The sequence below is a fragment of the Desmodus rotundus genome, chromosome X (genome assembly GCF_022682495.2).
Source record: "Desmodus rotundus isolate HL8 chromosome X, HLdesRot8A.1, whole genome shotgun sequence".
Classification (NCBI taxonomy): Eukaryota; Metazoa; Chordata; class Mammalia; order Chiroptera; family Phyllostomidae; genus Desmodus; species Desmodus rotundus.
In genome coordinates this window covers 8,262,761-8,400,741 of record NC_071400.1, presented here as the reverse complement: position 1 = coordinate 8,400,741, position 137,981 = coordinate 8,262,761, and the positions used below count along the sequence as shown (strand labels likewise).

General features: G+C 41.1%; 4 protein-coding genes and 1 pseudogene across 4 annotated transcripts; all 5 read right to left on the bottom strand.

The window, feature by feature from the left end:
* Positions 1–18,214: 18,214 nt before the first annotated feature.
* On the bottom strand, positions 18,215–77,627 carry TAF1 (TATA-box binding protein associated factor 1). Its single transcript, XM_024555304.4, is given in 39 exon segments — positions 18,215–20,573; positions 20,576–20,641; positions 21,462–21,618; positions 21,886–21,990; positions 23,274–23,399; positions 26,360–26,476; positions 26,814–26,881; positions 43,840–43,924; positions 44,007–44,099; positions 44,831–44,953; positions 46,254–46,321; positions 50,324–50,501; positions 50,800–50,898; positions 51,131–51,239; positions 54,194–54,405; positions 56,388–56,553; positions 57,030–57,243; positions 58,354–58,532; positions 59,137–59,312; positions 59,577–59,696; positions 59,885–60,034; positions 61,529–61,609; positions 62,248–62,378; positions 62,776–62,917; positions 63,075–63,275; positions 64,781–64,885; positions 65,131–65,304; positions 65,776–65,949; positions 66,076–66,183; positions 66,281–66,408; positions 66,778–66,954; positions 68,387–68,594; positions 68,939–69,157; positions 69,551–69,769; positions 70,418–70,659; positions 71,755–71,874; positions 76,146–76,262; positions 76,395–76,509; positions 77,467–77,627. Coding segments are annotated over 39 exon segments (5,433 nt in total). The 5' UTR covers positions 77,587–77,627; the 3' UTR covers positions 18,215–20,532.
* A 6,654-nt stretch (positions 77,628–84,281) lies between these two features.
* Positions 84,282–93,083, bottom strand: LOC112300075 (rho-related GTP-binding protein RhoG). The gene is made up of 3 exons (XM_045191292.2): positions 92,952–93,083; positions 87,660–87,751; positions 84,282–87,480 (listed from the first exon to the last, which is right to left on the bottom strand). The coding sequence occupies exons 2-3, from the start codon at positions 87,660–87,662 to the stop codon at positions 86,890–86,892; spliced, it is 594 nt and encodes a 197-aa protein (XP_045047227.1). The 5' UTR covers positions 87,663–87,751; positions 92,952–93,083; the 3' UTR covers positions 84,282–86,889.
* Positions 93,084–99,368: 6,285 nt separating this feature from the next.
* On the bottom strand, positions 99,369–99,476 carry LOC112300128 (small nucleolar RNA U3; annotated as a pseudogene).
* An 18,576-nt stretch (positions 99,477–118,052) lies between these two features.
* ITGB1BP2 (integrin subunit beta 1 binding protein 2) lies at positions 118,053–122,761 on the bottom strand. The gene is made up of 11 exons (XM_024555251.3): positions 122,166–122,761; positions 121,871–121,920; positions 121,725–121,781; positions 121,500–121,642; positions 120,335–120,429; positions 120,171–120,229; positions 119,736–119,806; positions 119,509–119,608; positions 119,130–119,243; positions 118,822–118,884; positions 118,053–118,450 (listed from the first exon to the last, which is right to left on the bottom strand). Exons 1-11 carry the CDS (start codon positions 122,227–122,229, stop codon positions 118,226–118,228), a joined length of 1,041 nt encoding a protein of 346 aa, XP_024411019.1. The 5' UTR covers positions 122,230–122,761; the 3' UTR covers positions 118,053–118,225.
* A 60-nt stretch (positions 122,762–122,821) lies between these two features.
* NONO (non-POU domain containing octamer binding) lies at positions 122,822–136,082 on the bottom strand. Its single transcript, XM_024555305.3, has 11 exons — positions 135,975–136,082; positions 130,180–130,351; positions 129,046–129,239; positions 127,571–127,872; positions 126,886–126,981; positions 126,499–126,695; positions 126,066–126,150; positions 125,542–125,644; positions 124,914–124,953; positions 124,577–124,686; positions 122,822–123,844 (listed from the first exon to the last, which is right to left on the bottom strand). Exons 2-11 carry the CDS (start codon positions 130,340–130,342, stop codon positions 123,710–123,712), a joined length of 1,425 nt encoding a protein of 474 aa, XP_024411073.2. The 5' UTR covers positions 130,343–130,351; positions 135,975–136,082; the 3' UTR covers positions 122,822–123,709.
* Positions 136,083–137,981: the final 1,899 nt, after the last annotated feature.

Here is a 137,981-nt window from a genome sequence, read left to right as displayed (position 1 = left end):
ACCCCGTAACCCAGGGCTCCAGCGCGGGGGAAATAAAGCCTCAAACCTCTGATTGAAAACGCCCGTGGGGGTTGGGGCAGCAGCAGGAGAGACTCCCAGCCTCACAGGAGAGGTCGTTGGAGAGACCCACAGGGGCCTAGAGTGTGCACAAGCCCACCCACTCGGGAACCAGCACCAGAGGGGCCCAATTTGATTGTGGGTAGCAGAGGGAGTGACTGAGATCCCGTGGAGAGTGGAGTGGGCACCATTGCTCCCTCTCGGCCCCTCCCCCACATACAGCATCACAGTGCAGCGACCAGCGTTACCCCGCCCCACCCCGCCCCAGGAACACCTAAGGCTCAGCCCCTTTAAGTAACAGACGCACCAAGACAAAAAAAAAAAAAATGGCCCAAATGACAGAACACTTCAAAGCTCCAGAAAAAATACAACTAAGCGAGGAAGAGATAGCCAACCTATCAGATGCACAGTTCAAAACACTGGTTATTAAGACGCTCACAGAATTGGTTGAATTTGGTCGAAAACTAGATGAAAACATGAAAGCTATGCTAAGAGAAACAAAGGAAAATGTATAGGAAACCAATAGTGATGCGAAGGAAACTGGGACTCAAATCAATGGTGTGGACCAGAAGAAAGAAAGAAACATCCAACCAGAAAAGAATGAAGCAACAGGAATTCAGAAAAATGAGGAGAGGCTTAGGAACCTCCAGGACATCTTGAAACGTTCCAACATCTGAATTATAGGGGTGCCAGAAGGAGAAGAGGAAGAACAAAAATTTGAAAACTTATTTGAACAAATAATGAAGGAGAATTTCCCCAGGCTGGCAAAGGAAATAGACTTCCAGGAAGTCCAGGAAGCTCACAGAGTCCCAAAGAAGCTGGACCCAAGGAGGAACACACCAAGGCACATCATCATTACATTACCCAAGATTAAAAATAAGGAGAGAATCTTAGAAGCAGCAAGAGAAAAGAACACAGTTACCTACAAAGGAGTTCCCATAAGACTGTCAGCTGATTTCTCCAAAGAGACCTTACAGGCAAGAAGGGGCTGGCAAGAAGTATTCCAAGTCATGAAAGGCAAGGACCTACTTCCAAGATTGCTCTATCCAGCAAAGCTATCATTTAGAATGGAAGGGAAGATCAAGTGCTTCTCAGATAAGGTCAAGTTAAAGGAGTTCATCATCACCAAGCCCTTATTATATGAAATGTTAAAGGGAGTTGCCTAAGAAAAAGAAGATAAAAAATATGAACAGTAAAAATGACAGCAAACTGACAGTTATTAACAACCACACCTAAAACAAAAACAAGAGCAAACTAGGCAAACAACTAGAACAGAAACAGAACCACAGAAATGGAGATCACATGGAGGGTTATCAATAGGGGATTGGGAGGGTGAGAGAGGGGGGAAAGGTACAGAGAATAAATAGCATAAATGATAGGTGGAAAGTAGACAGGGGGAGGGTAAGAATAGTGTAGGAAATGTAGAAGCCAAAGAACTTATAAGTATGACCCATGGACATGAACTATAGGGGGGGAATGTGGGAGGGAGGGAGTGGGCAGGATGGAGTTGAGTGAAGGGGGGAAATGGGACAACCGTAATAGCATAATCAATAAATATATATATATATATATATATATATATATATATATATATATATATAAAAGAATCACAACTAACCTCGAAACAAAAACACCCAGAACTGCCAGAAAAGCGAACTGTATGGAAGTCTGACAACCAAGTATTTAAAGAAGCCATATTTATCCAGACAGGTAGGAGGGGTGGAGGTGGGAGTCAGAGTGGGGAGGATGCAGTGTGGCACGGAGAGGTAGCGGCAGAGGCGGGACAGGAGGTCCCACATTCACGTGTGGTGGATGAAAATCGGGAGGGATACCTAGGGGAGCCAGCAATCCCAGCCCCAGGCCAGACTGCGCAGCCGAGGGTTTCAGCACTGGGAAGAGAAAGCCTCGTAACTTCTGGCTCTAAAATCAAGTGGGGGTTGGGGCAGTGGAAGAAATTGCCAGTTTCTTAAGAGAGTCCATTTAAAGATCCAGACGGACTTAGAATGTGTGCAAACCCACCCACTCTGGGAATCACTACCAGGACAACAGCTTTCAGAAGGGCGCCAGTTGCACACAGGAAGTGGGTAAAGTGATTGGAAACAGGGGCGAGTGCCCAGGCCTCTAGAAGTCAGGCAGCAGCATAGTCCCCTCTCTGATCCCTCCCCGCCACACAGAGCCACAAAGCGGTGAAGCGGGTTGCCCGACCCTGGCAAATACCTAAGGTTCTGCCCCATAAAACGTAACAGGTGCATTAAGACAGGGAGTCAAAGCAGCTCTACCTAATACACACAGAAACAAACACAGGGAGGCTGGCAAATTGAGGAGACAAAGAAATATGGCCTAAATGAAAGAACAGAACAAAACCCCAGACAAAGAACTAAATGAAATGGAGGGAACCAAGCTATCAGATGCAGAGTTCAAAACACTGCTGATCAGGATGCTTAGAGAACTCATTGGGTACAGCAACAACATAAGGGAAGAAATGAAGGTTACACTAAGTGAAATAAAGAAAAATCCACAGGGAACCAACAGTGAAGGGAAGTAAGCTGGATTGAAATCAACGATTTGGAACATAAGGAAGAAATAAACATTCAACCAGAACAGAATGAAGGAATGAGAATTCAAAAAAAATGAGGAGAGTATAAGAAGACTCTGGGACATCTCAACGGTGTCTACCGCCCCCACTGACTATTATAGTGAAGTCATCACTGTTCATGTATGTGCATTCCGGTACATCCTCCTTGGCTGCCAGGTTATATCAAAGTTGCGCAAGCCATTCTCATTATATTAACAATGGCTAGACTTTTTCTGGACAGACCTCATCTGTATGTATGTATGTATGTGTATAGTGTGTACACACACACACACAAACACACACACACACACACACACACACAAATACTGGAATATTACTCAGCCTTCAAAAAGAATGCAATCTTGCCATTTGCAACAATATGGATAGACCTAGAGGGTGTTATGCTAAGTGAAATAAGTCAGAAAAGATGAATACTCTATCATTTCACTTATGCGTGGAATCTAAAAAACAAACAAAACAAACAGACTCATAGATACAGATAAACAGAATTGCCAGAGGGTTGGGCAGTGGGGGTATGGGCAAAAAGGTGAAAGGGATTAAAGAGGTCCAAACTTATAACAGGGATATAAAGTACAGCACAGGGAACACAGTCAATAATATCACAATAACTTAGTATGGTGACCCATGGGCAGTGGACTTTTTGTGGTGATCCCTTTGTAACGTTTATAAATGTGAAATCACACTATGTTATATACCCGGAACTAATATAATATTGTACATCAACTATATTTTAATTAAAAAGAGGTTTACTCTCCAGAATGAAAATTAGACATGAGGCCAATGTTTTCTTTTTTTTCCTCTCTTTAAAAAGTGCTGTAAGATACCCAAGGTTGTTTATACTTAACTTCAGAGAGATGAATCACATGCTATAAAAATTTACAATCTGTATTTGAAACAAAGGGACTGCGAACTGGGACTGGAATGTTACCCAGGTCTTTTCCGTGAGCTGGTTCATTTCCTTGTATGAAAAGAAGAGAAAACCCACTAGAGAGCAGCTCCGTTCCTTCTGGACAGGAAGGAATTGCTGTGGTCTGACCATGCCTGGTGGAAACAAAGCCACTTATCATTAAAAAAAAACTCTATCCGTGTTTGTCACTGTTATGTCCCAGTGCCTGGCATGTGGTAGGTGCACTATAAATATTTACTGACTGGATGACTGAATCCTATATGCCTCCTTATTTCTCGCCTCCTATAACAGTCACCAAGCATGGTTGACTCTATCTACTACATATCTCCCAAATGTACCCCATTTTCTTCAACCCAAGTAGCATCGCTCTGCTTAAAGCCCTCAACATTCTCACCTCAGCTAATGCCATAGCCTGGTAACAAGTTAACCGTGATTTCCTCTGGTGGTGGGATCGCAAGTTTATATCTCCTTCATTTTCCTTATTTATAATTTTCTACAATGAGCAGTAACACTTGCACAATAATAACTTTTATCACTTTTGATAGTTTACTTTTATTGTATTTTCCCCATTATCATTTGTCTCTCTATACCCTCTTCCACCTCCACCCCACCCCCTTCTCCCTCGCAATCACCACACTGTTGTCCAGCGACACAGAGACAGACTCATAGAGAGAGAGAAGGCTGACAGCTCTGGGGTGGGGGTTGAGGGGGTTGGAGGGATTGAGCAAAAAAAAAAAAAGAGAGAGAGAGAGAGAGAAAGAATGCATGGATAATAATAATTTTTTAAACTTTGAAAAAAAACATATACTTTGTCTGCCACGACTGGGATCATCTGAAACTATGCAACTGTCAGAAAAAAGACCGGGAGGTAATATGCAAAAATGAAAACAGTTACTGTGTTAGTGTAGCGGGATTATAGCTGACTTTTCTCTTTTACCAAAACTTATTTTCAATATTTTTTATGATGAAAGCATATTTGTTATAGAAAATATAGAAAAGTTTAAAAATAAAATGAAAACCACTCTTCATCCCATTTTGCAGATATAAACCACTGACACAACTTTCCTGTATTTCCTCCTGGGTTTTTTCTTTTTTTTATTTTTAGAGAGGGGAAGGGAAGGAGAAAGAGAAGGAGAAAAACATCAATGTGTGGTTGCCTCTCACACGCCCCCCACTGGGGACCCAGCCTGCAATGCAGGCATATGCCCTGACTGGGAATCGAACCTACGACCCTTTGGTTCACAGGCGGGCACTCAATCCACTGAGCCACGGTGACCTTTTCTACATTTACTTTTTTTAACAAAACATGTGGTCATCCTCAATTTTGTATACAGCTTGTCTCACTTGACATTTTACCATGAGCATCCCATGTCTATGTTGTGGCCATACCTTAATTTAATCCCTTATTTCTGAACACTCATTGTTTCCAATTTTTGGTATTAAAATATAATACTTTGACGAGCATATTTTACATAAGTCTTCAAGTTCATCTCTGATTAGGAATTTTTTAAAAAATGGAGTTACTTAAGGCTAGAATTCTTAAGGCTCAGCATCAAATAGCTTTCAGCAAAGTCATACTAAGTTACACTCCCACACACAGTGTTATCAGTGGCTGCATTATCACTTCCTCGTCGTATTTTTTAAAAGCAGTATTGCGTTAAAACACATGGGTTTTAGAAACAGCCTGTATCCAAATCCTAGCTCTACCATTTATAAATATGTGACTTTAGGAAAGTCACTTAATTATTGTGATTCTCAGTTTTCTCATCTATAAAAATGGGCATACTACCCCCTACCCCAGGGTTTTTTGTGAGGATTAAAGAAGATAAGGTATTTCGTTGAACCATGTGAAATTGCCAATATTCAATCTCATTTTGACATACAAAAATATTTTCCATATGGTTCAACCTAATACATAAAACATGGCATGTCATATTACATGGTCAATAAATGGTAGCTATTGAACTTATTATTATGAAAGCAGGATAATAGAAATGAATGGCATCCTTACTGAAAATCCCAAAACTTGGAATAAGCATAAAGAATCTAAAGAAAAACTTCAGGCCTCTTTAGAAAAGCAGTAGAGGCTTCAATTATATAAAGGTAGAGGAGTTACCTATATTTTACTTTTTTTAAAAGACTTTATTTATTTATTTTTAGAGAGGGGGAAGGGAGGAAGGAAGAGAGAGAGAAGCATCAATGTGTGGTTACCTCTCATGCGCCCCCCACTGGGGACCTGGCCTGCAACCCAGGCATGTACCCTGACTGGGAACCAAACCGGTGACCCCTTGCTTTGCAGTCCAGTGCTCCATCTACTGAGCCATACCAGCCAGGGCTGTATTTTATATTTTTATCCGTAAGAGATACACACTTGAGCCCTGGCTGGTGTGGCTCAGTGGATTGAGTGCCAGCCTGAGAACCAAAGCGTTGCTGGTTTGATTCCCAGTCAGGGCACATGCCTGAGTTGTAGGCCAGGTCCCCGGTTGGGGGCCTGGGAGAGGCAACCCATCGATGTTTTTCTTCCTCTTTTTCCCCCTTTCCCTGAAAATAAATAAATAAAAATCTTTAAAAAAAATTTTTTTAAAGAGATACACACTGAAGAAATTACTGGCAAAATATGATGTTTAGGATTTAAACATCATATTGTTTTAAAATACTACAACCCCCCTGCAAGAAAGGGGGCGGGACAGATGCAAGAAGACTGGCAAAATGCTGCTCACTGTTAAAACTAGATGAGGGGTTCATTATGCTCTTCTACTTTGAAGCATGTTTGAAATTTTCCATAGTAAAAAGTTAAAATTAAAGTCCAGCTTACTGTCCTGGCTCTGATTTTCTCCTCCCTGGCTGAGCAACATTCTGATTACAATGACTTCTCACATAGGCTTGTCAACTCGCAGAGAATGTATTACTGAGCAGATATGAGTAGTTGCCTATTTGATAAATTTCTCATTGCTGATTAATAAATTAGTAAATCTTCATTTCAGTTTCAGGTTTGGACACAGCTGATTGCTGAGACTGAGACCATGGGCTGGGATGAAGGCTACCTGTGGTAAATGAATTGGGTGGGCAACTAGCCTTTCCAGGTGGACATATTTGCTTCCAATAGCTTTGCATTCACCGATTTAGCAGCTTGCTTTCCGGCTTGAACTAAAACACTGGGAGATTGTGATTTAGGAACCGATGACCTGTGGAATAAGAACAAGAAACAGTCCATCCTGGCTGGTGTGGCTTAGTAGATTGAGTGTCAGCCTACAAAGCAAAAGGTTGCCAATTCAATTCCCAGTCAGGGCACATCCCTGGGTTGCAGGCTGGGTCCCCTGCTGGGGGCGTGCGAGAAGCAACAGATGCATGTATCTCCTGCATATTGCTGTTTCTCTCCCTCTCTCCTTTCCTTCCCCTCTCTCTAAAAGTAAATAAAACCTTTAATATAAAAAAGGGAAAGTACACCTCCCTTTTGTTACTCATTATTATTTGTAATAATAAAACAATAGTTAACACATACTGAGTGCTTACTATGTGCCACACATTAGTCTAAGCACTTCACAATATATTATTTCATTTAACTTTTAGGATGATCCTACTACCCTACATCTACAGGTAAGGAAACTAAGGCCCTGAGGACTTGCCTAAAGAGCCAGAATGAGCACAGGAGTTTGACTTCAAAGCCATATTTTTTAGGCACTGTGACGTATTATTTTAATTTGAAAACAATGTCAGAAGTCTAATTATTTTGTACAGCATGCATGTGAACATCTCTGGACGGTCTCCAGGCCCCAAAGCAGCGTATTACAGACGGGGCACGTAAACATGTCCCTGGCAAGGTGCGCAAAGAAAGTGTATGTAGGAGAACAGAAGAGTTCACGGAAACTCACAGCTATTATTTTGTAAGGAGTACTGGAGGGAGAGGACACAGCAGCATCGCCTCTTTGAGCTACGCATTGAGAGACTATCTTCTAAGTCTTCGGCCCTATCTGCGGGAAGACTTGACACGTAGGGAAAGCCCTGGGCAGTCCTCTTCCCACAGTTCTGACTGACATCGAAAGCCGTTGAAGTGCTTAGAATTTTACTAACTAGAAGTTTACGTGGAAAAACATAGAATTTATGGTATAAATGAGGAGCCCTTGAAACTCCAAGTCAACTGACTAAACTGGGAATATAAAGTGTGTATTAATTGAATGGATGTATTACTGTGTAATAACTTTTTTAAAAGATTTTATTTATTTATTTTTAGAGAGGGGGGAAGGGAGGGAGAAAGAGAGGGAGAGAAACATCACTGTGAGAGAGAAACATTGATCAGTTGCCTCTCTTACCTGTCCTGACCAGGGGCCAAACTTGCAACCCAGCCATGTGCCCTGACCCAGAATTAAACGGGCGGCCTTTCACTTTGCGGAATGACGCCCTACCAACTGGGCCACAGTGGTCAGGGAACTATGTAATAATTTCTGTCTTCTTCGTATCTGCAATATAGTTTGTATTATCGCATTTGGAGCTGTAAATCATGCACGGAGCTGTCCAGAGGCTGCAAATATTTGTTCTACTTTTATTTGTGCCATAAAGTTTATTTTAAATAAAGGAGTGCCAAGTAAATTGAAAGGTTCTGTTTTCTGGCCCTGCCAGAATGGGAGGTGAGGTCAACATATGGTTCTGAAGCTTTTCCCCCCCCTTTCCACATTTTCTTTAAGAATTTATTTATTTATTTCTAGAGAGAGGGGGAGGGAGAAAGAGAGGGGGAAAAACATCAATGTGTGGTTGCCTCTTGCGCGCCCCCTACTGGGGACCTGGCCCAAGGCATGTGCCCTGACGGGGAATCAAACCAGCAACCCTTTGGTTCGCAGGCCGGCACTCAATCCACTGAGCCACACCACCAAGGGCCCTTTCCACATTTTCACTTGTACCAGTGCCCACCCACCCCCGCCTCCACCTCAGGCATTGGCTTTCAGCCAAGGGGATAACTCTGGGTGTCAGTGGAAGCAAATCTGAATGTGGGGAAGATTAATGGAGGCAATGGGAGTTTGAAGTGTCTCTCATGTAATTCTGACAAACACTCCTCTGTTGAGGATTTCTACTTGGTGGACAATGCAAGAAGACTAACTAGTGTATGGAATTTAACATTAAGGTTTCAATTTCAGGAGTTCGAATATCTTAAATTGGTTTAAATGACGAGCTATTTTTTATTCAGAATAGCTAACACTTACTGTGTGTGTACTATGTGTCTGGCACTGTGCTAAGCACTTCACATACTAAATCTCCTTTAATTCTCACCACACGACACCCCTGTCAGGTAGCTGAGTTAACTGTTCGAGATCGCATAGCTAGTACCGTATTTTTTGGACTAGAAGACGCACTGGACCGTAAAATGTACCTAGGTTTTAGAGGAGAAAAATAGGGAGAGAAAAAAGGCCCTGCTCCACCATCGCCGTGCCCCGCCCACACCCCCCCCCCACCCCCCGCGAGCCAGGTACACTATATTAGGACTATAAGATGCACCCCCATTTTCCTCCCAAATTTGGGGGTGTGTCTTATAGTCTGAAAAATACGGTAAGTTGTGGAAGCCACAGTATGACATTCACACCTGTATTTGAAACCACCACACTACACTTTTCTAAGACACTTGGATCTGAAATGTGGGTTCTCCTTGAAATGTTTTTTCCTCCACAAAGAGATTCTACTGGAATCTGGAGTTACAGCTGTCATTTAGAAGGTCGGAGGAAATGGAATGACTTGGAAATCTACCTCAAGAGAATGAACAGGTGCTGCTCCAACTTTTTGATTGCAAATTGACAATCCCACCTGTAACTTGCTTATGATTTTTTTTCTTATGATTTAGGAATATTTAAATGATGCTCTATTGTTTGAGACTTAGACACCTTTGGAGAGAAAATTACTTTAAACCTCAGACTATACCTCTTTTTAAATTTGCTTCTTAATCGAGAGTCCAAGAAACACTCCATATTATACACAAAACCTTGCATGTATTTGTATTTTTCTTCTAGAGGGAGAGTTCACAGCTTTTACCATATTTCCAAAATTGTCCATACCTCCTAACCAAGTTAAAAGCCATTCTTTTTTAAATATTTTTTTAAAGATTTTATTTATTTCTTTTTAGAGAGAAGGGAAGAAAGGAAGAGAGGAAGAGAAACATTGATGTGTGGTTGCCTCTCGCGCCCCCTACTGGGGACCTGGCCCACAACCCAGGCATGTGCCCTGACTGGGAATCAAACTGGCCACCCTTTGGTTTGCAGTCTGGCACTCAGCCCACTGAGCCGCACCAGCCAGGGCAACAGCCATTATTTTAACCACTGCTCAGTACACTGAAAGCTGTTTGACACAGCAGAACAAAGGTAGAAGGTTAAAAATTCCTTATTGATAAGGAGTCAATTTGGTTTTGAATTTAAATATTGGGACTTAAGAATTTTTGCAATATTGGAAAACTTCTTAATCAGGGATTGGGGAAGAGGAGGGCAGGCCTACCTATCACTTAAGAGGCTTTTTAAAAAATCCTCCTCCCAGATTCTGATGAGCTTCTTGGCCATGTCTACAAGGTACCCCCCACCCCCCGCCTTGAGAATTTAGAACCTTTGATTGGGAGAAAGAAACGAAAAAAACAAAGTCTGGTTTAAACTCTTGCCTTCATAGTCATGATATATGTACTAGGCTGACATTATTAACTGGAATATAATCAACAAAAGAAAAAAGCAAACAAAATATAACCAGAGACATTGAAGTTAAGAACAATCTAATAGCCAGAGGCGAGGGGGGAGGGGGCAGTGGGGAGAGGGGTTTTCAGGAACTACTATAAAGGACACATGGACAAAACCAAGGGGGAGGGTGGAGGCAGGGGAGGGAGGTAGGTTTGGCTGGGGCGGGGTGGAGGGATGGGGAGAAAATGCAGATAACTGTAATTGAACAACAATAAAAAAAAATAAATTAAAATTAAAATTAAAAAATAAAGATAGTCAGGGTGTCAAAATTTAGAATAAAGACATTTAGGAAGTCAGTTGTCTAAAATAAACAGCCTCCAATATATTTCCTACTGATATACTTTCTTCTGATATATTTAGAGTCGGTAAGTGAAGCAAAATGTATCTGGTACCCTAGCAGTCTTTTCTCATTTATGAATTCATTTTCTTTGTAAGTATTTAACCATCTCTCCAGTTTGGAGCATTTATTTGCTCCCAGTTTTCCAATATAGCTTCCCCGCCTTCAAATATTCCTCATTTCATAAAAAGAAAAAAACAAAGGAAGAGTGAATAATTTTGTGATCATTGATATGACATACATTCCACCTACTAAATGTAAATTAATTTTGCTTACTCTGTTATTTGACCACTCTTTACATATACAGAGTGAGGCAAAGGTAAGTTTACAGTTGTGAGTATGCGAAACACAGTTTATTCTTGTATTATTTATTAATTATTGTATTGTTTTCCATATGAACTGTAAACCTATGTTACCCACCCTGTATTATAGATAGCGGAGTCAAATTTTTGGTTGATAAAAAGTCTTACTTGGACAATATATGTGAGAGAGAAACACAGATACAAGAACACATTTTTATTTTATTATAAATTACAATAAACAAATATTTTAATAAGTTGAAGCGCTGCACTTTGGAGCTGATTGAAAATACTGCATTCCAAGTCCCCAAAATGCGGAAAATCCAAACCTACATAAGCAAAATTTAAGAGAAATTATTTTGAAAGTCTTACATCTATTTAAACCAATTTGCAGAATTTATAATTTGTATGTCATTGAAATTGCCACAGTTTATGCATGATATTTATAAATAGGTGAGATATATAATATGAAAGGTAATATTTTTTAAATCCTTGACTATTAAGTTGTTATGAACCAAAAAGTCAAGGATAAGTTTGTAATATATCCCCAATAGTAAAATATTATAATTCTGCATTTCTTCTAAATAACTTATGCTTACCAAAGGATTATTAATATTGTTGCTGTTATTACTTGAATGACTACCTGCATCAGAATTACAGGTGTGCATATCAAAAATGCACATGCCAAAGCCAGGAATTTAAATTTTTAATAGGCAACCTCTACTCCCATTTTGACGTATACTAGTTTAAGAACGGCTGAGGATAACATTAATTTGGAAATGTTGATCAGTTTCCCAAGCTTCTCAGGTAAGAATCACTCGGGCCATCCGCAAAACAGACCAGCAGTCTTCTTCCGTAGAATTGGAGCCTATGAAGCAGTATTTTGTAACAAGTACACCAGTTGTTTGTCCTCAAAGTCAGGGGAAAAACTAGATTGTCATATTTAGGCAAATACTGTGTTGTAATACCTAAGACTCTGGAATTGCAAAAGCAGCTCAAACTACCAATAGGAAAAAATTGACTATTTTTACACTGTAGAAAAAAGCCAACATTTTGGAAACACAAACCTGAAGTTAGTCTCTCAGGCTCCACCTCCCTCCCAGTGAAAAGATAAAGACAAAACTCCTTAGTAGGGTCTACGGTGACCAGATGCATGGTTTGCCCCCTTCCTACTGCTTATCCATCTTTCTGGTCTTAACTGAAAAGTGGTCCTTCTCTAGTCCAAGGCTAACCCCTCTATCCTTTGGCCCCCAAACCAGTTTTCTCATCTGTAAAATGGGAATAATAATACCTGTCTCGGATGGCTCAGGATTAAATGAAGTCAGAGGCTGGCACGGTGAATGACAGCTATTATTTAGTCAAATCAAGTGGTTTCTATTTCCTCACATCCAACTATTTAACCCACGTGACATCTGGTTTCTGCGCCCACCAATCCAAAGAAACCGTTTTCTTCAGGCTCAGCAACTGCCAAGTCCAAATGGCAAATTTCAGTCCTTATCTGACCGACCTTTCTGTAAGTGCTGGCCCTTGCTGACCGTTCCCTCCTTTAGAATTGTCCTTTGCCTAAAGACAGTGGAACCTGGCTTCCTCATACTTCTCTGCCTAGTCCTTTAAAAGTATCTTTTGTGGTTCTTTCGTGGCTTACCTTTTCAAGTTTCTAAAACTTGTTTGAATTTTGTCAAAGTAACACATGTGTATTTCTATGTCACTGACAGCCACTCAAAAAACAAGGTCTTCCTGGACCATTACATTAGCACCCTCACACATCACTGTTTTTTCCTCACAGTGCTTCTCACTGCTATTTACCATCTACCTCTCCCACTGAAATTCTAAGCTCTTTGAGGGGAGGGGTTATGTTTTATTCACTGCTGTATTCAGAGCACCTAGAATAATGCCTGGTACCCACTAGACTCAATCAATATCTATTGACTAATTGACTGAAATATCCCCCACATTTATTTTAAGATTTTATTTATTTTTAGAGAGAAGGGAAGGGGGAGAGAGAGAGAGAGAGAGAGAAGTATCAATGTGTGGTTGCCCCTCACACACCCCCACTGGGGACCCGGCCCGCAACCCAAGCACATGCCCCGAGTGGGAATCAAAATGGCGACACTTTGCTTCAGAATATATCCCCCACATTTAATGCATCACTTGTACAGTCTACCTCCTAAATTCTCTCACATCTCTACCTACTGTTCTTGCCTTACGACTGACTCACATCTTGCCTAAATGACCGCCACACCATCTCCAGTCCTATTCTCCCACAGTCCGTATTCCAAACTGCTGCTCAAGTCACCCAAGTCCCTTAACAGAGCCCCATCACCTTTAGGATGGAGTCCAAATTTTTCTTACCAAAGGCTGCGAAGCTCTCCATGATCTGGACCCTGGCTAATTCTAGTTTCAGTTCTCACCAGCGCCTTCCACGTGCGCCATCCTGAACTATTTAGTCACATGCTCTTTTCTCTGCCTGGAATGATGCCCATTCCCGACCCCCCATGCCTTCTTACCCTGGCTAACTCACCCTAGTCATTTCTGAGGTCTGTCTTCCATAGTTCCAGACTTGGCGCTACTTGCCCCCCTCTGCACCTTTACAGGACACTGCATCTGCCATTCACTTATCGTACTCTTGTGTGGACTTGTCCAGCTCCAGCACTGTATTCAAGCCCCCAGCACAGTGCTTGGTACGCAGTAGTCAAGAAATGGTTATTGAAAGGAAATTCATCCATCCTTCTGTCTCTTATCCAGGTCTTCACCTCAAACTGCTTTCCCTTTTCCTGCGTCTACATCCTGCCAACTGTGTGTATAAGTACCTTTGAAGAAAAATCACACAATAAAGTAGATTGGTACCATTTGAAATTAATGCTCCCTAACTTCATTGGTGCATTCAATACCCAGCAATCCTTTTATGGATCCGTAGCTCCAGCTCCCATTTCCCTCAATGACCATGGGGGGAAAAAAAAAACAAAATCACTTAAACATTAACGGAAGGGTTTACAGTGAAAAGAACAAGCTTTTCCCCCCACTCTACCTCACAGGTGTTAACAGTTTGAACTGTGTCTTGTAAATCTTTTCTGTGAATATGCAAACATGGATTTGTATCTTCTTTGTCCCCCAAACAAATGAAATTAAACGCTGCCTAAATGTATCACTTACTTTTTCAAGAATATCTTTGAGAGTACCATGCTAAATGAAGTAAGTCAGAAAGAGAACTACTGTATGATTTCGCATATATGAGCAATCTAAAAGAAAAATGAACAAGCAAAACTCACTCATATATCCAGAGAACAGGTCGGTGGTTACCAGAGGGACAGGGGGTTAGGGGGTGCAGGTGAAAGGGGTGAAGGGGGTCAACTGCATGAATATGGATAGAACTTTTGGTGGGGATCACGTAGTGTATGTGGATGTTGAATTAGGTCGTACATCTGAAAGTGTAATAAAAAGACTATCTTTCCATTTAGCACATACAGATTTTCCTCATCATTTTTTAACAGCTGCATAATTTTTTTTACCGAATGGATGAACTGTAATTCAACATCTTTGCTCTACTGATGGACATTTAGCTGGTTTCCAGGCTTCCATACCACTTTTACTTTTATCACAAGAACTGGAGCTATGAAGTAAGAACTCCTGCAACCTCCTCTCCCTTATCTACACACCGATCTGTAACTACCTCCCATCCCTTTCTCTCAGGGGAAGATCTCCTCTCTTACAGGAGGGAATGCTAACTACGGTGACTCACTCACATTCCCTCCTGTTTTCACAGAGGTCTTGCCCACAATTGTCCTCTCTTGCTTTTTTCTAAACTCTCCTCTGATGCTTTCTACCCTAAGCCTAGGTAAGCAGATTTATCTTCCATCTTAGGATTCTCCCTTTTGTATTCCTCACAGCCTAGCTTCGTGAGAGAATAGTCTCTGATCTCTATCTGATCTCTATCGTCACTTCGTCACTTCCTCATCTCCCATCGGCTCCTCATCCTACCGCTGGCTGATCCCAATCTCACTACTCTAACTCTGCTTTTGCCAGCTAATGTCACTGGGGACCTCCTCCTTACCAAAACCCAAAGGCTTTCTCTCAGGACTCATTGTACTTCAGTTTTCTGTGGTATATGTGTTTTGTTTTTTGTTTTTTGTTTTTGTTTTTGCCTTAAAACTCCTTCCTTGGTTTGAAAAAATGTTGCTCTTCAGGCTTTCCTTCCATTTCTCACCCCCCGCCCCCAAATATTGGTCTTCACTGGGACTCTGTCCTCCCTGCTCTTCTGAGCCTGCACACGCATTCTGGGTGATCTCATCTACTCCCAAGGTTGCACAAATCCTAAGTTTTATACATATCACACTGGAAACTTCCAGGCTTTCAATCGAGCTTAGCTATTTCTTCCCCTTCCACCCTTGACCTGTCTATTCAGAGAATGCCACCAACCATTTCCCCTGTCACCCAAGTCAGAACTGTAGGTTCCATTTACTTTCCATTATCCAACCAGTCACCAAGATGCACTTCTCTTTCCCTCTACTGCCGACGCCTCAGGCAGTTTAAGTCTCCCTTACCTGTCCTCTGGCCTCACTCCTCCCCGGGCCATCCATTTTCACACTGCGGCCAGAGTGATCTCTCTAAAATGAGCATTTAATCCTGAACCTTGTAACCCCTATACTGCATATGATATCTCTTTTCCACCTACCCAAAACTACTTGGTCCGTGAACAACAGACCACACAGTTTCATGCTCCTCAGCATTATTTCCTCTGCCTAGAATGCTCCCCACCCCTCTTCTCCCCCGAGACTGTCTGGCAAACTCCTTCCTCCTCTTCATGATCTCTCTCAAGGGTCTCCTCTGGAAGACTTTGCATTCTTACTCCATAAAGCAGAGTTGGTAAGTCCTTCCTCTCACCACAGAACCTTGTAAAGTATATATTGCAATGATCACTTTTTATTAAGCTTAAGTTATCCAAGCGCTGGCTAGTGTGGCTCCATGGTTGAGTGCCAGCCTGTGAATCAAAGGGTCGCCAGTTCAATTCCCGGTCTAGGGCACATGCCTGGGTTGCGGGCCAGGTCCCCAGTAGAAGGCGCATAAGAAGCAAACACACATTGATGTTTCTCTCCCTTTCTCTCTCCCCCTCTCTAAAAAATAAATAAAATCTTTAAATAAATAAACTTAAGTTATTCACGTTATCTACCTCTCATTCTAGACCTAAGTTCTGTATCAGCATCTAGCAGGCTGCTTGCTAAAAACAGGGGGCTTGATAAATGTTGAATGAATGTATGAGTACCCTGTACCCACTCACTCTGCCAAACCAAAATCCTAAAAGCCATCTTCCATTCCTCATCGTCTTCCACCCCCAAATACCAATCGGTCATCAAGTCATGTTGATTCTACCTCCTAAAGATCTCTCAGATTCATCCCACTCCTTCCGTTTTAATGCCACAGCCCTAGTTTGGGCTCCACTACCCCTTACAGTGGAACCTCAGTTCTCGAATTTAATTGGTTTGAGAGGCTGTTCGAGAACCAAACCTTTCGAGATGGGAGACGTTCGAGAACTTGAGGTTTGACTGTACTTGAACTAGATTTGTTCCCCTCCAAACCAGGCTCCACAGTACCGCTTGATTTTTTTTAAAAAAACATTTTTATTACAAAAATAATACATACTTGTAAAAAATTCAAACAATACAGAAATAAAAGCACAATATCACACCCAGTATACATACAACCACATAGCCCCCCACCTCCAATCCCATTCCTCAGACATCATCACTGTGACTGGTTCAGCCTATGTCCTTTTAGACTTTTTCCTTTGCACACACAAGTACAATACAATATAAATACGTACATATACACGATTGTGTCTTTTATAAAAATGGCATCATATTTGTCATGTGACTCAATTTCTTTCTCGATTCAACGTACAGAAAATTTCTAAAACACAAACCTGATATATCACTCCCCTAGAGCTCCTCATTTCCTAAAATATAGAATTCACACTCATTCGCATCAAAGTCAAAGCTCCTGATATGCTTCCTGCCCATCTTTCAGTCTCATCTCTAGCCATTCCAGCATTAGAGGACTGGAACTTAACCACCTTAAATCCTTTTTGGAACGAGACAGGTACAAACAAACAAAATAGGAACACACTCGGCCATTTCTAGATTTCGGCTTTTTCCCTTCATGTTACATCCTGCCTGCACTTTCCCATCTGGCAAGCCCCTACTAAGTCTTCAACAATGAGCTTAAGAATTACCTCCAGGAAGACTTTCCTGACTTTTTCAGACGTGACCACTCCTCGTTTCCCCTGTACTTCCTATCTAGCTCTTTCACTGCACTCATCTCACAGAACTGTAGCGTTTTATTAGTGTGTCTTGAATTTTACTCCCCCACACACACACACAACCGGATGGATGGTGAGCTCTTTGGGTAAAAGGAGGGTGTCTTATTTAGCTTTGCATCCAAGGATCTGATAGAGTGCTTATGATAAAGCAGATGTTCAACAACAAATCTGTTCAGAATTTTATAATTCTCAGAACATGTACTGAGTACCTCCTATGCAGAGAACCATATCCTAAGCATGACAAGAAACAGAAGACACAGCCTTTGCCCTAAGGAACTTACCATTTTCCTATTTTTTCCCCTGGGGGTGCGGGACAGAACACATTTAACATGGCAACGTATCTGTTCTGACACATAGGCCGTTTCAAAGATTTATAATCATTTGCCTCAAACCCATTTAGGAACGAGGCACTGCAAAATCAAATAAATAAAAAAATATTGGGCAATGTGTGCAATAGGTTTATGTGTTCAGTGTGGCACAGAGTCCACCAGAAAGAACCCAATTCCCTGTCACAGCACGGGGGCTGTCACCTGTTCCAGCCTGCTAGAAAACTGAGATGATACCATGCTTGGAAAATTTTTAATACAACAAGAGGACATAAAGTTATTAGTCTGTTCATTATTTCTCCACCTTTCCCAGGGAAAAATGATACCAAGAGCAGTAAGTGAAGTTAAAGGTGGGCACTGGAGAAGGTGGAGACTGCACTATTTTTATCAGTGGTAGGGGAAAAGGGATTGCTTGATTTTAATTCAAAGGGTGACACTGCCCCAGGGAGATCGGGATAGGCGATTCATTCATTATCATTTACTGACTATTTTTTAAAGGCTAAGGTGTTAGTTAATCTGGTGACTTCAGGATCAGACACTGTACAAATATTAATATTGAAAAACTGAATCATCTAGGCTGGAGAACAGGGAAGGCTGACCAAGGAGGCCCAAAGGAAGCCTCATTCATCAGAGTCCAAGTCACTGTCCCCAGCAATGGAGTGGAAATCCTCACTGTCCTCCTCATCCTCTTGACAGGTGGACCTGGCATAGTACACTTGGCCCAGAGCGCTGCTCTTCCTCCTCTTCTTCCTCCTCTGATACCTCATACCCACCGATGCTGCTGAAGCTTGTGTCTTGGGTGTTCGACTTGGGGTCATGCTCCTCACAGCTCCCATAACTGAGAGGAGAAACATGTCATCTCTCATGCTCGGGCGCCATCCTCTAGCTGACTAGTTCCATGCTTGGTGCCACCAAGGGATCGGCCCATCTCACCTCCCCTGGACACTAAAATGACTGGTTCTGGACTGTTCTATGGGTCCCTGAGAGGGAAATGATCCTGTTCGAACACATCAACTTGCCAACTGGATACACACAAGAATCTGAAAGAAACTCCCCTGTATCTGAACAACACACTGCCAGCTTATGGGACCATAAACACTCTGATAGCCTTAGTTTCATCTACCGCTTACAGCTTCACTCACCTACATACCCAATTAGCGAACAGTCCTAGAGAGCCTGCCTCTTCAGTGTATCTTTATCCCCTCCTTTCCATCCCTATTCTTCCTGCCTTGACCTGGTCCATTAAGGGCTCTGGCCTGCACCACTGAACTCAGTCTTCACGCCTCCAGTCTTGCTCTCCTCCAATGAATTCTTCGCACTTCTGCCAGAGTGTACTTTATTTTTTGTTTGTTTGTTTATTCTTAATTTTACTTAAAAACATCACACAAATAATGCACGTTCACTGGTTTAAAAAAAATTAGAATAACAACCAGAAAAAAAGAAAAATCACCAATAACTCCACTACCCAGAGATAATCTTTTGTATATGACCTTCCAATTTTTTTCTATGCACTTCACTTAGATGCTTAAACACTTTTTATTTACAGAATGAGAATACTCTACATAACTCTTTAGGAATCTGCTTTTTTCACGAATGATTACAATGAACATCTTCATAAACATACACCAATAGCATCATTTTAATAGCGGCGCGGCATTCCACTGTATGGCTGCAACAGGGTTTATTTAACAGTCTCACTAAGACATTTAGGTTGTCTCCAGTTTTCCCACTACTAGAAACAATGCTGTGATAAACATCCTTGTACAAACATCACAATAAAAGCATTATTATTCCCATAGAATTTCCTAGACATGACATTTGGGAGCCAAAGGAGATACACATTTTCAAAATTTTTGATTTTAGCTCGGTTTCCTTCTCTAACCAGCTCCCCTACCCCACTCCCACCCAAGTCCCAGAAAAATCCCGTGGTCACCTATTACAGCACTTTTCATGTTACACTGTGAACCAGTTTTAGGTTTCCCATCAGATTGAACTTCTTGGAGGAAGGGACTACATTGTAGTCTCTTTTGTACCTGTGATAAATATTTGCTGAATGAATAAAAGACTGTAAGTGATTCCTGGTTACCTCTGGCTGGATATGTATGTACCGTAAGTCCAACACGTCCAATCACAGATTCCACTCCACCTAATGCCTGTTATTCCTTTTTCCTATGTCAGTGGCATCCCTTTTCATTATATACTTGATCTCCTTACCTCCTAAATCCAATAGATCTACCTGCTAACTAGGTCTTGAACATGTCCCTCCCCCCCACCCCTCTAACAGATCCTAGTTGACATCCTTATTGTTGTCCTACAATTATTTAACACACAAATTTAAGGTTAACTTCCTTTTCCTTAGATAATGATTCCTATTACCCCAAAGCTAAATGTCTTAGCATGTCATTTAAGGTCTTCTGCAATATAAAACGTTGCTACTTTTGGAGCCACAACTCCCAATACTCTCCCTTCCCCTCGGAACATACATGTTATATTTCTGTGTCTTTGAACATACTGTTTCATCTCTAAGGATCTCCTCACCTGCTGCCACTTATTTACTTAGTAGACTCCTATTCATCTTGAAAACCCCAGTTCCAATGTTCCCTCAGAAACTTCTCCATTACTGCCAAGCAGGGTGAGACACTTTCTCCTCAGTGATGACTTGGCACTTTGTACTTAACTTATGCTATAGCACTTATCACGTTGTATTTGTAATGATTTTGTTTGTATCAGTCTCTTCCACTAGACTGTGAACTCTTCAAGGGCAGGATGTCTTGCTCCTCTGTGTATCCTGAAGGGCCTAGCACAGTGCCTGGCCCTTGTAGGCACTCAGGAAATGTTTGATGGATGAACGTAATCTGATGCCGGGCCCTTTGACATCATAGCTGGGCACTGATGCCATAGCCCTGTAGCATGTTGCTGTCGATTACCTGATATTGCTATCCTCCAAACCATGAGAAGCCTCCCCACCGTCTCCCTCATAGGACATCATGCTTTCTTCATTTTCTATGCCCATCCTCGTGTTCTCCTGAAGCATGTGGGGCTGTTTGGGTCTCATCCCACCAGATTCCACATCAGAGTCACTTCCACTTTCACTCAGCTGGATAGCTGTGAAAAGGGACAGATTCTGAGATAAGCTTGACAGAATTAGCATATTTGGCTTGGTCTACAAACCTAGTTACGCTACACACCTATAGAGGCATCTTGCCTGGACTCCTCACCTCAGAGGAGTGCCGAGGGTCAACAGTGGCAAGACCTATGGTTTAGAAACTGAATCCAAATAACCACTTCCCTTTCCACCTCAGTCCAATCCATCTGTTTTTCTCCTACCATCTCCTCCTATACATTTCTCCTGCCATTGCCATTGACCCACAAAACATCACAAGGCAGGATCTTTTTTCATTTTCCTTCCCTATTGCCACAGATAGCACTTCTGTTTTTATGAAGTATTCACATCAAAGGTGCTACTTAGGCACTGCCTTTTCCCACTCTCGTCTTTTATATCTCCTGTGTTGTTATTTCTTCACTTCCTCTAAGGCTAATGAATTTGATCAGCCTATGAGTAAGTCCTCAGTACTCTGGGGTCTGTTAGTAGGACTTTAAAAGAGTATACGTGTCCCTGGCTGGTGTGGCTCATTTGGTCGGAACATCTTCCTGTAAACTGAAAGGTAGATTCCTAGTCAGGGCACATGCCTGGGTTGTGGGTTTGGTCCCCAGTCGGGGGCATATGTGAGACACAACCAGTCAATGTTTCTCTCTCACATCAATGGCTGTCTCTCTCTCCTTGCTTTCCTTTCTTTCTAAGGTCAATGAGCATGTCTTCAGGTGAGGGTAAAAAGAGAAAGAATATGTGGCCAAGAGCTTCCTACCCAATCCTGAGGGTGCTATGGTGAGCTACACAAGAACAGAAGCAAAAAGCATGACTTACCAGAGAAAGGATTATCTCCTTCTTCATCGCTCCCAGCTTCTTCCTCATCATCTTCTCCTTCAGACATAAGCAAATCTTCATACAGGACACTGGCTTGAGGCTGTTGTACAGTTCCTTCCTCTTCGTCTGCAAGATCACCATCTGCATCTTCACCTTCCTGGGTAAGACCAGTCGGGGGTCAAGGTCCCATCAATCACCCAAGTAAGAGACCAGAAGCCACCACCAGCCCCCCTTGCTGCCTCACAAGAAGTCAAGTAATTTTGATAGACAGACTTGTTTGGCTGGTTCCAAGGATTAAAGTCAGACTGGGACTCACTATAGAGACCCTCTGATATCGCCTTGGGATTTGGCCTGCCCTGTACTGGTTAGGCTCCTAGAATATACAGGTATAATGTAACCACAAGCTTTCTGTAATCATACTCACTGGGGCTGGAGTCTTAGGTTTCCCATCTTTCTCCTCATCATTCTCATACCCTTCAATATCTACATCAGAGTCTTCCTCGCCCAGCCTACCTCGGCCCTGGCGCATCTGAGTAAGGAACACAAATAGCACATCATTGAGAGACGTGCCTGTAGGAGGAGTTAACAAGGGCTCTCGCCCAGGACGGATGCTCCTCGCTGATATCCCAGTCAACCCCACAGCTAGTGGGGGGCTGTTTACACAGCTCAAACCATGTGCATTTTCCCCCATTTATTCTTTGGAAATCACCGATAGGGTAAAAAATCCAAAGAACAGGAAGGTCCTTGGTCTACTCCTACTATATCATCACAAGGAGACTCTTCCTTTCTAACCCAAGCTTTTCCTCGCTTGGATTAAGACCCTTTGGGATACAAAAACCCTTTTGGGTTTTGTGCTTTCCAGTGGAATCCTGATTGAGATAAGCTGATAGGATTTCTGACTTCAGATCAGAAGTATCTTCTGAGTCCTGGCTGGTATAGCTCAGTGGATTGAGCGCCAGCCTGCAAATCAAAGGGTCGGCAGTTCGTTTCCCAGTCAGGGCACATGCCTGGGTTGCAGGCCAGGTCCCCAGTAAGGGGCGTGCGAGAGGCAACCATACATTGATGTTTCTCTCCCTCTCTTTTTCTTTCCCTTCCCCTCTCTCTAAAACTCAATAAATAAAATATTTTTTAAAAAAGTATCTTCTGATACTGCTAGAAAAGGCCAATTAAAATTTTTTAATCTACTTTTATAAATAACTGGAATTTAGATTATAGCATACATACAGTAGAGTAGCAGGGCAATTATTCTGAACTCTGTGTCTGAATACAGTTGGTCTTTTTAGTCACCTGTCAGGCTGCTCTGAGGCCTCATATACTTTCACATCTGTGCCTTCCCCAAAGTTCTGCTGCGCCTGACTCTGCCCATGGGGCCAGACAGTAAACAGCAATTTTGGTGGACAGACTTGTTTAACTGGTTCCAAGTCAGACTGGGACTTGCTATAGAGACCCTCTGATATTGGGTCTTGGCCTGGGATTTGGCCTGCCCTCTATTGGTGGGGCTCCTATATCATAAAGGTGTAATGTAACTATAAGCTTCCTGTAAGCATACACACTGGGGCTGGAGTCTTAGGTTTCCCATCTTCTTCCTCCTCATCATCATACCCTTCAATGTCCACATCAGTCTTCCTTGCCCAGCCCACCGTGGCACTGGCGCATCATGCGACATGCCACCATCCCACTTTGAAATCACATTCTTAACCTGCATTCCCAGGGCCAAGGAGTTCAGTTATCCTTGAGAGATGTCACATATCACCCCACTCCCTGCCCCAAAGCATACTACCAATCTCACAAAGAGAAAAAAGAATACCCTACCTGTGTCTCCTGCTTTTCTGGAGTGGTAGTGGGAATATCCAGGACAGACATATTGCTCTCATCTTGAAATACAGAGGCGTCTCGAGACATACTGAGGGATGTGGTGGTATCATACAAATCAGGAGGCTGTGACACAAATCATACAACTTAGCTTCTCTTTAGGAAAAGGAGTCAGGACTACAGAAAATTCCCCTTTAGAGTACTCACTGCACAAAAAGATCATGCAGACCAATCCATTTAAAGAGAAAACATAGCTTGAAATAACTTTATGGATAGGTTTTGGGAAATCTTACAGATGTTGTTCATTCTAGCAGAGAGGCATCTAACGTATATGATCATTAGATACCTGAAGCAGAAAAGCATCAAAGTTATAGGACAATTCTATGTACTAACAGCTTTTCTGGTCAATACCCTGGTTTCTTCTAAGCCTTGCCTTACTGTTTTTAGGCCCAGGGCTTCATACCAGTGCTATTTTGATTAGCTTAGACTTGACTTCTAAAAGGAAATGGGATCAAGAAATTTTAATCCCAATGAGAGCGCATCGGAGGATGCTATGAGGCAAAATGGTGCGGTGAAAAACCACGGGCTTTAGAGTAAACTGTCCTGGGTTTGAGTCCTGGCTCCACCATTTGCTGACTGAGTAACTTTAAGAAATTACTTAATCTCTCCAAGTCTTGCTTTCCTCAACTGTAAAACATGGCTGGTAATGTCTATCTCACAAGGTTGTTAGGACATTTAAGAGATATGTGTAAGTTTGTAAGTAATACCCAATGCCTGGTATTCAAAAAATTATAGATACATTCTTCCCTCTTCCTTCTCCTGAAGAGAATAAAGATTTAGCAAATGGACTTATTTAGTGACAGTAGGGAATGAGGGACCAATAAAGAACAAGCTGGAGAAATAGGGAAGAGTTCTCTGAGGGCAGAAATATTATACAGCTATTTATAAAAAGTCATGTTTTCAAAGACCAGTTAGTGAAATAACGTGCTTCTAATATAATGTGAAGTGAAAACAAGATCCAAAAGCATTGCGACCAATTTCACTTTGTCTACAGACACACACATGAGTGCATGCGCGCGCATACACACACATCACAGATTTGAAAGAAACACTCCAAAATGTTCACAGTGGTTGATTCTGAGTCGCGAACTTCATTTTAGGTAACTTATTTCTTCTTTATGAAACTGCAAAGTAAGCAGTTTTAAATGACGTGTTAAACTGAATGTATGATGCAATACAAGCTAGGTGAAAAATGGCTGAATGAAAACTACTGACTACCACCAATTAGAGCTGGAAGTAAAGCATGATTAGTGTTATGTTTCTATACAACTGGAATTGTATGAGGTTAAACTTACGCAACCCTCTTTAGTAGCATTTGGGTTTGAAACTAGTAATGAGTAAGAACAATCATTCATGTCTATCTTCCTCAGGTTAAGAGGTAATGAACTGGGCTTACTACTTTAAAATATGCATATATGAGAGAAGCCAATGATGAGAGGGTGAACTGGAATAATGAAGAGGCACCATCTACATCCAATTCTTCGTAGGAGACCCTCTACCTGCACCAAACTACAGCTACTGCTCAGAAGGAAGAACAGTTGCCAGATTTTCTTCAGCCACTTGAGATAGCACGGGAGAAGCGGAGAAGAATGGAAGAAGACTTTGGGGTCCAAGGCTCTGGCTCACCAAAGAACGAGGCCTACACTGTCATAGACTAGCGCAAACCATGTGCCACTTCGTGGCTAGAATCTCCTGGAGAATGATGGCTGAAACCCAGGATTTAACTTACCAGAAGGCACCTGGTGGAAGCTGCAGGCCTATTAGTAAATAAAGCCTTCCTGGGCCACATCACTCCCCCAAGCCCCCTTGACCCAATCTACCCACGCACTCCAAAAACCTTTCCTTGTTCTGGGCCTGGAAGAAGTATCTTAGGGTTCTTTATATACAGCCTCTCTATAACCTATGTTTTAGGATGAAACAGAGAGTAAAAGACAGACAGGCCAAGTGCATGAATGAGAGACAGCAATAATCCAACAGAAATCAGAGGTTGCGTTACCAGTTCAGAGCAAAACCTGAGTAAAATGAAGCAAAGTTTTCTAGTGGGAATTGGGAGAATTCTGCATTAAAATATTTGGTTAAATTTGAAAGGGCCTTTGAAAACTTTGTAGACAACTTTTGTACAGATAAGAAAACATTTACTGAATGTCTACTATGTGCCAGGCCAATTAATTCATTTCATGTTTCTAACAATCTTGAAAAGTACATTTTAGAGAAGAGGAAACTGAGTTAGAGAGGTTAACTTCCCAACTTCACAAAGCTACATGGGAGTAGAGCTAAGATTCAAACCCAGGCCTATTTTATGCCAAATTTCATGTACTTTCCACTTTACCATAATGCCTCCAAAACAGAACAAGCACCAGCTGTATTCTGGTAAGTCCTATTTCTTCAACTATGCCATCCCTCTAAAAGTATAATACGGATGAAATATACTCATTATATTCAAGGCTCAGAACAGAAGCACTAAAAATGTCTCTTATCACTCCTGCTCTCTAGTCTTTGGGCACGTAAATTTGAAATTATATATATTACCTGTCATCCTTTACGAAGAGAGGGAGTCAATCCAGGAAAATGGGCAACATCTGAGCTACACTAGGTACCTCTGAAGGAATGAGTAATCAGGCATTTATAAGGCACAGGAACAGTGTGGCCCGTTTCTATTACTGAGAAGTCTATACTCTAAGGACGTGCCAGAGCCCTAATTCATAGGCAAGGGAGCTCCAGAGACTCAAGAGGAAGGCCTCTGGCCATAGTAGCCAGGAATCTGGTATTCCTAAATACTGCTTAAACAACTAAGACCCCATCCCACTCATTCATCCCACACCTGCCTCTTCTAATTCAACAAGGCCACCAAGACCCATGGCCCTCACTCACCTTAGCCTTTGAGAAGACAAGAAAGCACACGAAAGGCATATGAAGAGGAAGGACAGAGAAGAAGGGTATCTCAGTAAATACATCTGTTAATATACTCCAAATTTCCCAAACCAATAAGAAAACTGTAAGAGGTTGTTTCTAGCCCTCAGACTCACCTGAGGTGTGTAAGGCCCTGGGGTCATTGGGTCCAAGCTTTCTAATTCTGCTTCCTCCAAAGCTGCTTCCTTAGCTGTACAAATATCCTTCTCAAGTTGAGTCAAATGCTCATCATACTGAGAAAGAAAATTAGTGAGTTCATTCAACATGTGTTTTAGGCACTGGGAATACAAATGCAAACAAAGCGGACAAACATTCCTGTCTCTCATGGAGCTTCTATTCTAGAGGCAGGACACATAGTAATTAAAGTAAATAATTATATAGTTTGTTAAAAATGTTTAGTTCTATGTAGGAAAATAAAGCAGGGAAGGAAATAAGGTGTGTGGGGTAGGGGTTGGGGGGGTAGGATGTTACATTTTTAAAATAGGATAGGCAAAGAAGGCCTCCTCACCCAAGGGAAAAAAGAGATTCCATAAAGCTGGATCCCAAAGGGACCTCCTCGTTACCACCTACCTCAGTCAACGTCTGGTAACAGACATTCACAATCTCCTGAGCAGTCTTAGTGTACTGACTTTCAGGCCCTATTAATGAAAAACAGAAAATGCTATGACCCTTGCAGACTTCAGTTTCAGAAATTTATAATGTCACCAGCATTGGCATTCCATTATATTAGACCCCAAAAATCATGCTCCAGACTTAACTTGGATTCTTGCTTTATTTTGGAAGTAGAAAATTTCAAACGTATTAAAATACAGAGGCACTAATATAATGAACTCCCATGTACCCACCACTCAGCTTCGATGATTGTCAACACTTAAACCTGAACTTTCACACGCTTCCTAAATTACTTTGAAGCCAACTCCAGTATCATTTCATTTCACCCACAAATTATTCAGTATGAGTCTTTAAGGACTCTTTCAAAAAATAGCTATGTATGATACTACAACACTGTCAAAACCCGTAGAATGTACAACAGCAAGAGTGAACCCTAATGTAAACATGGGCTCTGTGCGGTAATGACGTGTCAGTGTAGGTTCATCCAGTGTAACCAATACACCACTCTAGTGCGGGATGCCGATGATGCGGGAGGCTGTGCATGTGTACGGGGCACACGTATATTGGAAATCTCTATACCTTTAGCTCAATTTTACTCTAAACTACTCAAAAAAATAAAGTCTATAAAAAAACCAATGGTATTACATCTAAAATAATAATTCTTTAACATTATTAGACAGCCAGTCAATACTCAAATTTCCAATCATTTCATAAATGTTCTTTTACATTTGATTTCTTTGAATCATAATCCAAGTAAGTCCCACACATTGCATTTTGGCTTATGTGTCTCTTTAAGACACTCTTACCTATCAGGTGATTCTTAATGAAATTATACAGTTCCCCATATGGCACAGGTGGCAAACACAAGGCCCGTGGGCCAAATCTAGCCCTCCACCTTGTTTCTACCTGGTGGCAGTGCCACGCTCTTGCTTAACTGTTAAGGAGTAGTTACATTTATACAGTCCTAAAATTACATTTGGCCCTTTGAAGGCAACCACGAGGCTGATGTGGCCCCCTGGTGAAAATGAATTTGACAACCTTCCCATATGGCCTTTGTCACAGGTTGCAAACTGGTGGCTTGCAGGTCAATTGTTTTGTTTGGCCCACAAAAATAAATAAATAAATAAATAAATAAATCAGCCCTGGCCAGTGTGGCTCAGCTGGTGGGAGCATCATCCAGAACACCGGAAGGTCACAGGTTCAATGCCCAGTCAGGGCATATGCCTAGGCTGCAGGTTTGGTCCCTAGTCGGGACACGTGCAAGAAGAGGCAACCGATTGATGTTTCTCTCTCACATCAATGTTTCTCTTCCTTTCTTTCTCCCTCCCTTCCCCTCTCTCTAAAATTAATAAGCATGTCCTCAGATGAAATTTTTTTAAAAAATCAGTCCACTTTGTGAAAATGGATTGAGCTATATACATCCATAATATATATACTTTTTGTATGTAAATTATGCCTCAATTAAGTTTTTAAAAATCTTAATTGACATTTTAATAATCAAGAGATTTCATATAAAAACCCAAATGTCTAACTTCTCTTAAAAAATTAAAAGATCTGGGCACCGGCCAGTAGCTCAGTTACTTAGAGCATTGTCACAATGCACCAAGGTAGTGGATTCAATCCTAGGTCAGGGAACACGTAGGAAGCAACCAGTGAATGCATAAATAAGCAGAACAACAAAGTGATGCTTCTTTCTCTCAAATCAATTTTTAAAAATTTTTAAAAAGAACTAACTAATGAATGCACAAATAAGTGGAACAAATCGATGTTTCTCTCTCTCTCTCGCTCTCAAACCAATAAAAAAAATTAAAAGATCTGGCAACACAGGGTCAGCATTCCCACAAGGCACCAACTGACCAAAGCTGAGCAACAGCTGCTCCTTTTAGATAAGGGATGTTACCACAGTCCCTAACCAGGTCTGCTTAACCCGTTTATGCCTGGGCCCTGAAGGCGTCTGAGTTTTTAATCCCTGTCTTAAGTGTTTTATAATACTCTTTATACTGTTCACTCACCCATTCATTCATAAAACGTATTTTAGTACCTTCTATGTGCCAGGCGTTATGCACAGAAATGAGTGAGATACAGACCATATCCTCGAGAAGCTTATAGTGTAGCAGTGAGATAGACTATAAACAAATAGGAAAGACTATTTATGGAAAAATACATAAAGGGTTCAGTAGAGGCACAGGGAAGGAAGTGGCTGATTCTGGGAGGTAAAAGGGAAAGAGGAACCAGAAAAGGCTTCACAGAGGAGGTAATCCCTGAGTTAAACCTACTGTTCATCAAGATGTAAAGAATAAAAAAATATACCACATGTGCATGTAAAGCTTTCATGCCCTACCTACTCTATTACAAGCTATTGTATGAACAAATAAGTCTCTTTCGGTTAAAACCTCTCACAAGTATATGCCACCTATTCTTTAAAAGATGTAAAATAAAGCTGAGTCCTTACACAAACTGACTGGGCCAAATACAAACAAACCAGAAAGAAAACTAAGTCAACCATGAGGATGTTTAGGACACATAAATACAGCCAGAGCTGGCCCACAATCAAGAATAGTTTGAGTGATAAGACTGCAGCTCAAATTTCTAGAGCTCTAATCTCCTAGGGCCACCAGTGGGTTGGTTCTCAAAATACTAATGGAGAAAAACTGCAAAATTATCAGACGAGCTTTCATGTTGATAGCAACGTGTGACACTAGAGAAAAAGGCTGTAAACAGGTTATAGGCCTCCTTCAGCAAGCCAATACAACATCAGTTTCTTAGAGTGTACTGGCTCTCCTATCTACAAGGACCTGCCTCATGGCTAAAAATCCATGAATGCAGATGAAGAATTCAGCATTAACTCTACTTCGGTTCTTTTTTGAAGATTTTATTTACTTTCAGAGATGGGGAAAGGGAGGTGGAAAAAGGGGGAGAGAAACGGCGATGTGTGAGAGAAACATCCATTGGCTGCCTCTCACATGCCCCCAACCAGGATCCTGGCCTGCAACGCAGGCATGAACCCTGACTGGGAATCAAACTGGAGACCTTTCGGTTCTCAGGCCAGAGCTCAATGCACTGAGTAATACACTCCAGCAGGGCTCTACTTTAGTTTTAAAACCTAAACATAAACCAACCCTTCAAAATCTCAATGCTCTCATTTACAACACAAGGAAAATTTAGTTTTATACAAGTGCGAAGATTTCTCTCTTATTTTTTGAAGGTAGGACCTCTTCCCGCCCCATTTTCTTTTTTTAAATTTTATTTATTGATTTTTTTTTGAGAGAGAGAAGGGAATGGAAGGAGAGAGGAGGGAAAGAGGAGGAAGAGGGGGAAGACAGGGAAGAAAGGGAGAGAGAAGTGGAGGGGGGAGGCGGGAGAGGGGGGAGAGAGAGAGATAGACAGGCAGACAGAGACAGACATCAATTTGTTTTTCTGCTTATTTATGCATTCATTGGTTGCTTCTTGTCTGTGCCCTGACTGGAAATTGAACCCACAACACCTTGGCGTACTGGGACAACGCTCTAACCAAGTGAGCTCCCTGGCCAGGGCTTCCCTCTCCATTTTCTTTGCAACATACAACTCTAAAGAAATACTCACTAATACCCCCAGAATATGAAAAAATATACCTACTTACATAGGTGTTACACTTGTCTGTATGTTTTGATTACTCGCTGTGTTTGCTCTGAGTTTCTGACAGTCCATACTCTCAAGAGTTACAAGAGTTTCAGCTATTTAACTTCATTACTTGAGTATATGCAAAATAGCACTGAAATATTTTGGGTGAAAGATGGTGATGGAGTTGGCAAACCACTGTTAACATCACCAAAAAGGGAAAAAAATACCCAGATGTTTTCTTAACTCTACCTACACCAGGTATTTAACAGGATGGTAATGAGAGAGATCCATGAACTTCCTAAAACTGTAAACAAAATTTTGTGTGTAATATAAACGTTTCTGGGTACAAAATCTGTTTCTTCATCACTCTCAAAAGGGTCCATAACTACCTCCATAAAGCTAAAACCCTTGCTCTGTATTCTGAAGCAATCAGGAGCTTACTAAAAGTAAGATGATCAATTTTAGGTTTCACAGCTTAGAAATAAAGAAGAGCCCAGTGTGGAGACATACAAAGATAACAGGGCCACTGTGGAAGTGAGAAAAGTGCTGAGGCTATTGGGGGGAGGGGCGGATAGAAACTGAATTCCAATTTCCAAATCCCTATATGGTTACTACACAGAAAATCAGAATTATTTCGTAAAGCATAAATTTCAGAATGACATGAAAATGAGTATGAAACAGAAAGTCATCTATGAATGACCACAGTGCCCCCTACAACAGAATAAGCTACTCTTTTACAGAAAGAAATGCTTTTCTCGATATTTTGTTGTCTCTCTCTCTTCATTAAATCATGGCAAAGCTGCCCCTTTGGGCAGTTCCGGGTGGCTCAGTTAGTTGGAGTGTTATCTCATGCACCAGAAAGGTTGTGAGTTCAATCCCTGGTCAGGGCACGTATAGGAGACAACTGATCAATGTTCCTCTTTCTCTCTCTCTCTCTCTCTCACCTCCCCACTTCCTTTCTCTCTAAAATCAGTAAACATGTCCTCAGGTGAAGATTAAAATAAAATAAAATAAACCCTGGCAAAGCAACCATAAATGTCTTGAAAAAATATTTATTTATATTTTACCTCTTTCCAAATAAGGATTGACAGTAACCTACAGCATTATATGTAATTCTTATCCAAATATCCTTAAATAGTGGTAATTCCAATGATAGCTTCGGGGAGTTGATATTCCACTAAAATCAGGAAGGTTCCTTTTTTGGTCATTTCTAAGTTAATTCACCCCTTTAGTGATGCAAGAACAAAGAAAAGTTACAAGTGTTGTGTTTCTAATTAGAGAGGGAAAGCAAGTGTCACTGCTATCTTGAAAGGTTTCAGAGAAAAATGCCAGTCAAGCTGGTGAGCAGTCATGTACAACTAAGGAGAGAAGGAGGTTTGTGATCACTTCTAAGCTCACATTTCCTTTGAGAACCTTTCCACATTTACTAAAAATAACCTTCCTCCTAAGAAAATGAGTACTCTGCCAAGACAAGCATAAGTTATTATCTTGACAGTGAACAGTGTGGGTGATATGCATGTATTCCAATGTGCATCATTAAAATTAAAAAATAAAATAAAATCTGAGTGGCAAGACAGCTTAAAAAACCAGTGCCAGATTTTAAAAGGAAAAAAAAAAGACCAAAAAAATGCACAGCTAATTCCTAAAGAAACTAGAATTACTAAATTCAACTATGCATAGTCCATAGATCCCAAAGAGATGTCTCCCAATTCTTAGACAGTTAGCTCAAAATAGGTCCAGGAAAGGTGAAAAGAGAAGTGAATATAATCTTTCAGACTGTAGCCAAGGCTCTTTACATTATATGGAATGTGGATCAAATGCAAATTAAGATGTTTGCTTTCCAAGATAAGAGGTCTGATCTCTCAAATCAGAGTAAGAGAACACCACTCAGAATCTGGACTACAAACTCGAGAAGCTCAAAAACTATCCAGAGGGGAACTGGGGTAATGAATGTCACGGGGCAAGGGTAGGATTTATATTCAGAACCTGTTTGATGAAGAGCTCCCCCAAACCTAAAAATGCTGCTTCTTTAGTTCCAAATGAACCACCATTCCATTCAGCAACTTAAAAGATAGAGAGAGAGATACAGATATAATCTCCTTGGCTAAACGCGCTCATGTCATATCTCTACAACAATTAGAGAACTAACAATATACTTTAAAACACCTTTTCCTGTAGAGTAAAATTTAGAATAGGGCTTGACTTTTCATTTTCAAGCACTTAATATAAGCCACGAATAGTGCCATGTTCTGCTAATATAAAAATACAAAAAAAAAAAAAACCAACCCCCCCCCCCCCCCCCCCCACAGAACAAGCAAATAAAGAAACGAGAGAGGTCCTTGTCCTTGATGCCCTTCCTGGTCTCATGGAAGATGCGCATGCACACCCTCATAACTTCAATAATGTACACAGTACTCAGGGACTGTAAAGTAAGTTGCAACTGGGTCACAGAATGAAGCAGTGTTAAAGAACACTGCATCGAAATTGTTCTCAGGTCCACAGTGATATGCTAACCACCAAATGCAGTGAACACTTTTCAGACTCGACTCTAGGAGCCTTGTGTTGAATTTACAACTGCCACTCACTTCTTCCTTGAAACTCTGATCCTGTGGCTTCCATAGACCACTCTCCACTCTTTCCTGGTACTGCACCTCTATCTTTGGTCATTAGCTCATTCAACAGATACTTACTGAGTATCTACTATGTGCCAAGTATTATCCTAAGCACTAGGGAAATGAGACCCACACAGTTCCTGCCTTTATGGAGCTTACAGCAATCACTTATTAGATTTGGGCCATTTTTCTTTCTGTACTCTTCACCCAACTTTACATGATACCAATGACAATAGCTTATAGAGAATAAACAAGGGGAAAATGAACACTGATTTGTATTCATCATGGTAAGCTTTTGTGTTGTTTTTCCTGGCACCACAGAGTTGCCTTGAAAATACATTTAGAGAACTCCAGGGCTAAAAGAAAGCCGTTTATTTTTCTGTGCTTCCTTTAGCTTTTAATAAATAATAATCTTTTCCCCCCCAAAAGGCATTTTTAAAAAATGTGAACTTTGTTGTATTTAGCCTTAATATTTTCTGGTGTAGACTTGTTTACTGGCTTACTATCCTATCTCACTCACCACAAGTCCAGACTTTCAGTGACACGCTCGCCGCCTTATATCAGATTGCCGTATCGCTCTCTACTAGGTCAATACAGTACGTAAGAGAAGAGGACTAGTTAAGTTACAGACACAAAATGTCTATTCCTCAACAAAGCTAAGAAAACACTGAATTCTCAAACAACAAAGCAGTATTCTCAAGAAATGAAACGTCAAATGACAATAAACACTGGGCAACCTACTTCTACTTCAGCCACAGTATTTTTTTTTTAAAAACAAAGTGGAAATCCAATTTAGACACTTACAGAAACATTCATAATGATATTCATTTAATTCCTTTGCCTTTTTAAAATCACATATGAACACATTTTAAACAAGATAACATACTTAACATGAATGAAAAAATGTCCATAACATACATATTGCCAAGTGAAAAAAGTTGTAGAACAGAATGTAAATATATCTCTTTTGTCAAAAAACAAAAAGTATATGATATGTATAGAAAAATGTCTAGAATGCTTCATACAAAACCTGACCTTGGCTACTCTGGAGAATGGGATGGAAGGAGGAAAAGGACAGAGATTTTTCTTTTCTCACTTTCTATATGGTTTGATGTTTTCAAATGAGCATGTGATTTTTTATGATGGAAAGTTTTGGTTTAAGTTATACACTTGAACTTTACAGAAATAATTTGACTGGCAAAGATTTTTAAACATTGATAATTCCCAGTGTTTGGAGAGACTGTAAGAAAAAAGGCCTTCTCCATCACTGTTATTTTTACTATAAACAGGTATAACTTCTTTGGAAACCTTTCAGCACATTTACCAAAATTTCCTACAGAAATATTCCTACAAGCACGCAATGATATCAATGAAATATAAAACTAGTAAAAAGCTGCTTGTGAACCAGCATTATAGAAATGCTTTATAAATGCCCAACAGAAGAATGGCTATATAAATTATGATAAATATATACGGAACACATTAAATAGAATGACAGATATCTGTATGCACTAACACAAGACAGAATCAGTAAAGTTGTCAATTCTCCCCAAAATGATCTATAGGACTAACTCAATTCCCTTCAAGATCCCGGCAAATCTTTTTCATAGATACAGACAAGATTCTTCTAAAATTTATGTGGAAAGGCAAATGAATAAGAAAACAATTTAGAAAAAGAATAAAGTAAGTCAATGGTAATTGAAAAATGATTAAAAATGAATAAAGTGAGGGAAAACCACTCTGCCTGAGAAGACTTACTCTATGGTAGTGTGTAAAGGGATAGGTATAGAAGACCAATGGAACAAAACAAACCCAGAAATAGATCCACACACTCAACTGATTTTTGACAAAGGTGCTAGAAGCAATTCAAAGGAGTAAGGACAGTCCTCTCAACAAATAATATAGACCAACTGGACATTCACAGGCAAAAAAGAACCTGAATCTAAACCTCATACTGTACACAAAAATCATTTCAAAGTGGGCCGTGGATTTAAATGTAAAACACAACTCCAAACTGAAGACAATATGCGAAAATCTTTGTGACCTTGGGTTAAGCAAAGAATTCTTAGATATATACCAGAAGCACTATACAAAAAGGAAAAAATTGGTTAATTGGACTTCATCGAAATTAATCATTTCTGCTCCTCCAAAGATACTGTCAAGAGACTGAAAAGATAAGACACAGACTGGGAGAAAATCTTTGTACGTCATTTATCTAATAAGTAATGTGTACCTAAAGTACATAAAGAATCCTCAAAGCTCATTATTAATAAGAAAACAACACAGTTAAAACTGGGGCCAAGAAATGAACAGACACTTCACCAAAGAAAACACATAGATGGCAAATAAACACGTGAAAAAATGTTTAACATCAACAGACATTTGGGAAATGCAAAGTAAAACCACAATGAGATAGAAGACCAGGTAAAATTTTTTTAAATAGCAGTAACACTAAATACTGCAGAGAAACCAGATCCTTCATACATTGCTGATGGGAATGTAAAATAGCATAGGCACTCTGGAAAAAGAGTATGGCAATTTCTTATAAAATTAAACACACGTTTTCCATCATACTCTTGGGCATTTATCCCAGAAAAATGAAAATTTATATTCACACAGAAACCTGTATATAAATGTTCACAGCAGCCTTGCTCATAATAGGAAAATACTGGAAATCTAAATGTCCTGCAGTGAGTTGAAGAAACTCTGGTACAATGGAAAACGTTACTCAACAATTTTTTTTTTAAATGAATGATCGATACATACAGTAATTTGGATGGATCTCAAGAGATGCTTATTGAAAAGAGTCAATCTCAAAAATGTTATATTATTCTTTACCTAATAGGCTCAAATGTACAAACTATTGAGAGATCAGATAAGCGGCTGCCAGGAGACAAAGGCAGTGGTGGGTGCATGCGGGGCTGCTGCAGATACAAAGATGTTGCATCAGCGAACTGTTTTGTGATGAGAAAACAGTTCTAATCTTGACTGTCGTGGTAGTTACATGATGGCATAAAACTATACACAAACATGCCCAAATACAGATTTTTTTTTTAAAGGTACAAAGCGAGTAAGGTCTGTAATCTAGTTCATGGTAATGTACTAATATCAATTTCCTGGTTTTGATTTTGAACTACAGCTATGCAGGATGTCACCACTGGAGGTAGGTAGGCAAAGTGTACGTAGGACTCTTTGTATTATTTTTATATATATAATTTCTTGAGTCTATTTTAAAATATAAGTTTAAAAAAGGATATATTCATGAGCAAAGAGCAAATTACAGAATAATTACAAAAATGGCACTTTTATAAAAATAAATCTAAAAACACTACTTGTGTAATTATTAAACATGTTTTGTATAAGTACGGAAAAAAGTATGGAATGAAACTATGGGAGATAGGAATGGGAGGGTAGGCAAAAGCTTTAATTTTTCATTTTATATACTTACTCTTTGACCTTTTTATAAGAAATATAAACTTTTTAAATTTTGTTAAAAATAGGTCTAGCTGACAGAATGTGAATGATAGGTTAGAAAGAGTTAAGTCTACAGGTTGAGACGTTAGCCAGGTGATAATTTTTATAATAATCTAGGCAAAATATAATGGGGGCTTTAGTGACATATTGAAAATTGGGGATTTATTCAAGGGAAAGAAAAAAGAATAAATGAGTTTTCTAGATGTAGCTACTGGGTGATGCTAGTGCCCCAGTAAACCCAGATTGGAAACAGTAAGGGAGTAAGTCAAGTAAAAGACATAGAAAGTTGGAATAGAGAAGGCTGAGTTTGAGGCATGTCTGAAGTTCCACGGGAACATCCAAGAGGAAATGTTCAGCAGGTGGTTGGAAGTATTAGGTCTTTGCCCAGAACTGAGCTGAGAGTCATCAGGAAAGAGGTGGTGTGGTGGCTGAAGTTACAGGAATAGGCAGAACATCATTCAGAAAAGGAAACTGAAAAGGAATGGGCTAAGAGGTAGGAGAAAAATAAGAGTTGAAAGTCAAGGAAGAGTGAATGGTCAAGGATGTCAAATATAGGAGTGAGGTCAAGGTAAGGACTAAAAAGCGCCCACTAAATCTGGCGATTATGTTATCCTGTTCGCTTGGTATGTCGGGCATGGTAGAAGCCAGATTAAAGCTAAGTGAGGCATGAATGGCAGGTAAAGAACAGGAGAGAGATGTTACGTACTCCTAAAAAAACTCTGATCCATACTACAACATAGATGAACCTGGAAAACATTATGTAAAGTGAAATAAGACAGACATAAAAGGACAAATATTTCATGTATTGTATGATTCCACTTATATGAGGTACCTAGAAGAGGCAAATTCACAGAAAGTAAAACAGAGGTTACCAAAGGCTGGAGGAATGGGAGAAGGGGGCTATTGTTTAATGGGTATGGAGTTTCTGTTTGGGATAATGAAAAAGTTCTGGAAACAGATAGTGGGGATGACTGCACAACACTGTGAATGCACTTAGTACCACTGAACTATACACTTAAAATGGTTTAAAAGGCGAATATTTTTGTGTACACTTTACCGCAATAAAAACAAACAAAAAAATCTGGCTGTGAAGAGAAAGACAAAGGATGACAGCAAGAGGCTGAAGCAGAACTGAGGGAGATTTTACTCTCTTCAACGATATGACAGACTTAACCTTGATGTAGGAATATTTTTATCCTGGCCCCAACCTCAGAAGAGTCATTGACAGACAAAAGAATCTTTATTATTTATTAATGGCTAAACTTACAGAGTAGTCTCATAGGATAGACTTGGAGAGAAGTGCAGTCATCTGCTGCAATATGATAATTGGGTCAACGATGGACTGAATATATGCTGGTGGTCCCGTAAGATTATAATGGAGCTAAAAAATTCCTATCGCCCAGTAACATTGCAGCACAACGCATTACTCATGTGTTTGTGGTGATGCTGGTGTAAACAAACCTGCTGCGCTGCCGGTCCTATAAAAGTACAGCACATTGACAGTAGTAGGCCCTACCATCCAGGTTCGTCTAAGTACACTCTATGATGTTCACACAATGGTGAAATGGCCTAATGATGCATTTCTCAGAACATATCCCCCCTGTTAAGCAATGTGTGATTGTATACAAGTATGCAAACACTTTAAGCATATTAACCTATGATCAATAATGAATCATCTATTCATATTCTTCAAACTGATTGAAACCTTTACATATAATAACCACACAGGGAAGAAAACAGCACAGGTACAATAGCAACAAAACTTTTAAATTACCTAGGAATAAGCTCAACAACAAAAACATAGATTCTCAATAGCCACAAATTAATAAATTCATGTAGGAATAAATTAAACAAAAGATGCCTAGAAAGTATATATATATAAAGACAACTAGAAGCCTTTATTGAGCCCTGGCTGGTGTGGCTCAAAGGACTGAGTGCCAGCCTGCTAACCAGAAGGTCGCTGGTTTGATTCCTGGTCAGGGCACATGCCTGGGTTGCAGGCCAGGTCCCCCTTGGCGGTATGCGAGAGGCAACTGATGGATGTTTCTCTCCCTCTCTCTTCCCCTTCCCGTCTTTCTAAAAGTAAGTAAATCTTTAAAAAAAAGAAACCTTTATTGAGGGATGTAAAGGAAAATGTGAATAAATGAAGAAACATAAGCTTCTGGATGGAGAAATGCAATATTATAAAGATATACACTCTAAATTAATTCATAAATTAAGTAAGATTTCTAAACTATTTATTTACTTGGGGACAAGTTAGAATCTAACAAAAACAATCCTCGAGTTTATTTAGAACAACTGGGTGAAGACAGACAAGAAATTTAAAATTATAAAGTCTGGTTGATGATCACGGTAATACTCTCTGGTGATAAGAGCAGATAAATAAAACAGATAAATAAAAAATAGAAAGCACTGAAATAGGCTAAAAAATACGTAAGAATTTAGTATATAATAAAGGTAATATTTCAATTAGTAGAAAAAGATAGACTATTCCATAATTAGAACTTGGACACTTCAGCTAATCATTTGGAAGAAAAAGTAAGTTAAATATTTATCTATTATGTTACTTTCTATTGCTAAAAATTGATAAGCCTGCTAGTATTTAAAATACTATATGTATTGGAAGAAAACATAGCTGGGTTACCATAGTTGGGTAGGAAAGGTCTTTTAAACAATTATACCAAAAACAGAAACCATAAAAGACTGAAAAATATTTAAAAAGTGTGTGGGCAAACGTAGGTTTACAGTTGTGAGTACGCAAAACAGCGATCATTCTTGTATTATTATTTATTAATTATTGTATTATTTTCCATTAAAACTGTAAGCCTACTTTTGCCTTACCTGTACCTAAAAATGAAGTTTCTCTGTGTCAGAAAACACAATAAACAAAATTAAAAGACCTTCTGGGCATGATGAAGTAACTGCCATTGGACTAGTCTTCCCACTCTAACCAGAAAAGTAGAAAAATACTTTCAAACACTGACCAACGGGGATGGAAATAAACAAGTGAGCCCTACAACTGTCCATGGCTTCCCACTAAACCCAAGCAAGGCACAGCAGTCTCACTAAGCTACAGAGACAGTGTCTCAAAGTCTGAGGAAGCTAAGACAGCCGGAAACTGCAGGGCAGAACTGGACAGGAGGGAGCTCCATGGAAAAATAACTTAAGATCTGCAGAGAGGCTCCCTTGAGCCTTTGGCTGAATACTAAGCTGCACATGTATAGGACAAAACTCCACGAAGGGTCCTGTAAACAGAACAGCTATCAGAGCTAACGAACACAGGGTTGGGACTTAAACAAAAGTGGAAAAAAAATGTTCTCCCCCAATTTTTTTTATATCTAATTTAGACTGAAGGGTCCCACTGAGCATTCCAAAACTTCAAGCTCTGTTTTTCACACATGATCTACCTATCCTAGATCCACCCTGAAGATGGCTTCTTACTAGAGTTGATTTTTGGGTTTGAAGAGCATGCGAGGAGAAACTTCCTAGGCAATTCTTTGGGAAAAAAAAGATCTCATCATGAATAGCTTGGCACCACCTACTGGTACAGACTCATTTCAAATTTAATCAAACATTTAGGTAGTAATGCCTCCCTTTGCCTACTTATGGCCTTATGGCTTTGTTAAGACTGGCAGGAGTTTGGGCTGTGTTTTTCAGGAGGGGTTTCTTTACCTGCACGGCCCTCCTTTCACGGACATGGAATGGCATATGCCTTTTGAGACCACTGCAAGTAGCTCCAATTCCAAGTTTTGGGTTTCCCTGATTAATCTTCTTTTCAAATGTTATCTGAACATAAACAGAGGCTGAGACGGACTCAGCACCTGTGTGGTACCTGGCAGGCATACGGCCTTGAACTTTATTATAGTGCAGTCCCATCACCACCACTTAAGTACAAGACGGAGTCCTTTAACACGTACCGCAGACTTCCAGGTGCCGTTTTATGTGCACCGTTCTTATCTTCCACTTCTTGTTGCCTAACGCCTCTAGTTTCGGTGCTGGGCGTTCTGGCTATATACATTATACCTCATGGACTACATATGTGATAATAAAGGATAAGTCAATGAAGGTATATAAAATGCTATGGAACTATACTTACATGCAGTGTTATATGTGAAGGACTTGAAAGGAAAGAGTCAAAGTAATATTAACTAGAAATACCATTCTACTAATTTTGGTCAGTAAAAAAAAATTTAAATAGGAAATAGACTCAACATGAACTTTGTTACTATTAATTATAAACAGAGGCAGGTTCGTATCTGGCCAAATCAAACAAGTTTGAAGCAAAAGTATTAGTTTGTGTATAGTACCTAATAGTAGGAAACATCTCATATACACCTTCGACTCCACGATGGATGCCCCTTTCAGTACAAAAGATGTCCCATTTCATATCATATGACACCACCTAACACCTACAGACCTAATCAGAAGTTCCTTATACCGCCATCCACTGGTTAAGGAAGGGTGACGTCAGCCTTATAGGCTCTCCACTGCTGCTACCAAATCATTACGTACTTTCCCTTGTGGAAATAAAACCCCTACTTTGAGGTATGTTTTCTACTATGCCAGAGGTTGATAACCAGCTGTCTTGGAGCCATATTTGGCATGCAGACAGCTTTTTTATTTGACCCCCAGAATTAAAAAAAAAATTAAACTATTTGCAAATATATAAAAATTGGGATGTCAAATTGTCACACCAAAAAAATCCAAAAAATAAAAATAAATCTAAATTTTTATATATATAAATATACATACATATATATAATCCTCACGTAAGGATATGTTTGTTGATTTTAGAGAGAGAGGAAAGGAGAGAGAAACCCCAACGGGAGAGAGAAACATCAATCAGTTGCCTCCTATTTGTGCCATGACTGGGGACTGAACCCACAACCTAGGCACGTGCCCTGCAACATTTTGATGTACAGGACGACCCTCCAACCGACTGAGTCTCCTGGCCAGGAATATATGAATATATATAAATCTTTTTTTAAAAAGTGTAACTGAGATGAAATAAACAGTCCTATGTCCTGCTTTTCTCACTTAACATTGCAAGCATTTTTTGCCATTAGATTTTTTCAAGAAAAAGAGCTTTCAATCTTTACATAATAATCCATCACACAGATGGCACAATAACATTCCCTTTATGTTAACCATTCAAGCTATTTTTCATTAACACAAATAACATTGTCATAAACATCTTTGTTGGCATCTCTGACTAGGATAGACTATTATCCTATTATCCTATTACCATATGCTAAGCACCCACATGCATCATTTTAGTTAATCCTCACAACAGCCCTCTGAGGAGGGTACTATTAGTTATTCCCATCTTACAGATGGGAAAGCAAAGGCTAAGTTACTTATCCAAAATCACACTGCTATTAAGCGGCAGTGCCAATATCCAAATTCAAGCCTACTGGATTATAAAGTCTGTTCACTTAACTATTTTTAAGTCTCTCTCAATGCTGCCAAAGAGCTTTCCAGAAATGTCTTACAATTTTGTACTGCCAATAGCAATAAGCCTCACTAGCACTGAATATGTCCATTAAATAAATGAGCTCATCTAATAGGTGAAAAAAATTGCACCTCTTTGTTTCAATTTGCATTTGATTACTAAGTGCAGCTGAATATTTACTCATATTCATTAGCTATTTAATTTTGGTCTTCTGTGATTTATCCATCTGCCCCCTGCTCATTTTTCAATTAGCATCTTCTGGATTTTTCTTACTGCTTTACATATAAGCTCCTCATATCTTAAGCCAGCCATCACCAGGCCAAGCAGCCTTTCTTAACACTCCTGCTTGTATATCATTTGTCATAATCATTACTGGACATCAGTGAGCCTTCTATTTTACCAGAATTCTGGCTGATTAGCTCTAGGTATTTTCAGGAGACAATAATGGATAGGAAACTGACCCGACAAAGGGCATTTCCATGCTCTATTTCCAATGAGCAATAAGAAAAGCACAAGAAAGTACATTCTTTTAACCGAACCCAGACAAGAATGGAAGGCTCATCTCCCACCACTTCCCTTATTGAACTACATAGGTTCTAGTCAAGTACAGTCCCCCAAATTTTCCCTGTTTCTTCATTCCTCTGTGATACCGAACATCCTGTTCTCTCTGCTGAGATCACTCATTTCCTCATCTGTCTTTCTGGTTGTCTAGAAATCCTCTCCTCAATCTCCTCCCTCCAATTCTCTGTCCACTCTCTCTGGCAAACTTACAGCCATACTACTTGGGCTGCTAATTATTGCTGAAGAAAAGCCCTAGAATCATGTGCATTTTCAATTGAGACCTCAGTATGCTAGTCAATTCTCTCAAATGCCCTTAGCTCCCTCTCCTATTTTGCTTAATGAGTTATATGGGATTGTCATTTCGCTGCTTAATTCCCTCAATGTCCTCCCACTTAGGATAAAGTAAAAACTCTTAAGTTTGGCATATGGCACACAGGCCCTCTATGATTTGACTCCTATGTATCTCTCCACATACAACCAGTCATTCACCAACATGTACACTTAACTGCAACCCCAACAACTTATCTCATAACCCTATAATGTAACTTCAGTCCTCTGTGCCTTTACATATTACTGTTCTCTCTGCCTAGCAAAAATCCACTGATCCTTTAGAATTCAGCTTAAGGAAACTCTTTTCTAGAAAGCTGCTTCTAGTCCCACTCTGATTTAGATACCCTGTTTCTGTGTTTCTTTGGCACTCCACATGCATCTAGCAATAATATTTAAGTTTCATAATTTTTCTTTTGTTTCCCTAACTAAACTATAACCAAGTGGGGGCAGAAACCATATCTAATTTGATTTTGTATTTGTAGCATCAGTGCCAGCACATATTAGGTGCTCAATCAACTATTCAATCAGTTCATACACTGAGCAAAAACTCCATGCTCTGAGGAAGCTCACCTTGGCCTATAAGTCACACATTTCCCTAAGCTCCATCTAAGGGCCTAGGACACAGTTGAGTTTTCATATCTCATGGAAATCAGTGATAACTCAAAGTCCAAAGTACTATCCACTTGATTTTTATTCTCATCTCATTTTTCTGTGCTTTCCAAAGTTAAAAAATAAATGTGAATTGCTTTTTCATCACTAAAAGTTACTAATAAACTTTATAGAACACATACACTAAAATATGTGCCTGCATTTAAAAAGGCAGAGTAAGACATCTGACTGATTCTGCTGACTATCACTGCTCATGGCTTCCTTATGCACTTAAATTTTAATAATGCTAACTAATGTTAGATGGATAGATTGATGGAAAGAGGAAAAAACAAGACGATATACCCACCATTGTACTTAACGCTGTTGGCCAGGATAAGGTTGACATCATCTAGAAAGCTCTCTCGACTCTGATACTTGTGCTTGGAGATATTCTGTGATTAAAAGAATTAGGCACTCAGATACACATACAAAGTTACTTGATTCCAAAAAGACATCTTAGATCAAATCACCCACCTTACGTATAGTCTCTAAGTCCATTGGACTGACAATCACTTTGTAATAATCTGGAACAAACTTCTTATTAACTGGATGATGAAATGGCCAAGACTAATAAAAAGAAAGCATGAGAAATTAAATAAAAACCATTCTTCATACTGGAGATTCTCAACCTTCATCGGGTCACAGATATTCCTAAGACTCTGACAGAACTACAGACCCTCTTCCCACAAAGACACACAATCACACAAAACTATGTCATTTAAGGGGTTCATGTATTCCTTTTAAGAGTTCCTATACCCTGATGGGGTAAGAACCCCTGCTCCATACTCATAATTAAAATTTCTTATTCCTTAGTCCCATCTAGAAGTTTTATAGCATTACACATACAGAACATATGCCTACAACACAAAAGGAACCAAAAATGGTACATAGAATCAACACAGTAGCCCTGTCACGAAGTTGCAAAAGACAAAAAAAAGAAACAAAAAAACAAACACAGGTTAATTATCAAACTGTCATTGTTCAAAAAGCAACTCTAAACCCAAAGCTTCCCAGTAGCTGGCATACTAATTTCTCTCCTGGGCTATTCAGGAGCATTCTAAGATTGAATGTCAACAGTTAAGAAGAAACAACCTCTCTATATCCACAGATTCCTGGTGTCTTTGATTTCAATGATAATGCACACATAGAGCAAAAAAATCAGTTTTTAAATCTGTATGCCAGTGTGAACTGACAAACACCACCCTGCAGAATCCCTGACATACGTAAACATGCACACCCTACCGCTCTTCCGTTTCCCCTGTTCTTGCTTCACAATATTTAGCACAGAAACCACTTACATCTGGAACTGCCATCATTTTCTGTGTGACAATATTGTCCAGGATAAAAGAAAATGCTACTTGGTCATCATCATCCAACAAAGGATTGATAGCTTTCTCTAAACGAGCCAATTTGTCTTCTTTCTGGTGTGAAACAAAGCAAAAGACAGGTAGTGACTTCCCTGAGGTGTAATCATCACCCAGAATTAAGGATGATTTTAAGGTTCAGTTGTCTACTGCCCTTGCCTCAAAAAGTCTAGCTATGAATTGTCGATTATTCAGTTTCAGGCAGAAAGTCCAGATAAATGATATTCCAGTAAAAGGACCAAAAATGATGTACCAACCACTCCTTTAGGTATTTTGTGTTCTGTTCTTACAGATCACCAAAAATATACATTCCTGGGCATCAAAACCTTAGCTTCCATAACAAAAACACCTTGACCTAGTTAGGTTTTAATTGCATGCTGTTTTTGCTATAAAACTAGTGCTGAAAACCCTGAAAACATCACTGTTGATTAGTGACTTTTGTGTAAGGGAAATCTAACCCAATAAATTCATTTCAGAGTATATTAGGGAAAAATTTATGTACCAGCTGCTCCACGTACTCTTTAACACTTAGTATTATCGACTTTTTAAGTCTTTTTAAATTTTAGCCTTTCTGGTAGGTATATAGTGGTATCTAATCATGGTTTAAGTTTGCACTTCCCCAGTGATCAAGTAGAGAATTTTTTCATGTTTATTGGTTATTTGGTTATCTTCTTTTATGAAGCGTCCACTTCAACACTAACATCGTTATCATTATCACCACTGCATTTTTATAAGCTTGTAAGTACCATATTTGTTTTTTTGGTAAGAAGATGAAATATAGATCAATAATCTTTCAAAAATTAAAATTCCTCCCTGCCAAATCAGTCTCTCAGCTCCAATGACTTCCTGGAAAATCACTTTCCTTGACCCTTTCTTTCTTTCTTTTTTAAAGATTTTATTTATTTTGAGAGAGAGGGGAAGGGAGGGAGAAAGAGAGGGAGAGAAACATCAATGTGTGGTTGCCTCTCACGCGCCCCCTAGTGGGGACCTGGCCCGCAACCCAGGCATGTGCCCTGACTGGGAATCGAACTGGCGACCCTTTGGTTCTCAAGAGCCACACCAGCCAGGGCTCCTTGACCGTTTCTAAAGAAGTACGTGGGTTCTAGATTCTAATCCTAGCTCTACTATTTATTAGGTATGATGCCCAAGACAAGTCCTTTTCTTCTAAGGGTCTCGGTTTTTCCATCTACAAAAGGATTGGACTATATAATTTCTCAGGTCCTTTCCACTCTAACATACTAAAAATCCGCTACTCCCACATTTCTACACTCTTCCTTCTGTTACATCCCCTACTTACTCAACCCTGCTACCCACCACCTTCTAAGTCCACGGCCTTTCTCTCGTTTTAAAGTCTTACCTCTTTGAGTTTTTCATCACAGAGATCCAGCATGGATTGAGAGATCTGGGTCAATGAGTGCTTCGGCCCTAAATCACAGAGAAACAAGAAGAGATGGAACTGTTAAAAACAGGAGGCAAGAGCTGCCAACACTTCTCCAGGCTTTTACCACATTTACTTAAGCACTGAGTATGTGCCAGGCACCAGCCTAGCCACTGGGTTACACAGATATACCAGTCTTATCTCCACTTTTAATGCCTAACAAATAGTAGTAGATACACACAAATTAATAAATTAATTTTAACTCTTATTTGTGTATATCCACACATAGTAGTATTACAGTTGATACTGCTGCCTTTAATACCTTGAAAATGATACTATGGGGATGGGGAATGACAATTTGTTTAAGGATGGCTGAGGAGATCAGTACATGATTTAAAGAACCTTTCCATACTTAGCATATAGAATTTGTGACTGCAATTTTTGTTTGCAGACCTCATAGTGTGTAATGTCCTCCCAACAAATGGCTAATCGAAAGCCTGTCTCAAAAAAGAATCTCCATCTCACCTCAGACTTTAGTTTCCCTGAAATCCGTAACAAAGAGTTTCAGAAAATCCTTGAACCGATTTCCTACACACTCCCTGCTTATGGCTGCCCTAATGTAAGCTCACCAGGATACTTAACACACTTTTATCCAGACAGTACTTCTGACTACTTCCTTACAGTACTTCTTTGCTTATCTTCCTGTCTATTCTTTCCTGGAAGTGCTCCCCAGAGCCTAAACCTCAGCTCTTTTCTCAACCCCTAATTAATTTAGCATTCAATTCAACAAATGTTTAATGACATATTCAATAATGAGAAAATAAGACACAGGTCCTACCTTAAACAGTTCTTGATTTAGTCAAAGAGAATGGCAAGAAAAAAAATCATTGTAAGACAGATTTTAAGTGCTCAAAGTTTCCATGGATGAAATACTAAAATGTCTGCAAGTACAGAGTAAGCAATGAACAAGATCAGCCCCATGCTAGTAATTGCTGAACTGGATGAACAGGTGCACTGAGATTTATTTACTATCCTCTCCACTTCTGTATATGGCTAACAATTTCCATAAGAAAGTTTTTAAAAACTGAGTATAAGTGTGAATAGAGAGATATAGTGGTTGCTATAAAATATGGAGGGGTTGCATATGAAGTATATCGTAAGTTGTTTTACAACAATTAAATCTGTGTACTGAGGAGGAGTAGGGAAGGCTTGTTGTGACTGACAGTTGAGCAGTGTCAGCAATGCAGAGAAGTCCATCAGGTAGAAATAAGGTAGAAAAGTATTCCAGAGAGAGGAAAAAGTGTGCAAAGACACAGAAGTAAAGCAAAACTCTTAGAAACATAATGTGGTACATTTCACAACAGAAACCAGAAGTAGTTTGATACAACTGGAAAAGAGGTATGTGTGGAGAAAAAACAGCAAACATTACTTGGAAAGGCAGGAGGGGCCATATTACAAAGGTCTCATAAGCAACAGAAAGCCACTGAAGATTTAAGCTGGAGGATATTTTTTCAAATCTGTGTTTTAGAAAAAAATACCCTGTCAACAGTGTGAAGAATTAAGGTAAGCAGCATAGGAAAAGTTTAGAAGCTGTTACAAGAGGTTGAATAAGAGATGAGAAGGGCTTCAACAGAGATAGTAGCAATGAAGCCTGAAAGGCAGGGATATGTTCCAGCAAAACTTAGAAGGTACAATTAATGGGGACTTAGGGATCTATGCGTGTGGAATAGTCAGGATGGAATCAAAGATGACTTAACATTTCTAGGTTGTACAACTAGATGAATGGTAATATTATCAATCTAAATAAGGCAACCAGACAGCTTCCAGTAGGGCACTGAAAAATGGATATGTTTGGCAGGCAATTGGAAATATGAGTATGGAGTTCAATAGAGAGGTATGGGTTGGAAACAGTGATATCAGTGGATATATGGTAGCTTCTTAAGTCATGAGAATGAAGAGTGTAGGATGGAATTAGATAAAGTACTCCTACAAAAGGGAGAAAAAGAGTATCAAAGAAGGGCCCTGGCTGGTATGGCTCAGTGGATTGAGCACTGGCCAGTGAACCAAAGGGTCATTGGTTCCATTCCCAGTCAGGGCACATGTCTGGGTTGTGGGACAGGTCCCCACTAGGGGGCGCGTGAGAGGCAACCACACATTGATGTTTCTCTCCCTCTCTTTCTCCCTCCCTTCCCCTCTCTAAAAATAAATAAAATCTTTTTAAAACAAGAAAGTATCAAAGAAGGAAAAAGTACTCAATAGTGCCAAATAAAGCAGAGTTCAAGAAAGAAATTTCTAAGCACATGCAAAGACATGTAACAACAAAGACAAGCACTATATGATCTCACTTATATGTGGAACCTGAAAAAAAAAACCAACCCCAACTCATGAAAAAAGAAATCAGATTTGTGGTTACTAGAGGTTGGGGGAGGGAGAATTGGAGAAAGATGGTCAAAAGATACAAACTTCCATTTATAAGATAAATAAGCACTGGGAATGTAATGTAAAACATGGTAACTACAGTCAACCCTGCTGTATGATATGCATGTAAGGCTGTGAAAAAGTTGTAACTTTTAAATTTTTAATTTTCTGCTAACAGGTCCACCTAAATGAACTACAGATATCTCCAGTTCTGTGTTCTCAAAATCAACTCTCTCCTTCTCATTTCCCCTCCAATCTGGTTTTTAAGTATTTATCCTTGCAACCTGAATGACAGTTGGGCCTAACAAATTTATTCTTTGCTTGTATGTATTGGCACTCTGCTAGGCCATGGAAATACAAAGAGGAGTAAGACTGTCTCTGTTAAGTCACAAAGTGGTGGGGCAATCAGATATACATGTTTACATATAACAATAAAAGCTGTATCAGTCGACTTAATTTAATTGTGCTAGAGGTGCACAGAATATCAAAAATGTTTATTTTGGGCAATCTGAGTAAGTCTTCATGAAGAGATGATATGAATTGGTCTGGAAGTATGAACGGAAATTAACCACCGGGAAGAAGGAGCATTCCAGATAGAGGGCAAAGACTGTGCAAAGGTATAAAAACAACAGCATAGGATGTTTAGTGAAATGTACTGTTGAGTATAGCAGGAGTCCACAGTAGGAAAAGGAGCCAGTCATTGGAGATGACACTAGAATAAATGGGTCAGGCCTGCTTGTGAAAGGTCTTAAAATCTAGGTACTACTATTGCCCCAAGTTTACAGATAAGAAAACTGAGGAGGCTATGAGCGGTTAAATAATTTGTCTAAAGTAACACAAGTAGTAAGAGGCTCTGTACTCTTAATCCCTACATTGACGTATGAATCTGTGCTCAAGGATACAATGCAAACCACAAAACTTTATCCTTTACATGCAGAAGCTGTATTGTCCCCCTCCTCCTTTAAAAACTCAGAAAGATTTCTTCCTCCTTGCTTTTCCAGCTTTTAAGCAAAGTGGACATATAACATCCCCTATAATAGGTTTGTAGACCAAATCAAAGATTTCACACACAGTGAATATGGTCACAAGCACATACTCTGCACAGGTTCCATACACATTGAATGTTTCCTTTCTTTTTACCTAGGCCTCTTGTTCCTCCCAGTTTCTCCCCCATGCAACCATTTCATTCCAACTCACAGGTTCCAAATTCTCCAGAGGATACATTAAAAAGTGTGAACAAAAAGAAGCAATATACAGTTGACCCCTGAACAACGTGGAGGTTAGAAGCGCTGACCGCCCACATAGTTGAAGATCCACGTGTATAACTTAAGTTGCCCTCCGCATATCTGGATCCCCATTGCCAGGTGACTTTTGAACGTTGATTTGAACCGCAAGGGTCAACTGAAAAATCGCATATAAGTGGACCCACACAATTCAAACCCGGGTTATTCAAGGGTCAATTGTATATTAAATGACTAAAATGTATACTACCTGATTTCCATAACCCCAAAATTCACTAATACACTCTAAGACCTTCCAGTCAGTTCAATCTAGTCTGAATTTATGACTAGTGAGGGATAAACAAGCAACTGAAAGGTGACCTCTTCAGTCAAAGAACAGATGATTCTTACCATTGTAGGTTGCACTATTTTTCACAATGAGCTCCAAATGCTCTCTGAACTCTTCCCGAGATGGGTAGAGGCGTTTACGTACATTTTCACGGAGTGTCTGTAAGTCCATTGGTCGAGTAATGATTTTGTAGTAGTCCTTTACGACCTTTCCATTGACTGGAGTGTGGAAAGGGTATGTCTGTGCAAACAAAAGCCAGGACCGTCCATAAGCAAAGAATATTGGCCAGAGCCAATTCCTGAAGATTCTCTCTCATCTGACCTGTCTACCTGGCCACCAACTCTTAAAGGACTCTTTCTCATGGAGCAAGTCTGTTTCCTCTTCTAAACTATCTTTTTTAAAAAAACCCAAAACTACATCCCAAAGTATTAGGAGTTCCACGTACCTACGATTCTACTCTACTGTCCTCTATCTGACGTCACAGACAGAACAAAGAGCCCTGCCATCCGTGCTGTACATGTGAATACAATGAACTCACATTTGGAAGATCTCTCATGTCATTGATGATAGACTCTAAGATGGATGACAATGTCACCATGGGATCTGTCCGGCGCCGGTGGATGGACTTATGAGGTCTCTAAGGAGAAACAAGGAATCAGAATGTTTCTACAGATTAAAAAAACACAATACTTTCTTCTAGCTAGACAAATATAGTTTGGAAATCTTGTAATAAAGAGTCTACATAATTTTCAGGGCAAGGGCAAAGGGAGACTCTAAGGTTGGGTCAGAATGCAGCCTTGGAGGCTTAGAGGGCTAGGGGGAGCAAAGAGAATCTCATTCGGTCAGAATGAAGCAATGCAAATACTCACATTCAAATAGTCACAGTGAACAGTGGTTCCAACTCGCCGTTTCTTCTTGGGAGGGAGTTGCTGTTTAGGGAACTTGAGAACCAGAGATTTTCTGCGAACCTCATCTGCACTGCAATCAATAACACTGTCATAGCATGCAGTCCCTGATTTCTAGTCCCCAGAAGAAAAAGCAACTAGAGTGAAAAGGTCCAAAACACCTGACCGTGAACCTGAGGAGGAAAAAGCCAAACCGAAGGCCAGACATCCACAATCTAAGGCTCAGACCAGGCAAGGCCTCACAGGATCTCCAAATTATTAAAGAACTAGGCAAGCCACAGCTTCACCTCAGTTTCCTATTTAGAAGACAAGGAAACTAGGCTAGACGAATTTCAAGAATTCTTCTAGCTCTAACATTCTATGTTAGGTTAAAGAGCTAGAAAACTTAGAAGGGAAAAAAGGAAAAAATTGAAAACTGGTTTTTTAAATAAATAAACAAATTAGTTTCACTTTCCTTCAATCATTAAAAGTCCATCAACCTTCTTCCCTTCCACTGTATTGGATGAAGAGGACTGGGAAATTAGAAAAAATTCCTCTTCTAATGTGTTTCAAAACATGACTATTACAGTATTGATAAATTAAGTCAACAAGGATACAAGAAAGTCCAACGCTTAAAAGAATCAGAAACAATGAATATAACTGAATATCAAATTTTAAAATACACACAAAAGGAACTCAAATATATTTTGAACATAATATCCTGACTGTATAACTTCAGTGGCATATAGTCCAAGGACAACAATCTACAGAAAACACCTGACTCTAATTTATATGTTTGTTGTTGGTAGTGATACTGGTATTGTAATTCTCAAACTATTTTGTATGTGTCATAGGACAAAGCAAATTAATAAATATATTGATATTGGGAGCCAGAGAAAATATGAAACAGAGGGAGCCGAGGAAGAATCTCTAGATTGTTTGAAATGGAGGTATCGCTATGAAGCTATGATTTATAATACATGAATATTTCCTAGTTCTGTCCACTGAGAGCCTAGAAGCAATGACATCTAGATCTTGGTTTCTAAGTAGCATTCCCTAATCAATGGAACCAGGGCTCCATTAGAGAAATGGCGGACTGTAGGACTGGGACAGGGAAATTTCAAGGAGAGCCTAGAAGATCTTGTGCTAGAAAGCAAAGAAGTTCTCAAAGTTTCATAGGGTCATTTCAAAAGCAGACAGGATCTAGTTTGAAGGGGTTAAATTTGGGACAACATATGGGCATCAAAATTAAGGATGAGGTTAAGTTTACAAAGGAAAAATTCCAGGATCCATAGTAGTACTCAAAAAGGAAGAGGACGGGGAAGGGGTGGATGGAGGTGGAAGAGGGTATGTGGGGAACAAATGGTGAAGGGAAAAAAATAAAAAGGGAGGGGAAGCTTTTCTTTATAGAATGCCATTAAATGTAGAAATAATTCTACAATTAGAAATAAACCATTGTTTTGCAACCCCCAATGTAATAACTGAGTTAGGCAATGATCATCAATGGACGCTAAGACTATTAAGAGATTGACTGTCAGGAAACAGGACATTCACTCACATATTAATTACAAAAGGAAAAACATACCTCTATTATAGAGGAACCTGGGATCGTCACTTTAACAAACAGGATGATTAAAATATTAAGAAAACCTGATTAGGAGCTTCCTGATGCAGTGTATTAAATACATAATACCACCTATGTAGTAATCTTGCCAAAGACATTTAATCTGAATATAATCAATGAGAAAACAGCCAGACAAATCCAGAATGTGTGACATTTTATGAGACAATTGGCCTGGACTCTTCAAAAAAATTCAATGTCATAAAAACCAAAAAAGCGGTGAGGGACAAATACCATATGATCTCACCTTTAACTGGAAAATAATCAACAAAAGAAAAAAAGCAAACAAAATATAACCAGAGACATTGAAGTTAAGAACAATCTAACAATAGCCAGAGGGGAGTGGGGACGGGACAGTGAGGAGAGGGGATTACAGGAACTACTATAAAGGACACATGGACAAAATCAAGGGGGAGGGTGGAGGCGAGGGAGGGAGGGAGGTTTGGCTGGGGTAGGGTGGAGGGATGGGGAGAGAAGGCAGACAACTGTAACTGAATAACAATAAAAATTAAAAAAAAACAAAAAACCAAAAAAAGGTGGGAAGGACAGTTCTAGATTAAAAGAGACTCAAAATACTTAATGTTTGAACTGGGACTGGATCCTGAATTTGGGGATAGGCAATAAAGGACATTGAGACAACTAAGGATACTTGCATAAGAATGGGATATGAGATACTACTGAATGGATGTGAATTTTCTTAGGTGTGATAATTAAGTGTCAAATTGTTATATCCTTACACTAAAGAATTTATAAGTGAAATGTCATGATGCCTGCAACTTATTTCTAGACAGTTCAGCAAAAATAGTTTAAATATATAAAGATGAACAAATGTGACAAATGCTAACAGTGGTAATTTAGAGGAATAATAGTATGCTGTTATTATCCTCTTCAGTTTTCCTGTAGGTTTGCAGTTTTCAAACTAAAACTTAAAGGAAAAATTTAAATTTAAAAACTTCTCCACTTCACTATTAAATTCTCTGAGGGTAAGAGACAGGTATGTGTAAGCATAGTTTATGTCTCAATCTTTTTGGATAGTCCATAGTTATAACATTCTGAGATTAGGGACCTTACAAATAATTATTTACGAGTGCCTAGAAGTAGAATAGAAAGAGCATCTACTATATTGCCAGGCACTATGCTTTATACAGTCTCTCTCATTTTTATCCTCATAACTACCCTGGGAAGGGTGGTTTTATTTTATAAATAAGAAAATTGAGGTTAAGTGGCAAAACTTTAATAAGTGCCTTACAACAAAAGATTGTAATTTTCATTACTGGCAACAATTACGGAGGAAACTCCATCGAAGTTCCTATGCCCTCAGTTCCACATCAGAGAATACATAACATCCACCCCTGCCACCCATCAATATCACCAAGAGCCAAGAGATCTCTTCCATGGCATGTCCTGCCTGCTTTGCTATCCCTTACCTCTCAATTAGCTGTTTCCCCAAGACAATCTTGGTCCCTTCAACCTTGATGAGTTCTTCATTATCATTATGAATGACTGTCTTTTCCAACTCCTCCTCCTGCTCCTCTGTCATGGCAACAGGGTTGGAAGGTGGAGCATTTGTTTGATAATAGAGGGGGCAGAATTTATTTGTCCTCATATGCCCAATGGCACCACAAGCCCCACACTTCAGCTGCAGGAGGAAAAGTATCAATGTCAGAGGAAATATATGCAACGTAAGCAGTTCAGCCTATGATCTTTCCAGAAAAGAACTTTCAATGAAATTTTTTTTATGTAGAAAAATGAAGTCAGCCCTGCTTAGTGTGGCTCAGTGGATTGAGCATCAGTCTGCAAACCAAAAGGTCACAGGTTCGATTCCCAGTCAGGGTACATGCCTGAGTTTCAGCCCAGGTTCCCCAGCTGGAGGCATGGAAGAGGCAACCAATCTATGTATCTCTTGCACACTGATGCTTCTCCCCCTCTCTTCCTCTCTCTCAAAAAGTAAATAAATAAAATATTTAAGAAAAAAGAAAGTTAAAAGTCTGCTAAAAAAAGAAATACCATATTTACTGTGTATAATACATACCCACGTTTTTGGCCCAAACTTTCAGGAAAAAAACTTTTGTTTTAATTTTTTAATTCAATTTTTCTTTATTTATATTTAGATACTGTTTTTTGTATTATAAAGGAATTTTAGCATTTATTTTTGAACATATTATGGTACAAGAAATTTTATGTAACACATAATTACATAACACAAAAACAAGGTATTTCAGGTACTACCCATGTATAATGTGCATCCTTATTTTTCCCTCAAAAATTTGGGCAAAAAACTACGCATTCTACATGGCAAAATATGGAACATACAAGGCAGGAGAGAAACAAAGGCAGATTCAGAACTTTTGTTCAAAAAGAACAGTTAAACACCTTTCAACCAGAAGGTACTGGACAAGAGTTCATGTACGGAAAAGATACATTAAAAAAATATAGAGAACAAACCTTTTTCTAAGATTTTATTTATTTTTAGACAGATGGGAAGGGTGGAAGAAAGAGAGGGAGAGGAACATCAATGTGTACTTGGCTCTCATGCGCCCTCTACTGGGGACCAGGCCCGAGTAACCCAGGCATGTGCCCCAGCTGGGAATCAAACTAGCGACCCTTTGGTTTGCAGGCCAGTGCTCAATCCACTGAGCCACACCAGCCAAGGCAAGAACAAACGTTTCTTTAAAAATCAAGTAAGAAAGAAAAGGGAGAGAATTTCCACTCCCAATTTAAGTTGTAAACTATGAAAATAGTAAATATAAAGAAAGGCTGTTGGAGGCCCAAGGCTGCATTCGACAGAACAGGCAGCCAGCATGGACATATTCCCAGCCCCAAGGAAAAGGCTAAATAATAAATACCAAGTCCCCATCCTAGTTTTGCAAGTGACTCCATTTTCATCTGTAAAATGAGGTCAATACTTTACCATATTTATGATACAAGAAAGGACTTATGATACAAGGAAGGAACATTAAAGTATTTTAATGACCTCATGTTAACAGCAGTTTAAGTTTGTTGAGAATTTTATAGTTTATAAAGTGCCTCCCATGTATTATATCACAACAACCCAGTAAGGCAGGTATCGCTTTATAGAAGAGAAACAGGTTTGGGGAGGGTAAGGCACAGAGCTACTAAATGGCAACCAGACCTGAATCCAGGTCTTCTGTGTGCAAGCCCACGGCTCTTTCTACTGTACTACAGCTGTCTCATTTTATGGTGCGCATTACAGTTACACTGCATAGTAATATCTGGAATCCTACCTAAGTTACCCAAAGCAACATGTATTTTATATGTTTCTGTTACTTCAATAAGTACAATTTGAAAACAAGATATGTGTATACGCACACATGTACATAAACATACATGTAAAATATCCACCAAACCTATCTCGACACCTAGAAAATATTTCCAAAGGATGAAATATGAAATGACACCCAATGGCACCAGATTAGGTGCGGTGGTGTTGGTACCAGTCATACTAGTACTGAAAATGCTCAAGTAGCTACTACGTCAATTCAGACTCGCTTTCGACAATACTGCCCTCATTCCCAGCAAGGAAGGATCCCAAAACCTAAAGGAAAAGGTATGCCTTCTTTCTTTGCTTTGGTAGTTATAATCACACCACACTATACTTACTTTTAGGTCAGGACGCTCCTTCAGTTTTTTTGGCTTTTTCTCAGGAGGACCCTTAAGCTTTTCCTTTTCCTGGTTCCGCTTAAGCCGCCTCAGCTGCTCTTGAATCCTCCGCCGTTCTTTTCGCATCTCTTCTCGATGCTGTTCATCAAAAAGGGCAAATTTTCGACTGCAGAACAGTGGGGTTGGGAAGGGGAAATCACAGGACCATAAGCAAATCTAAACCAAGAAAACTGTCCTAATAGCTAAACATCTCCACACTAAAGTAATTCATCCATACTGAAATAAAAGGGGCTGCCTGGCATTCCCATCTCCCCCACCCCTCAGCCTTCCATCTGCAGAGGGGCACCTCTCTCAGAACGAGAGTAATCCCTAAGATTTTTGCCAGCCAACCAACTAACCAAAATGCAAAGGACCCAGGCAGAACTGAAAACATGCCTTTATTCTGTGGCAAATTTGGACTTTTCTCTCTGATTTGGCTCTAATCAAACCCAAAGATCTAAAAGGCAAGATGGTTCCCAATTAACAGACTCCCAGGGACAGCAGCTATGCAGAATCCTGTCACTAAAACTAAAGCACCACCCTCACCCCTACTCCCTACCATTATCGTTCTTATCACAGTGGAGGGTGGTGAGTCAGACTCACATGAACTCTTCATCTTTCGTGGTCCGTATGCGCACGTAGGCATCTATGACAGACGGCTTTCGGACTGTCTCACAGCGAACATACTCTTTCCCCTCTTCATCTCGAAAAGTACGATAAATCTTGAGACAACGGCCAGTGGCAGAAGAGTTAAGGCTAGTCACAGAAGCTGTGTCATCATCTCTGTGATTGTTTCCTGCTGCTGCTGAGCCTGCTGCTGCAAGGCAGGAAAACATTTCCACACATTCCCCCTAGCACCCAAATGGCCATTTCCTTGGGGTTGACTGAAAACCTTGAAGTTCAACATGCCACAAAACTATGGTTCTAACAAAAAATATGAGTCCCCCCCCCCCCCCCCCCACACCGATTTGTCCTTTCCTGACTTCATTTTACCACTGCCAATGTTCCTTTTTATAAGTATAAAGTTCTGGAAGGATCTCAAAGAACTGCATGTTTGTTATAGGGGACAGAAGAGCAGTAGCTGTATTGACTCCTCTGAGCAACAGCACAAGCAAAGTTCAAGCAAGAAGTGGATGATGAGCACGTTAAAGAAAAACACCCAAGCACCCAGAGGGAAAAATAGTACCACAGAAACAAATTGAGTCTTAAGGCCAGCGTATGCTTCTCAAACTTTAATATGAATGAATAAGAATCACTTGGGATCTCGTTAAAACTACAGATTCTAATTCAGTGGATTTGGGAAGCCTAAGACCCTGCATTTATAACAAGTCCTCATGTGATGTAGACACTGCTGGTCCAGGACCACACTGGTGAAAAGGCTTTATCACATCTTTACAAAGTAATCAGAATAATAAAATTACATAAAGCTTTTACAGAGAGAAGGAGACAAAGGGAAGACTCTATGAGTGAGAATAGTCATTTAAACCATCTTCAGACTTTATCCTCTCAGCACCTACATCCATGTTTTCAATTCATGTTTGACATACATACTGGGAAGGGTTATGGGAACCTCAAATTCCACACATTACACCTTCCCTTAATATTGCTTCTTTCTTTATAACTTAACTTTAATCAACGGTGTCACCATGTTTCTAGCAAGCCCAGAATGAACTCTTAAGGTCACCTTGATTTTTGGTCCCCTTTTCATTCCCAATATCCATATCCCAAACCAATCCAGAATTTCATCATCCCCACCCTCAACTTCTACAATTTTTGATTAGTTATTTTAAACCCTTTTTTATGGTCTAAGACTCCTTTGAGAATCTTCTGAAAGTCATGGATCTTCTCCTCAGTTATTAGTGTGGAGTTTATACTTTTTAAATCCTCCTCTTTTTTGCCTGTCTGTCTATGAAGCCACTAGTCTCACCCAGTAGCATCCGTTGTAGTTCCTTCCGCTCCTGCTCCTCCCGTTCACGTGACAGCTGAGAGCTGGTTTTCTTATTCTGCAACATATTTTCAATGTTCTTTCCCATTTCTTCAAAGTCACTGTCTTCAGCTGAGCTGCTATCTGTGTCAGTTGATAAGACTTCAGTTGATGACAAAACCCTAAAAAGAGAAAAAAATGTTAAACTAAGACAAGGAGAAATATGAAAAAGCTGAACAAATAGTTTTAGGCAAGAGTAGGAAATTGGAAAATCAACTTTAAAAAGGAATACACAAAATCCACTAAGACATGGAACCCTAACAGAAAAGCTTTACAAAGTTTTCCTAGACATTTAGTTAACAAAGCAAGTTTGAAATATGAAGTAGTACAGCGCTTCATATTCAGAATCCCCGGGAAAAGCCTGAGAAACAAACCAGCACATTGCTCATTTTTAACAGGACGTTACCATTCTCTCACCAGTAAGCCTTCAGAAAAAACACACCTGTCCCTTATCTCCATTGTGGTGGTGTCCAGGTCCAAGTAGATCACAACAGTTGCCATGGAACCAAAGCTCAAACCTAGCACCTCTTGCCATTCAAAACCTCTGCCAAGTTGCTTGGAAGGGAGTAGGTACTCTAGCAGTATCTGAACACATACCACCCTTAAATCTAGATACCTGACTACCTAAATCACATTATTAGGTGACCTCCTGTTCATTATAAAATAGTGTCTGGGACCCCACGCCTCCTTCCAGCTTGGACTTTCTGCAACGCTAAAAGAACATACTTGTTCTGTAGGTCAAAGATGCGCTGACATTCCTCTTTGTAACGTTCCTGATGCTCAGCCACAGAGAACCTTGATCCGCGGGCAAATTTACTCATGGGCCCTTCCCCAGAGCGGGCCTGTTCTGTTGACATTGTGCGTACCACATCAATCACTTCCCAGCGGGACAACTTTTTAATCTACAAGAGAGATAGACACACACATACACAAATCATTCAGGGATCTCAAAGAAGAAACCAAAGCACACAGAGAGGTAGACAAAAAAAATTCACCCAAAGCAGGTTAAACAGAAAACTCTGCGAAAGCTAACTCCTGAAAAAGTATTCAAGATCCAGTGCGCTACAATTTACACCACGAAATTCTTCAGATAGTTCCTTACATCTGCCTCCTAGCTGTTCCCTCGTTATACAAAGCCCCTAGGAGCCTTTAAGTTCCACACCCACCTCTTCCTCAGGCACGCCAAATTTACGTAAAAGTTGCTTGGCATTTTTCAGAGAGAGGCGACGAAGATCTGCATCTGTTCCTGTCACTGTCTTCTTGACTGGCTGAGGCTCCTTATCATCCTACCGCCAAAACAAAATAAAACAGGTAAGAATCCCAGTAAGTTTAACTCGTTATAACAGATGTCTACTCTAAATTCATCCCGTCACCTTAACTGCTTTCCAGAACTTCTATCCCATTCATCTCCACTATTTAACCTCCGTTTCCTCCTCCCTTGATTTGCACCTTCTAGAAATTCAGACAGTCTCACCTTCTGCTGTGTTGGTTTATTCGGAATCTTCACATAGGAAAATCCTTCACCACACCCTGTGGGATCTGCCACCCCAGTCACCTCCAAGAGACATTTGCCCTTCATGGCAGCAATGAAGGCCCTTGTGGTATTCCAAGGAGCAGTGCGAACCTGAGGCATAAAAAAAGATCCCAAAGGTTACGGGAAACTTTGCTGTATGTCTAGCCATACTTAGACAGCTGGAATAATTACAATACAGAGAACTCCTACAACTCAACAACAGAAAACAAACAACCTGATTCAAAAATGGGCAAAGGACTTGAATAGACACTTCTTTCAAAACATACAAATGTCCAACAAGCACATGAAAAGATGCTCAACATCACTAATCATCAGGGAAATGCAAATCAAAACCACAATGAGATACCACTTCGTACCCATTAGGATGGCTACTATATAAAAAACAGTAAATAGCCCTGGCCGGTGTAGCTCAGTGGATTGAGCATGGGCCTGCAAACCAAAGGGTCGCCAGTTCGATTCCCAGTCAGGGCACATGCCTGGGTTGCAGGCCAGGTCCCCAGTTGGGGACACGTGAGGGGCAACCACACATTGATGTTTCTCTCCCTCTCTTTCTCCTTCCCTACCCCTCTAAATAAATAAATAAAATCTTTAAAAGGAACAATAAATAACAAATGCTGGCAAAAGTATGAAATAACTGAAACTCTCACATACTATTGATAAGGAATGTAAAATGGTGCAGCTGCTTTGGAAAACAGTATTGCAGTTCCTCAAAAAAACTAAAAATAGAACTACCACATGATCCAGTAATCCCACTTTGGCGTGTATGAGCTAAAGAACTGAAAACACGTCTTAAACAGGTATCTGCACACCTATGTTCGTAACAGCACTATTCACAACAGCCAAGACATGGAAACGCCTGTCGTCCATCAATGGATGAATAAACAAACAACAATGGAATATTATTTAGCCTTAAAAGGAAGAAAATTCTGACACGTTACAACATGGACAAATCTTAAGAATGCTAATGCTACAGGAAATAGACCAGTCACACAAAAACAAATACTATATGATTCCACTTTGGTGAAGTACCTAGAGGAGTAACATTCATTGAGACAGAAAGTAGAATGGTGGTTGCCAGGGGCTGGAGAAGGCAGGACTGGGGAGGTAGCATTTAATGGATACTAGAGTGCCAGTATTACAAGATGAAGACTTTTGGAGATTGGATGTACAACAATGTGAATGCACTAACATCACTGAACCATACACTTAAAAGATTAAGATGGTAAATTTTATGTGTATTTCACCACAATTAAAAAGAAGAAAGAGTGCATACTATATGATTCCATTTATCTAAAATTCCAGAAAATGAAAATTAACCCATAGTGACAGGAAGAGGATCAGTAGTTGTCAGGGGACAGGGAGGATAGAGAGAAGAATTTCAAAGGGGCACTAAGAATCTTTTGGGAGTGACAGAAATGCTTATTATCTTGTCGTGAGGATTTCACAGGTACAAACATATATCAAAACACACCAAATAGTATATTTTAATACGTGCTGTTCATTCTATGTCAATCACATTGCAATAAAGATGTCTTTAAAAAACATAAATGGGGTATACTAGCAAAAATTAGTGTAAAGCATTACCTCATCATCAATCTTCATCTGGAAATCTTCTTCATTTTCTTCTTCCGGAGCAAAAAAGGACTTCTCACCATAGCCAGCATCCTGGCAGAAGACAAATCCATCCATAAATCAGTAAATTAAAAAACACAAAGCACAAGTTTCACTGAATACCAAGTACAGAATATCAAAGCACATTTTGCACGCAGAATGGACTTTTTAAAATCTTTACTGTATCTATCACCGTTCTACATCCTTAGGTTATCAGAAGATACAGGAAGCTATATAGAAATGCTCATTAACTCAGTGGGACAGAGTTGTACTATCTCACATTAGCTAGATCTTTCATATTCTGGCCTTGTAAAGATACTGTGCTTCTTTAAGCCACATGTGCAGCATCACCATCATCTCTGCCTACCTGGAAAGCTGTGGAAAACAACCAAGAAATACGTTCCCTGCTTACATACCTGTCTTGTAAAGAACAGAATTTAAAGTCACCACCCAATGGATGAGCAACCATTTTCAAAGCAAAATAATCTCTAAGTCCCTCATTAAGCCTTTCCACTCATATTTAGCTACACTGTAGTTTTCCCCAGAACCGATATACCTCATACAGCTAGAATTTTCAAATAACTGGTAATAATCTAGTAACCATCATTTCTAAACCAGTAAGAACAGGCTTCGTCCTGTCTCTCTGAAAAAAAATCACAGGCATAGGCAGTACCCAAGAGGAAGATGCTCACCTTCAGTCGCTGCTCTGCTGCTATCATGCTATAATAAGCGCAGCACTGCTCTGGAGACACCATAGCTCTGATCTCCTCTTCGGTTGGTAAACGGAAATCAGACTTCAGCACCCACCAATTTGAATCCATTCCTGGACAAGAGAGAGAAAGAGAGAGAATGAGACTGTTCTTAATTCCAAGGGCCCTTTTATTGACAGCAACAGGGATAGCAAGCCAAAATGGAACCAGGCAATGTCCTAGGAGGTACCAGGGCTAGCCACAGTTAGCCTGACTAGCCAAGAAAATTCCTGCCGCTAGGTTTCCTACATCTCATGTAAGACATCCACCAATCACACTGAATTTCCTGGCAGGCAAAATTAAAAAGCAATCAGAGCTTCCATAAGTGGAAGATTTGCTACCCCCTCCTTTTGATTATTATCAATTTCTATTTCTATTTTATTAGCTGTATGCTTATCCTTTAACTGAAAGCCATTAATTCCTTTCTTGGAAAGAGGCAGAGAAGACAAATAATTAGTCACAACTGATGACCTGTGCGTTTGAAGTCAGCGCAGAGCTTTAACCTCTTCCGGATGCTGCTTTCTGAATGAGAAGGAAAGGCTTTTTTAATATCTTCCATCCGGATCCGCCGTGGCCGGTCTGCACTCTTCCAGAAGAGGCGGTAAATAAAAACCTGCCCAACAAACCAAAAATTTTTTTATGTGGCAACGTAAAGGATAAAAGTCACCAGGGCCTCTTCCCCTGCTAAGTCCCTACGTGTTGTGATCTTTCTTGATGTGCCCCCAAATATACACACCCTTTTACATATATCCTGATCCCCTCCTTCTTACCTGGAGAAAGTCTCGAATATGTGTATTGGCCCTTTTGGAGTTGGGTCCAGGAACTTCAAACAAGGGGCACTGCTGGCCAACCACAAAGATATCCACTAATTCTCGAATATAGTAACCTTGCCTTGTCCGAATAATAAGGAAATCAGTTTCTGGCATCTTATGAAGATAAATTGGGGCACGAAAAAGATTGTTCTCAAATGCCTAAAAAAAGTAAAAACACTAAAGTAATATACAGAGAAACCCTAGGAAATTTAGTCAACTAATGATAAAGGTAAATCATGCTAATTTGCTCTCCATTGCCACTATGCCATCTATCCAGTATTATTATAAACAAATTAATTCGATATAGAATATTGAATGGGACTAGACAGGTACTTTTCCCCCACTGGCTATTTTTAAGAGTCAGTAGTGAAGAAACTGAAGGATTTGGATTCAAATAACATTGACTTATCTGCTGCTACTCACTGTATGATATCAGGTAAGTTAAAATCTCTGAGCTTAAATTTCCTCATACACAAAACTGAGATACTTAAAATGCCTAACACCTCACAGGATTGCCATAAAAATTATATACAAAAATCACTTTAAAAACAAACAAGTACTATACTAGCTACCCTAGACGCCAGAACAGGCCCTGACATAATACAGGAGAGAGCAAAGCATTTGCTAAATAAATCAATTTAAAAAACACTAATGAAGTAGGAAGTGTGCTAGAGAAGACATTAAACACCCAGGACAAAAACATTCGAGCTTAAGTAGCAGCCAGATGGGGATCTCCTGTCACAAGAAGATCCCAAGGAGAGACTTAACAGAAAATCAGAAAAGTGGACAGAAAGAAGAAAGATCTTCAATAAATGGGTGCGAAAAGAAAATTCTAAATGTGAAAAGTAAAGAGAGAAAAAAGTTACAGAAGATTTAAAAAAGGATCTTTAAGAGACTACAAAAGTAGCCACAAATGAAGGGGATAGATTGGTAGAAAACCTCAAAAGGAAGTTAAGGGCAAGAATACCAGGAACAATATAAAAATAATACCCAAAAGATGGTGGGAAAGTAGACTGTAGATGTAAAGGATAAAGAAAAAAGGCTTTGCAGATGCTTTAGGAGAATAAGTGATAGTAATAATGAATCAAACTCAGTACAAGAGTGGGGAAGTAGTTAAGAAAAACAGAGTGGAGGAAAAAAGGTAGGAAAGTGCTAACGATTTTCTCACATCATTTGTTGACCTCTATACTTCTCCTCCACAAAATATGTGAAAGCTAGGTTACCAGAGGGCCTCCCTACATCAATGAGCACAAAGAGAGGGTTAAAAAACAACTCTTCACTGTGGCTGGGGACTATCAGGTCCAGGTGTGGTTCAATACTGAAAATGACAACTAATACAATCAAAACATATCAATTTTACACATAGAAATCAAAATTAACTATAGTAAATTATCACCCAAAGTTGACTCCCCTATGCCACCCAGATACTTCTGGACTTCTTACCCAGTGTGTATTTTCAAAAAACTATTTTTAATTAAGCTTATGAATAACATAATTAGGAGCTACTCTTTTAAAAAGATCAACAAAATTGGATTATATTGATCTTCCCTATATTTCATGTATGCATAGTTTCTCAATCAACTAGAATTGGTCCTTTCTGAGCTAACTGGCTATTCAATGTCGATTTCCTTAAGAAAGCGTTATAACAGGGAAGAATTCCTTACCTGCAGCAACTGGCCAGGATGGAGAGAGCCCAGGAAAGGAGATGTATGGCAGTAAACAGTTTCTCCATATTTACAATCTGGGGCTCCAGGATCTTTTCCCGGTTTCTATAAGGAACACAGCAGACCCAGTTACTACCACAGAATATAATCAATATGCCTGTGCAAAATATTCCATGAGCATAGTATTTTACTAATATTACAGACTACAAGAAAGATACCATTCCTTTCTCCCAAGAAATTCATAGTATAAAAAAGACAAAATACAAGGTCACGGATTATCGCTGTATATCTAATTACAGCTGTATTAATAGAGATTTTCTGAGAAGAGATTTTTCTGAGCAGAGACTTACCCGCTTGTAATAGTTTTTTATCTTGGTTGCCATGCCAACCTGCATCATTAATGGCCCATTTTCCTCACTGTATTCTGCTAGAATAAGATCTCCATCTTTGCCTGTGAGGTCCTGAGGTGTGCGCATGAAAAACATCTCTCCACCACCTGAAGCTTGCCTCTCTTGTTCTCTCATCTGCCCAGAACAAAGAGAATAGCATCTAGCTCCTGATAAGACAAGAACTATACATATTAAAGCTGTTCATTCTAAGACAATGACACTGAAAACAATTTCACCTTGCCTTTTTTCAATTTCATTGCAAAATTCTTCGAACACATGAACATGTTATCCCACATCCTAGATACAAATGTTTACATCTTGCCTATGTTTTACCTATGACTATGTCTCTATAGATGTTGCTGAACCATTTTTGAAAGCCGCAGTCATCATGACATTTCCATTTCACACTTAAGTATTTTCACATGTATCTCTCCTAAGAATAAGCACACTCTCCTAAATACCCACAACGACATTCTATCGCATCTGCAAAAACAAACAATAATTCCCTAGTATCATCTAATATCCAGTCCATTTCCCCAATTTATACTTTAATGTTAACTTTCATAGCTGTTTTTTTTTTTTTTTCTAACCAGGATTCAATCATACCTTAGCCTTCTTTTTTATGTGCTTTAGCAAAGGCTGGACTGAGTGGGGACCTGGCTGAGACAGTGCCCCAAAGGAGTACTTCTTCAGAGGTGGGCGATGGAACTGTCGGAGTTTGATGGGCCCCATATGGGTGGGAAAGAAGGGCTGCCGTAATTCCACAGCAGGAATGGAGTGCTAAGACAGAAAATACAAGGATTCCAATTAAACACAATACTAACTCCAGCCTAGGCAAGATTTACCCATATCCTCTATCAGAACAAAGCAGTGGTTCCCATCCACCACAGAAAAAAATGGTTTTACCTGGATAATATTTCCTCCAAAGGTGCCTCGAAGACCCTGTTGCTTGGGGTAGTAATATTCATCATTGGAGAGATTCCATGGATCTTTTACTTCTGGCTGAGACATGTTCTAATGACAGGTCATCAAAGAAACCTTAGTCAGACTTCCCTTCCCTATTACCTTTCTTTGTTCTTCTAAACACTAAGACCCCTTTCCCTTCACGGACCTGCTGTGGTTCCTCCTTGATTACTCCCGTTTTCCCTAAGAGAATTCGACTCTTCTTCAGAGATGATTCCTTTTTACTCTCCTTAGAGGGGGAGTTAGAGGTGGCCTCTTCCTTCTCATCAGGAATTTCTGAGGATGAAACAAAAGTCACTCTGGAGTTCACCTTAAGAGTCACCTTTCCTACTGATAACTTTGCAGTTCTGAACCAGATCTCTCATGCCACCACCCCAGACCAATTCTACTCCATGACTCACCCTACCCAAACAAACTACACTTCTGACATCTCAAAGGTACTACTTTCCAACATTCCTACGCTGTGCGTTTTCCCTACACAATACACGAATACTGGAAACTGACCACAACTTTGCTCTCTCAAACTGCTACCTAGAAGCTTCTAGTCTTGAACTTCTCAACCCTTCTGATTTTTTCCAGCTCCCTGACATTAGCTGCAAGATGTCAATCATGGAGGAGTAACACTGGCCCCTGCCAGTACCATACCCAAAATGAGGTTCTCATCATTGGGATCAAGTGTCAAAACGGGAGGCTCCAAGAGCCGGGGCATGGCCTGAGCATCCCAGATGATATTGTCCTCCCAGCGTCCATACACCAGCTCCTCGTTGTCAATGGGAAAAATGGAGTACCAAGGCTTGTCATCGTCCAGGGTGGCCGTAAAACCTAGTCAAAACAGAAGGAAGAAACACTCAACAGCAGACAAAAGATATATGCTCATTCCATCATGATTCTAGCAGAGGGAAAAGGAGCAAATGTTAGCAGAGTTAATCACGTGACTGAAAAGTTACTCACTCACTGAAAAGGAAGCTAATACATACAGCGTATTAGTCATTTTAATAAAATGTTGCAGACAAAAATGTTCACTGCAGTATTTTTTGTAATAGTCAAAATATGAATGGACAAATAGTTAATAAGGGACTGGTTACATTATGGTAATAAATGATATCGTAAACTACGCTAATGATGGTAGTAAATATATTATATCAGAAATATAATTGATAAATTATAAATATATCCATGTAAGAATACTATACAACCAAGAAAGCATTTAGATAAAATGGGAAGAAGGAAACAATTATTTCCTAGGTTTAAAAATAAGACATTTTATTTTTTTCTCCAAATTATAAAAATAATCCAGGTTAACTGAGAAAAATTTGGAAAACAGAGAAATGTAGAAAGTAGAAAAATTTGGAAAACAGAGAAAAGTAAACAGGGAAGGGCCCAGTTAAAGAACAAGTATAAATGACCCATGGACATGGACAACAGGGTGGGTGGGGACTGACTGTGGGAATGGGTGGCAGGCAGGGCAGGGGAGAGCAATGGGGGAAAATTGGGACAACTGCAATAGAACAACAATAAAAAAAATAAGAAAACTGAAGTTTGTGATCTTACAAACCAGAAATAACCACCTTAAACCCTATATTTTCTTTTAGTCAGTTTTCTATGTTTATATAGTGTGTTTTTTTCACTTGTACAAACAGGATATTAAGTATGCTACTTCATATCTTTATTTCTATTTAAAATAAGCTTCCCATGTCATTAAACATTTTATGAAGAACTTTGAATGACATAGAATATTTATATTAAGAGAAAAACACACTATACAAACTGTACCTGTAGAGATGAGCTCATCTACATATATACACAGAAGACAGAAAATTGAAAACAAAAATACACCAAAAAGGTAAAAGGTGATGATAATCCCTGGATAGGATCACCAGTGATTTTTGATACTGTATTGTATTTTCAAAATTTTCTACATAGCATACCTTTTTTTTGCAGATTTCAGGAGAGAAAATGCAAATTCTAGAATGATAATGACAAAGGAGATTTGAAAATGAAAAGACTATAAAGATAAAGCGCTGTTATAGTTCAGAAAGATCTTTAACCTCAAAGTGGTTTTCACCTTTTTCTAATGAGAAATCAGAGTCCAATCCTGGCTTGTTAATAGTGTAAAAAAAACCACAACAGACTAGAATCAGGGCTCAAATCCAAAATATTTTGATGTCTCAGCAGCAGAGAAGACCACAGCTAAGCCCATTTAGGATTACTGAGATGAAGGACAATGCGGGACACAGCTGGCACAGAAGCATACCTTGCTGAACGTTGTAAGCCATGGCATTCCTAGTCATGCTGGAAGGAAGCCAGCCTGCCAGGCTTGCACGTTGAGGTTTCGTCCCTTTGTGTTTGACATCCTCCCCATCCCAGATGATATCATCCTCCCAATGCAACTGTGTCACCATCAGGAAGTTTTCATCAGCCAGAAGATCAATGCCACCATTTTCCTCAGGTTTCCTGAAGTCCTGCAGAAGTAGGGAAGGAACGACAAATCCCTGAATGGTCACTGGTCAAAGTTCCCACTCCAAATCCCACATCAGATACATCAAATGTGGTCCCTGACTTGAGAGAAAAACCTGATAATGGATGGAGTTCCCACTCCTAGTCTAGCACCGCATTCATTTCAAAAACAGAATCCTTGCAATGGGGCCTAGTTGCCAGGGTAATATACCATACCAAGCAAAAGGCTTAGACACCTAAATCTCTCAGCAAAGAAACCCTACCCAGTATCTTCCTAATTGAACACTAAAGTAAAACTGATAGGGTCATGGGTACTCTGATTCTTTTCTTACATACCAGTGTTGCTTACCTCCATTGTTCTACCATTTATCACAGGTTCAGGTTCCACCTTTTTCAGTTTGAAGCCATAGTCAAACCCACTGCCATCTTCAGGGACACCCAGCATATCATACCACAGTCGGGCAGGCCCATAGCGCCACTCAGCCACTCTTGGTTTGGTATCTGTCACTTTATCTATATCTCCAGTTGACTGGGAAAACTTGGACTCCACAGGAGCCATCATTGTAATCTGCGACAGAACAAAGTAGAAGCAGAGGAGGGTTTCCTAATCCCAGATGTCTTAAGGCCATAGGCTTCTAATCGGCAGGAGGAGAACCTAGAGGAGCTAGAAGGATAATCCTTGAACTGCCCTCGAGTTAGAATACAGCATGGTACATCATGGCACACTGCCTATCATTTAAACTTTCTTATTCACCAGTGTGTATATTATCACCTGCCTACCTGCAATACTTTCCTATTATTGTACAATAGAGAGGGGACAGCCACTGGGATTGAACTCATAGTTACTCACTGATAATCAACACAGGACTCTGCCTGTTATTTCCAATTTAGACATAAGCTAGGAAGGACACCTCTGCCCCCACCCCACCAGGTCTTAATCCCACATCTCTATTTTGCCTACTTCATCATCAGAGAGACACTGCTCTGGAGGTGGTGGTGGAGCATAGTCGTAGTTCCACAAAGACTTGTGGTTGACTTCTGATTCTACTGAACACTCCACCTCCTGGAGCTGCTCTTCCTGTATCAGCTCACGGTGCTTCTTTTTCCTCTTTCTCCGAGCACTGCGCCAAACAGATGGGACATTCTTCCCTGGTCCAAAAAGACGTAGGAAGCGCAGCACCTAGAACACAGAACACGTTACTATGTCAGAGACTCAATGTCAGATAGAAAAACAGCAGCATCTGGGTCTGGAAATTCCCTTGAGGGATCTACTCAACTGGCAGGGAGGGATCAAAGGGTGCTGATTTCAGATTTATAAACATCTATCCAAAAGGTAAAAAAAAGTCTCTCAATAATTTGGAGTAATTCTTTTAAGACAACAGAGACAGTTTATAATGAGAACTATATAAATCACACATCCTACAACATATACAACTTTTAAAAAAGACCTGAAGCAGCCCTGGCTGGTGTGGCTCAGTGGATTGAATGCCAGCCTGCAAACCAAAGGGTTGCTGGTTCGATTCCAGTCTAGGGCACATGCCTGGGTTGCAGGCCAAGGCCCCCAGTTGGGGGCGTGCGAGAGGCAACCTATCAAGGTATCTCTCTCTCTTTTTTTAATCAATACATCTCTCGCATATCAATGTTTCTCTCCCTCTCTTTCTCCCTCCCTTTTCTAAAAATAAAAATAAGTAAAATCTTTTAAAAAGACCTAATACAATGTCATTGAATAAGGAAAACTTTAGATCTTAATTCAGCATTTTAACAACAGAACTCAGTATTTAGAATAGGTCAGTGGTTTTCAACAGAGGTATTCTCCATAGAATGTTACCTTCCCAGGCCGAAATTCTGGGAAAAGTTCTGTGACGCTCGGCAACAGCTTGGTGGCATCATGCTGCATAATCCCAGCCAGTGGTAGGGTCAGCTTTCCATCCTCCGTTTCTGCCTGTGTTGTTTCCTGAGGTCCCATCTCAGATTCTGAGTCAGAGGAACTACTGAAGTCCATTTTGTCTGAGGCCAAAGAGGAAGGGGCAATGATGGAGGGCAAGATGATGCCTTCTCCATCTTCAGACACTGCAACAAGGAAGAAAAACCCCCTTGGCATGTAACTGTGCGCATATTCCTCAAATTCAGCCAACACCCACTCCAGGCAATATGCATGGCTCAACCGCAGGGGATACAGTTCCAAGCACCCAGGTTACTAGTATTATGCAACCCAGAAAATTCATTCCAACTCAGTATCTCCCATCATCCCCAACTCACCTTGTACCTGGTACCCTAGGGTAGTGATGAGAGAAAACAAACACTATTACTACATTTACTACTTTCTGTAAGTATGTCACGTTAAAGGAATATGACCAATAGCAAAATTATATAACACTTTTACACCAGTCACGCCTCATCATGTCTGGTTTGGGGACTCATAGGCTGGAGAATTTTAAGACCACAAAATAATGAAATTATTTAGCATAAGATAAGATCTATGACACAAAGTTAACTGATACTATTTAGACTGCAGGCTAAAAACGAAATGACTTAAAGCTCTAATAGGAGGAATTCAGGTTAACACAAGCCTCAAAATACAGGAGGATCAAATCACTGCTCTTCCCAATCTACTGTTGCAGACGTACAAATAGATTAAGATGATCCCTGAAGACCCTGCCTTTGAAATCTCTGAACCTGGCAGTTGCCTCTATATGATTTACACACATTCTAGGGTGCCTTCCCTATCTAACCATTTCTTTTCAAGACAGTCATCTAAACAGGGAGCTTCCAAATACCAGTATGCAGATGAGTTGCTTCAGAAATTACTTGGGGAATGCTTTGAAATTCCAGGTGTCTAGTCACTATCTTCTGAATCACACTTTCCAGGCCTAAGAATCAGAAATCTGTATTTTTTTTTAAAGACTTGAGGTGATTCTGACGAGTAGCCAGATTTAAGAACCACTGACCAAAACGTTTTCTTGAGCGCATGCTAAAGTACTGCCGTGAAATGTTTTACAAGTAGAACTTCGCTTTAACACAGAAATTTGAAAATTGTAAGAATCACTTCTGGAAATTACAGCCTTTCCCAACAGCTTAATTTTAATACCTCTTATGTGCATGCCAAAAGCCTGGACTTAAGAATGGAACTTCCTCCTCAGACAAAAGTAGACAGTCTCTGCTTACCACCAGTAATAGCATCCTGGTCCATATCCTTCTTTAATGGTCCTGGGGGTGGGGGTGGAGGAGGCATCAACTTGCAATCAATGTCTTCACAATCAGCATCATAGTCATCATCATCATAATCTACTAAAACCAAGAAGATGATCTCTTCAATATCCAGAATGTCAAACAGCCTTGAACTCCCTTGTCACTCAAGAATTTAAAGTACCACATGAAGCGCTATGCAAATCCTTTAAGGACACACAAGAGATGCAGCTTCTACCTTCAGAAAGAGATGACATCATGGTACTGCCAAATGCTGCAACACTATGTATACCTCACACAGGAACTGAGGGAGCGCATTAGAACTGCTTAAAACCTTTGCTCCTACTCCCGATCAAATCCTAGTTTATTTTTTATTTTCACCCTGCTCAATCTCATAGTAGTATTTAACATTCTTTCTCTGTCAGTTTCCTTTCAGACAAGACTTTCTCTCTTCTCACCTCCCAAGTCTTTGACACATTTTCTACTGTCTATCCTGTACAACTTGTCATTTTTTTCAATGGCATCACCCAATAATTGTTCCTGAACACTTTGCTTTTATTCCTCTACACACTCTCCATTCCCTTTTCTCAAGAATAACCTTTTCCAGATTTAACCCAAATCTATGTCTTGCCCTGCCTCACCTCCTCTACAAGTGCAACGCATGTTCTGCTGTCTAACAACCTTCCCACTCAGATATTCAACAACTGCATCTCATATCACACCAAAATATCCCTCGCCTCTTTTAAAATCACTTGTTACTATCAATACCACCTCCAACCTCATTTTCCCAGCTTATAACTATAGTCTCTTGTCTCCTTCATCAATCTCTTACCTCCAACACACCTTTTCCAATCGATCATTAATAGTCATTATAGCAATTTCCATTTATTGAGCTCCCATTATGCGCCAGGTATTTGTAGCTATTTTATCTGTAATCCTCCCAATAATGCAGCAATGTAGAATTATTCCGATATAGAAGTTAAACGACTTAGGATCATACGGTTTTAAGTGACAATCAGAATTCAAGCCTGGTTTAACAACAAGGACCATACTCTTTCCAACACGCTTCTTCACTCACCAAGTCCTACTGATCCTTTATCAGCAACTCTCAAGTTTGACATTGCCTATCATTTTCCACCATTGTCACTCTATTCTAGGCCTTGACAACTTTACATCAAGCTTGCAAGAACAGTCTCCAAGTAACTCTGCCCATTTACCCTTCTTATAATCAAAACCCCAAAGCGTCAACTATCACTTTTCATTTAAGAGAGCAACTAACATTACCAGAGATCTATCATGACAATGTATTATGTAGGTGCTTTCATACAACGTGATAATGAACTTAAGTTCTCACAAAAGCCCTATTAAGGGGGTAGGTATTATTACCTTTATTGCAGACAAGAAAACTGAGGGATTATTACAAATGAGAAGGGATTATTCCTCAGAGAAGTGAGCAAGTTTCCCAGGGTCAAACTAAATAAGGACTTGGAATCTGAATCTATGACATGTTGACTCCAAAGTCCATTCTCTTTTTTTTTATTGTATTTTTTCCATTACCATTTATCCCCCTTATATCCTCTTCTACCTCCATTCACCACCCCCCACCAAAGTCCATTTTCTTTTCATTATACCATCCTGCGTCTTACTTAACAATCTATGTTGGTTCACAATCCTTTTACGACATCAAATCCTAAGTGATACACACAAAACGGTGCTATCAAATTGCTCTATCCTTGGTTCTTGCCATTTGGCAGTATGTTTTCTACCCCTTTCAAGAAAGCCTACTGGTCAATTCCATCCCCCCCCCCCAACACACACACACTACTTGCTGATCACTATTTTCAAACATTTAGACAAGTCATGTTTCCAAACCAAATTACCCTGCTGCTTCCTCTCCATTAAACCATGTCTTTCAAAAGTTTACTTAAATCCACCTTCATGAAGCCTTTGCTAAGGACCTCCACCCACCTCGAATTATTCCAAAGAAACATCCTTGTAAATCAAGCTGTGTGAAGGGGTCAATACCAGGGAAGGAGGAAACTAAGGGCATACATAAAGCCATCCTCAGAAGACAAGGAAACTTAGAAAAACGCATCCCAGCCCTGGCATGTGCCTTGACTGGGAACCGAACCAGCAACCCTTTGGTTCTCAGGCCCACACTCAATCCACTGAGTTACACCAGCCAGGGCCAGTTAATGGATTTGAGTGCTGCTGGTATAAAGAGAATTAACTACATCACACACACAAAAAGTAACCCAGAAGAACAGAAAACACAGGCCTTACCTTCACGGATGTTGTTATAGGATAAATGCCAGCCTGTGAACTGAGTGGTCACCAGTTCAATTCCCTATGGGCTGTAGGCCAGGTCCCCAATTAGGGGCATGTGAGAGACAACTAATTGATGTATCTCTCACACAATGATGTTTCTCTCCCTCTCTTCCCCTCTAATATTAAATAAATCAAATCTTTAAAACAGTATATAAATAAAAATAAAATCTTAAAAAAAAAGAACATCCTGGAGTACTGAGACTCTACCTAATACGGTATCATCCTTTCCAAGTCAGCTCATAAAATCCAACTAGGAAACCCCCACCCACCCTCTTCCTTACCATCCCTACCTAAGACAATAAACCCAAACCTGGAAAATTCCAAAATCCTCTGAAAATCAGAGCTGCTACCACCTTTCCCTTAGCCTAAGTCCCGGTGCTCAAAAATAACAATTACGCTATTTGACTCAGCTATTCTGGCAACCCCTCAAAAACTAAGTATAACACTCTATAAAGAAACATCAGTTTATAGCTGGTTTGTCTTCTTATGATGAATAATTTTGCTTTGCATTCATTTATCACTTTCCCAAAATGATAACAATATCCCTGAAGATAAGGACTGTGTTTTCTATTTTTCTGGGTTACTTTTTGTGTATGTAATGTAGTTAATCCTCTTTATACCAGCAGCACTCAAAGCCGTTAACTGGCCCTGGCTGATGTAACTCAGTGGATTGAGTGTGGGCCTGAGAACCAAAAGGTTGCTGGTTCGATTCCTAGTCAAGGTACATACCTGGGTTACCCAGTGAAGGGTGCACAGGGTGCATGAGAGGCAATCACACATTGATGTTTCTCTCCTTCTCTTTCTCCTCCCTTCTCTTCTCTGTAAAAATAAATAAATACAATCTTTTTTTAAAATCCACTAACTGGCCCTGAAGAAACTAAGTTCAAGAACTTACCAAGGTTTTGTCTAAATTTCTCAGCAACCTGAACACTAATTCAAAGAGGTGGACAATAAATAAACAATGAGCAATTTCACATACAAGTTTCAGGCAGCAAGAGGTAGTGTGGGGGTTTGGAAATAATAAACTATGACCACTACCTCTAGATTCTAGAACACAGAACTGAGCTCCTCAAGGTCAGAAAATGAATTTTTCTATCTTTGTACCATACTGTCCATCACAGTTTATTGTACACAAGTGCTCAACCAATATCTAATAAACTGAGTTGCTGAATCAGTCAAGGATTGCCACTATCTAACTGCAGAACTTTTGACAAAGTTCCATATTTTTAAAGATTTTATTTTATTATTTATTTTTGAGAGAGGAAGGCAGGGAGAAAGAGAGGGAGAGAAACATCAATGTGTGGTTATGTCTCACACACCCCCTACTGGGGACCTGGCCCACAACCCAGCCATGTGCCCTGCCTGGGAATCAAACCAGTGACCCTTTGGTTCACAGGCAGGCACTCAATCCACTGAGCCACACCAGCCAGGGCCAAAGTTTCACATTTCATTAAACTTCTCTAAATTTCAAGTTTTCCTACTCTATGATGAGGTTAAGAATAAATAATCACTAAAACCCTTTCCAACTCTGACATTCTGATTCTATAATATAACACTTCATATATGTTATAAGCATTAAGTACATGGTATCACCATACAGGTGTTTCAGTGATTGACAGCAGATGAGCCAATAAATACGACTTATATGACTTATATGTCACTCACTCATATGACACTACAGACTTAATTCTTCTTGAACTACCAATTCCTTGAAAACAAAAAGTGAGTTTAAACAGCATCTAAAACAGTGCGAGGAATGCTGTAGCTAATAAAATAGCAATTGATGAGAAGAAAGCATTATCATCCTTATTTGGCATTCATCAAGAATTTGAAACTGACCAACATAAGAAATAAAAGCCTGAGTATGGTGACATATTCTGCCCCAGAACACAAAAGAAGACAGCAGCTCCTAGAACTGAGCTCAAAAAAGGAAGAGACACACAGAGAGCAGGAACAATGGCAGAAAGCAAGCTTAGAAACAAACTGGACTACACAGCAAGAAAATGCACTGGAATGCTCTGTTGATAATACCAAAGAATCACCTGAGTGGCAAAGGGGCTGAAAGCTCCCCACTGTCTGCTGGTATCTTCGACTTTCATCTTCTGCTACCTCACTGATATCTGAATAGTCCACAGCATCTTCTGTACTCCTAATCCATCCTATAAATAAAAGGGGGCATTAGAGGTCAACACAGAGCAAGCAACTGTCATTAAGTAATTCTCATCAAGAAGTACACGTACAGTAAGTGGCTCGCCTCCCCCCACCACCTTGTTCTCCATGACCCACTTCACCTTCATCATTTACCAAAGCACCATCACTGTCAGTCAACTCTTCATTTGCCGTGAGTTCAGTGATCAGGCTGCCGAGACCCAAAGCCCCCAAGCCTGCCAAGTGCTTCTTACACTCCTGAAAAAGGGACAGCACCACAGTGTAAGGTAACAACCAAACTCAAGCTTCCCACACCACAAGGCTTATTTCCCTGATCCACAAAGCTATAAATACATAGGAAAAATGACTATGCCACATGCTAAAAGGATCATCCATCACATTCAAGGCTGTAAATCTTCCACTGAACTCCACATTGATCAGACCTTTATTAACATATATGCAATTTCATCACCATACTCTAAAGTAATGTGAGATCATTCAAAGAACCATCACCAAGACTAAAGAAATGGGACAGCAGTTCTATGAATAAAAGGTAAGACAACTGAGATCACACTGGATTGAAGTAGGCAAGAACATTTTTTGGCTACCTTATGTGTGTGTTTGTGTGTACTGCTGTGAAGGAGCAGTATTGCTCGATATTTTCTCCAAGAGAAAATGAACCTAAATGAAAGGAGGTGAGTTTCAGCTGGGCACACGGGAAACAATTTCATGACTGTCAGGGAACGCTGGGAAAACTACCTAAGAAGTGCTCTGGGAGGAGAAAAGTCTGTCCCGGGAAGTTTGAATATTCACTGTTGAAAAACTGGGTGGGACCTGGACCGCAGGATTTCTCGCAGGTTGTGGTCAATCCTCTCGCTCTACAGCCACCTCAGGGCAGCGATGTCAGAAATGCAGACTGTTTCAAGAATCCCCGAGAACGTTTAAGCCGCTATTTTTTTCCCTACTGCCAGATCAGAAAGGTTATTTCCAAAGCCACCCACAAGCGCCCCTGACCTTACGGGGGCTTGGCTACCATTCTCTCTGCTCCCCACCCTCGCCCGGAACTGAGCCCGTCACTCGACTTAACCGCAAGATCTTCCTAAATGCTATCTTATCTCACGCTAACAGCGCTCTCTTTTCCCGGTTTTTTACTCTCACTCCCCTTACCCTTAGTCGCACCACTCCCAGCCCTGTCCCCAAAGCCCAGCCCCTCACATCATCCAAGACGCTCTCCCCCTCCAGCTGCCCGGCTCCATTGATGTTGCCGAAAAGGAAACCGGTCAATGAAAACGGGCCGCCCCCGGAGGAATCTTCATCGCTGTCCGTGTCTGACATTATGGCGGATACGGAACTCGCAACGGATTCGGGAAACAGGAAATCCTTGCCAGGACCCATACCGGATCTAACAGTCGTCGCACATAAGTGACGTCAGACTTTCCTTGCCCTGAGTAGTCCCTACCGGAAACGGAATCAAACGGAAAAAAAAAAAAAAACGGAAGAAACGGTCCTCCAACAAGGGGTACAACTGATGTCACTACTTTACGAACGTCTTTTGATTTGACCAAATGCTCTCAGGAGGCTGAATAACTGGAAATTGATTGGTCAAAGAAAACGCTCGTTCCTGCCCCTTACAGTTACTAAGCAGAAGCGTTTGCGCTGCACTTCCACCAATCAGAAGGAGCGGCCTGGGTCACGTGGCCTACATCCCGGTAAACCTCAGGTCACCGCGCGACAGTAAACGGCGACTACAGTAAACGGCCGTAACGAAGAGAGCCCTTAACGAAGAGAGCCGGTTCCTCTCCTCCGTCCTGCTACGTCACCGCTCAGTCGCGAAAAGAAACTGACCGTAAATTGCACCATGCCAAGGTTACCTTTCTAAATTGATTATCTTTAATTGACCTTCCCCTACGCAAATGAGTATTTTCCCCTCCATGCTAAATGTTAAAGTAAAACACGAATAAAATGAGCAGCTGACCGTTCACCCTAAATTCACAATTGCTAATGTTTTGCCAACTTTTCTGAACCATTTGAAGATGGGTTATAAACATCGTGATTCTTCATGCCTTAAAATAAGACACTTTTCTACATAAGCACTTCACCATTATCACAGCTTTAAAAATTAACATTAATCCGATATCATTTAACATACAATTTATGTTTAAATTTCCCCAATTGTCCTCTAATTGGAGCATTTTGCATCTCAATCCACAATCCACCCAATCAAAGTTTATGCATTGCCTTTGATGGTCTCCCTTTAGTGTCTTATCCAGCCTTTTTCTTTGTGTTACATGCCACTACATTTTTGGAAAATCCAGGCAAGTTGTCTTGAAAATATTCCACATTCTCCCCCTGGCTGGTGTGGCTCAGTGGCTTGAGGGTCATTCCGCGCAAGGAAAAGTTACTGGTTCGATTCGCAGGGTTGTGGGCCAGGTCCCCAGTGGGGGTGTGTGAAAGGCAACAGATCAATACTACTTTCACTCATTGATTTTTCTCTCCCTTTCTTCCTCCTTTCCCCTCTCTAAAAATGAATAAAATTTAAAAAAATATTCCATATTCTGAATTCATCTGACTATTTCTTCAAATTCACTCAGGTTAAATATTTTACCATACCCAGACAGCAGGTTGTCCCAATATTAGTGATGCTAAATTTGATCACATTTAAAAAATGATCGCCAGATCTCTCCATCACAAATGCATTTACCCTTTTGTAATCAGTGAATAATCTATGAGGAGATACTTTGTGATTGTGCGAATATCCTGTTTCCCACATAACCCTTGCACCCAATGGGTTTTTTTTTTAATTTTTTAAAATATATTTTATTGATTATGCTGTTACAGTTGCCCATTTCCCCCCTTTATTCCCCTCTGCCCTGCCCACCCCCTCCCTCCCACATTCTCCCCCTATAGTTCATGTCCATGGGTCATACATATAAGTTCTTTGGCTTCTACATTTCCTACACTATTTTTACCCTCCCCCTGTCTATTTTCCACCTATCATCTATGCTACTTATTCTCTGTACCTTTCCCCCCCTCTCCCCCTCCCAATCCCCTATTGATAACCCTCCATGTGATCTCCATTTCTGTGGTTCTGTTCCTGTTCTAGTTGTTTGCTTAGTTTTCTTTTGTTTTGGTTTTAGGTGCGGTTGTTAATAACTGTGAGTTTGCTGTCATTTTTACTGTTCCTATTTTTGATCTTCTTTTTCTTAGGTAATTCCCTTTAACATTTCATATAATAAGGGCTTGGTGATGATGAACTTCTTTAACTTGACCTTATCTGAGAAGCACTTTATCTTCCCTTCCATTCTAAATGAAAGCTTTGCTGGGTAGAGTCATCTTGGATGTAGGCCCTTGCCTTTCATGACTTGGAATACTTCTTTCCAGCCCCTTCTTGCCTGTAAGGTCTCTTTGGAGAAATCAGCTGACAGTCTTATGGGAACTCCTTTGTAGGTAACTGTGTTCTTTTCTCTTGCTGCTTCTAAGATTCTCTCCTTATCTTTAATCTTAGCTAATGTAATTATGATGTGCCTTGGTGTGTTACTTCTTGGGTCCAACTTCTTTGGGACTCTGAGCTTCCTGAAATTCCCGGAAGTCTATTTTTTTTTGCCAGACTGGGGAAGTTCTCCTTGATTATTTGTTCAAATAAGTTTTCAATTTTTTGTTCTTCCTCTTCTCCTTCTGGCACCCCTATAATTCGGATGTTGGAATGTTTAGAGTTGTCCTGGAGGTCCCTCAGCCTCTCCTCAATTTTTTGAATTCTTTCTTCATTCTGTTCTGGTTGACTGTTTCTTCCTTCTGGTCCACACCATTGATTTGAGTCCCAGTTTCCTTTTCATCACTATTGGTTCCCTGTACATTTTCCTTTATTTCACTTAGCATAGTCTTCAATTTTTCGTCTAATTTGCTACCATATTAAACCAATTCTGTGAGCATCCTGATTGCCAGTGTTTTGAACTGTACATCTGATAGATTGGCTATCTCTTCGTTGCTTAGTTGTTTTTCTGGAGCTTTGATCTGTTCTTTCATTACTGCCTTTTTTTTTTTTTTTTTTTGGTCTCAGCACGCCTGTCACATAGTAAGGGGTGGAGCCTTAGGTGTTCGCCAGGGCGAGGCACCCCAGGTCTTTGCGTTATGGCGCTATGTGTGGGGGAAGGGTTAGAGAGGGAGCAATGGCGCCTACTTGGCTGTCTGCCGGTTTTCAGTCACTTCCCCCACTACCCACAAGCAAATTGGGCCCTTCTGGTGCTGAGTCCTGGGTGGGTGGGTTTGTGTATGTTCTAGGACCCTCCGGGTCGCTCCAACAAACTCTCCTGTGAGGCTGGAAGTTTCTCCCACTGCCGCCTCAACCCCCACAGGTGTTTTCAATCACAGGCTTGAGGATTTATTTCCCTGCGCTGGAACCCCGGGTTGCGCGGTTCGTCTCGCTCCCCAGTTGTTCCTCCCGGTTTATCTGCACGAGAATGTGGGACCGCCGGGTCCACCAGCTGCCGCCCCACCCCCTGCCCCAGTCCTCCAGCCGCCACCTTGCCGCGAGTCCTCTCCACCCAGCTGCCCGTCTCCACCCGTCCTACCTCCTACCGGTCTGGATGAATGTTTCTTCTTTAACTGCCTGGTTGTTGGATTTCCATACAGTTTGATTTTCTGTCAGTTCTGGTTGTTCTCTGGTTTTAAATTTGTTGTTGTCCCTCTTTTGTTTGCGCGAGGAGACACAGCGTGTCTACCTATGCCTCCATCTTGGCCGGAAGTTGTCGTCACTTTGCGCCCAATGGTCTATTCATGATCACTATTCACGATCTTTCCCTGAATCAATTATATTGGGAAAGTGCAAAAGGGTGATTTTTCTAATTCTTAAATTCCTTGTACATTTACTAAGTGGACTTTATCAGTAAAGAAAAACTAACCCCTTTTGTTACCTCTTTTCCTGCAATTTTAAAAGATTTTATTTATTTATTTTTAGAAACAGGAAGGGAGGGAGAGAGGAAGAGAAAGACCAATGTGTGGTTGTCTCTCACGCGCCCCCTGCTGGGGACCTCACCTGCAACGCAGGCATGTGCCCTGACTGGAAATCAAACCAGTGAGCCTTTGCTTCACAGGACCGTCCTCAATCCACTGAGCCACACCAGCCGGTCATATCTTGAATTTTTAATGTGTTACAGTCTAGTACTATTTTATCCTCGCTGATGCTCAAACTGTCCCAGATTTGTCCAATGGGAACCACTTCACTCTGGCTCCTGTGTTCTTTCGACATGACCCACAGGTCTTTGAGCACTTGTTTTTTTGGCACAAGATGTTCCAAGCTTACTTTGTTCATTACCTGTCCAAGACCTGATATTGAGGCAGGACAGTAAAAAGCTAGAAAAATTCCTTGGCAGGTGGAATAGGGAAACTGAAACAGATAACTGAACAATCTGGCTGAGCAATTTACAGCCAGATACAGAGAGTCACCTTCTTAGAGATAACATCTAGGCCTCAGTTGTTTCAGCTCCAGACCCAGAAAAGCAGCAAAACCAGGTGGGTGGTGCTAGGACCAGCTGCAATCACTAATGACCGCCTGCCCTGTCACTGACCAATGGGTGGCAGCCACGACCCTGAAAGAGCACACCTGGAAAACTGAAGGTTCTGCTGAAACCCTCCCCTGAGACCTCCCCTAACATTCCCTATAAGTAACTATTTACATTAATTTCTGGTTTATCCTTCCTGTGTTTATTATGTTTTATTGAGGTATAACTGACATATTTGTTTCAGGTCTACAACATAATTATTCAATATTTGTACTTCCTTTGTTTTGTTTTGCAAAATAAACAAGTGAGTCTATCAGGGTGTCCAACTTTTTGGCATGTCTGGGTCACACTGGAAGAAGAGTTATCCTGGGTCACACATTAAATCATAAACCTAACTGATGAGCAAAAAAACGCTTTTAAGTAAATTTACAATTTTGTGTTGGGCTGCACTCATACCCATCCTGGGCCCCATGCAGCCCTTGGGCTGAGGGTTGGACCCCCCTGGATATTTTTTTAAAGGTTTTAAAATTTTCTTTTTAGGCACAGAGAGAGGGATGGAAACATCGATGGGTTGCCTTTTGCACGTCTCTAACTCCCCCAACCACATACCTAGCCAGGAACCCAGGAATGTGCCCTGGCTGGAGATCAAACCGGCGACCCTTTGGTTTGCAGGCCAGCGCTCAGTCCACTGAGCCACACCAGCCAGGGTCCATGAACTGTTTTAACAGTAGTTCCATTTCTAGGCCAGATGATACAGGTCTGCAAAACCTGCATGGTAGCTGATACTATGCACTTTGGTAATGAAAAGTTAGTAAAATACTATTGCTATACTAATATTTAAGACAAAAAAGCAAGATGGAATGTTTTTTAATATATTTATAATGCCTCTTGGATGCTTGTGCTTGAGGAAAAGCAGGTATGAGATAGATGAAGGCTTGTAGAATGTGGAAAGGGACTTCTGATACTATAAATATGATGCCATTCTTGACTCAAAATGTAGTTTGCGTAAATTTACCACATCACCTAGCAATTTCATTTATACGTGGAATTAAAAACACCCAAGAGAATTAAAAACATGTCCACACAAAACCTTGTACACAAACATTCCCAGCAGCATAGCCAAAAAGAAACAATCTTATGTCCCTCAACTATGAGTAGATAAAATATGGTACATCTATATAATGGAATACTATTCAGCAATAAAAAGAAATAAGTGCCCATATGTGCTACAAAATGGACGCCCCTGGACACTATGCTAAAGAAAGGAAGCAAATTCTAACCAGCCACATAGTGTTCTATTTATATGAAATGTTCAGAAAAAACAAAGCAGATGAATGGTTGCCTAGGGCTACAGGTAGATGCAGGGATTAACTGCATGAGGGAACTCTGGGGTGATGGAAAGGTTCTAAGAGTAGATGTAGGTGATGGTTGCATGACTCTAAATTTACTAAAATCATTACATTGTCATCTTGAACTGGGTGAATTTTACGGTATGTAAATTATACCTCAATCAAGCTACTTACAAAAGAAAAGGTTTCGTTCTTCCTTACTAGTGCTTTCAGCAGTGCACCAAAACTATATACAATTACCAGCTAGGATTAATTTCTATAACAGAAGATCTTTTCCTGAGATGACTGGGAGAGGCTCCTAGTACAGTAATGCCTATTAACACAGTAGGAGCTTGATAAATGTGTACTGAATATAGTGTAATAAATGAGGAAAATCCCCTACAGGAAACTAACTGATCTGTCATTAGTGAAAACCAGAAAATGAAGTTACTGTAAATCCTGAAGAGGAATAGGTTGGGCAGGGCAGGTGGGGGGTGGGGCAGGAACTAGTCAATGTTAGCAAGGCAGCCAATTCCATTCACTGTCTGATTTGGAAAATAACTAGTTACACACAGGTACGATGTGCAATACAATAATTATATTCTTTTTAAAATATTTTCTTTATTTTTAGAGAGGGGAAGGGAGGGGTAAAGAAAGATCAATGTGTTCTTGCCTCTCATGTGCCCCCTACTGGGGATAGGCATGTGCCCTGACCGGGAATCGAACCGGCAACCCCTTGGTTCACAGGCTGGCACTCAATCCACTGAGTCACACCAGTCTGGGCTAGTTATTCTATCCTTTTCAAGTTGAAAAGAATTTGGAAACAACTCAAAATGGGGGAGTGGGAGGGAGAAGGAATTGTTTTTATTTTTAGAAAGCAACAGACCCAGTAAAGTCAGAAAAGCTTATTGCCATTCATTGTGAATAATTTACAAGTGATACTAGTATGTTTGTCTCCATTCAAATTCCTTTTAAGTATAAAAATCAAGATGTCAGTGTATGCTTAGGATCATCAAATCAGTCCAATAGCAAAACCACCCTCTCGTACTTGTGCATCACACCTCCGTTTATTAAAGGACACAAGTTTGCCCAAACCAAACCTATGCTTACATTTGGGAATTTTCCAGACAAGAAGAGCAGGAGGCACTATTAAATGAAAAGCCAATTTATTTTTTTAAAAGATTTTATTTATTCATTTCTAAACACAGGTGGAAGGGGGAGAAAAACATTGATATTTGAGAGAAACATCGATATCGCACACCCGCAACCAGGGACCTGGCCCACCCCCCAGGCATGTTCCCTGACTGGAAATCGAACTGGCCACCCTTTGATTCACAGGCCAGCACTCAACCCAACCAGAGCTAAAGGCCAATTTAAAACACTTCTGTAGCTAAACAGAAAGCTCCCAGAAACACAGGTGTTTCTAACCCTTCAACCATGAAGCCCTGTGTGTACCCCAGCAGCAATCAGAACACCCTGAGGCTGGAATACACTTGAGCAATAAGGACTTTCATTTGACTGCCTCTGGGAAAACTCAGGGACTCTATGCAAGGGCAAAGGATGCCTCATGCACACAAGCAAGTTGTGCCCTACGGTCACTGTATTTCTCCATACAGCAACCTCACTTTCACCATACTTCACCATACAGCAACCTCGCTTTCCAAAGCGCTCCTGGGGCTTGGTTAAGGAGGGCCACCCTTACTCTCTTCCAGCTGACACACTGCTTATAAAGAATCCCCACCACCACCACCACCCCCCCCACCACCACAGGAAGCCCTGGAGCACAGTGGGAAATACAGTACCCTGAAATTGAGATAGAAGGCACATGCCAGACAATACTATCCACCCTTGATCCTTCATAGCTTTAGACAACTGGTGTAGAAATAAATGCCAACGAAGTAGTGTATGAAATGGAGGGAACAGTCATGAAGGGAAAACAAAACTAAACATCGTAGTCCCAGGGGAGGGAAAAGGGGAAACCAGAAGAAAAGTAGTTAAGAATAGAATTGACATAAACTTTCTATCTTCTATCAATACTTGATTTCTCCTTGACCTCCAGGTTCCAGGTTCTCCAAGAGGAGGGTTGCCAGATTAAGCCAATAAAAACACAGGATGCTTGCATTAAATTTGAATTTCAGATGAACAGCAAATAATGTTTTAGTGTATGTCCCAAATATTGCATGGTACATTGCTTGTACTAAAAAGTTACTTGTAAAAAAAATATTTTGTCTTTAATTTTAATTTAATTTATTGGAGTAATACTGGTTAATAACATGTAAGTTTCAGGTGCACAACATCTGCATACTCCATTGTGTGCTCACTGCCCAGTCTAGTCTCCTTCTGTCATGTAAAATATCACTGTGTTTTTTCTGGCAACCCTATTCAGGAAGTTCAGTTAGCCTGAGGCGACTCTGCTCACATCTAGTCAAAGAGCCACAGTAAGACTGTCACAGAGCAAAGCACAGACACTTCACCCACCACAGGGGGAGGTAGTGCGGTATGTCATCCTTTTACCTGCCAAAGGCTCAAAAATCCAACGCTATTTTGGCAAGTTGAGAGGGTATGGACATGGTGGAGTTGTCAACTGCTATCTGCCAGGTGGAGAAGTTTTTCTCCCATATCAAATAAAGGTCAGAAATCTTACAACTATGGAGAAGCAGGCCTACTGGGATGAAGAATCTGACTCACACTGCCCCAGGGCAGGCTGAGCAACTCCAGCCCACAGTCTGGAGATCCAACACACTCCAACTCTTTTGGAGCAACTAAAAGACCTCAAAAGGCACATGGGGCTGAATGAATGAATGAACAAACGAACGAACACACACACACCCCAAGGTGTACAGAGGAGGAACAGGAAAAGAGCACAGTAGCCCTTATAGTAACTCAAGAGGAATGACAGTAAGTCTGTGACTGTCATTACTTTCAAAAGCATGAAGGAGGCCACATTATGCTTTTTCTTCATAGCCTCCTGCATGGGAATTCCTAGATCCTATTAACCCAGCATCTCTGAAACTGTTTCCAAAGATGTTAATAGGTACTGCGTAGGACCAAAAGAAAACTTCAGGAATGTTGCATACTTGTTAAACATTATAAATCCCTACAGTAGAGGAACCTCTTGAGCTTTTATTTAAATAGATGGTTCCTGGCTTATTTGACCACAGAACCTTTTAAGGAATATCTATTCCCATCTCACAGAACTTTGGAAAATTCTACTTAACCAGTTTTGCAAGAATGTCTTATCTCAAGAATGAGAAGGACATGCCAACACTGGGAACACCCAGGAATCACACATTAACTAGTTTTGAAAAATTAGTGTATTCAGAAAAAAATTAGTGTATTAGAAAGTTTAAGGCAATGACTTGAAAACCGGAAAGACTTGTCCTCCTGTAAGGCACTTGCTCAATGGTAACTACAGTGAGAAAAGCTGAAATGCGATTGAAAAGCAGACAGGCAAAAGTCTACAAAGAAAAGTACAAGGCTGCTCTGCTTAGTTGCTGCCTGGCCAGGACAGGAAGGAACAAGGAACAGTGCTTTGTGGTGTCTCTTACCGTTTTGATCACTCTCTCTACCTCTCTCTCTCTCTCACTCTCTCTCTCTCTCTCTCACACACACACACCCTCTAAAAGGTTCAAACCAAACTGCAAAGCAGCCATGTATGGACTAGCCTGTCTGTCCTCATTCCTCCAAAAGCCCAGTAACCTAGAGCCCAGGGTTTCCAGAAGAGTCAAATGGCTCTGTTGGCATTGTTAAATCCTGTCAAAGGAATCCCCCTTATTCTCTGTGGAGGCAGTCCCTAAGTGCCACCCCAAAAGCTATAAGAGGACACATTTCTTGGTGCTCTTCTTTGTGGCAGGGTAAAGCACAGCACGGACAGCTTCCAAAAATACCTCCTGTACCCCATCCTGCAGCAGGGCAGAACATTCCAGATACTTCACAGCCCCCACCTGCTTGGCCAGGGAAGTGCCTTGCTGAGGAGTTGTGGGCATCAAACTCTGTTCCTTCAGCTTGTTCACTGTCTCAAGGTCATCCCGCAAGTCCCTCTTGGTGCCTACCAGCAGAACAGGTACATTGGGGCAATGACGGGTGACCTCTGGGTACCACTTATATCTCACATTGTCATAAGAGGATGGGCTGCTGATGGAGAAACAGATGACGAAGATATTGGTCTGTGGGTAGGAGAGCGTTCTCAGTCGGTCGTATTCTTCTTGACCAGCCGTGTCCCATAGGTTCAGGATGACAAGCTGGCCATCCACAGATGTCTGCGCGCTATAGTTGTCAAAGACAGTGGGGATATACTCTTCAGGAAAGGACTTTGTTGTGTAACTGATGAGGAGGCAGGTCTTACCCACGGCCCCATCTCCTACAACCACACATTTGATCGTCTGCATTCTTCCCTTGGAGTCCTACGTGTAAGAGAGAAATGAAGAGTGTTCCCAGATGCTTAGTTAATGAAGGGAGCCCAAGCTTCATAAACATTTCTGTCAGAGGAGAAAGAGAAAAGGTGAACCCCCACCCACTGCCCATCCCCGTCACACCATAGAAGAACCAGCTGGGGAAGGTGGTACAGGGCCAGAGTTCTTACCATGGTCTGCTAAAGGACAGGCTTCAGTGGGTCCTAAAAGCTGCCTCTGAAGTTGTGTGCAATCCTATATGTATGCGCGTAAGTGAATTTTTCTGGAAAGAAGATCCAAAGCTGTTATTAGACTCTTGAAAAGGGCTGTGAGCCCCCAAAAGATTAAATACCATTCATATACATAGGTATTTATGCTACATTGTTGTCATAAGGTCTGAAAATATGGTATCAAAGGTGCTAAAATATACTAGGTGCTCAGTAAATGGTAACTCATTTTTTTTTTAAGTATAGAAAGAAGTTGAAACAAAAGAAACAAGGCTCTCACTTTGGGTCTGTGGCTATAGACCCAGCAAAGGAACGTCTCTGTTCCTGAAAAACAGCGACAGTACCGGAGTGAAAGGTAGGCCAGACTGAATCAGCCATGTGGAGAAGTGATTAAGAGTCCAAGCTCCAATGCCCTGGCTGGTGTGGTTCAGTGGACTGAGCACCCGCCTACACACCGAAAGGTCACGGGTTGACTCCCACTCAGGGTACAAGCGTGGGTTTCGGGCCAGGTCTCCAGGAGGGGGCATGCGAGAGACACCCCATTGCTCACACAGGGATGTTTGTCTCCCTCCCTTCCCTTCTCTCTAAAAGTAAATAAATAAATTTTTTGTTAAAAAAGAATCCTAGCTCTGAGGTCAGCCCCCCCTGGAGCCAAAAACCTCTTTCCCAAAGCCTTGGGAACTTGGGCAGATTTCTAACCTGAGGCTTAAATGAAAGAATGCGGGTATAGTCACTGTTACTGTGTGATGCATACTAAGTACTTATTAGGTTTCAGAAGCTACTATGACTTCATACGTTATTATTCTTCTACTATTCTGCTACGGAGGGCAAAAGTTCCCTGATGTGATTACAAAGCTAGACAAGCCAGGGGTCTCATCCCTTCCCATCTTCTCTACAGGGCACAAGAGCACCATACTCTTTGTCCATTTCTTCATGCATGAAGTACGTGGCAGTTAATGGCATGACATGTGGTCCCCTACCAGGGACAGGTTTCAATTTTTCCATGGCCGGGGTGGAGCAGGGAGGCAGGAGGGCAGGAGGACAGGAGGTGAGGCTCAGGCGGTAATGTGAGCAAAGCTCGCCAGCCCACTGCTCACCTCCTGCCGTGCGGATACCAGTCTGTGGCCCGGGGGGGTGTCCGGGACGCCTGGCATAGATGATCTCCAAGAAACATGTTTACTATGAGCTCCCATGTTCAACACCCATATCAATACCTTGGCGATGCCCTACCTTGGCAGTACCCCAGAGCACTTCAATTTCTTTAGCTTCTTAACTACTGCCCTCATTTCAGACCCAATCCTTACAGCATATAGTTCTTCAAGTGTCAGAACATGGAGGAAAGGGGATACATTGTCATATGTATTTGATTATAGAAAAAAAAATTGAGAATTAGCTTCTCACCTTGGGAATTTGGGGGAATAGACACATCCCCTACCCTGTTGTCTTATTAGTAAAGGTCTCTATTGGGCCCATATCATAGGCAAAAACAAAACAGAATTCATTTTGGGTCTCAGTAAAGTTGGCCTTCTGAGGATGCTTCACACAGGCCCACTAGGGGTAGCTATCTTCCCACGCAGCCAGTTCTGAACAGGGAAGCCTTTCACCCAGAAGCCTTTGGTAGCACAGGTCCCACAGCTCAAACTCCAGAGGGTAACTCAGGACTACCATCCCAGGGTATTCACTAACCATCAGCTCTGTCTTTTTCTACCTAGGAACAGGCTTAAGGATGAAACAAACAAGGTCACTGGAAACAGGGCAAAGTCACTACCACACTCCTTAACTTTCCTAGTCTGCTATAGAATTCAGAGGACAAAGAAATGAATCTAATCACTGTTTGTATTTTCTCATCTTCCTAGCCTCCTCTAGGTATCATCTAGTGTCAAACATCTCTGCTCCAAGTGACTGCTTTCAGGACAGTGTTGCATCTGAGGGGGTTGCTGAACCAGAGCAAAATTCATGGGCACAAAGAGCACTTTGCACCCCAAACTCAGCTCCTCTTCTCTATTAAGTAGGAAAAGGCACATATATTCACTTCTACTCATTTATTATCTCCAAATACTCCTAATATATATATATGGTCTGCAGCTGGGCACTCCAGTCACACTGATGGCTGCGGGCCTAGATGATGAAGTGAAGCTAGAACACCTGGGGTCTGAAATGCTCAGTCGTACACACTGTCTGCGAAAGGTGGGGGAGGGAGGGATCAGCAAAAGTCCCGGGTACTTTCGAAGGCTGTTTTGTACAACTGACCCATTTATTCAGCCCACATGTTCATTAAACTATTTTATCTACTTGTGTATGTTTAAAATTCTCCATAGTTAAAAAGTTTTATAATAATACTAAAAATATATCCAGCCCTGACCGGTGTGACTCAGTGGGTTGGGCATCGTTCCACAAAGTGAAAGGCCACCAGTTCCTCCCGTCAGGGCACGTGCCTGGGTTGTGGGTTTCATCCCTTGTTGGGGGTGTGCAAGAGGCTACGGATCAATGTTTCTCTCTCACAATGATGTTTTTGTCACTCTCTCTAAAAATAAGTAAAATAAACAATAAAAATATATCCAAAATAATTGAAAACAGGATCTTGAAGACCTATTTGCACAGTCACGTTCATTGCTTCATTAATACAGCCAAGAAGTGGAAAAGTGGAAGCAGCCTAAACGTCACCCTAAATGGCTATCGGTAGATGAATGGATAAAGAAAATGTGGCACATAAATATATATATACAGAAGACGGGCCCTGGCTGGTGTGGTGGCTCAGTGGATTGCGCGCTGGCTTGCGAACCAAAAGGTCGCCACTACCATTCCCAGTCAGGGCACCTGCCTGTGTTGTGCGACAGGGCACCAGCAGGGGGCGTGCGAGAGGCAACTGATCTCGATCTCTTGCAGTTTCTTTCCCTCTCCCTCCCCCCTTCCTCTCTCTATAAAGTAAGTAAATAAAATCTTTTTTAAAAAAATAAGATGAATTTCGTATGCTACACCAAGGATAAACCTTGAGGACTTGATGGTAAGTGAAATAAACCAGTTACAAAAAAGCCAAGTACTGCATGATTCCAATTATGTGAGGTATCCAGAAGATTGAAACTTATTGAAACATAAAGTGGAACTAATGATAGTGGCCAGGGACTGCGGAAGGGAGAAACGGGGGGAGTTGTTCGATGGGTACAGAGTTTCAGTTTTTTAAATATTTTATTTATTAATTTTCAGAGGGGGGGGGAAGGCCGGGAGAAAAAGAGAAATATCGTTGAGCACGAGACACATTTATCGGTCGCCTCCCACACACCCCGCAACCCCGGAATGTGCTCGCACTAAGAATGGAACCGCAAACTCGAGACCCTTTGGTTGGCAGGCCGACACTCAATCCACTGAGCCACACCAACCAGGACTAGAGTTTCAGTTTTGCAAGATGAAAAAATTGTAGATTTGTTGCACAACAATGTGAATATAGTTAACACTCCTGTATGGTACGCGTAAAACGGTTAAAATATTAAAAGTAAAATAATACTCTTTTAAAGGCTTGGGAGCTCTGAGAAAAAAGGCTAGGAGTTAGAAGAGAAAGGCCAGTATTATATTTGTCATCTATTTGAGAAAGGCTTGTTTACTTAAGTTCCAGCATCCAGCACAATGCTGTCCCCTCCCCATCCCCACCACTATCTATACTGTCCCAAGTACTACTATGGGCAATGAACTGCTAGGACGGACTCAAAAAACGGGGTACAAAAAAAAAAGAATACTAGAAGATTAACGTCTTGTGGTGAAGGCAGGTGGCAAGTAATAGTACCAGTAATGCATGGCTCAGAGAGGGAAATTAAAAACTGAAAGCATTAAATAGGCATTGTGTAAAGCAGGGGTCCCCGATCCCCGGGCCGCAGACCGCCGCGGCCAATTAGGAACCAGGCGGCAAGCAAATCTCGCCGCAGTTGCGCCTCCTGACTCCCCAGCCTCCCCCACCTACGACGGGCGCGGGTGCGAAGCTCACCTGAGCTCCGCCGGCGGTTCGCTCCTCCGCGCCAACCACAGCGGGGGAGTGAAGCTCGCTTGAGCTCTGCCTCCGGCACCCCAATTCCGGAGGAGTGGGAGAAGCTCACCTGAGCTCCGCCTCCTGTTTGCCCCTTCCCCCATCCCCAGCTGGGGAGTGAAGCTCACTTGAGCTCCGCCTCCCGACCCCCCCCCCCCCCGGCCCCGTTCCACAGCGGAGCTACCGAAGCTCAGTTGAGCTTCGCGTCCTATCCTCCTCCCCCCTTCTCCCGCCACCCCCCGAACGCCTCCCACGAAACCGGTGCAGGGTGCCAAAAAGGTTGGGGACCGCTGGTGTACAGTACTTCTACCCATGTTTTCTTATTTAACTTCACAGTAGCACTAAGTAGACATCAGAGCAGCTTAGAGATCTTCAAGGTGCCTCTAGGATTAGAAACTGGGAGAGTCATGGATCTGCGAGCACCAGTACCCCATAGGGCTCCGTTCCTTGTTAGTCATTTACTATTAACGTTGGAATAATAGCTTCTTCTAAATGTTCCTATCTCATGTGACAAAGCATCCTGCTTCACTTGTACTGTCTGCACAGCAGTCAGTTTTCTCCCAGGTTGAACACAATATAAAAGATCCAATAACAGTGAAAAGAAGAATGCAGCTCAAAGTACTACTGTTTCTACGTCATTCTCCCAAGTCTCACCCTTTCAGCAAGTCTCAGCCTAATCCACTTAAATCACTCTTTCTGAAACCAAAACAATTTAGCAGAAGATCCCTAGTTTTATTTAGTACTTTCTGCAACTTAAGTTAGTTGCACCCCCCACCCCCACTAAATTGCGGGGGTGGGGGGTGCTTCTCACATTGAAGACTAATTTCTTTGGTTCAGGTGCACTCACGGAAGATTTCGGATGGCTGGAGGCGAAGGAAGCAGTGCGAATACTCCCGAACCGGGAGCCAGGGGGACTATCCTGCGCCTGGCAACTTCACCACAAGAAGCAATCTCAGCGATCCATCAATAGCCACCACGAGCCCTCCGGGCACTTCCCTCACACTCTCCTCCACCAAGGGTGGTAGGTTCTTCTGGGACTGCAGCTGCACTCCAGCCTGGGGCAGAGAGGTGCCCCACATTGGATTCACAGAGCTGGCTCACTCTGACCCGCTACACATACAGCTCATGCCACCCTCATATCCCTTCCACCCAAGGAGTGGCTCAGGGACTAAGGTCCCAGGGATGGGGAGACTCCACAAAAGAGGGGATGTGGGCACTGCCTGGGATAAGGGCTCACATACCCGGCAAAGTGGTCGTCGTCAACGCGCGGTTCAAGTGCCACCGGCAGAGCCTCCCGGAGTCTTTCACTGGGATCCGCTGGAGCGGCGGGCTCAACTCCACATCCGGGCAGCGACCTGAGTCCCACCCCGTCGTCGGACGCAGTCTCCTCTCCGCGCCCGGAGACCTCCTGGGAAGTGCAGTCCTAGGACCAGCCTCTTTTTCTGGCGTCACAGGATCCTAAACCACGCCTCCTGATAATCAAGCCTTGCTTAGATCCTGACCCCAGGACAAGGTCCCGGGTTCGAGTGTCCCCCGACCCCACCTTTCCCTTGGCAAAGTGAGGCCACCCGTTCCTCCCCACACCCCTGTTTTTCCTCAGGACCAGTATTAACATAAAGAGCCAGTTAGGGAACTGAGAAAGTGTTAAGAAAGATGGAAGCGATCAAAGAAAATGAACTAATTACGGCTGCTCTCTATCACCATATATTAGTTTGCATTTTCTACACTTTTACATAAATGGAATCAAAACCGTGCACTTTTAAGAACAGCTTTGTTGAGATATAAGTTCATGTACTCAACAATTCCCCATTTCAGTTGTACAATTCAATGTCTTTTGTATCTTATTTTTTTAACTATGGTAAATATATGTAACAAAGTTGGCCAGTTTAACCTTTTTTTAACTGTATAATTCAGTGGCATTACATACATCCACAATATTGTGGAACCATCACCGTTGTTTATTTCTAAAACCTTTTCATCACTCCAAACAGAAATTCTATACCCATTAAGCAGTAACTCCGCCTTCCCTCCTCTTCATGGCCCCTGGAAACCAACCTTTAATCTGCTTTGTGCCTCCATGAATTTGACTTTTGTAGCTGCTATTCGTCTATTGGTGGACATTTCTCTCATTTCTAATATTTGACTATTAGAAATAATGCTGCAATGAACACTAGCATACACGAATTTCATTTTGTTATTTTTTCTCTTTTTCTATGTCAATGATTTTCACTTTGATCGTCAGTGTTTTTCTTCTCAAACTTCATTTTACCTGCTCTTCTTCATTTTGCTAAAGTGAAAGCCTAAGTCACTGAGAGCTTTCTGCTGCTCTAATAGAGCTGCTTAGTGCTTAAAAATTACCCCCAAACTACTGCTTTAGCAGAATGCCATAAATTATTTGTTGTGCTTTCATTTTCATTCCATTCAAAGTATTTTCTAATTACCCTTTTCATTTCTTCTTTCACCCATGAGTTATCTAGAAGTGGATTATTCAATTATGTAGTATTTGAGGATTTTCCAGAGATCTTTCTGTTATTGATATATAATTTCATTCCATGCTTTTCAGAGAATATACATATTTTTGTAGGACTTGAATCCTTTTGAATTCATTGAGATTTGTTTTGTGGCCTAGAATATGGTCTATCTTAGCAAATACCTCATGTGGACTTGAAAAGAATGTGTATTTTGCTATTTCTGGGTGGAATATTCTATAAATGTAAATCACGTCAATTTGATTGATAGTGGTGTTCACTTCTACATCCTTGCCAATTTTATGCCTACTTGTTCTATTAGTTATTCAGAGAAAGGTATTGAAATCTCTGAAAACATTGTGGATTTCTCTATTTCTCCTTGTAGTTTTTCAGTTTTCATTGATGTATTCTGAAGCTATTATATTAGGTGCACAAACATTTAGAATTGATACGTCCTCCTCATTAACTGACTTTTTATCATTATATTACCTTCTTTATTTACTAGTGTTATCTTTGCTCTGAAACCTACTTTGACTAATATTGATACAGCCCGTCCACCTTAAAAAACTAGTATTATCATGATACACCTTGTTTAAAACATACTTCTAACTTATTTGTGTCTTTGTCTAAAGAGTCTTTCTCGTAGGTTGGGTCTTGCTTTTTTACCCAGTCTGATCATCCCTAACCTGTAACTGGGGTGTTCAGACCATCTACATTTAACACAACACGGTTAGGTTTGAATCTGTCACCTTGCTATTTGTTTTCTATTTGTCCCATCTCTTGTTTGTTCTCTTTTTCTGCCTTCTTTTGGATTAATCAATATTATTTGTGTCTCCTTTGTTGACTTATTAGCTGTCCCTCTTTGTTTTGTCGTTTTAGTGGTTGCTTCACGGTTTATTTTGTACACCCATAACTTCTCACAATCTACCTTCAAGTGTTATGATACCACTTCACGAAAAATATAAGAACCTTATGTTGCCCTGGTTGGACAGCTCAGTTGGTTAGAGCATCATCCCCATCCATACCAGGGTTTACCAGGGTTTCCAGTTGCCACTCAGGGCACATACAGGAAGCAACCAATGAGTACATAAATGAGTGGAACAACAAATTGATGTCTCTCTCTTTATATATTTTTTTTAATTTTATTTATTTGCTTTTAGAGAGAGGGGAAGGGAGGGAGAATGAGAGGAACAGAAACATCAATGTGTGGTTGCTTCTCATATGCCCCCAACTGCAGACCTGGCCTGACACCCAGGCATGTGTCCACACTAGGAATTGAACCAGTGACCTTTCAGTTCACAGGCCCGGGCTCAGTCCACTGAGCCACACCAGCCAGGTGTGTGTGTGTGTGTGTCTCTCTCTCTCTCTCTCTGCCTCTCTGCCTCTCTCTCTGCCTCTCTCTGTGTCTCTCTATCTCTCTCTATCCCTCTCTCTCTCTTTAAAAAAAAATCAATAAAAAAATTGTTTTTACAGAATCTTATGTTAATATACTTCCATTTTCATCTTTCTGGTCTTTGTTCTGTTGTTAGGCAGTTTACTTTTATCCTGCAGTACATTGTTATTATTTTTGTTTAGACAGTTAATTTTAACAGACTGCTTTTTAGATAAGTTTTAGGTTCACAGCAAAATTGAGCAGAAAATACAGAGAATTCCCACGTACTTACTGTCCCCCCACATGCACACTCACAGCCTCCCCCTCTATCTCAACAGCCCATATCACCAGAGCAGCATATTTGTTACAGCTGATGAACCTAAACTGACACATTGTTATAATCCAAACTCTACATTAGGGTTGACTCTTAGTATTGTATGTGCTGAGTTCTAACAAACGCATTCACCATTAGAATAGCATACAGAATAGTTTCACTGCTTTAAAAATCCTCCGTGGTCTGACTATTCATCCCTCCCTCCCTCCCGCCTGACTCCTGGCAACCACTGATCTTTTTCCTGTCTCCACGGTTTTGCCTTTTCAGAATTTCATGTAGTTGAAATCATACAATAGGTACTGCTTTTGCAGATTCACTTCTTTCATTTAGCGATATGCATTTGAGGTTCATCCATGTCTTCTCGCGGCTTGATATTTCATTTCTTTTTTAAAAGAGTTTATTTTCAGAGCAGTTTTAGGCTCACAGCAAAATTCGATTGAAAATACAGAGAGTTTCCCTGTGTTCCCTTAACCCCCTCCCACGCACAACCTCCCCCCCATGATCAAGGCAAGGCTCACCAGAGCGGCACATTTGTTAGAGCTCAGGAACTCACACTGACACGTTGTCATCACCCAAAGTCCACAGTTTATATTAGGGCTCACTCTTGGTCTTGTGCATTCTATAAATTTTGCCAAATATACAATAACATGTACCCACTATTATCATAGCATACAGAATAGTTTCACTGCCCTAAAATACCTCTGTGCTCGGCCTATTCACCCCCGTCTGCCCTCTAGTCCTGGCGCCTACTGATCTTTGTATTATCTCCACAGATTTACCTTTTCTAGAATGTCATACAGTTGGATTCATATAAAAAATATGTAGCCTTTTCAGATTTACTTCTTTCACTTAGTAATATGCATTTGAGGCGTCTCCATGTCTTCTGGCTTGCTATCTCATTTCTTTTTAGTGCTAACATACCATTGTATGGATGTACTACATCTTATCCATTGCCTGCCTCAAGAACGCATTGGCATCGTTGCTTGCAACTTGAGCCAGTTGTGTGAATAAAGCCCTATAAACATTCAAATGCAGGCTTTTGTGTGAACCTAAACTTGTCCACTCCTTTGGGTAAATACCAAGGAGCAGGATTGTTGGACCACATGGTCAAAGATCTTTTTAAAACAAGCGGTAGAGAGATATAATTTACATAACAAGTTCCCTCATTTTAAGTGAGCAATGAAATGATTTTTAGTCACTTTACAATGTTGTGCTGCTATCTTCACAACCCAATGTGAGGACATTTGCATCACCTAAGAAAGGCCCCTCAGGCCCAGGTGCAGCCAGTCCCTGCGCCTAAACCCCAGGCAACCACTAAGCTACTTATTGTCTCTATGAAGTTGTTTTTCCTGACCATTTCACAGCAGCGCGGTCACACAATATACCTATTGTGTTTTTTGCATCTGGCTTTTTTTTTTCCCACTTAGCATAATGTTTTTGAGTGTCCTCCCTGCAGTAGCAAGTACTAGTACCTCATCCCTTGTTGTTGCAGAACTGGCTTTTTTCTGTTTCAGTCAAACATAGAGATGCATGACATCTGAAAAGCTCATTTTCAGTTTATAGTTTGATGACTTTTGACAAATGGATGCACCTATGTAATTACTGCCACAGTCAAGACATGTATTTCCGTCAGCCCTAAAGGTTCCCTTGCACCCCTTTGCAGTCAATCCCTAGCACCCCCAGCCCCAGAGGATCACTGTTCTGCTTTCTGTCACTAAAAGTTAATTACGCCTTTTTAGAATTTCATATAAATAGAATCATAATAGCATGTACTCTTTTGTGTCCATGTCTTTTGCTCAGCACATTTCTGAGATTTATTTACTTTTATCGTTTAATGAATTTTTACTTATTTATTTATTTACTTATTAGACAGAGGGGAAGGAAGGGAGAGAGAGAGGAAGACAAACATCAATATGAGAACACTGACTGGTTGCCTCTCACAGGTGCTCCCAACTGGGAACTGACCCCACAATCCAGACATGTGCCCTGACCGGGAATCGAACCTGTGACCTTTGGCTTTGCTGCATGAGTCCCAACCCACTGAGCCACACCAGTCATGGCATTTTCAAGATTTATTCATGTTGTTGGGCATAACAGTAGTTCCTTCCTCTTTATTACTTAGTAGTATTCAGCTGCACCAGATATATAGCAATTTGTTCCCAGTTTGGGACCATAATGGATAAAGCTGCTATGAATATTGTATATAAGACCTTCTGCGGACATATAGTTTCATTTCTCTTGAGGAGTACCTAGGAGTGGAATGTTTGGGTCTTTGTGTAAGTGGATGTTTAACTTTGTATATTTCTTTTTCTTTTCTTTTCTAACTTTGTACTTTTCACATTGTAAGAAACTACTAAATAGTACACCAGAGCGGTTGTTCCATTTTATCCTCTATGCACGAGAGGCCCCATGGCTCCACATCTCCACCATCACTTAGTCTGTCAGTTTTTTAATTTAAGCAATTTTAGTGGGTATATACTTGTATTTCATGGTGGTTTTTATCTGCATGCTTAATGATTTGAGCAGCTTTTCATTTACCTAATGGCCATTCATATATCTTTCTTCGTGAAGTGCTTGTTCAAATCTTTAGCCTATTTTGTGATTGTTTTCTTATCTTGAGTTCTAAAAGTTCTTTACAGGTTCTGTATACAAGTCCTTTGTTACACACCTATACTGTGAAGATTTTCTCCCACTCTGTGGCTTGCCTTTCATTTTCTTAAATGAAGAAGCAGAAGTTTTTAATTTTGATGATGTCCAATCAGATTTTTCTTTTATGCTTAGTGCTTTTTTGGTCCTCTCCTATGTAAGAGATTATTGCCTATATTCTTTTTTTTTTTTTAAGATTTTACTTATTTATTTTTAGAGAAAGTAAGGAAGGGAGAAAGAGGGAGAGAAACATCAATGTGTGGTTGCCTCCTATGCACCCCCCACCGGGGTCCCTGCCTGCAACCCAAGCATGTGACCTACACCATGGACCGAACCTGCGACTCTGGTTTGCAGGCCAGCGTTCAATCCACTGAGCCACACCAGCCAGGGCTATTGCCTATATTTTTATATACTTTATAGCTTTTGTTACTACTGTGAATGGTATTTCTTTTTATAACAGTTCCTACTTAGTTACTGCTTAAAATTAGAGAAGTTATTGATTTTGGTATTATATTTACAAGTGGCAATCTTGTAATGTAAATATTTGGTTTTTGAATATTTATTTTTAGAGAGGGGGAAGGGAGGGAAAAAGGGAGGAAGAGAAACATGATGTGTGAGAGATACATTAATCGCACACCCCCAACCAGGGGGTGGCCTGCAACCTAGGCATGTGCCCTGACCAGAAATGGAACTGGTGACCTCCTGGTTCGCAGGCCGGCGCTCAACCACTGAGCCACACTAGCCACAGCTAAACATTTGTTTTTTGTTTAATAACTTGTAAGTTGATTTCTTGGAATTTCATATCAACTACAAATAATGAAGTTTTGTCTTTACCTTGTCAGTATTTATACCTCTTATTTTGGTTCTTCGTTTCACTGTATTAGTTAAGACTTCCAGCATAATTCTAGTAACAAACTATAGAAATGATCCCTGAAAGTATAGTCTTTCCAGCATAATTCTAAATGGTAGCTAAGTTACCTATGAAGGCCTGCGCCGATTAGGTTCCAGGGAATAACAGTGAGACTGGAGAGAAGCTAGAGACACAACAAAGGAAGAATCAACAGAACTTGGTAACTAACTGAATAAGGGGAATGAAAGAGAATAGCACTTTAAAAATAACTAGGACATTAAGCTTAAGAACAGGGAGAATGCCCTGGCTGGTGTAATTCAGTCCATTGAGCCTTGGCCTGCGAGGCAAAGGGTCACTGGTTCAATTCCCAGTTGGGACACATGCCTGGGTTATGGCCCAGGACCCCAGTGGGGGGTGCGCACAAGAGGCAACCACACATTGATGTTTCTCTCCTTCTCTTTCTCTCTCCCTTCCCCTCACTCCAAAAAGTAAATAAATGAAATCTTTAAAAAAAAAAAAAAAAGAACTGAGATAAGTTGGCGTTAACAGGTGATGATATGAAGGGAGTTATTTGATGGGGGAGGATAATTTCAATGTTAGATAGTTTAGTTTGGGTTTATGATGGGGCTTTCATGCAGAAGTGTCCTGTAGGCAGTTGGAAATAGAGAACTGGAGTTTGGGTGAGAGGCCTGGGCTAGAGATGAAGATTTTAGAGTCATCGCAAAGGCGGTAGATGAAAAAATAATGTGAATTGGTTACCTGAAAGAAAGAGAAAAAGAGAAGAGTTCAACATTGAGCCTCAAGGATGCAGGTAGGAGGAAGTAGAGGAGCCAAAAAAAATAGAAAAGAAGTATTTAGAACAGACATCTACAACAGCTTTAAAAGTTAAAATACCCAACAATATCAAATCAGAAAAAGAGATGAAGGGAAACAAGGAGTGGAAGAAGCAGATCTTCTGTCACAAAAAATATCCTTAGGTTGACAACTGCAAAGTAAAACACTTTTGAGATACTAAGAGACAATGAAACACTGACTAGGTATTAGATGATATTGAGAAATTCTACATTTTATTGTGTGTGATCATGGTATTGTGGTTGTACTTTTCCGTGTTCATCCTTTAAAGATAGGAGCCAAAGTATTTAAGTGAAATTATATGATACTTAGGATATGCTTTAAAATACTCCAGCAAAGTCTTACTAGGTGAGAGGACTAGACAAAATAATAACAAACTAGAGTTGTTATTGAACCGGGTGATTGGTACCTGGAGCTTCATTATACTCTTCTCTCTCCTTTGCCTAAGGTTGAAAATTTGCACAATAAAAGGTTTACAAATGCTGTCCACAAGAAACTCATTTTCAACATAAAGACACAAAGAGGATGAAGGTAACTAATCTTATGCAAATAGTAACCAAAACAAGGAGCCTTTGAGACTGGCTCCTAGGCATATGTATCAGTTTGGCTCAAATAAACTCATAAAAATTCTCAAACATAAAAGTAACCACAAATAGAGCTGAGTTGCTTATATTACCAGGAAAAAAAAAAGGCTTTAAATCAAAAAAGGTTACAAGAAACAAAAAAAGGACATTACATATTGATAAAAGAGTTGATCCAGGAGGAACGTATAACATATATTAGCCTAACAACAGGACCCTAAAATATATGAAGCAAAAATTAACAGCATTGAAGGGAGGAATAGACAGTTTTACAAGTTGGGGACTTCAATAATCCACTTTCAAGGATGTATAGCACAATCAGGTCAATGAAGAAACAGAAGACTTGAACAAGAAATAAACCAGATGACTTGTGGCTAGGGGCTTCTGAATAAATAGCCTTGGCAATAGGGAGGGGGTAGCCAGGGGAACCACGCATGTGATTAGAGGATTAGAACTTTGAGCCCCATCCCTTGACCTCTGTGGAAGAGAGAGGCTGGATATTAACTTAATCATCAATGGCTTCCTTGGTTGGAGCTAGTCTCCTGCACCCAAAGGTTGCAGGTTCGACTCCCAGTCAAGGCACATACCTAAGTTGGCATGTAGGGGTGTCAAACTCATTTTCGCTGGGGGCCACATCAGCCTCACAGTTGCCTTCAAAGGGCCGAATGTAATTTTAGGAAGGTATAAATGTAACTATTCCCTAACTAGGGGCAAGGAACTCGGTGCTGCCGCCAGTAGAAACAAGGTGCCGGCCGGATAAAACAAGGTGGAGGGTGGGATTTAGCCCGCGGGCCTTGTGTTTGCCACCTGCGGTTTATGGGATCGGTGTTTCTCTCTGACAGCAATGTTTCTCTCTTTCCCTCTACCTCACCCCACCCCACCCCACCCCCTGCCTCTCCCTCTCTCCTTCCTGCCCTCTCTCCCTCCCTCCCTTTCTCCCTCTCTAAAATCAATGAATATATCCTCTGGTGAGGACTAAAAAATATATACATTTTTATATATGTTACCATATACATAAAAAAGAATGGTATCACATATAAATATATAAATAAATACATAAGATACCACTCTTTCCCTATAAAAATGACAATATCAGAAAGTCTGATAATGTATTGTTTTCACAAGTGTACAGAGAGAAAGACACTCTCATATTTTGTTGTTGAATTGTAAATTAGTATAACTTTTGGAAAGCAAGTTGTCAAAAAAATGTTTTAAGTAAATATACCTTTTTTATTGGTAAGTAACAGAAAACCCAACTCCAACAGACTTAAACAATAAAAGGATTTATTGGTTCATACAGCTGCAAATTCCAGGGGATGAGCAGGCTTTGCAATTGGTTTGATTCTGTGGGTCAACAATATCACCAAAGACCTAATTTCCTTCCATCTGTCAGTTCAGCCTTCCACAGTGGGGCTTCAAAGTATATTTGACTCCCTTTTTGGTAGCAAAAGCACTGCAGCATTTGAATGCTTTACATTAGATACCACACTGTCCAAAGAAGAAACAAAGCTGGCTTCTGTTATCTCAGAAGAGCAAAGAACAAAAACAAACAAACTTCTAAATACTTCAATAAACTTCCTATAACGTATCATTAATTTGAATTGGGTCAGTGGCCCATTCCTAAACAATCTCCTTGACAGGACAATGGTATGCGCTGATTGGCTAAGGCCTGGGTTGCCTAAACCACGGGTCCCCAACCCCGGGGACCACAGACTGAGATCTGTCAGGGCCTGTTAGGAACCTGGGCCCACAGCAGGAGGCGAGCTTGAATGCAATGAGCTTGAATCATCCCTAGATTATCCCCCCCGCCACCACTTTGCAGAAAAATTGTCTTTCTTGAAACTGGTCCCTGGTGCCAAAAAGTTTGGGAACCACTGGCCTAAACCAATCACTGAGGCATGGGGGGATGGACTACGGACTTATGCTTATTGGGTTACACAGGGTGGTACCGCCTGCCAGAAGCTGGTCAATTCCACCCCTTCAAACTTTATGACTGCTGAAAATGGGGAAGCCACGAAATGGATATTGGGCAGGGAATCACGTCAGCCACAATACACTTTAATCCAGCAACCATATTTCTAGGAATTTATCCTACAAATATACTGGCATAGGTACACAAATAAGTATGTTCAAAGAGACTGTACTCACAGCATATTGGAAACAACTGGAATGCCTGGATCAGGTTATATAAATTATGGTGTAGTCATAAGAAAGAGTAAGGCAGCTGTACATGTATTGGTATGACACAATCTCACAGATATATTAAGTGAAAAAAGCAAAGTAAATAGCCTGCTACCATTTCGGGGGGGGGGGAGATGGATATATAGATATACTTTTAAATGAAAAAGGGAAACTTGTTTTCATCAATAAACCAGACCAGATAGACAGATATCCAAACACATGTGCACACACACATACGTATACACCCATTTGTAAGTGTGTGTGCGTGATTTATATAGAATACATCTAGAAGATACACAAGAAATTGACAATAGTGATGGTCTCTGGAAGGGGAACTACGGAATAGGAGTAGGGGTAGTATATAACTTTCATTGTTTATCTTTTTTGAAAAAGACTTTATTTATTTCTAGAGAGAGGGGTAGGGAGGGAGAAAGAGAAGGAAACATCCACATGTGGTCACCTCTCCAGTGCCCCCTACTGGGGACCTGACCTGCAACCCAGGCATGTGCCCCGACCGACTGGGAATCAAACCGGCAACCCTTTGGTTCACAGGCCGGCACTCCATCCACTGAGCCACACCAGCCAGGGCTTTGTATTTTTTAAAGACTTTATTTATTTATTTTCATTGTTTATCTTTTTATATTGCTTGATTTTTTTTAACATGTGTATATATTTTTAGTTAAAAATAAAAATATTTGCCTAGTGGCAAGGAGACGCCCTTAAGATATCTGCACACCTGACCAGAACAGCCCTGCCTGCATAGATAGGCTCCTAGGGAAATTCCACACCTGCCAGCAGGGGTGCCAAGACCCTTGAGAGACCCAGAAGGGTGGAGTCCACCACCCTCAAGGGGATGACTGAGGCGGGCTCCAGACCACTGCTGAGATAGCCGACCTCCACACCCCAGAGTGCTGCCCCACACCACGCTGATCTCCCTTGGCGTCAGCCACCAGAGGCGCTGCCCACCTGGCTGCGGAGATCCTTCCTTGCAAGACGCTGACACCTCCTTTGCCCACCACGCTGTCTCCTGGACCTGCAGGCTGAGACTCTGGGACTCGGGTTTGTTATCCCCATTGATTGCTGTGCGTGTGCGTTACGGTTCTCTTAGATTGTTAGAGTGTGAGTAGGTTATGAATGTATGTTGATCTACTTTGAGTGAGTGACCCTGCATTCAATAAAGGCTGGGTGAATAGCATGGTGACTGTGTTTGACTATGGTCTATTCCTTGGTGCCGGGCTGCTCAGCAGGCAGCTAGCTGGGCAGTTGTCTGGCTGACTTACAGGAAAGACTATATCATAAACACATGCTCGTGACAGTCATAAAATGTCCTTCTTTATATATGATACATAGGTAATCTAAGACAGAGGTGGTAAACACAAGGCCCACGTGCTGAATCCGGCCCCCCACCTTGTTTTATCCAGCCCAGCACCTCGTTTCTATCCCGCAGCAGCGCCGAGCTCTCGCTTAAGGAGTAGTTACCGTATTTTTCGGACTATATGACGCACCAGCCCATAAGACGCACCTAGGTTTTAAAGGAGGAAAATAGGAAAAAAAAACTGAAGCAAAAATGTGGTCCTGCTCCTGCCTCCTGTGACTCCGCTCCACCGCCACCCCCCCTCACCCTAGTGAGCCAGGTACACTACATTGGGACTATAAGACACACCCACCCACCCAAAATTTGGGGGAGTGCGTCTTATAGTCAAAAAATACGGTATGTTTATACAGTCCTAAAATTACATTCGGCCCTTTGAAGGCAACCGTGAGGCTGATCTGGCCCCCAGCGCAAATGAGTTTGACACCCCTGGTGTAAGAGAATCAACTGAGATACTGTTAAAATTAAACAGAAGAGTTTAGGTGTTTTTTTGTAAATTATATTTTATTGATTATGCTATTACAGTAGTCCCAATTTCCCCCCATTGTCCCACTCCACCCAGCATCCCCCACTCCCTCAGGCAATCACCACACCATTGTTCATGTCCTTGGGTCATGCATATAAATTCTTTGGCTACTCCATTTCCTACACTGTACTTCACATCCCCCTGGCTATTCTGTAACTACCTATTTGTACTTCTTAATCTCCTCATCTAAAAGAGCTTAGGTTCTAAATCAATAACTTCTCTATAGAAAAATAATATCTGGCCCTAGCTAGGTAGCTCCATTGATTAGAGTTTCGTCCTGATATGCCAAGGTTGTGGGTTCAATCCCTGGTTCAGGGCACATACAAGAATCAACCAATGAGTGCACAAATAAGTAGAACAATAAATCAATGTTTCTCTCTCTCTCAAAAAAACAGATTAAAAAAAACCCCAATTATCCAAATGGAGGAACAAAGATCCCATTTACAGCAGTAAAAAAAAAAATGATGGGAATAAACCTAAAAAAATGTACAAAACACTTACACGAATAAACTACAAAACATCACCCTGGCCAGCATGGTTCAGTGGATTGAGTGCCAGCCTGTGAACTGAGAGGTGGCTGGTTTGATTCCCAGTCAGGGCACCTGCCTGGGTTGCAGGCAGGCCCCCAGTTGGGGGTGTGTGAGATGCAACCAAACACTGATGTTTCTCTCCCTCTCTTTCTCCCTCCCTTCCCCTCTCTCTAAAAATAAATAAATAAAATCTTTAAAACTTACTTAAGTCTACAACTATGAAGATATAACAAATGGATAGATGTACAATATTCCTGAAGGAGAAGTTTAATAATTTAAAAAAATTGAAGTAACTAAATTTCCATAACAATCCCATCAGGATTTGGGGGGATAGGGTAGAAACACTCAGCAAGTTGGTTCTGAATTTCACCTGGAAAAATATGCAAAAAGAGCCAAGAAACTTTTAAAAGGGGGAAACAAGGGAAGACTTACCTACCAGGTATCAAATTATTATATAAAGCTGTGATATGGTTCAAGAATAGACAAACAGATCAATGGAATTAATAGAGAGGCAGTTACATATGGGAATTATGTATATGACAAATATAACATTTCAATTCCCTTCTGAGATACCTGTAAAGGTACACTAAAATAATATATAAAATACATACAAACCTCAAAAAACAAAAAGTTCCAAGGGCTCTCTAGTGGCAGGAAAGACATTTGAGAAATGGTACCTGAAATAGTATCTGGGAAGAAATTTTGGTTTAGTGCAGAGAAGGACACAGATGAGAAGGGGCCATTTTACCAGTAAAACTATGGAAAGCTCCCGTATCCAAGACATCAGGTACAGCAGAGAACGGGCATGACCCATGGAAGCTGAAAAGAGAGTTTAATTAAAAGTCTGTACATGAATATTCGGTAAAAAATCCTCACCCTCTCCTATAATCAGAGGAAATGTAAAACAAATATGAGCCCTGGCTGGTGTGGCTCAGGGGACTGAACGCCAGCCCGCAAACCAAAGGGTCACCGGTTCGTTTCCCAGTCAGAGCACATGCCTGGGTTGCAGGCCAGGTCCCCAGTGGGGGGCATGTGAGAGGCAACCACACATTGATGTTTCTCTCCCTCTCTTTCTCTTTTCCTTCCCTTCTCTCTAAAATTAAGTAAATAAAATCTTTTTAAAAACTGAGATAATGGGAAGGACTGAGGGTGGGAGGTAGGGGTGGGTGCAGCAGGGCAAAGTGGTGGCGGGAAAATGGAGACAACTGTACTTGAACAATAAAAAAAAATCAGATACCATTATTTGAACATCTGGTTGGTAAAAAAAAATTTTTAATTGATAACAGAAAGTATTGATGAAGGTCATGGGGAAACGGTTGGGTGGTCATATAAATTGCAAGAGCCTTTATGGAGGAAAATGGAGCAGCATCTATTAACACTTTGGATACATAAGAATGTGTATGGCCCTGGCTGGTGTGGCTCAGTGATTGAGCACCAGCCTGCAAACCAAGGGGTCGCCAGTTCTGTTCCCAGTCAGGGCACAGGCCTGGGTGGCGGGCCGGGTCCCCAGTGGGGGGCTCACGAGAGGCAACCACACATGGATGTTTCTCTCCCTCTCCTTTTCCCTCCCTTCCACTCTCTCTAAATATAAATAAATAAAAATCTTTAAAAAAAAGAACGTGTATGCCTGCTTTCCAGCAATCTTCCTTCTATGAATCTATCTTCAAGAAATGAGCACAAATATTCAAAGATACATGTACAATGATTTTCATTGCTGCGTAATATGTAATAACAAAAAAATTGCAAACAACCTAAGTGTTCGTCAGTAGGGGACCAGTTAAACAAATTATGGCATATCCATGTAGTAAAGTACTATGCAGCAAAAGAAAGAATGTCAAAGATCTATACATGTTTTTTTGAGATCTATACATATTAACATGGGATTATCTTCAAGGACTATAAGGTGATATGCTTAAAGACTAAGCAAGTTACTGAAAGATATTACAGAATGATTCCAGATTGGCCAAAAAATAAAAAATAAAAAAGCACTTCTCCATATGTATGTAGGTTTCCACTCAGACTTTTACTATGTCTCCACATGTTGTATGCCAATATATATTTGCAAATGCATAGAAAATGTTTGAAGGATACACACCAAACTACTAACAGTTACTTCCTCTGAAGAATAAATTTAAGGCTTCAAGGGCTGGCTGGTATGGCTCAGTGGATTGAGCGCTGACCTGCGAACCAAATGACCATTTGGTTCGATTCCCAGTCAGGGCATATGCCTGGGTTATGGGCTGGGTCCCCCGTAAGGGGTGCGTGACAGGCAACTACACATTGATGTTTCTTTCCCTCTCTTCCTTCCTTCCTTCCCTTCTCTAAAAATAAATAAATAAAATCTTTTTTTGTAATTATTTATTTTTAGAGAGAGGAAGGGAGAAAGGAAGAGAAACATCAATGTGTGGTTGCCTCTTAAGCGCCCCCTACTGGGGACTTGGCCGGCAATCCAGGCATGTGCCCTGACTGGGAACAGAGCTGGCGACCCTTTGGTTCGCAGACCGGTGCTCAATCCACTGAGCCACACCAGCCAGGGCTAAATAAAATCTTTATTTAAAAAAATGTAAGACTTCAAATATTTTGTTTTCCACTGTATTCATTTCAGCAAGTTTTTGTAAAGATGAAGGAAGCTCTCATACCAGAAAGTTGAATATTTAAGTGCCATATTGACACAGACGATACTCAAATCTATCTTCCGTGCTGACTTTTCTCATGAATTCCATTCCTGCATTTATAATTAACTGCCTGCTAGCACTTTCACTCATGTTTTGCCATCATTTCAAACTTGAGCATTTTTGATTTTTTCATTGCTTTTATTTTTTTAAATTTAATCTTTATTGTATTTTTTTTCCATTACCAATTAGTCCCCTAACATTAGCCTTCTATCCATTACTTAAGCTTGAAGCCTTGGAGTCCTTGTCTTATACCCTCCCCTCCCCATCACAAAAAAAAAATCATCAAGTCTAAGGTACTTTTCTTCCTGTTAAATAATATCTTACATGTCTCTTTCCTATCTATTGTTTGCCACCCTAATTCAGACCTGTCACTCAACAAATATTTATTGAGTACATATTATGTGTGTGCTGGGCAGTTTTAGTACTGGAAATTGTGTGGAAAGACTTGTGGAGGAATCAAGATTTGAACCCGGGCAGCCTGATGTTATAGTTTTGTCCTCCTAACTGTTAATGCTATACTGATTGCTTCTTATGTAGGGAAATCTCAGTTGATATGAGCTATGGCGAAATCGAACAGGGTAATGTGACAGTCACTTGGATAGTAGGTGCTGGTTTAGAGAGCATGGTCACCAAAAACCTCTCTGAGACGTGATTTTTTTGTGAAAGAACTCAGTTTCTCACTGTGGATTTTGCTAATTGCACAGGCATCGGACAGTTCTTTTGTATTTCCTGCAAATTGGCAAGTGGATCCAGAGACTACATCAAACTTGGCTTCCATCCCTTTGCTATGCCTATCGGATAGACACAATGTTTGAGGTCTCTCTTTTTGTCATCTTGGAAGCTGTTAATGCAGGCGTGTCAAACTCATTTTCACCGGGGGCCACATCGGCCTCGTCATTGCCTTCAAAGGGCCGAATATAATTTCAACTCCTTAACAGTTAAGGGGTAGTTACATTTACACAGTCCTAAAATTATATTCAGCTCTTTGAAGGCAACCATGAGGCTGATGTGGCCCCCGGTGAAAATGAGTTTGACACCCCCGTGTTAATGCTTACTATCTATATCTGTTTATCAAGGGTTGCAGAATGGTGATATTCTAATTTTACTATTATTTTTCTTCATTAGAATAGGTTTGTGACAAGACATGTCTCTCGTCACACTTTTGTTACCGAGTTCAGTTAGGAAAGGCAGGATAAATGCTTGATTCTCTCCCTTTATTTTATTTTTATGTTTTAAAGATGTATTTACTATTAGAGAGAGAGGAAAGAGAGGAAGAGAAACATCAGTGTGTGAGAGATACATTGATTGGTTGCCTCTCACAAGTCCCCAACTAGGGACCTGGCCTGCAACCCAGGCATGTACCCCGACTGGGAATCGAACCGGCGACCTTGCAGTTCACAAGACAGCACTCAATCCACTGAGCCACACCAGCCAGGGCTGATTCTCTCCCTTTATTGTTGAATTTTGAAGGTAATGAATTGGTTTTCTATCATGAGTGGTGATATTTGAGCTGAGACAGGAATGATAAGAAGGAGCCAGATATTCAAAGACCTAGAGAAAGACTATCCCCAGGCAGGGGAGTCAGACGGGACAGAAGCACTGAGGAAGGAGTGAGCTACTTAAACTCAAAGAACACAGAAGAGTAGCATGGCCACATTACTTTTCGCTCCTACCCGTGGAATTACCACATTTTGCCATGTATAATGCACTCCCGTGTGTAATACTCACCCATGCTTTTGGCCCAAACTTTCAGGGAAAAAATCTTTCGTTTTAATTTTTTCATTCCATTTTTTATTTATATTTAGAAACAAAACTGATGATCATATTCCAGGGTACTATTTTGCATATGGATATCGTTATTGCTTTCTAGAGTTACACTGTTAACACATAAGCATAAATAAGAGAAAAACATTTACGTAGATATGGACTTAGTATTACCCATGTATAATGTGCATCCTTATTTTTTCCCTCAAAAATTTTGGCAAAACACTGCGCGTTATACATGGCAAAATACGGTATCCTGTTATAGACTGACCGTGTCCCCCTAAAATTCTTATGTTGAAATCCTATCCCCCAGTGTGATGGGATTAGGAGATGAGGCCTTTGGGAGGTAATTAGGACTGGATGAGGTCATGAATGGGATGGGTGCCCTTATGGGCGTCAGGACACAGCTTGCTTTCTCGGGCAGAGGGCGCCCTGATCTTAGACTTTCAGCCACCGGAATTGTAAGAAATACATTTCTGTGTTTACAAACCACCCAGGCTATGGTACTTGGTTACGTCAGCCTGAATGAAGACATAGCTCCTCAATCAGGGGTGTCAAACTCATTTCCACTGGGGGTCACATCAGCCTCACAGTTGCCTTCCAAGGGCCGAATGTAATTTCAACTCCTTAACAGTTATTTACACAGTCCTAAAATTATTCTGGCCCTTCAAAGGCAACCATGAGGCTGTTATGGCCTCTGGTGAAAATGAGTTTGACACCCCTGTCTTAAATCCATCACTCTCTCCTCCCCTCTTTCTGTCAGAGCAGCTTAGTCTGGGGAGTCATACTGCACCCAAGCAGCTCTTCCAACCTACTCAGTTAACTCCTTACTCACCAGAAGCCCGCAATTCTGTGTATGATTCTTAAAAAAAAAAACAAAAAAAAACACGACTTTTTAAAAAAGATTTTATTTATTTATTTTTAGAGAGGGGAAGGGAGGAAGAAAGAGAGGGAGAGAAACATCAGTGTGTGGTTGCTTCTCATGTGTCCCCTACTGGGGACCTGGCCCACAGTCCATGCATGTGCCCTGACTGGGAATCAAACCAGCGACCCTTTGATTCATAGGCCAGCGCTCAGTCCACTGAGCCACACCAGCCAGGGCCCTGTGTATGATTCTTTTTTGTTGGGAATGCATCTATAATTTTATAACAGGTGTCATTGGAAAATAAGATTCATTTATTAGAGGGAAGTGTGGCTGCCTCCAAAGAGCACAGGCTTTGTGGTCGGACCTGAATTTGATTCTGAACTCTGACACTTAAGAGTTATGTGACCCAGGGAAAATTATGTAACCTCCCCGAGCTTCAGATTCCTCATCTATTAAAAAAATGATAATAGCCCCATCTGGTGTGGCTCAGTGGATTGAGTGCTGGCCTGTGAACCAAAGGGTTGCCTGTTTGATTCCCAGTCAGGGAACATGCCTGGGTTGCAGGCCGGTCCCCGGTGGGGGGCGCGCGAGAGGCAACCACACATGGGCGTTTGTCTGTCTCCCTCTCTTTCTTCCTCCCTTCCCCTCTCTCTAAAATAAATAAATAAAATCTTTAAAAATTATTAAAAAAAATAATAGTAATGCTTTTAAAAACACTGTCATGAGCCCTGGCCAGTGTGGTTGAGTTGGTTGGAGAGTTGTCCCATGAACCGAAAGGTTATGGGTTTAATTCCCAGCCAGGGCACATGCCTGGGTTGCAGGTTCAGTCCCCAGTCTGGGTGTATGTGAGAGGCAACTGATCAATGTTTCTCACTTCAATGTTTCTCTCCCACTCCCTCCCTCCCTTCCCAACTGTCTAAAATCAATAAGTATGTCCTTGCGTGAGGATAAAAAAATATACTGTCATGAGATTTCATGAGAATATATATACATGTATATATCTCAGAGAGAACAGAGAAAAATATGTCTTTATTACAGTGGTTAAATTATAATAAAAGCTCAACAAAGAGTAGTTTATGTCATTTTTAAATGACGCTTTACACCATGCCTCTAGCAGAAGCTCCAGTTTCAATGATGAATTCCACCTGCTTAAAACCTCAGTCATTGCTAAGGGCCACCCGGGAGCCATTTGAGAACATCCCAAACCTGAGGGCCCCACTGGGATCATAGAAGAGGAACTTGACACCATGCCCCTGTGGCCTAGCAGAGTCCCTCTGACAAGCCTGACTGGAAACCAGCAAGGCCCTTGGTCCATCAGTGAGATCTCACACTGATACAACACTTTTCCAAACAACTTCTGTGTCTCCGATCACATCCTAACCTCAGTGGGGTTTCTAGGCACTTTACCTTTCACTGCATCCAGACCAGTAATTATCTCCCAGTCACACCAGACTCAGTGCTGCTGTCTCTGGGACCCCTGCCTCCACTGTCCTCTTTCCTCCTTCCAGCTCCCCAAGTCCCAGCACACTGCTAGAAGGAGAACCAGGCAGACCAGTGTGAATTCACACTGTCCAGTTTCAACATGGCCCTTGCTGCAGCTCAGCAACCCTTCTATTTGCCTCATACATTCCCTGGCGCTCTCCCCGCAGAGGCTGTTCCAGACCTTCCTCTTTCTCCTCAAACTACAAATTCCAATCTCCGTGCTTCTCCTTCCACAGACTTCCTATTAGATACTCTCATCAGAAAAACTGTCCCTTTTGCAACACATCAATAACAGCTTTCTCGCTCCCAGACCTGTCCTCGGGCCATCCAGTTCCCTTCCTGGGAAAGCAATCAACAATCTCTTATTTATCCTTTCAGAGAGATTTTATGACTGTACAAGCGAAAATATGAAAATACGGAAAAGAGGGAACTTGCGCTGGGCATTCGAGATAAGTAGGCTTTGGGTAGGTGGAGGGAAAGGAGATGATATCCAAAGCAGAGGAAACATCCTGGGCAAAAGCACAGAGGTGGAAATGAGTAAGATATATTTAGAAAACAGGGTATAGCAAATAGAGTAATCCCCAGAGAAATAATCCCAGCTGCTGCCTGAAGTGCTACCTCTCGTTTTCCAGTTCTGACTTCAGCCTGATCATTCCTTCCCTGCCTGTCCTGCTCCACATACCAGCAGACTGGAAATCTGACACTACATGGCCCCTCACCCTCCTATCTTGCCTAGACTTCTGTTACTATTTATTGAGCTTTGACCCCAACCATCTGTTTCAGTCCTGATAAAGAGGTCCTAACTCCTTCCTGAGTCACTCTCCAAGCCAGAACCCTTCCATTTCTTTGGTCACCTGGACAATTTTCTCACATCACTGAAAACAGGGCAATAAATAAAAAAGATGCATTGTACAGATGTTACTGATTTTACCAATATACACAACAGAGGTCAAGGAGACAGGTAAGCCATACAATGAAGGTGTAATCAGCAAAAGCCAGACTGTGTGAAACTCTACTGAAAAACAATCCAATTTCCTCAACCAAAATTTACAAGGAAAAGAAGAAATGAAGAGGAACCTTTGGTTTAAAAGTGACATATAATACGTATCCACCAATCACAATGCATGGGCTTTATTTGGAGACTGTTTCAAACAAAAAAAATTGTAAACACTTCTTTGATTACTGGAAGTTGAAATGCTGACTTGGTATTTGATGAAATTAAGGGATTATTGCTTGTTAATTTTATGTGTGCTAATGGTATTACAATTGTGAATTTTTAAAAAAGGATCCTTACCTTTTAAAGATACATCCTGAAATATTAGGTATGGAATGATATCATATCTGAGATTTGCTCCAAAAAATATGGGAGGGAGGACACAGAGGAAACAAGAATGCCCAAGAATTGATACTAGTTGAAGCGGAGTGGTATTTGAGGATTCATTATATTATCGCCTACTTTCGTACATGTTTGCGATGCTCCAGGAAAAAAGTTTGAAGATGTTATTGAATTGCCAAGCATCTGCTGAAAGTGTGTGTGTTATTCTGAAAGAGTGGAACAGGAGGAGCTGGAATTTGAGAAGAGGAAGGTCTGGAACAGCCTCTGCAGGGAGAGCGCCAGGGAATGTATGAGGCAAATAGAAGGGTTGCTGAGCTGCAGCAAGGGCCATGTTGAAACTGGACAGCGTGAATTCACACTGGTCTGCCTGGTTCTCCTTCTAGCAGTGTGCTGGGACTTGGGGAGCGGGAAGGAGGAAAGAGGATAGTGGAGGCAGGGGTCCCAGAGACAGCAGCACTGAGTCTGGTGTGACTGGGAGATAATTACTGGTCTGGATGCAGTGAAAGGTAAAGTGCCTAGAAACCCCACTGAGGTTAGGATGTGATCGGAGACACAGAAGTTGTTTGGAAAAGTGTTGTATCAGTGTGAGATCTCACTGATGGACCAAGGGCCTTGCTGGTTTCCAGTCAGGCTTGTCAGAGGGACTCTGCTAGGCCACAGGGGCATGGTGTCAAGTTCCTCTTCTATGATCCCAGTGGGGCCCTCAGGTTTGGGATGTTCTCAAATGGCTCCCGGGTGGCCCTTAGCAATGACTGAGGTTTTAATCAGTAGCCTTGTGACCTCAGGGAAGCTATTTCCTTTTTCAAGCCTTGGTTTCCTCATTTATAGAAATCTGGGGAAACGGTCCTGGCTGGTGTGGCTCAGTGGATTGAGCGCCTGCCTGCAAACCAAAGGGTCACTGGTTCAATTCCTAGTCAGGGCACACGCCTGGGCTGCAGGCCAGGTCCCCAGTAGGGGGCGTGTGAGAGACAACCACACATTGATGCTTCTCTCCCTCACCTCTCTCTAAAAAAAAATCTTAAAAAATATATTTAAAAAATTTGGGGAAACTGGATCTTCACACTTCACAGAGCAGGTGTGAAGATCCAGTGAAATAATGTGGGTAGATGTGGGCTTCTATTCACCCCCAGCAGGTGAATATAATATCCATTAATCCTGAAGCTGATGCAATGGTATGGTAAATACATCATCACTTTATAGAATAGCAAAATCTGGGGGGCAATGCTAGAGGGAGGGAGGGTGCAGGACAGAAGGGAATAAAGGGGAGAAAAAAATGGGACAACTGTAATAGTGTAATCAATAAAATATATTTTTAAAAAATGATAGCAAAATCTGACCATCAAGAGAATGCTATTTTCTTACTGAAACATTATAAAATTGGATACTGGAGATGTATCCCTCCTGAGAAAAAAACACCCCAACTTTCCAAATAGTCTGAGGCGAAAGCTTTTGATGAAGAGAAAGCGGAGTAATAGTACTAATATAGCAAACACTTATACAGTACTTGCTATATGCCAGATGCTGTTCCAAATACGTGTTAGCCGTTAGTACTATAACACTCAGTTCGGGACTTCAAAGGAAAGATATGTCCTAGAGAGAAAAATGTGTGAGCCATCGCCATGTGGGTGGTATTCCAAATCACAGGCATAGACGATGAGAGTGTCTAGAAAGGTTACATATAAGACAGAAAGCCTAGGGGCTGAGTCCTCAAGAACTTCATCACTGAATGGCCAGGTAGAAGAGGAGGAGCCTGCAAAGGAGACCGAAAGGAATGGCCAGAGATGTAGCAAGACAACCAAGAGGAGCGGTGGGTCATAGAAGCCAATGTGTTTCAAGGAAGATACCGTCCTGGGTGTCAGATTTTGCTTGAGAGATCAAGCAAGGTGAGGACTAAAAGTAAGTATCCACTGGACTCAGTGACTTGGTGGCCCATGGTGACTTGATCACCACAGATGGAGGGGTTGGAAGACAGACTGAAGTGTGTTGCGAAGGGATTAGGAAGAAGGAAATGGAAAAAGCAGTTACTTCAAGTTTAGTTATAAAGGAGAGAAGAGAGGTAAGTAGTAGCTAGAGAGGGGTGTGAACTCAAGGGAAATGGTGTTTGTAAGATTGGAGAGACCTGAGCCGATTTAAATGCCAATGAAAATGTCCAACAGGAGGGAAAGGTTGAATAAAGAGGAAAGAGAAAGGATAACTAACGATGTTAAGGTTTCTCGGAAGATGTGAGGGGACAGGATACAAAGCGCTGTAGGGAGAAATGAGAGTATAAAAGGAGATAGGGAGAGGATGGGGACTAATGTGAACAAATACAAAGATTTCATGGTGGGAAGTGGGGGATTAAATTAGATAATATGTGCAAAGCGTTGAGCACGGTGTCTGGCAGGTTAAGTTTGTAATCAGAAACAGTAGCTACGGTTGTTGTTATCAATGTTATATGCCTGCATGAAAATTTCTTATATTTTAGGTTTTGGGTTATGTAAAATGAGCTAGTACACTGCTTTATCAATGCTATAAATTTGAAATTTCATCTATGAAGTTTATATGCAACAAGGGTTACTTGAACTTTCTGATTCCTCACCTCCATCCTCTCCTGGATTTCTGGGTAGTTGCTGGTCCCCTGATTTTGACAAGAAGATAGAAAAAAGTTGTACATTAAGATCAGGCACTTTATGCCCCAACCTGGGACCGCACCCACAACCTTGGCATGTGCCCTGACCGGGAATTGAACCAGTGACCTTTCAGTCTGCAGGATGAAGGATGATGCCAAACCAACTGAGCCACATGGGCTGGAGCTATGGTCAATTGATTTGCAACTAGGGTGCCAAGACAATTCAATGGGGACAGAGGAGTTGTCAAAAAATAGTGCCAGGACAACTGGATGTCCATATGCATAAATGTAAAGTTGGACCCTCTACCTCGGACCACATACAAAAGTTAACTCAAGATGGGTCAAAGACCTAAATGTAAGAGCTAAAACTATAAAACTCTTAGAAGAAAAAAATAGGACCAAATCTTCCTAATCCAAATAGGACCTTGGATTAGGCAATGGTTTCTTGGATATGACATCAAAGGATAAGAAACCAAAGGAAAATTAGAGTAACTGGACTTCATAAAACACCATCGAGGAAGTGGAATAACAACACACGTGATGTGAGAAAATACTTACAAATCATGTATCTGACAAGAGACTTGCCTCCAAAATATATTTTAAAAACTCTTACTTACAACTCAATAAAAAGACAAATAATGCAATTAGCAAATGGGCAAAGGGTATGACCGGGCATTTTTCCAAATTAAGAGACAAATTGCCAATGGGCAAATGTAAAGATGCTCAACATCAGTAGCCATCAGGGAAATGCAAATTAAAACCACAATGGGATTCCACTGCGTACTGACTAGGATGGATCTAGTAAAATAAGACAAATAACTGTTATTGAGGATGTGGAGAAATTGGAACCCTCTTACACAGCTCATGGGAATGTAAAACGGCGCAGTCTCTTTGGAAACAGTTTGGCAGTTGCTCAAAAGGTTAAAGTTACCATTTGACTCAGAAGTCACACTCCTAGGTATATACCCAAGAGAAATGAAAACATAGGTCCACATAAAAACTTGTACTGTACATGGATGTTCAGGGCAGCATTACTCATAATGGCCAAAAAGTGGGAAAAACCCAAATGTCCTTCATCTGATGAATGGATAAACAACATGTGGTATATCACACAGTGGGCTATTACTTGTTCACAAAAAGGAATGAAGCCCTGATACATGTTAAACATGGTTGAACTTTGAAAATATTATTCTAAGAGGGAGACCAGTCAAAGAAGAACAAATAGTGTATGATTCCATTCATATGAAATATCTACAATAGGTAAATCCATGGAGGCAGAAAGTAGATTAGTGATTTCCCAGGGCTAGGAGTTTGAAGGGAAATTAGGAGCGACTGCTAATGGGTACAGGGTTTCTTTTGGAGCGATGAAAATGTTCTAAAATGGACTGTGGTCGCACAACTCTGAGTATGCTTAAAAAAAAAAACATTGAATTTTACACTTTAAATGGGTGTTGTATGGTATATGAACTGTATCTCAATAAAGCTGTTAAAAAAAAAAAAAAGTACTTCTTCCATGGAGCCTTCCCTTTCTACTCACAGTCCACATCCATCTCTCCATTCTCTCAATTCCTACAGCTCTTAAAAACTGGACTGCACAATTTAGCACTCCGTGTAACTACCTGACAATGTTTATTATCATTTCCAGTAGCTTAGCCATGACTTGTTGGCCAGACTGTAATTCTCCTGAGAGGAATGAGTAAGTCTGCTGTTTCTCAAATATCTCTAAACCGCCGAACCCATAACTGGGCACATAGTAAGTACTCAGTAAATACCTGGTGCTTGTGAAGGCTAGATTGAATGTTCCTGTGTTTCTTTCTGCACATGTGTGCCGGACACACACAGAAGTTGGGGGGAATGAATACAATTTTAGATGGTGAGGTGAGAGAACGACACTATGTGCAACTGTAGAATACACGATTTATTTAAGGGAAAAAACAGCACGGTTTGGATACTTTTGTTCTCCCCTCCTTCAGCCTCCTGCTGCTCAAGACCACATGGCCAACCATACCCTGGTCTCTGAGATCCTAAGAGAGTCACTGAGGTCCTGTCCCGATACTTGACTGTCTGGTGTCCCTACTCCCCCATCGCCTCCTCCTCGTCCTCCTCCTCTGTCCAGCTCAGATCATCTGAATCCTCAGATTCGTCCTCATCCATCTCTAACCCAACCCCTGCCTTAGCCTTCTCAGCTAGTGCGTCAGGGTGCTCCAGCTGGGCCCAGGATCCTGGGTCAGCCTTCACCAGGGAGATTTCAACCCGAGATGGCATCAAGGAGACAGAGCTCTGCTCCACGTTTATGACCTGAGGAAGAGGGAAAGGTAGAGGAACGGAGGAAAAAAGAGAAAATGAGGAAATCAAAGGAATTGAGGTCAGGGTGGGGTGGTCATAAATGACAGGGAGAAAAATCCAAATGTAAGGTGGGGGAAAAGGTGGAGGAATAAGACAACATAGTAAGGGAGAGAGAGAAAGAAAGGAAGCAGAGAGGGAAAAGAGGGAGGAGAGAGAGAAAAAGAGGGAGGGAGAAGGTGAGAGAGAATTTCAAAGCAAATGAAGAGAAAACCTCCATTGTTCCCACAGCAGCTCCTTTCCTGAAGACACCCTCTCTTCATCGCAGTCTGGCCCTTCCTTTCACCCCACCTGCCCCCCTCCTGTGCCCCCTTAGCTTCACTTACCCCCCAGAGCTTCATCTGGGCTTGGAATACACGGTTACCATCAAAGACAATGTGGACATGAAGCTGAGAGAAAAGAATGACAGGGGTAGTAACAATGCCAGAAGGTCAAAACAAGTCATGACAACGAACCAGGCCACAGGTGTGATCCACACATCCACACGTCAGTCAGAGAGCCATGGCCTAACAGCTCTACCTTCCCGTCAGGGGACTATGGAGCCCACGTGGAAACCACACACAGCCACTCTGCCTGTAAGATTGCTGTATCACCCAATTCACTAGCCTCCTGTCCAGCATCAGACATTCCTCACCTCAGTTTGACTGGCCTTCACCCAGTTGAACGCAGGAAGTGGAATCTGGCCATACACAGTCACCACGACTAAGGAATCTGTCTGGTGCCAGTCGTGACGGCAAGACGCTGGTAGCTAAAGAGAAGATGTGAAATGGCGGTAGAAATGAACTCTTAACCCAAGAGGAGTTCTCACGGTTTGTGTGGAAAAGAGACAGCCTCAGAAAGATTAACACCACCTTATATTGCAAAGCTTCTAGGCTGTTGGGGGATAAGGAGCAGTGTCTTATCTGGTCCATACAAAAGGGAGAAGATAAGAGAGCTTGGCTACGAGGTGCAGGGAGGAAAAATCATTTCTGCAATTGGATTCTAATCAAGAGTTCAGGAAAGTTGGAGCTTACCTGCTTTCCCCAGTCATGCCTACCAACTCTGCATCCTGGCTGTGCCAGGAACGCCCCAAAATCCAGGGTCTGGATGCCACAACAGCTCCAAGACTTCATCCTGAGGTAGGAAGATAATTCACCTGAATCCCTTTCCAATCCCACAAGCCTTCACTCCTATCTTATGCTATCTTATGATCAACATTGGGAGAAACCTTTCTTGAAGCCCACCCAGTACTCTCCCTCACCCCTCATGGAATCGAGGTGCTCCTGGGTGGTAGGTACATGGAGTAGCATCACTCTCAGGGCCTTGGTAAACCTAAGATCAAAGAGAATAGAAAAACAATCAGGTCATTCTAAAGTGTACCCCACACGCCCTGGCTGGTTGGTCTCAATCCCTGGCAGTGGATTGAGAGCCGGTCTGCGAACCAAAGGGTCGCTGGTTCGATTCCCCGTCAGGGCACATGACTGGGTTGCGGGCCAGGTCCCCAGTAGGGGGTGTGTGAGAGGCAACTACACATTGATGTTTCTCTCCCTCTCTTTCTCCCTCCCTTCCCCTCTCTAAAAATCAATAAAATCTTTCTAAAAAGTGTACCCCACACAACCTCATATCTATTCCCAGTCATCCCTAGGGTATAGTATCCCTCAGCCACACGCTTGAGCCCCCACAAACTCTCACTCACAGCATCACATCCTGGGTTCTGGCAGCTGGAACCAGTCCGGATCAGACTACTGTCAATTCCTAGGCAAGGGAAATGGAGTCAGGAACCTATCCATTCCCTCCACCCAATTGCCACTTTCACTAAATTCCAGTCTGTGAGGCCTGTCCTACTAAGAACCCAGTTACCTGCTCCAGATTCATGGTCTAATTCCTTCTGTTCCAATGCCATTTCCAGGGCTTGGGATATATTTAGTGGAAGCAGCTTTGGAGGCAACTCTGACCTAGGGATAAGGGGGGCGGTGATTTAGTTCTGACTCATTAACCACGACTGACAGCTCCAACACTCCCCAGTGCTAATGGAGTCGAAGAGTCTGGTGAAAGTGGGGTCAGGGTTGGAGAGATGGGGTAGCAGCCCCATTGCCAATTTTCCTCTGTGGCATCCCAAGTCCCTGACCCGGGGGAAATCCCCAGGACTTCTCTTCCCATCTACTCACTCAGTTGCTTTAAATCTCACATTTCTCTGTAGAGTCACACCATTTCTTCTTCCTCTAATTAATTGTGGACCTAATATGACTTTCTTCTGTTGTGCACACTATTTCCACAAAATTAACTAACTCTTCTCTGCAGCCTCCTGGCTGCTAATATTACTGCATCCTTTTCTTGATGTAAAACTATTTTAGCCCTGGCCAGGTAGCTCAGCTGGTTGAAGAATTATCCCAATAGGCTAAGGTTGCTGGTTTGATCCCTGGTCAGGGTACATACCAGAATCAACGAATCAATGTTTCTCTTTCTCTACCCCTGTCCTTTCTCTCTCTAATCAATTTTTTAAAAAACTATTTTACCCCTGGCTGGTATAGCTTAGCGGATTGAGTGCCAGCCTGCAAACCAAAGGGTCAATGGTTCGATTCCCAGTCAGGGCACATGCCTAGGTTGCAGGCCAGGTCCCCAGTAGTGTGCACACAAGAGGCAACTGCACAATGATATTTCTCTCCCTTTTTCCCTCCCTTCCCCCTCTCTAAAAATAAATAAAATAAATAAAATAAAAAAACTACTATAAAGCTCTTTTCCAAAAAGAGATTAAGTCCTTCCCATCAATTCCCCCTTGCATTGTAACTAAGTATGTGTTCATGAAGGGCTATCTGCTGTTAAAATACCTATCCCATCACCCCAAACCACCCTACAGCAAAGGACACTATTATTTCCAGATTTCCCCCATGGCATGAAAAATACACCAAACCCTGATACCTGGCTCTCCTCACATCTCCCTAGCTCCCAAACCCCAGTGACCCATTATTAGTCAGTCCTAGGAAGCTCCATGACTGTAGCAAAAACCCTGGGACCTCCTCTTTACTTGGGCCTCTCCCGGAGCAAAGCCTCTGCTGACTTTGGAATCGCAGTCAGTGTTTGCTCCTGAAGTGAACTGCTTGTGCCAGGGCCCTCAGGTTGAGGGGCTTCAGGGAGCTTCTCAGCACAGTGTGGTCCCACAGTACAGCCCTAGTACACAGGATAAGGAGAGGAGGATTAGAGATGGAATCCTTCTATTAGGGGAAGAATCTAAGGAAGTAAAGAATTTTACCTTGATGTTTAAGAACTCAGAGAAATCTACAGTTCGCTTCCGGCAGCAGGACCAACCCTGATAACGAGACCCAGCTCAGCTTAGATTCCTGGGTGTATTTCCTTTGGGAATGGCTCTTGCTATATCCCCCCTCACCTATACCTCACCTTAAGTGCATCGTGGAAGATTGGGATCCCAGGGTGATGGCAACAGGAATCTGTGGATACCGGTAGAAGGATCAAGAAAGGAAGGGATACCAAATGTCACTTCTTACCTCTTCCCCAGGTTTATATACTACGGTTTTTCAATATATATAAAAAAAAAAAAAAAATCAGTAAAGATTGAAGACCATCCAGACCAGTTAAACCAGGGCAGGTATGCTGAATGTTTCTACTAACCGAATGCCCACAGATGACCACTCCCCAGCACCCAGAGCCCCCTGGCAAGACCAGGATTACTCACCAGGAAAGTTGGTACTGGGGTCAAAGTGCTGCCCACAGCCTTTGTTATGGCACAGCAGAGACATGGAGGCGTTGATAAATTACTGAAAGGGTATTTCAAGGAGTCTGGCTGCCGAGTGGGGAACACCTCTTAAGTCTGGAAGCTTTTAGCTGCCTGGAAGGGCCAGCTGTGTCTATCTTTAGTTCAGGAGGCGTACACCTCCTAACATGGGCAAGGGAACTTCAACTGGTCTTCCCAGCCAATAGGAAAAAGCTCAGGAGCATTTTAGCTCTGAGGCTCAAGAAAAGGATCAGGCAGAGTAGGGCTTGGAACTTGGGTGAGGTCAGCTAAGCACTGAGACCGTTTTAGATTTACCATGCCAATTCCAACCCTCTGACATACCAGCAGCTGCTCAGAAACAAATAGCAATGGAGACCCCTCCCAGCTCAGTGAGGGTACCCCAGTCCCCCAGCCCATTTTTTCTTTCAAAGCAGTTTCCCTCCCATCCTTATTACTTCTGTGTGCCACCAATAGCACCGGATCTTTGTCAACCACAGTATGCACCCAACTCCCGCCACGTTTGCCTAGATGGATGATAAATACTTTATAAAACCTACTGCTCATCTCCTGAGACACAACTCCCCTCCCTCCCTTCCCCTTCAAAAACAGCACAAAGATTAAAAGGCTTAAAATGTATTTTAATAAGTTGATGCTGCATTACTGCTCCATTTTCCAGAAAAACTCCAGAGGTATCAGGGACAAATCAAACATGGTACACCAATTAAAAAAATGCACAGCGTAACTACCTAGGATAGGCGAGGCTAAGAGCTACTGTCGAACATTCAGCATACAGCAACCCTGTTCCCAAGATTGTACTAGGCCTATCAAGAAAAGCTGTTAACAGCAACATCAGACACAAAACCGCCATTCCTGGGTCGTCCCTACCCAAGAAGAAGAAGGAGGCAAGTTAACACAAGATTTTTTAAAAAGATATACTAAAATGAAAATCTCTAAGAGAAAATGTCTTCCTTAGGACACGAAGGGATAATATATGGGATATAACAGAACCGTATGTATGTTATCTGTGACCTCTGCGGACATTTGCCTGAATTCCCACCTGGGAGTGAATGGAGTGATAGGGCTAAATTCATTAGAGGATGTTGGTGGGTTTCGGGGTATATGTGGCAGTGTCTCTGGGGTTAGGGAAGTTAAGAATGAGAAAGCAAATACAACAGGATAAACAAAGAATGGAATGATCAAGATTAATGGGGGCTCTAAGTGGATCCACTTTGCCATTGTTCCCACCCTCCCAGGCCCTCAATAATCGCATGAGACTTCAGGAATGCACCACACAGATATGATTAAATGATATACCATACAGAATTCATTTGTTAAATATTGCCCCCCCCTTGCCCTCTGCCTCCAGCATACTCTCTAGAGTAGTACAGGCAGGGAAGACCTAACTATTGGGAGGAATCCCTAACACTTTTCCAGGGTAGAATTCCGGCTAGTCCAAAAAGGGTCCATCTCTTAAGGGTTTTGGGGAACTAGACAATGCAATTTTATTAGTAACGGCGACGTTTGTTTGGAGCAAATTCAGCTCCAGGAGCTGCACGGTTGAACGCAGGAGGGGTTCCACCAATTGCCCCTATTCCTTCCATTGTAGCAGCTTGGCCGAAGCGTTCGGTAGTTGGTGGGGTCTTAAAGGGAAAAAGAGTAACATTACGATATAACCTGTGTCCTAAGCTTCCCATCCCACGTGCAGCCCCTCCCTTGGAGGCCATCTCCACCCAATTTTTCAAGGCTCCTGATGCTGGGGGTGCCTAAACCTGTTTAAAACTCTGTGGATAGATGTCCCTGAAAGACAGGTTGCCTGGATTACAGACCCACCCACCCATCCTACACCTTTAACTTTCTATCCCTATTCTTATTGGCTAAGCAATATCACACACTGAATTCCTAGGATGGGTGAGTTTGACCTACATGTTTTGTCCTAAACTAGGTTCACAGACAAGGGCAGGACATCACTCTTCAAGCAACCTGAAGCTTATCCTGTTTTAACATTTTTGACATGAGAGCTAAAACTACCTCAGGATTGTATAAACCATAAAGCCTTTTGGATTTACACCTATTTTATGCGATAATGCCTAGCCTTCACTGCCTTCTCAACAAAGAACCTGTTCACCCAGGGAAACAACGGAACAGTGAGACAGGCCTATCAAAGGCCTCTGCTTACTCCTAATAAAGTATAGTTTGAGACTGGGTTTGCTCAAGATTCAAAAATAAAGATCTCGAGGTTACATTTAATGGATAACAGTGGTTCTAAACAGTTATCTATAGCAAAATTATGGCAGGCCCAGGGACTGTGGAGGCAAAGTCCTTTCTTCTCCTATCACCATTTAGAGTTACTCTAAGGCCCCACATTTTATTACCAATCCCAAGGTTCCATCTGGCATCATAGTGGCAGGTCCTGGAGGAGCTGGTGTACCAGCAGGCACAGGAGCAGGGGGCATGGCGCCTCTATTATTTATGCCCATAGCACCTAAAGCAGAGTAGTGTGATCAGTACAGGAGACTGATATTGTTGGTCTCTTTCTGTTATAAAGGAAACAACTCAAGATATTTGGGCTAAGAAACATTACCCCACCCCCCAAAATGACGCTCCCAGAAATGTAAACTACTTAAATCTGGCCTATATGAGATAAGCTACATAGTTCAGCAGAGATGAGACAAAATGGAAATCAGAGTCATTAACCTCCTGATTCCTTACCTCCCATAGCCATCTGGCCCATCCGTATCTCCTGCTCTCTCTAAAAAAACAAAGAAACATGCTTTGTGTCTAAGACGGCACTGCATTCTACCACCATTCACTGAGGACCACACACTAGGGGAAGTACATAGAGTGATAACACATCCCAAGTGCACTGAGACCAAGCTGAGGAACACCAACAGCTCCTCGCAAGTTATGCAGTGAGTTCAAAATCAGCTAATAGGACACAAGTCAGAGCCTCCTCTTAGGTATAGGAGTGTTGAAAGGGGAAAGATGGCTGATTTTTTTTTTACAACTCCAACCTGTACAACTGCGAGGACAGCAGGGGACTCATCAAGGTGGCTACGGAACTGCATATACCTCATCCTGCAGTCACTAAGTCTAAACTGCATACGCTAGGCCCCAGCTTTTCATCCTAAATTGCCTGTGGGGCAAAAAGAGCTCTCCTTCAAACCTTACCTTTACTTCCTGTGAATTCTTTCTAAAAGGAATTTCACAGACTGGAAAAATTGTTTCCTAAATCAAATACATAACCTGGTGTATTGTATAGCCCTGGTGGCAGACAATTCATGGTGGCTTTGTGACATCATGACTGGCCTGGTACAGCACAGGCACAAAGGAGATGTACCGCATCAGGGAAGGTTCCCTTGAATCCTTCCTGCTGTCTCCGCATCATTTCTTCCTGCTGTCTCCGCATCTCTTCTTCACGGCGCCTGCGCTCCTCTTCCTGCCTACACAGAGAATTGCCAAGGTATTTAAGCAGAGGCATTCCAGAACTTAAGCAGATAATAGGGGACTCAGCCAAAGGGATCAAGAGCCCAGTGAAAATTATCATAGTTCTCCAGCAAACTCAATGTTAAATGTGCCCAGCCCTAAAGCAGCCCAGATATGTCCCTTGGGGGAAAAAAGTTCTCCTTTTCCAAGGGAGCCTCACATGACCAGCATTCAGCTGCTTTCTCTTTGGGGTAGCCCTAAATAATTCCTAGAACGACAGACAGCTGAAACATCTCCCTTGCAAAGGGAGAACTTCAGAAAACAGCCAGAAATGTTTGCCAATATATTTACAAATGCATGAGGTAGCATGGTGGTAGGAAGCAGGAATGAGACATTACCTTTTAGAGTTGTCAGAGAAAAGGGGGTGAGAAGGGTTACCTGAGCTCCAGTTGCTTTCGTTTTTGCACTTCTTGGTTGTGCAGCTCTTCCATCCTCCGAAGTTCTTCTTGACGCCTCATCAGATCTAGAAAAGCAACATACTGATTGAGAGTACTCTTCATTCTCCTCATATGGGCCCAAAAATTTTCCATAATTAAAGATCTAGGAAGCAAAGGGGATATATAATCCCTGAGTGGCCATCCGAGGTATCCAGATTCCAAAAATAAAGCCAAACCTATTATTTCCTTTCTCCACAGAATCCAGTATTCTCTGCCACATCTCCAAGCTCATTTGCCTACCAAGATCAACAAAATATTTCAGAGAATAAAAGCAGAGGTTTAGGCCTTTCTCTACTGATTGATACAAAGAAACTCCGGGAAAAAATTTATTTTCGTCCTTTTTCTAATTTTAAGACATATAGGCCTATACTCACCCTGCCTCATTAGCATGACCTGGTGCTCATGGCGAGCAGCCTCCATCTCCATCTCCAGTTTCTCACGAGCTTCCTTGATGTTGCGGTCCACTTGGTCCTGCTGCTGTTTCTCCATCTCAATAAGTGCCTTCCAGCGCATGGCATACTCATACTCAAAGGAGCCAGGCTGTGCAAATCTAGGTGGCTGCTCCCGCTCCCTAAAGACAAGTTCCTGGGTTAGTAAAACTCTGTTCAAGATTCTAACTATGTAAGGCATTCCTCCTGAGGGCCAAAATAATGGATGCCAGTGAACACATATAGTAAAGGCCTGCCTCTTTTATACATCCTTTTACAAGCTTCCTTAAAAACAGTCAAACACCTAACAAGGAATCTGCCAGAACCACATACTTGTGAAATTGCTGGTTCTTTATAACCAGCTTCTCTGGAAGTCCCTCTTCATCATCTAACTGGTCCATGGGCTCCACAGTCACAGGCCGAGGAAATCTGGGAAAAAGAAAGATCAAATAATACCCTACACTAGGCTTCCTCTCTACAGCTGCCACTGACACAATGAACTAGTTTTAGAGGTCAGGAGTAGACAATAAACCTTTTGAAGGGGTTTTACACCCAGTCCCAAGTAACCAATTCCTTTTAGTAGCATTATGTGGAACCTGGGGTTGATAGGATCAAGTCAAGATTCGTATCTCTGAATGCAACCTTAAAATGTTCAAAGTAAGTAGATATGGTAGTTAAGTGCAGCCTAAATATCCGGGTATCTACAGAACTCCAGACATTAACTTGGAGTAAATACTAAGATGTTGCATGCACAAAACAACTTTCAGAATTATAAAACTTCAAAGGGGAGATTTAATACTGATTAGATGACGACCTGCTGAAGGACTGAAAAAAGTTTATTTCTTAATCCTCACACTTGCATTAATTTAAGACTGCACTGAAAACCCTATTAGAAAGCTGAATTAGTATCGACAGTCTTTAAATGCCAAAGGAATAGGGTTCCTAAAGGCTAACTCCCCAGACCACGAAAGGAAGTAGCTAGCTATGGTCTATTTCTGAAAACGACCCCTCAACTCACGTAGTTAGCAGAAAGGAGCCTTCACTGCATCTGTCCAGAGCTTTCCGAGCAGCTGGCTTCCCTGAGAATTCAACAATGCCTTTTCCAGAGGGCCTTCCTCGATCATCCACAATGACTACGGCCCTTTCCACCTGGCCAAACACAGAAAAGGCTTCCTCCAGCAGTTCATTGGACACATACTGAGGAAGGTTTCTAACGGTAAGGGATGCACTATGGCAGGCAAAGCGCACACGCAGCTGCTTTCCACGGAGTGGCATGTTGTCCAGCTCCACTTTAGCAATCTCTGCCAGAGTTCTTGTTTCCTAGAAAGCAGAGGAAGTTAGAATAATTCAGTTTGAAAGAACAACTGCAGTTATCAAGAGTCTAAAGTAACATAGCTCAATGCAAAATGCAGGAGTTTGGCTACAAGTGTAATAATAAACATGGATCGAACTGGGAGAATGGAACTGTGTGTTTCAGTTAACTCTTTGGTTAGCGTAAGTGCTCTGATGGCCTTGCAATAAATCCAACTGGAAATCCTAAAAGTTAGCAACACTTACATGTCCATCAGTGTCACAGGTTATTCTCCCAAGTGGTAACAGATCATGTGGACAACAATGACCAGCCTAAAACCTACCTTTACAATACAGTAGCTAGAATATTTAAATTTCAGCTAGCTATATACAAGTTACCAGAATCACTTATCTCCTCCAAGAGGCCTCTTTAGAACCACAGACCTTGATGGGACCCCCTCCACATTACTGAAGAGGAATCTGAGCCCCAGAGAACATGACTTGCCTATAGAGTCTTGAGTGAGTGGTAAATCTGGAAGGAATACTAGTTCTGACCACATCATGTTCCTCACTTATGGAGACAAATAATGCCTAAAAAGGTGCCCCCCATACACTTTACATGTTTCCTAAATCAAATTAGATTTTTTAAAAGAGATCTACACTTAAAAATAATTAAGATGATAAATTTTGTTATATTTATTTTAGCACAATTACATTTTAAAAAATAGATACAAATGAAACTGTCCCCTCATGGTTTTAAAGAGTCTTAAGTGAGACAATACATGTAGTAGGAGGGCTCTGGAAATAAATTACATAAACTTTGACCATTACTAAAATAAAAACCTTTTTCCATTTTTCCTGGGAAAAAACCCCTAACATATTACAATATTTCTGAAGGGTAGTAAATAGGGGAAGAGTGTATACATAAAACAAGATGAACTGTGAGTTGTTAATTCCTGATGCTGAGTAGTATGTGCAGGTTCAATATACTATTCTGTCTACTTCCGTATGTTTAAAATTTCCCAATTAAAACAATTCCAAAGGGCCTACTTTAGCCCTAGTATCTTAGACAAATAAACCTGTTATTCTTAAAACAAAATAAAAACCTATGAGGTTTTGAGAGACAATCTGAGAATTATTTACTATCTAATTTTCCATATCCATCATTCCCCAGCTTTGCTCTATAAACCTACAGTTGCTTACCAAGCGGATAAAGCCAAAGCCCTTATCCTTATGAATGAAGACTTCGCCTGCCTTCCCATATTTCTCAAATAGTTTCCTCATTTCCTCCTCAGTGATGTCAGGAGGAAGATTGCCCACAAAGAGCCGGCTACGCTGGGTGAAGGTCTTCTCTCCTGGTTTCCTAAAATTCTTCAGGTCAATAGTCAAGCCTTCATCTGAGAGAAGACACACAGTCAATCAAAGATTGAGGAAAGAGATTTACAGTCATTCTCAAAGAGCTACGACTACTGCTAGATTAGGAAACCTAACTGCTATAGGAAAACGAAACACTATTTCCCAATGCAATCTATCCACTAACCACTTATCCTTAAAAGACTGTGAAAGCAGTATCAAGAGATCTGGGGGGATGCCAGGACCCAACCTGAACTAAGTCATAGACAGAAAGACAATACAGCAGCTATTGGCCAAAGAGAAAATTATGCAAGTCAAGGAATGCATGTGAGAAGGGACAGATTTTTAAATGTAAAACATAACTGCTCCATTTCCCTATCTCACCAATCTTCGTAACCTTAATAGTTCCCATTCTTTCATGCTTGGGGGTAATAGAATGTAAAGAAATGAATTAGAAAAGAGCATTCTTCATAGAAATCTCTGGAAATAAAGACAGTTGAAGTCGGTTCTAGTCTTAGAGGCATACCACAGGTGTTCAAAGTTTGCTGAACAACTGGGAACATACTTTTAAAGACTTTTCACCAATTAAAAATGGGCTGGCACAGGCTCCAGGCTAAAAGTGTAATAATTACTCAGTACCAGACTACTTCTCCATTAAGTCTTAAAGGCTTGTTCTATATGTTTCCTAACTACCAGTCATGTGATTACCTCAAAGAAACTAAGCTGAGGTAAAACATGCAGACATCTGTTTAGGAGTAAAATGTGTAAACACAGCAAAGCAACCTAAACTCAATTGCTATCCTACAACATGTCTGCTCCTTGGTTTCAGAGAATCAGCCTTTTTCTATCCTAAGTATTATGAGGTAAACAGAGAAAAGAAGAACAAAGACCCATTTTTTGTAATCCCAAAAGACTAATCTAAAATCCAAGAACCCATTCCCAAGAGGGAACCTATCTCTACCCCATCACTTAACATGCACTCACTCTGGCTGCTGGCTTGTTGCCCGTTTGCAGGTATTGGTGGTGGCGGTGGCTGCTGCTGCTGCTGCTGCTGCTGCTGTTGGTGGTGTTGCTGGTGGTGATGCTGATGATGCTTCCTTGGAGCATGGTTTTGCTTCTCCAAGTTAAAGGTTTTATTGCTCTGCATTTTTAAACCCTAAAAATAAAATATGAACTGTCAAATACATTCAGTGCTAAGAATGCAATCAGTCACCTTTGCTAACCTGCCTTTTGCCAGACCCCAACAATTGGTTATTTTGAATAGTGTGGCAAAGGAGTACATTAAAAAATATAATATAAAAAACTACCAGATGAGAAGAGCTTGTACTAGGAATGACTTGAGGTATCTGCTCGTTCAATAATTTTACACATAATAGGGAACTACCTTCCCAAAAGAATCCACCCCTAAAAATTGACCCTCTCATAATATTAAAGCACATTAAAAAAAAATACAACGATGGAAACAGATTCTAGTTATCACAAGGACAAAAATTAGTAAGCCATGTTCTTCTCTGGCACCTTGCACAGTCCTAGCCTACACTAGATACTATGGAATGAACAACAGGAAAAGTATGGGCTGTAGAGTTAGACATACTTAGGTTCCAAGCATGGTCCCAATACTAGTCATGTACTATTTAGTAGTAAATTACCTCTGCATTGGTTTCTTAAGCTATTATAAAGAGTATAATAAATACCTACCTCTCGAGGTGGCTATGTCCACTAATAAATATGTGAAAACAGTGGAACTGGCATATAGTAAGCACTCAGGAAATATTGTTGCTAATCACAATAGAAAGATAAATGGCTACCAAAGCAGTAAGAGCAACAAATAAAAAAAAAAAAAGAATATACAAACATAAAATATTAAATTCTGTCATTTAAAAATCAAAATAAGATTAAAAAACAAAATGAAAAGTCCTGGTACAATTCAGACTGAATTCAAAAGTTGGTGGTTTTAAACTGCAAATTTTCTAACTGATCAGTTTAACAAATGAGGACAGACTTCGGCATCCAAAGACGGTCCTTTAGTCAATGAAATAAAAGGGCAAAGTCAATTCTAAATCCTTTCCCCTGAATACAAGACCCCGTAGTCAGAATTCAGCTAAAAGATACAAAAAATGACGTTTTTTGTGAATACTGTGTTAACATTATACGATTCCTTTAAAATAGTACAAGTTACATTCCATAGATGCAATTATGAAATACTCTATCCAAAAGTTGTTTCATAACACAACAGGTAACAACAACTATCAAGATGTTCACATTCTTTAACTCAGATATTCCTAGAAATTTACCCTAAGAATATAACTTTAAAATTTAAAATCAAGGACACATGGATAAAACCAAGGGGGGGGGATCCAAGGTGGGGGGATCGGGGTGGGAGATGGGGGGAAAATGGAGACAACTGTACTTGAACAACAATTAAAAGAAGAAAATACACACACACACAAGAGAGCTGTTTGGTGTGGCTCAGTGAGTTGAGCACCAGCCTGTGAACCAAAGGGTATCTGGTTCGATTCCCAGTCAGGGCACATGCCTGGGTTGCAGGCCAGGTCCCCAATAGGGGTCCCATGAGAGGCAACCACACATTGATATTTCTCTCCCTCACTTCCTCCTTAAAAAAATAAAATAAATAATAACATCTTTAAAAAAAAAGTGCATTTTTAGACATTAGGGTAGAACTGTAATCTGTTCTTGAAAGGTATTTTTCAAAGATATTTACACAGTAAATTCTACATGTGTTTATTCTATTTCTGGGTCTTAAGCCACATAATATTGCAAAGTCATAGACAATTTATTCCAGCATTTAAGCTGTCAATACATAAATGGACTCAAATACAAGAAACTGAGATTAAAAATAAATTGGGCTAAAAAAACCCCACATACACAAAATATTCACTGCAATGGCCTTTATGGTAACAAAACAATAAAAATTACTTACATACCCAAAATTTGGGGAAGAGTTTTTTAATAAATTATGTTATGTCTATACAATGGAATGTTACACAGTATTAAAAATTATGAAGACCATGCAAACACGAAAAATGTTGATGCTTTAAGAGGGAAAGGTTTTTTTTTAAATGCATGGATGTAGAAAAGTAACAAAAGGTAGGCAAAAATGACAACTGTCCTGCTTGTAGGTTATTGATTTTTTTTTTTTTTTTACTAACTTTTGTTACTAATTCATTCAACAAATAAGTATTCACTGAATGCCTACTATTTGCTAGGCACTATTCTAGGTACTTGGGGTGCATCAATGAACAAAGCGATGATTCTTATCTTCTGGGATCTTACCCTCTAGTGAGAGACAAAACAATATACATAATAATTAAATTACATAGTACTTAAGAAGAGGTGTTAACAGAAAATAAAGAAAAACAGTGTGGTAGGGAAAGTGGATAGATAGGGAGTGAGAGGTAGAAGATAGTAATTTTAAATAAAAGCTGTGAGGTAAGCCTCACTGGGAAGTTGACATTTAAACCCAGACTTGGATTTTCTTATTTATTTATGTCACTTCATCAACTTTATGTTTCTCATTAATAAGCACTTATGACAAAACACTTCTTTGGTGTCTAAAGACCCAGTACTAAAAAAGTCACTGTTAACATTCTGGTACATACCCTTCCAGTCACTGATTTATATATACTTGTAGGTACTCAAAATAGGGTATTATAAAAACTATTATAAATTCGTATGACCATTTCATAATAGTTTTATAATTCCTTTTCTACTTTATGACATATGACTGACAGTTTGCATGTCTCTAATCTTCTACATTAATTGTTAATGGATATGGTATTCAGTCAACCAAGCCACCGTTGTGTTGGACACCTGAGTTGCTTGTAATTTCTCACCATTATAAATAATGCTCATAGCTAAATATTGGGGCACACCCCAGAGCAAATATTCCTCTCATGATTTCCATTTTTGTTTCTTCACCTTCCAAAACATACATTATCAATTCAATGACTGTAATCATAATGCACCACTGTATATTCAGCTTTTCTTCATTTCTACAATGTCAACATAATTATAATTTTTAACAGCTACATAAAGCTCAATGGATTTACTAAACTATTGAACTAATCTCTACTATAAGACATTTAGGTTGTTTTCAACGTTTTCTTATTATAATGCTGCAGTAAATATCTTTGTGCTTGTAGCTTTCTGCTTAATTATTTCCTTAGGATACAAACAGAATAACTGAATCTGTGCCTCTTGCCACATAGTGCAACATTCTTTTCTCAAACAGTTGTAACAACTTTAAATGCCATGAATAACAATTTCACAGAAAATGGAATACCTTTTTAAAAACAGGAAGTCATGATTTAAAAATAAAATACATAATAGAAATAAAAACATGCAAAATTCAAGGTCTATCGCAGCAACAGTTGGAGGCAGGCTAAGGCGGGCATTAGAAATCAGATCTTTTCCTATTTGAGTCCCAGGTATTAAACATCTCTCCCTTCCCTAATGCCAAAGTGGCCTATAACAGAAACTTGAATTATGTTCACAGCCATTTCTTCAACTAGGTCTTATCTTTGGCTAGAATCCAAGGAGCTTCTTATTCTACATTTACGTCTTACCCACACCTCATCATTTCATTTCAAAAAGGCCATTTTAGGGGTGGGTTGGGTGGAGGGGGGGCAAAAGGGAAAAAATCGGGATGACAGCAATAAAACAAACAATAAAAAAGAAGAAAAGAAAAGAAGGCCATTTTACAACTTCTTAGTAGGAATGACCTTCCTCTTTGAAAACAAAGTGCTAGGATGTGCTAAACCATTTAAGATTACTTCAAGGGAGGTTAGTTTTGAATTTAGAAAATGTAGCCTGGTATTTAAGAGGATATTACAAGATATTTATCAGCCATTATATGTCAGGCACTGTGCTAAGTCTGCATTCTCATTTAGTACTCACAACTATTATACTTCTGAATAAGAAAAATGATGCCCATCCAAGGTCACACAGCACTATGGAGCAGGGAATGGAGAATCTCCTACTCATCACTATAATCAAACTCACCTCAATTTCAGAGTCCAACGAACTTACTAGCCATGTCACCTAACTTCTGAGCCTCAGATGCCTCACCTGTAAGATGAGGGTAACAATATCTAACTGGCAGGGCTGGTTATTTTAATGACTAAATGAGATCATGTACATTATCGGGCACTTGTTTCTGCTGGCTGACACTACCCTTATCTCCACATGTGGCGGACTCGTAAGTTAGACAAATGTCATCAATTACATTCTTCCCCCACTCTTCTGAATTCTAGCAAAAATCACTTGTATAACCAAATTCCCTGACTTTGTGTTTTTAAGTATTTCCATAATGTTAATCTTTATAATCCCTTCTTCAGTTTGTCCTTTCCCAAGCAGACATTCAATAGTGAACACTAAGTAATGTATGAAATCACCTACTTCTGGTGATGACCACCAATATAACTTGGAAATAGGAGCAGAAATTTCTGAGCAATAAATTCACTGCCCCCTAACCGTGGGACCTTTGAGAAGAGAACAAATATCAGCAGCAAGGATTTCTGTCAAAAAGACAAACCCAGATGAAGGACTTGCTTGACAAAATATGTATTGTTGGTTTAGAAAGACTGGGGATACTGGGCACAAACGTTTAGGTATAGGACCAAGTACTATATCACACATATCTAAAATCTAAATTAAATGCCCCCTTAATTTTCAGGATAAGGATCAACTTTTTAAGTGGAAAAAACAGGGAAAATCTGGTAAAAAATCTACCAGACTGAGCTGGCCTCCTGGTTATGAACCAGCCTGAAAGCTGTAGAATACACTGACGTGGTAAGGTCCTTTTTAAAAAAAATTTCTAAGAGTTTCTTGGGACCTTCCATTTAATAACAAGGAAGTTGAGCAAAGACAGTATAAATCTAGCCGGTGTCCCCCCTCTAGTTAGCGTATTTATCAAATTAAAATACACAACATAGAAAAATTTTAATTTACGATGACAAATAAATGTTTGTGTGTGAATCCCATGCAACGTATAGTAAAAAACAATTCGCTATGTGAAATTCTATTTAACGGGGCGTCCTATATTTTATCTTGCTACCCTACACCTACCTCAACCTAGATTTAAGATAGCAAAGTGCCTCCCGGTCTTCTCTAACCTTGACTTCTGTTAAGAACACAAAGAAAGGTGTCACCTTACGACAACCCTTTCTCCAAGTACGAAATACTCGATTAAAAAAATCCATAAAATTAAGTTTCATTTTTCAAAAGCGATGCTACACATGAGTCGTAGCTAGGCAACAAGACTTAACGGGGCGGGGGGGCCGCATACAGGAACCTGAGGAGGAACGCAGCGGGGTCCGCCCGAGCGGATGAACTTCCCATCTAAGAGTTTTGACAAAGAAACACCGCCCGGGGGTCCCAGTTGCTCATTCGGAATTCAAGGCCTCGCGAGGCCGAGGGGAGGAGCACCCGACAAAGCGCCTCCTCCTCCTGCCCCCACTCCAGGGCTCTGGGATGATAGACCCCACACACTCAGACCCAGAGAACTTACTGACAGGACTAATATTCGAGGCCACATCGCACAAAGAAATGCGGTGGGAGTCAGGTTTGAGTGCGGTAAGCCCCCGCGCGCAGGTGGACTGGTAAACGCGTGTGGCGGCGGGGACAAGGCCTCAAGGGGCCTCGGAACGATCCGCCAGCCTCCCTCCAAACCTAGCCTTGCCCCAGCCTCTTCCTTCAGCGCTTGTCGCGAGAAATCCTACTCCTCTCTCAAAAGAGAAATAAGTCGTCCCCAAACTCACCCTCTACCGACTGTTCTTTCCTCAGAGTAACGGCGACGCTACACGGCCTCTACCGTCCCAAGAAAAGAGCGCGCGATGGCCGGAAACGAGACGACGGAGCTCGGTGCCTCCCCAGGGAAACAAAGTGGCATTCTCGATTGGTTATGTAAGCTGCCAATCAAGGTTCATCTTCAGAGGCGGAATCAGTTTTCCGCCATTTCTACGATCCTATTGGCTGCCGAATGCGAAAGACTTAGGTTGTGGTGAACGACAGATGGGGACAAAGAGCGAGGCTTCGTACCTACTGCGCATGCGTTAGTTGCGTCCGCTAGAGACCGAAAAGGAAGGGGGGAGGGGGATGGAGGCTCGGAAGGAGAGACGGAAACGGGCTAACGGAAAGACTGGAAGACCAAATGATGGGAGGGGGAGAGGAGAGGGGGAAAAAGGGAGAGAGAGGAAAATGGAAAGAGAGGGAGAAGGGAAGAAAATGTGCGTGTTAGGCGTGCTCTGAGGATTCCTGCACTGCGCCTGTGCAAGAAGCAAGAGTAACAGTGTCATTGTATTCGATGTCACAGATCTAGCCTTTTCCTACTGAAAAAAAAGGCCCCGCCATGTTTCTTTTTCACACTTCCTCATTATGGCTTGCGTTCTGACACTTCATACATCAGATTTCTAGGCGCTTCGCCTGCTCCCAGGTCCGCCCATGAAGCCCACCTGAAATAATCATCACTATGGTTATGGTTGTGGTTATGGTTACGGTCATAAAAAGAGGGGAGGGGAGAAGGATTGATGCCCTATTCTCTGTGAGTACATAGAATTGTAGTCAGGTACTTATTTCCATGGTAACCAGGAAAACCAGCAGTCCAAACACCACTATTGTTCCCAAGATTTACAGATTCAACAGGTGTCATCATTACCATGGGTACATTGTAAATCTCCAGATCAGACTGATTCTATACCCTGTAGGACACCAGTTTTTCAGCAACGCCTAACTAGCCCTGTGGTTAATCAAGGGCTAGGAGGCTCAGCTGATAGGTGTTTGTAGTTAATTCCCACTAATTAATTAATTCACACTGAGGGTTTCAGGGTGTCCCAACTGGCTCCACCCTATGTAGGGACATAGTAGGTGTTTGTAGTTAATTCCCACTAATTAACTAATTCACACTGAGGGTTTCAGGGTGTCCCAACTGGCTCCATCTTATGTGGGGACATAGTGAACTAGACCTGCACTGTCCAATAGAGCCTTCTGCGACAAAAGAAATGTTCTGTCTGCTCTGTTCAATACAATAGCTACCGGCCTTATGCGACCATTGAGGGCTTAAAATAGGACTAGTGTGACTGAGGAACTGAATTGTCAATTCGATTTCATTTTAATTTGCTAAAATTTACTCATATATAGCTAGTGGCTACTATAATTGGGCATACTATCTAGACCAGTGGTACCCAAACTTTTTAATAACTTCTATTATGAAAAAAATTTTACCTCTATCTTTTCTGGAAAAGACGTATTTTTTCCTGCTCATGGAAAAAAAATCAAACAATACCCAATAGCATAAAGAGAAAAGTCTCTCTCTACTCATTCCAGTGGTTACAATTATGACTACTTTCTTGCATTTCTATTATCTATGTTTGTACTGTCCTGGTCAAACAGAAATGTTTATACTACTTTATATATGTAGGATTAAGCTATACATACTTTTCTGAGTCATGGCCTCACTGAAAAAATAGTTTAGCTATCTTTCCATATAAATACATAAAGATTTATAGGGACTTTTTAATATTAAGGACCACATGATGGTTTTTAGTATCTGTTGTAGGAAAAAATTATTAAAAAGGTACTATAGATTCAGAAGTACACATCATTTGTGTATCTCCGCAAGACAATCACAACATAGGCATAGAAATGTTAATGAAAACAAACAATTTCAGTACTGTCAGCAAATAAAATAACAATAGCATCTTAGAGATAAAGTGGTAACTCAAAGGAACAAGGCTTTGCTTGAATGGATCAGGAATGGCTCCACAGGA

Coding starts and splice junctions, on each gene's coding strand:
- ITGB1BP2 (XM_024555251.3), bottom strand. CDS start 122,229: ATGTCTCTGCTGTGCCATAACAAAGGCTGTGGGCAGCACTTTGACCCC. Junction 121,643..121,724: donor CTGAGTTCTTAAACATCAAG/GTAAAATTCTTT, acceptor CCTGTGTACTAG/GGCTGTACTGTGGGACCACA. Junction 119,807..120,170: donor AGAACCCAGGATGTGATGCT/GTGAGTGAGAGT, acceptor CTTTGATCTTAG/GTTTACCAAGGCCCTGAGAG.
- NONO (XM_024555305.3), bottom strand. CDS start 130,342: ATGCAGAGCAATAAAACCTTTAACTTGGAGAAGCAAAACCATGCTCCA. Junction 127,873..129,045: donor GCTTTGGCTTTATCCGCTTG/GTAAGCAACTGT, acceptor TCTGCTTTCTAG/GAAACAAGAACTCTGGCAGA. Junction 125,645..126,065: donor CGAAAGCAACTGGAGCTCAG/GTAACCCTTCTC, acceptor TTCTCTGTGTAG/GCAGGAAGAGGAGCGCAGGC.